Source organism: Saccostrea cucullata, unplaced genomic scaffold (genome assembly GCF_032062105.1).
Source record: "Saccostrea cucullata isolate Sc308-1 unplaced genomic scaffold, CSIRO_AGI_Scuc_v1 ctg2071, whole genome shotgun sequence".
In the NCBI taxonomy this organism is placed as follows: domain Eukaryota; kingdom Metazoa; phylum Mollusca; class Bivalvia; order Ostreida; family Ostreidae; genus Saccostrea; species Saccostrea cuccullata.
In genome coordinates this window covers 125,584-269,762 of record NW_026926309.1, presented here as the reverse complement: position 1 = coordinate 269,762, position 144,179 = coordinate 125,584, and the positions used below count along the sequence as shown (strand labels likewise).

Genomic DNA, 144,179 nt, shown 5'->3' with positions numbered 1-144,179 from the left:
TTAGTAAAATTCTTTAATTGCAGAAAATCCAGACAGTGAAAAATCTTCAGATTTTTGTTCTACAAGGTATTGTAATTCATTTCTAAGAGATTTACACGATTAAGTTCTTCGGGGATTCTAGATGATATAATATGTTTAACCGAATAACTTCTTTTATTTTGTGATATCAGTAGCCTAATGTTTATTTTTCTTCTCAATTTTCAAGTCTAGATCATTCAAAGGAGAAAACAAAAGGAGAGATACATAAACTTTCTACTGTTTCAGGTACTGCAATCACAATTCATCGTAAACACCATAATGTCCTTTTTATGAAATTGAAAACAGTTGTCTCCATTTTGCAGCTGTTTAGCTTACTCATTGTAAAGCTTCAAATGGTATCTTTTTATCACTGGTTTAAAAAAACAAAACAAAAAATACTTTAATTTTTTTAAAAAACTTTTTTATTTAAATCTTTTTATACAACCAACAAAAACTGTATGTGTAAGTAAAAGAAGCGGGCTTCATATTTTAGCGGCTTTAGCAGTACGTTAGTTTATGAGTACCGCTAAAAAAATAATTATAACAAATACAATATATCATTTATTAGGTGCTGTATAAATACAATATACAGCGTCTAAGTGTGTAGCGCTTATTCTTGAATACGTTAATAACTGAACGTCAAGTGATTGCGCTAAATTTTGAATACCACAATATATGTACACTTACAGTAGTTTGATGTAATGTAAAAGTGGAAGATATTGAATATTGATACATGTAGTAACCATTCTCACTGTGTTGCAAATCTAATTACCTGTGAAAGACATTTGTTTTTCCATATTTTAACTAAAATAATAAAAGCTAAATATCTCACTGTAAACATTTGCAATAATGGCACCTCGCGAAGGAAAAATGTTCTAACCAATGGTATTGTAAACGTATAGCCTTTAAGAACAAGATGTGCTTCTGAAACAATAATGCTTCCGTAAGGCAGCGTATGGCGATTAAAAGTGAAGTTTCTCATATGCAAGTTGAGCTTCAGGGTCAAGGTCAAAATTGTTGGCATTAAGAGAAAAGTCTTTTCACAAGAAATACACCTGTGAAAAAAATAAGCCCTGGCACTAACTGTTCCAAAAGTCATGTTCAAAGAATAAGTTTTTAAAAAGTGGGTCAAACTCTAAATTTAAGGTCGAAAGGTCAGTATTTCTTTATACAAATTGAAAGGTACCAACTGCTTAAAATTTGTGACCATAGTTAATGTTAAGGTTTTTATTCAAAGTGGGTCAAACTCAAAGATCAAGATTGAGAGGTAAAATGTGGTGGTACCCAAAGAAAGCTCTTGTCACAAGGAAAACAACTGTAAATATGAAAGTCATTTCCTCATCCAGTCAAATGTTATGGACAAGGTTAAAGTATTTGCGGAAAAACAGTTAGACGGACAGGACGAAAACTATATACCCCCAAATCTTCCATTACGGGACATAATTTTGGATTCAGTTGGATTGAAATTTCTTTACTTTTAAAACAACGACATTATATATGCATGTAACTGAAACTTAAAGCAATAGACGTTTTTCATTCATGTAAATTATCTAAGTAAAACTCTCTCATTGCAGAAAATGCAGACAATGAAAAATCTTCAGATTTTTGTTCTACAAGGTATTGTAATTAATATCTATGAAATTTTTGGGCAGCTTCTAGATGATATATCAAGTTTAATCCAACATCTTTTATTTTGTGATATCAGGGACCTAATCTTAATTGTCTCCTTATTTTTCAAGTCCAGATAATTCAAAAGAGAAGACAAAAGGAGAAATACATGACGCTTCTGCTGTTTCAGGTACTATTCATACAATTCATCGCAATCTCCAGAATTCCTTTTATATGAATTTGAAAACAATCAATTTTGCAGGTTTTTTGCATATTTTAAGGCTTCAAATGCTATAAATGAATGATATGGAGATAACGAACAGTATTCAATATCAAAGTCCATAAAACAATACAAAGTAGGAGCAGAGCAAACACGAACCTCCAAAACATCAGAGGTGGGATCAGGTGCCATAAAGTGATAACTGGTTTACAAAAGGGAAAAAACTGATCATTTTCGTCTAAAAAACCTTCCGTCACAAAATATAGTCCCTAGCTTAATTCTACTTGAATGGAATTGAATCGCGGTTTTTTCATTGAATATATTTCAGTTTGCATTGTAGAATTCAGATCTAATGTTAGAACTTAAAATGATGCAGAATTTTATAAATAAAAGACATGACCAAAATCCACTCAAAATCTCAGGATCGAACGTCCTTTAGGCAATGGTATTGGAAATGCATAGCCTTAAAGAACAGGATGTGCATGTTAATTATACTGGGTAATAAATTTTATTGTAAACACATTGTTATTTACCTTTTAGTTTAGAAGATAAGAACGACAGTATGCATTTAACATGTTAGCAAATTATCTTTCAAAAATATAAAATATAAAGAACACATATTTATTGATATTAGTACCTTTGCTTTCTGTATTACAGATGATTCCAACAGTGCCAAAGCCTCAGGAATTTCCGTTTTAATGTAATTAAGATAGTTGAATTTATTGTTGTTTAGGGCTTAGTCACACCCTAGCTGATAGCTCTGACAGACTCAATGGGGATAAAAACAGTTGCACAACCCAATTCTTTGGTAATACGTTGAAGAAGGTCGTCCCTCGCTGCTTTTCGAGAATCTTGCGATCAAAACGTATAAAACATGAAAAAATGTATGATTACAGACAAATAAGGAAACAACACTGTTAACGGCTTTCCTCGTCTTAGTAGCGTTCAATGTTTGCATGGTCGCCGTGCAGAGCACATGCCGTTTATCTGTTTCACGACCGTTAATGGCGAAGTTCAGAATAAAAATTTGTGCTCTTACAAAGAGTTTGAACGGACACCCTTAATTCGAGAGAAATAAACTTCACTGGACCTTTCGTGACATTGATTCTATTCTTATTTGAAAATTAGTCAAGGAACAGTTAAAAATTGCCATCAGCGTTATTCGGTAAGGTGTGGCCAAGCTCTTATAAAGAATTTTTAGTTATAAGTAGTTCAACAATAAAATATTATTTTCTTCTCTATGGATATTTAATGGCTCTTTTGAAAACACATTAAGTAAAATTCACATGTTTTAAAAAAAAAAATTATTATCCTTTTTAGAAATTCCATTGGTTTTGAAAAAAGAGCCTTTTCAAAGACTGAAAATGTCAATACTCAAGGTGAGTATCATATATATATCGAGAGAAAGAGAGAGAGAGAGAGAATGAGTTAGCTACTTCAACTGAATTCACCGCACGTAGTTTCACCAGAATGTTCAAAATCTAAATGGTTCTCAATTAATCCAATATCTAATAGGGCCTTTCATTATACAGGGTTATAATTTGAAAATAATTTTTAAAGCATAGCGTGTTGACTTTCTTAAAGTATAACGAGGCATGTTAAATAAAGCAATCAATCAGGGTGAAATTTTATCATGTTTCAACCATAATGTAAGGAATTTTGAAGAAAAAGAGAGTAACTGTAAAACTAGTTGCTGTCATAAGACAGTAAACCCCACAATATCGACGCACACTCCTTCATGGAGGGATTCAACCCTTATTGCACATCTACAAGAAACCAGCAATATCCTTCGAGAAGATAATACGACTACTGTATAAAATTTAGTTCTTGAATGTTTGTCATTTTAACCCATATTTGGTCTCCAGAGTAAAATTATAAATCCCACAAGTTATTTCACGTCTACATAGACAAGACAACCTCTATCATAGTCAAAAAGATTAATTGGTTACTTATTAAAATATTAGAGGATTTCAGACGAACGGACGGGCGCACCAGGGTTTTAACAAATACCCGAGCTTTCCTTTTTTCAGAAAGTGTGGGTAAAAATATGTTTGATAGGTTAAATGACAATTAGTTTTAATAATGACAACAAAATAATTTCGCGCATATTTTGAAGAAAGCAAGCAAATAATATCTATATAATAATGCATACTTGTATCATATATAAGTTAATAATACTCCGATTTTGATGTTTTGAAATTACGTTGTGTTTATTTTATGGTTAACCATTTAAATAAATATATGAACTTTCTTAAAATACTTCCATGATCATTTTCCTCCCTTTTTATTACTTAATGAGTGAGATCTTTGGCATGACTGGAAGAGTATAAAATACTGAGTATATTAATTTTGTTTGGTTAATTACAGATGCTAAAAGGTCTTTAGAATCCAACAATTGCCGAGAGAGGTAAAAAAAATTGCATTTTTATAATGTTCTAAGGACAAAATCTTTTAACCCTGTAAACACCATGTATCTTGAAATTATTTTTTTTTCTTTTGTAGACCAGAGAGCATATCGAGTGATGAAATAACGCAGCTGTGAAACTTGAAAAAATGTTAAAAGAAATTAGTTTAACAGAACTATGTCAGGGAATATACATAGATGACAAGAATGTCAGGATAACCAAAAATAAGCTTAGAAATTGTAAACGCATAAATTGTAAAACTTGAGAACTTATATATTATCCAAACAATCTGTACACTTTTGACAGCATTGTAAGCATTATTTTGTTACATATATTTATACAAGACACTAATATAAAAAAAATAAACAATTATAACATAAAGTTTTATAATAATCTTCTTACAATATAGAATTATATCTGATACCTTAATCAATTATTTACAGTAACAAGGTCAAGCCGACAGTAACGTATACTTATAAAAACAAACTCTTTCATATTACGTTTGAGAAATTGTCCAAACATAATTAAGTATTGAAAAGTTTAATTAATTTGAATTGTTTCGAAAAGATTTTGCTATCATTTAATTTCTATAAAATATTTGATTCTGATTGGATAAAAAAAATTTTGATAACTGCATCAATAAAATCTAGTGATCGCTTGCACTAAGCAGCCGGAACTACTTTGGCTGTCTTTACATGTATATTTCCCGCTTCCATATTACTTTTTGAAGGAATAATTAAACAGTTTTACATTAATAGAAATTTTCCGGAATTCGAAACCTGTCCGTTACGTTCCTGACTTAATTTTCTACTTTCGTTTCTTTTTGACTTATCCCCCTTTGCTAAACAAACCAAATTGTCTGCATGACAACAATGCAGTTATGGGAAAGAATGAAAGAAATCGGCATGATTTTTTTTAATAATTAAAATTTATAAGAAATTAAATGTACATTATTAAATTATTAAATGAAAATTATATACCAGAAACTTTTAATCTACTTACTGACAAGTATAAATACAAAAAACAGCTTGATGGGCAGTTAAAACATTTGGACTTAGTGTCAGCAATTAAAGAAATGATGACATTTTAAATGTTAAATAGACATTTTAAAGAAAATTAAGATTTAAAAAAACTTTTCTGGTTTCTAGGGCATGAAATGCGTCATTATTTTTTTAGAAAAAAAATTAACAGATTTCGGTGTTCAGTATGGTGATCTAGATTTTTTCTGTATAAAAAACTTTTTGAAAATTTTTTAAATAATATTTTGAAAAAATAATCATGTTTTGCTCAAAACTATAAGACTCGAATCTATAAGATATAATAGAATATTTATATATCAATCTTGTTTGTAGAAATATGTACTAGTACTTACATCTTAGGATGACTCTCAAAGGTAATTTATCTTACACTTTTTATTTTCTTTCCTAGCATTTTTCATTCATTCATATTGTTAAAATTGTTAATAAATAATTAGCTCTTCATTTTTAGACAAACAAGAATATAATAATTGAAGAAACAACACAGTTGTCAAACCTAGCTTATCAAGCCTGTCTTGGAAAACTTTGTAAACCAGATTCATTTTATTCAAGGAAAATTAAAGCAAAAAGATTTTGATATCGTCCATTTCAATACATCATATCGGCGATAAATAAAAATGTAATTAAAAATATAAACTCAGTTGATTATATATATTTGTTACCTTGACTTTTTGTACAGAGAGGGTATTTATAGGCAGTTTGCTTGTTGCCCAATTTATTCAGTATTCTGAATATATATCGTTTTAATCACTTTGTATTTGCGGTGTTTCTCGTAACATATTTGAAATTCTACCACGATTATTGCAGACTTCAAAGAAATGCCGTGGACATTATTCTCCAATAAATCACGAATTTCATCAAAAAATTATCAGATCAGAAACACGTATCAAACCTGTACAGTTGAAATAAATATTTGACTCTAAAATAAAATACTTGTTTAGACCACATCGATGTGTCGTCTTTTGCAGTCTGAACACTGTAAATTACATCAAGTTGCTAATAAATGTCGGTATTTATAGCCAAGCGGGCCTATTCCACGGACCTCCCTACACATTTAAACACCAATAAAGCAGTTAAACAGAAAGTGAGAAACATGATTTTGTTATTGTATATTCATTAGAATTAATCAATGCATGTAACGAACAAATTTGAAATTTAAAAAGGTTATTTCTCATGCAACGAAAGCACAAATTGTCTGCATTCCATACACATGTAAGCAAACAAAATTTCCCTCTGGTGTTAAAAGGAACAGCGTAATCGAGACATGGTGATCTAGTTCGTTTCTGTAAAGAGGAAACGATCAGACGTATTTTAGCGATCTTCATGATCTTTGTAGAATAGAAATAAAGTCCTTGTTGTCGTGAATGTTACAGGATAACCTCCTCAGTCTCGAAATGTTGTCTGAAATATAAAAGCATCGGCTAACGCCTCGGCTTTTATCTTTCAAACACATTCCTCGACCTCGGAGGTTATTCTGCAACATTCACGAAAACGCGGACTTTATTTCTTAAGCAGCAAGGGGGCGCCGAGCGACTGTGACTCAAATTTATGAAAAAGAAACGCAGGGTAGCATAATGTTCAAAAAAATTTTGACCACATGACCGAAAATTACGAAAATTGGTCAGAAGATAAATTTTGTTACTATGCACCAAAATCAGTATTCAGAATTACTCAACCGTAAAATTTATGACGTCATGTAGGGAAAACGTTAAAAGCCCAAAACACGTGCAATTTGATAACGACGAGATTGTCAACAAATCTTGTTGCATTATTTGATGCAAATGAGGTATGCACATTGTTTTTCAATATTAAGAGACATTATGAATTGCTTGCGATCTTGGCACGGTATACGCAAGTTCAATGGGGTCTTGTTTTCGAATTGCCTAATTAATGAAAAAGGCAACATCTGTTTACTTAGCACTTTCTTGTAAATTTCCCCCATAAAACTTGTTACCCGTTGTCAGAGAGGGTCTTGAGTGGTTTTTAATCCACCGTGACGTTGACGGTAACGCGAAACAGAGTCATGTTACGAGCGGGTTATTCGTCCTCCCATCTCTTAAATCGCCACCTTACTACCACAAAAACAGCCATTTATAGAGTAGATGATTATAATCATTACATTCATACGAAATTTGAAATAAAACAACTCCGCAATTTTGGTTTTTTGAGCCAGTCAACTTACTGTTGTATTCCTCTCACCGGCGCATGCGCGCGCCGTTTGACTTATTTTTTTGCGTGGTTACCCATGCTAAATATAGTCAGGATTTGAAAGATAAACACTCTGAGGAAAGTCCATGCAAAGGAGAAATAAGACTCTGACAGATGCACGGGCGAGATATTGAAGATAATGAGAGTTTTCGATTTTCACTTTTGGGGGGTATCGTCATTTGAGCTTCAATAACTCATGAATTATCAGACAAAATCAAATGGGAATTTGGTTATATCTTTTTTAAAGATGATTTTAAAAGTTAGATAGGAAAACTAAAACATATTTTAAGAAAAACAAATTTAATTCACCTCAAAAGTTTACCCTGCGTTTCTTTTTCCTTTCAGTATATAACAAGCAATCTGAGAATCCTGTTCCCATACCGGAAGGTGCAATCTGGTTCTCATTAAACAGGTCGGAGAGAATACTCGAAATCGGGTATTATCCGTGAAATCGCGTATAATACTCGATATTAGGGTATCGTTGAATCCGCGAAATCGGGTATAGGAGGTGTAATCACCTAATAAAACTTAAACAATGGGATGGCGCATGTTGCCGAGTTAACTTTCATCTAGATACACATGTTTTCTAAAGGTATCACTAGCCAAGTAAGAATTTGGGCGTCAAGATTAATGCGCTCGGGACAACAAATACCCGTGGAGCTCAGTACATTTCATGATCTGCACACAAAAAGACGTTCGATTTGCTTTATATTTTTCCTTATGTTGAAAGTATATGCATCTTCCTAACGTTCATTCCCAACACAACAGAATTGTAAAATATCAGAATTCGGGAATTTATAATAATTCCACATCAATACGACAAACATGAACAATTTGTAAATAAATCAAATTATACGGAAACACATTTCACACACCAGATATGATGCCATGTATAAACAAGGGATTGTCTTTCGTATCTAATTATGCGTCATTAATTACTTTCACATTCATCTTGTGCATAAAATCAAATTTATTTATGAATGTATAAATAATGTAATGATAAAAATGTCTAAAATTTCGGCCAAAAGAACCCTCTTTCTCTTTTTCTGAAAAGCTTTTCTTTTTTATTTATCATTCAAACATATTTGCAGAATATGTCTTCAACATTTTAGCAGAGACAGTGATAGTTTCAGGAATACAGCTTATGAGAGAACATAACTGTTGATCGTTTAATTTCGCTAAGTCATCAATATTTTACCATTTCTTGGCGACTTCAAAGGGGGGGGGGGGGGGGCTAAAGGTTTCTTTGTCACCTCTGACAAAACAACCTCGACTGTGTTCTACATGGGTCCAAGAGACCTCTCTTTGAATGTCACGGTCGGTTAAACTCGGTCATATATTTTTAATCGTAGGGAAGATTTATTCATCAAATAAAAATCTCATATTTTGTAGGTATACAAAAAGCAACCGTTATTTTATAACACAATAGGAGACTCCAAGTAACTAGAATTCAGGTTTATTTTTTAAACACATTTTTTCATTATAGATGAGTATTAGGAAAAGTTATTGCCATGAGTAATACATATTATAGATAAAATAACTAAAAGAAAACTGTGACATATTGTCTAGAACCAATCAGATAGTGCGTTGTATTAGCATATTATAATGAGGTATAAGATAGCGATATAGAAAAAATATAGATTAAGAAGGTTAAGAGGTAAAATTTACCCTGTCTATCAAATAGTATAATAAAGAAAGGAAGTGGCTACGATTTTTATGAAATTTTAATGTCCGATGAGGAATTGTATTCCCAAAAAGTAAGACAAGAGTTTCCAAGGCAATTGAACACTCCATTATTTCAGTTTGTTCATAAACATGTTCATAAACGTAAAAACTATAAGAAATGTGAAAACTTGACTATGTAATTCATATTTCAATATGACTGTACCTCGATCTATATTGAGAAATTCAATGTATTATAAGCTCATGAAAATCTACACATTTGACTTTTATTTATACAAAAAAAAAGAAAATCCTGTTCATATGACTTCTCGCTCTCAATTTTCTCACAAATGCATAAAATAAAGGTAAAACAGCATATCTTGTATCGATTAAAATACAACCAAAAAATTTACGGTGTCTTTGAATAAAAATTTCATGCTAAATTGAGATAAAAAAAGATACTCGCCTTCAATTAGCTATTTTCAAACTGTTTTCTCGTGGGTATTTATTTAATCTTATTTTATTTTCTTCTTTATGATAACGTTGGTATTCTATTATGGCAGAGATATACACATTATGACTCGCTTATACTGTACTCTCTAACTGTTAGGAATAATTTATATTTCACGTGAAAGGGACGCCATACATTTTTCAGTAAAAATACATAACACGGCGTTAGTCGTTTAATTTCTTTAAAATTTCACGTTTTGTGAATAGTGCACAAATTAGAAAATTAAGTATATGGAATACTTTAATGGGAAATAAAGACAAACGAAGTGTAGTTATTTGTTTTTAGAAATTATATTGAAAAATAATAACGCCATTGTGTTCTCTTTGTTACCCCAGCAGTGTTTGTCGTGTGATTTTAAACTTATTTGACAACCGTATGAATTAGGTTTAATAAAAATAAATCCACAAGATACTGATGTACAAGTAACAGTTACTGGCATAATGCGCCGTTGCTTTATTCTTTAGTTTTTATAGAAAGTTGCACGGAATACCCGATTTCGCGGATTCAACGATACCCTAATATCGGGTATCATACGCGATTTCACGGATAATACCCGATTTCGAGTATTCTCTCCGACCTGTTAAAAATTAATATCGTTAAATACGTCGAAATTCACTGAAGCGGAAGGAAATGCAAAATATATTTTGTCAAATGCACTGAATCGAATAAATACTCCAATGAATTTTCTTTTCAATTTGTTATTTTTATAAGACATTTTTCTATTTAACCTGTGATTTTTTAATGACTGAAAACTTGAACCTTGATGTAAATACATGAAAGTTATTGACAAGAGTCAGCTGAGTGTGCCGCGTCAAACTGTTCCTTATCTTCATGTAGTGTTGAAACGTGTCTCAAGAAGGATTCAAAGTTATGTGGTTGCACAACGTTATATGCCTTTACTCTAATATGTATATCATAAATGTCTATATTAAAATTAAGATTACGGTGCTCAAACACTATATATTTTTCTTTTAATAGCTATGGTTTTTATTTTTTTAATTTCCTTGGTGAGAAAGTTTATAAGGTTTTGTATATTTTAAACCTTTTTATCCCTAATTCAAGGTGAAAAAAGTTGATTTAAAAATGCTAGAATGAAAAAGACCAGCTTTTATTAAAAACTAAAGGTTTTAAATGAAACACATCTACAAATAATTATAGATATGCATATGCATTAGAAGTCCTACGAACTATAGTGATTATTGATTAAGTCATATCCTTGAACCCTTCCGATAGTAGAGAGATAGTGAAGATATTTCAGTGCTAAATTAATCCAACGTGTATCATGAGCAGCGCAATGAATGCAGTCCTTTTTCTGTTGTCCATTTTTGTTTCTTCAGAAGCAGCTTTTACTTGGAGGGATTGTGTTCGTAAGTAAAATGATCTATTAATCCTGCAGGTCGGAGATCTGCGTAAATTTTAAAAATAATTTTATGCTTCAAAAATTTATTTAATATGCTTATTGATTTTTCATGTTATTGCAGAAGTAGAAAACTCTCTCTTTTTTAATTTCAGCGTCTCATAAAGTTATTGAAAAATAATAACATAAAAAATACATTATACTTTAATTTCGTAAAGATTCTTATTTGAAACTTTTCAGAAAAGTTTCCTAAAATGAATATAAATATTCTGAGAGATAAGATAAGATAAGATAAGATAAGATTTGCTAATTTGGTACTAACAATTGTTTCGTAAATGATTCGCAACTTATTCGATGCAAAGCTATAACCTTCATGTAGCTCCTAACACGAAAAGGTCAAGACAACAAACAATGATCAATCTAAAAAAATCTTCAAATATGCAAAGCGAACAAAGCCATATTGAATTAAAAATTTCCATATGTAAAATAAGTTAAAAAACGGTGAAATATCGGAAAAAGGAACAATTCCCAAGTTCAAAAGTCCATTCAAACAATGAGAGGGGAGAGAGCACGGACTTTAAAACATCAAAGATAAGATAAGGTGCTAAGAGAAATGAGACCCCCTTTCATCAGTCAGCCTTTGAATTAATTATTGATTGTATTTGCTTACATTGTATCGACTACAAAAGTTGTGAATTTTTAAAAGAGACTTGAAATTTTTGTATCATCAACTTGTTGGTCAGTCACTTCGAGAAATCGGTGCAAAGTTAGGATGGAAGAGAGTATGGTTTTTCCTCGGTTAAACTAGAAATTGCTATGATTTCCTGTAGTTTTATTCAAAAATAAAAGCTTAAGTAAGTATTTTTTGGAAAATCCTTCCAGAACACCGGTAAGCTGTATCCAGCCCGAGGTAATGCATACAATTTTTTTCCGATATTTTTCATTTTAAGCTTCCACTACTGCCCATCCGTATGTGACGTTTACATCTGTGTCCGTGTCGCCGTCTCCTGTGGTGATTCCTGGAAACATCACAATCGGTGTAAAAGGATCAGTTCATCATAACTTTGGCAAAGATGTTAGAATGGTAGTTCACATGGACAAATATCTCTTAGGGGTATGGACAAAGGTTCCCTGTAACAGTAACGTAGGATCTTGGTATGATATCACAAACATCTATATTTTATTAATTTCTGATATCCAGATATTCAGTAATATGAAATGGCAACTTTTTATCCAAAAAAAAAAAAACTTTTTAAGAAGACGAAAACAGTATTTCTTACCTTTCTGTTCCAAATCAAAACTATTTTTAATTGTATATACATGTAGTTTGAAAAGGAATCAATTAAAAAAATCTTTAAGCTTTAAGAGTAATTTCAATTTTTTATCCTTTAATATCATCAAATTTGTACTATCCGTTGCATTTATATGGAGTAGACACCCTAAAAGGAAAGAAAAGAAGCAAAGTCATCTTAATACTATATTCAACAAAATATTCCACACAACAGACATTTATGCATACATATACAATGTAGATATTTTCTCTATTCTAAACAGCAACTACGATAACCCATGTGAGTTTTTATCTGCTTTTGCGACATCAGGAACTTGTCCACCTCAACTTGAGGCACATGGTCTCCCGTGTACGTGTCCATTTAATCCATCCGACATCAATCTACCCCCATCTGTGTTCGAAGTGAAAACAATTAATGCAGCCTGGTCGTGGATAGCGACGGTTTGTATAAGTCGCTCAATTATTTGCAGAATAGACCCTTCAAATTTCTAAAGTAAATGTAATTGAATGCAAATATTGTGTCAATTTAGGGGAAGTTCCGAGTTCAAGCTGAGATGATTCATGGTCATGATATCGTTGGCTGCTTCCATGTCGAAATGGATATCAAAAGGACTGGAGGTCATGGATTTATCTTTGGATAAAAAAACATAAAAAGTGAACTATGTGATAACGAAGCATGGAAGCTTAATTTATGATTAAAGCTTATACACTCTCAGACTACATCATTTAAATTAATTTTTCTCATATAATATCATAAAATGCTGTAGTTTTGCTTAAGTAATGTATATATCATGTTCATTTGTTAGATTACGAAAAACAAGCCAAATGATACGAAGATTTTCTTTCAAACTCTATTTTTCTACTTTTTAAAACAAAAAATTACGGAAATTTTAAATGAACAAATACAAATTCTTGATTTAATTAATCAAATATGTTATAAGTCAAACGAATGTCGAATATTCGTTTGTCACACACACAAAAAGATTGACTATTTCCCCCTTTTTTAAGCGGACTAAAGCACAGACGTATGAAATTGAAGTTATTAAAAAAAATCAATGTGAACTCACATTGATTTTTTTTTTTTAGATAATTTCAATTTCAAGATCGTGTCTTTCAATTTCAAGAACAACTAGATAAACTACGTTAAAACCTTTTTAAGTGCATATTTAGTTCTACTATAAGTAACATTCTCAAACTCAAGTTATATAATTCAAATAAAGATGAAGAAAAAAATTTAAAATATCTATATAAAGAGAAATGCGAAATATATTAACAAAACCTCGTTATATATAAAGGAAATTCTGAAATGTAACGAAATCAAGGTACCCGGTAGTTTGATAATCTTCTCAGTTAAAACAGCACAGAACCTACGGGTATGAGAAAGTAGAATGAAATGTTTGAAATGAACGACAAAAAAAAAAAATAGAAAAAAAAAACGGATTTTTTAATTGTATTTTAAAGTTACAAATAATTGTAAACTGCAAATCTTTCAGAATGGAAGTATAAACAAAATTCAAAATAACAGACAAGAAGCATTGTATATATTTTTTTTCAAATAGAAGAAGAAACCATTGAACATTTGCTTCGGAATGTGGTAGTATGCAACATTCTCTAAGAGAATTTGAAGAATACTTTGAAAAATAAATAAATATATAAATATAAATAACAAAAATGAGTACATTTTTGGGTTCGTGATTAAAAAGAAAAATACAAAAGAATCGTGTTATATGGCTTAAATATTATATCTACACAATGAAGTGCGCAGGGAAGATGTTTAATGTTAGTGTTGCGATATCGCGTATAAATGCATTTTGCCTATGAAAAAAAAAATATTTTTGATACTTGCTGGATGTGTTGAAATAAAATTTAAAATTAATAAAATGTGAATCCCCCAAAATATATGAATTATAACAAGTACTGTTTTAAGGTTTTTAAAGAGGTAGAGCCACTTTGGGCTTTATTTGGCCCTGAGAATTTCTGAAAATTCAAAACCGCTCAGTTTAGGTTGCAAATGCAGTATTTATGACTTGGACTGTTGGTGACCATGTATCTATTAATTGTGACGTAATTTCACATCTAGTCAATGCATTATGACGTCATAAAATGCGTCATTTTCCTCATATCCTGTAAATTCCTTTGAAAATGACCTAAAGTTGAAGCGTTTTTTCAATATTTCATATAGAGCACAACCTCTGATTCAAAATATGCCAATACATAATGAAAGGTCTATTTCTGAAGATCAAAAAACATGTTTTATTTTTTGGATCGTGGGCTGTGCTCATATTTCAATTCTTTGTTGGAGGTTGTCAAATACGCATATTTTCTGCAAATTTCAAGAACATTGCAATTTCTAAAAGCCTCTTTTCAAATATTTGTATTCTCAAAACAAAATTTCATTATAGAACATGAAAGCACCAAGTGTTTACTTTATTTTGATATATATGAAAATGGGAAGAGGTTGATAGTTAATTAATTGATATAAGTACAGGGCCATTTTATGCATAAGATGGCTCTTGCTCTTTGCTGTTTCTTAAATAATTCACCTCGTTTTAGAAGTTGTTCATACACAGAACATAATCTTGGTTTTCGAACCAAATGAGAGATATAAACTTCGTTTGCAGGTGATGAAGGTATTGCTGCATAAGTAAGGGAAGTAACAGCTAGCAATGAAATCAAAAAGCTCGGACCTTATTTTATTGTTGGGAATGATTGTATTTAAAGTTGAAAAGTCGTAAGTGTTTAAGCTGTTGATTGAAGTAAAATTTTGTGATATCAAATTTTCCAAAAGTTCCTTGGAATTTCTAACTATCTACACCTATCAACTTCTCGAAAATATTGTTGCACAGTATTCCTTAAGTTTTTCTTCACTACAGTCAATATTTTGTGAGGAGTAAGGAAAAAGGCTTGGTTCCAGTATTCCTCTTGTTGTCTACGAAATGGATTTCATAAAGTTGGACTATAAGTTGGACTATAAGCTATAGGTTAATGATACATTTTTCCAAATTTCTAACCATAAATGAAAAAAAAAACAGCTAATATGTTTGTGATATAATTAAAGTCTAAAGTTTACAATGATATGCATCAGGGTGCATTTTAAGCATAAATTATGCATAGAAATATAAATTGAAATGAGAGGTTATTTGATTTGTTTACACTTTTAGGCCAAGCGAGAGCTATTCTGAGGTCATGACGTCAGACATTTTTTAATAACCAGGGATTTGTACATTGAACACCCCTGTTTTGGGATGTGAATATTTATCTTACACATTGTTCTGTCATGTGGTAAAAAATATTTTGGAAATTAAGCTTTTTAAAAAAAAATTTAAAGAAAATAAAACACATCTTTACTTTATAAGTCTATATGTAAGCTAATTGTGGTCCGGGTCCTTAATTGATGCTGATTGACAAGGATGAAAGTACACATAAAATGATGACGTAGAAAAACTTGCGCGCCATCTAGCGTTATTTCAGGTAATGTCTGTTTTTTGCATGCCATCTAGCGTCAATTTGCAATTCAGTGAATGGTTGTTAATTTTGCATCGGAGTCTGTTGATTTTGCAAACGACTCAGTATGTTTTTAAAATTAGTTCTTAGTTTCAACGTCTTTTATATACCCTTTCCGCCACCCATAAGAGGAGAACACAGCATTTTAACATGTGAACGTTAATAGTCCTTTTACGGTTTATACGAGGGTTGATCCAAAATAATGTCACAGTGTCTATATCTTTTTTATTTGGCGTCATATTATCAAATATAATATACCAAATAGATGCACATATATAAACCTAATTAACATTGAAATTTTCTTTCAATAATGTTTAATTGAATTTATTTTCTAGATGTTTAAAACGTAGAACATAAGGGGTGTCGCCGCGTTACAACTAAACGACACGTTTTAAAGTGCATTTTTCTTAGAATGAAAAGGCAATCACATTAAAAAGCTTCTTTAAAAGCGTCTTATCTAATCGCTCAATATTTTAAAAGACAGAATTCACGTCATTTTCTAGTCTTTAGTTGAAAATTAAATGACGGCATTGGTATTTGTAATCATACACGTTGTTGTACTCAGTTGCATTTGTGCTTCAAAATAGGGAAATCACCAATAGAAACAGTTACTTTGATTCATCAGACTCTGAGACGAAAGAATGTAAATAAGAGACTTCTTTATAAAACTAAATTAGAGCTTTATAAATTGTGTAAAATGAGAAAATAAATAATAATGATAAGTACAGAATGATAATTACAGAAAACATAATATTTATAATATAAAATTGTTATGTCAGTTGAACTATTGCTAGAGGTAAGTTTTGTTACTTTTAAATAAGTGATTTGAGGTCATCATTAAGGTCTTCCGTCTTCACGGAAGACCTTATAGTGATTGTATTGTTTCTTATTATTAAGGTCTTCCGACTTCCTTCGGAAGACCTTATTGTTTTCCTTCTGTTTTTTATTATTATTATTATTATTAAGGTCTTCCGACTTCCTTCGGAAGACCTTACTGTTATTCGTCTGTTTTTTATTATTATTCTTCTTTTTTCATAGTTAGGGTTATATCTCAGCTGTGCGTGGACAGATTTGAAAGATTTTTATAGGGATGATGCATCATGAGAATATCTCTAGACGTATTTTTCATTTTTTCAAAATTCACTGTCTTTCGCGATTTTGGGGGATTTTTGCATTTTTAAAAAGGCATTTTGTCCAGCTGTTTTCTCGAGAACGGCTCAAGATATGAAAGTGAAACTCACTGAGATGATAGAACATCGAACTCCGTTATGGGCAACGACCTTTATTTTTCGTCGTCGGTACTTCCGGTCGCAAACGGAAGTGAATTCAAAAAGTCCTATTTCTCAACTTTTTTGTTTTTCAATATTTTTCTTTAGGATTTACAGGGTTTATAGAGTGTCTTATGAGAATTCTAAATATATGTTTAGTATCTTGATGCGTGCATATATTGAAAAGATATGACCGAACCAAACTTTGTCCCACTGTCGGGGGTTCGAATCCCGCTGTGGGCGTTTCATTTTTTTTTCTTTGTTTATTTCTTTTTTCAGTTGCAAATGACTTTTATCTCTTTTATAAAATGTATGGAATATTTTGCCGATTTTTAAAAGCTATTTTTGAGATATTTTGAGGAATACCTGTAATTATCTAGATGTATGCGGAGAGACTGCTGTGAATAAATGTAAACAATAAAATACATTCTGAAATCTATTTCAAGGGATGTCGCATCATAGAACCGAAAAGTCGGTCGGAAGACCGCTTGTTGCTTTAGCAACAAGAACGCATCTAGTTAAGGTCTTCCGTCTCCAACGGAAGACCTTATTGTTTTCGTTCGGTTTCTTTTTCCCTATTATTAAGGTCTTCCGTTTCAGACGGAAGACCTTATAGTGATTCTACTGTTTCTTTTTATTATTATTATTATTATTATTTTTTTCCCCTTTTCTTTTTTTGACGATTTCTCAGAGATGACTGGACGGATTCTCATGAAATTTTCAGAGATGATAGAGAGTCAAAATATCTTTCAAATGCAGTTTTCAGTTTTTCAAAATTCACTTCCGGTCGTCAGATATGTCCGATTTCCGCTTTTTAAAAAATTTTTTGTCCCAGTCATATCTCAGAAACGGTAAGAGATGAAGACACCAAACTTATATGATTAATAGATCTTGATAAGTAGGCAAAACCAATTGGGGTAAGATTGTCTTCCGTCACTTCCGGTCTTCACAGGAAGTGATCAAAGAAATCGAAAATTTCAACTTTTCTTTTTTGAAATTTTTTTTGCATCACATTATAGCATCTTATTTGTAGTTTTGAAATATATCAGTCCGACCGGAAACAAAAACGACAACTTCCGGTTATAAGAGAAAAACTGCATATTTTCAGTATTTTTCTTTCCCATAAATATTTCTTATAGATAAAGTATTTGTAATGATTTTTGGATATGTTATTTAGACTGCAAATGACTACAGTAACAACAAATATCTTTGAAAAATTCACTTCCGGTCGCCTGATTTCCTGTCCTCAAAATGAGAAGTTTTCATAGCTAGATCTCGTCAACGGTAAGAGATCAAGACACCAAACTTATTTAAGTGGTAGATCTTGATTAGTAGTCAAATTCAGTTGGGATAAGATTGTCAGCCGTCACTTCCGGTCGTCACAGGAAGTGATCCAAAAAATCAAAATTTTCAACTTTTCTTGCATGAAACTTATTTTGCATCACATTATAGCATCTTATTAGTAGTTTTGAAATATATCAGTATCACCGGAAACAAAAACGACAACTTCCGGTATTAAGAGAAAAACAACATATTTTGAGAATTTTTCTTTCCCATCAATATTTTTTATATATAAAGTGTTTGTAGTGATTTTTTAAAATGTTATTTAGACTGCAAATGTCTACAGTAACCTCTAATATCTTAGCAAAATTCACTTCCCGTCGTGTGGATTCCTGTCTTAAAAATGAGAAGTTATTACAGCTAGATCTCGTAAATGGTTAGAGATTAAGACATCAAACTTATGGGAGTGATAGATCTTGATAAGTAGGCAAAACCTGTTGGGATAAGATTGTCCGCCGTCACTTCCGGTCGTCACAGGAAGTGATCTAAGAAATCGAAAATTTCAACTTTTCTTTAATGAAACTTTTTTTGCATCACATTATAGCATTTTATTTGTAGTTTCAAAATATATCAGTCTTACCGGAAACAACAACGACAACTTCCGGTTATAAAAGAAAAACTACATAATTTGAGTATTTTTCTTTCCCATAAATACTTTTTATAGATAAAGTATCTGTAATGATTTTTGGATATGTTATGCAGACTGCAAACGTCTACACTAATGTATAATATCTCAGTAAAATTCACTTCCGGTCGCGTGACTTCCTGTCCTCAAAATCAGAAGTTATCATAGCTAGATCTCGTAAATGGTAAGAGATGAAGACACCAAATTAATAGGGATGGTAGACCTTGATGAGTAGACACATTCTTTGAGTTTAAGATCGTCCGCCGTCACTTCTGGTTGTCACAGGAAGTGATCAAATAAATCAAAATTTTAAACTTTCTTTATGGAATCTTTCTAAGTATTACCTTATAGCATCTTACTTGTAGTTTCGAGATATGTAGTCCCACTGGAAACAAAAAACGACAACTTTCAATTATGAGAGAAAAAATGCTTAAATTGAGTATCGTACTATCCCATGAATATCTTTTATAAAAAAAAAGTATTTGAAATGATTTTGGGACATTTTATTCAGACTGCAAATTTCTAGAGTAACCTCAAATATCTTCTTTTAAAATTTACTTTTTTCAGGTCACGTGATTTCTTGTCCTCAAAATGAGACCTTTGACCCTTACTCAAAAAATAATAAAGAAATATTCATTACCTTTATCTAGATTGAGCTTAAAGTGTTAATCTCAATTTTACTCTCTCTCTCTCTCTCTCTCTCTCTCTCTTTGATGACCTTGACCTTTGACCTTGATAAATGACCTTGACCTTTGACCCCATTGACCCAAAGGTCACAATCAAGCTTAAGTATGTGGAGGTATTAACAACTCTCATTTTAACAAATGCTTATGTAATAACCCCCCCTCCCGTCCCTAAAAAAAAATCAATAGCAACATAGAAAAAACTTCTACCTCTGAAAAGACACCACAGATCGACATAAGATTAAGGATTTGAGTAAAAGGCACTTTAAAGAAAGTGTCCTAAGAGTTTTAAGGTGAGTCTCTTGAGTATAATGAAATTCTAGGGAATATCGGCAAAAACTGCATTTTTTTTTTCTGTCTGAAATTTAAATTCTGATGGGCATAAAATGTATTAAAGCTTGCATTGGCTATTTCTTCATTTGTTGTTAATATCATTCGAATTCTCCTGCTCTTATACGACATTTTAATACCAAGTATTCTAGCTTTCTTTGGTATGTGGAATTTATTTCAATTTTATTTAGATTTAATATTAATTGAATGAATCTTGATTTCATTTGAAATTTGATTTTTTTTTTCTAGAATAACACAATCTTATAAGATATAGCGACTTTCAGCATAATAAAAAGCAATACACGTTTCTTCCCTGTGTTTTCCATCTAGAATTACATGTTTGGAATTTTTTTATGCAACTTACAATGAATTTAATCCACACACATATTCCATACCTATTTCGGTCAGGAATGTTAAAATCCGAACCCGATTCTCTGTTTTCCTTTTCTATAATTACAAACTGCCTTGCATCTCTCGCTCATGCTTCTCACATGCTCTTAAATAATTTATCGCCATTCATTTCAAACATAAAACAACTCAAATCGGATATTTTTCAAACATCTCTTTATCTCTGTATACATGTATAATGCACATATGATGCAGGTACACATGGGACATTTCACAACGTTTTCACTTACGCTTCCGTCTTGATGCGCAGATCAAATGCATGTTATTCATATTAATAGGTATATCATAATTTTAATCAGACCCTACCCCTTACATCTTAACTTGAAAACAATCTAATTCAAGCTCATATGTGCACAAAGGAGAGTGTTACAATGTTTTTATTGTGCTCTCTTTGCGTGATCAATGAAATCGTGTTTATCCCCGAGTCGACTACAAACAATCCAGGAAGTCTGTTTAGGGTAAAATTATACCAACTGCGAGCCCGATCTAAAATCCTAGTAGAGAAATGAGAATTTTGCTGTTTTTTTTTTTTTTATTTTCTTGCTTTTTTTTCTATTTTTTCAGCCTAAATGATATTGAAATGTTTAAAAAGGTGGAAAGGCCGATAATTGTTCACTGAACAATTAGTTTACTAGTTTTTTTTATTTTTTGCATTTTGTCTATTATTTCTTTATAATATATCTGTCTTCTTGAAAACAGAAAAAAAAACATCCTGCATACAGATTAATAGAGGAGAACGGAAGACCTTATTTGTTGCTGTAGCAACAAGAGTTTCTAGTTATTATTATGTTCCCCAAACGAAGTTGGGGAACATATTGTTTTTACTCTGTTTCTTATTATTATTAAGGTCTTCCGTCTTCACGGAAGACCTTATAGTGATTCTATTGTTTCTTATTATTATTATTATTATTATTCTTATTTTTTTGACTTTCTAATTTTGTGCACGCGATTTCTCGAATACTACTGGATGGAATGACGTGATATTTTCAGAAATGATGTGTCGTAACATGAATTTAGTATATCCGAGAGAAAATTAGGAATCTCACTTCCGGTGCCAAATTACGGACAATTTCCTGAAATAAAAATGACATTTTGTCCGCGATTAAACTCAAAAACGGTAAAAGATATCAACATGAAACTTTGAGGGATTATAGATCGTGATATATACCATCCAGGACGCGACTCTTCGTTCGTCGTCGGTACTTCCTGTCGTTAGGAGAAGCGAATTGAAAAAATCGCATTTTCTAACTTTTTTGTTTTTCAATATTTTTTATTAATTTTTGGAATGATAATAGAGACTCTTTGATTGATGCTTACTATGTAAGTTGTTTGGATATTGGTTCGTCTGAACTCTAGATATTAACATTTGAAAATCTGTAGCGGGACCAAGATGGCGGCTCTCTCTGTCAACTCCGCCATTTCGCGAGTAGGGGTTTATGGAGGCAGCTGAGCGTTTGATTAAACGATTCTGACATAAGGATACATGAAATGTAAAAAACTACTTCGACTCTCACGTAGTAGTGAAATGGTTGGAGGAGTTACCTCCCGTTACTTGTTTATATTATAATAGATAATCAATGTAAATATTGTAATTAATTGGTCAATTGACAAAAGAATTATACAAGTATTATTGATAAATGATGTTCTGTTGGAAAATAATAATAGTGTTGCCAAAAGAAAGGCAGTCTGTAGTATTTTATCAATATGATATCTGATAACTTTTGATCATTGATTAAGTTGAGGTACAAGGCGGCAGTACAGCCAATTGGCTTGTGTCTTCTCTTTGGTACAGAAACCAAATAGTGTATCGATCAGATGGAATTGTGCAAAGTTGCCGTAGTCAGTGACTAGTTAAAATATAGCTTTGTGACGTTGGCTATAGGTTTGTCATTAGGACAGAGAAGCTCTTACAAAGTTAAATACTGTGTAAGTATATTGTAGCTACTTGGCTAGTTATATAGGCAACTTGGTAAGCAGTAAGACACCAGGCAGGTGTTAAAGGCTAAATCAAGAGGCACCAGGCAGGTGGCTGTTGACTTATATAGTCAGTTGTATGGTGAGGCAATTGTCATATGGCACCAGGCAGGTGCCGGTATTAACTGAAGATATATAAGTGTACAAAGCACTTAGGTCATTTGATTTAAAGACACCAGGCAGGTGTCATATTATTATCTGTAAATATTGCATTCAATCATATCCCCAGTAAAACTCGGTAATCCGAGCACGGACCTACTGACCGCTCAGGTCCGACACATTACAGTAGTAATGTAAGTTGCAATTGAGTGTCAATCTTAATTAAAACTTAATTTCCGTTTCACTGCTTTAGTGTAACTGGGCTAGATACAATATGTAATGTGTATAATGTGTTACATATACTTTCTTAACGTCGAAATAAAATAAAGGCGCTAAGAATGTTTTATTTTTAAAATTTAATTGAAGCTATCATACTTATCTAATAGATCAGTCCAAAGAAAAGGCGCGAATATTTACTCGTGGCGTTTGGCGCGAAATTATGAATGCTTTTTATAATTCTTAGACAGGTGAACTGTTGCAAAAGTATACACAAGTATGTTTAGAGCAGTACTCTCAATAGCTTAATGGTTAGCGCGTTGAGGATAAAAAAGTAAAAAAAAAAAGCGCATTCACGTTGGCGACATGGGTTCAATCCTCCTTGTGACCAAAATTTTGAATCTCTTTTCAGCTCGATTTTACGTGGGTTTCTTTTCCTAAAACGGACGGAAGACCTCTCGTTGCTCGCAACGAGATCGTATCTAGTTATTAAGGTCTTCCGTCTCCAACGGAAGACCTTATTGTTTTCGTTCGGTTTCTTTTTCCCTATTATTATTTTTCTTACCGATTTTGTGCACGCGATTTCTCAGAAACGGCTGGACCGATTCTCACCAAATTTTCAGATCTGATAGATATTTATCTGAACCTTGTCGGAAATTTTTCGTAAGTACGTCGTCACTTCCGGTCGTGAGATATGGACGATTTTCTGATTTTTAGAGGGTCAGCTTGTCCTGAGATCTCCTCCTAAACAACTTAAGATATCGACTTGAGATTTTCAGTGAAGGTAGAGGAAGGATAGTAGATGTGACATTTTGCATATAGAGCTTTCCAGGTAAAAAGGCATCTTCGCTCACCTGGGATCGAAAAATAGCCTCATACTCATCCCACAAAAATTGACACGTTTTCTTTTATATCTTTTTATCTGTTAATATTTTGTTAAAATATATATAATAAAAAATGTGCAATATAGTAAGACCTTTCATTTAATATGAAGCAAACGGGGTTAGTCCTTCAAATTAGGGGCATAGAGGGGCCAAAAGTCTCTCGTCTTTAACTTTTTTGTTTTTCAATATTTTCAAATTATATTAGTATAGTTGATAGAAACATTTCTTATTAAGCTGAATATATAATTCGTTTGTAAATTTATAAATTCAAACTCGAGATATTAACATTCAAAAATCTGAAGCGGGAACGAAATGGCGGCGATCTCTGTCAATCCCGACATTTCGCAATAGCGGTTAACAGAGGCAGCCGAGCGTTTGCTTGAACGAAAGTAACATAAGGAGCAATGAAATGTGTAGGGATACTTGGATTGTCACGTCGTAGGTTCGTTGCAATTCTGTGTCAAACTACATTCATAATTCAAGGTTTTCTTACAAGTCTTCTTTAATTGGTTTTGGTTGTTTCTCAAAGTAGAAAAAAGAAAAGAATTAATGTGCAAATTAAGTACGCATTGATGATATTATCTAAATCAAAAGGATTTAATCAAAAGAGAAAAGGCATGATTCCATGATGTTTTATCAAAGATCATAGTCAAAGTCATATCTCATCTTATCGAAAATTCGGACGGAAGACCTACTCGTTGCTCGCAACGAGATCGCATCTAGTTAAGGTCTTCCGTCTCCAACGGAAGACCTTCTTGTTATTCTTCGGTTTCTTTTTCCCTATTCTTACCGATTTTGTGCACGCGATTTCTCGTAAACTACTGGGCCGATTCTCATGAAACTTTCACATCTGATAGGTACTGATCTGAACCTTATTGGAAATTTTTTTTGTTGATGACGTCACTTCTGGTCGTGAGTTATCTACAATTTCCTGATTTTGAAATGCAATTTTGTCTGAACTTAGTAGCGAAAACTGCTTAAGATATGAACGGGAGACTTATTTGAGATGATAGTTCATGACTAATAGTTTTGCAGAATCACCATTCCGTGTGTCATCAATACTTCCGGTCGCTACCGGAAGCGAATTTAAAAAACGCAATTTTTCAACTTTTGTTTTTTAATATTTTTGTATTTGATGTGAATAGAGACCTTCTTATAGAAGCGAAATATGTAATTTGTTTGAAAATCGAAAAAGCGAATCTCGAGATATTTGCATTTGAAAACGCGAAGCGGCGATCCCAATGACTAAATGGTTAGCGCGTTGGATTGCCACGCGGGCGACCCGGGTTCGATCCCCCGTGTGACCAAAAAATTTTATCATTTTTTCTGCTTGATTTTTCGATATTTTTTAATTTTAGACCATTTGGAACAATATATTATAAACTTTTAAGCATATCTTGCGTAATTAGGGGTCACAAGGGGTCAGAATTTCAAATCTTTGACGCTTTATATCTCGAAAAGGGGGAATATTTTGATAAGCAATATTGAACAAAAGATGGCCAGAATAATGTTCTAAACAATATGCATGCTTTGAATTTTTGTAAAACGGCCCCATTAAGGACTCATAGGAGTGACCCCTAAATATTTCCATTGAGCATAGCTCCACAACGAATAGAAATCTCTGAATAAGTATTGAACAAAAAATCTTCAAAATCACAAGACCTTTCAGTTGATATCAAGAAAATAGGGCTGACCCCTCAAATTAAGGGCTCAGAGGGGCCAGAGTTCTTTTATCTATAACTCGTTTATGATCAATATTTTGTGATACATTACAGAAGCAAAAGTATTTATCGTAACGATTTGCAACAATATATGATACAATTTTGATCAAATGTTACGTAATTAGGGGACACAAGGGGCCAGAATGTCAAATCTTTGAAGCTTTATATCTCGAAAAGGGGGAATATTTTGATAAGCAATATTGAACAAAAGATGGCCAGAATAATGTTCTAAACAATATGCATATTTTGAATTTTTGTAAAACGACCCCATTAAGGACTTGGAGGAGTGGCCCCTAAATATTTCCATTGAGCATATCTCCACAACGAATGGAAATCTCTGATTAAGTATTGAACAAAAAATCTTCAAAATCACAGGACCTTTCATTTGATATCAAGAAAATAGGGCTGACCCCTCAAGTTAGGGGTTCAGAGGGGGCAAAATTCTTTTATCTATAAATCTTTAATGATCAAGATTTTGTTACATATTACTGAAGCAAATGTATTGATCTTAACGATTTGCAACAATATATGATACAATTTTGATCATATGTTACGTAATTAGGGGTCACAAGGGGCAAGAATGTCAAATCTTTGAAGCTTTATATCTCGAAAAGGGGGAATATTTTGATAAGCAATATTGAACAAAAGATGGCCAGAATAATGTTCTAAACAATATGCATATTTTGAATTTTTGTAAAACGACCCCATTAAGGACTTGGAGGAGTGGCCCCTAAATATTTCCATTGAGCATATCTCAACAACGAATAGAAATCTCTGAATAAGTATTGAACAAAAAAATCTTCAAAATCACAAGACCTTTCAGTTGATATCAAGAAAATAGGGCTGACCCCTTAAATTAGGGGCTCAGAGGGATTTTATCTATAACTCTCTAATGATCAAGATTTTGTTATACATCACTGAAGCAAAAGTATAACTCAGTAATCTTAACGATTTGCAACAATATATGATACAATTTTGATCATATGTTACGTAATTAGGGGTCACAAGGGGCCAGAATGTCAATTCTTTGACACTTTATATCTCGAAAAGGGGGAATATTTTAGCCAGAATAATGTTCTAAACAATATTCATACAATGAATTTTTGTAACACAGCCCCATTAAAGACTCGTGGGGGTGGCCCTTAAATATTTATATGAAGCAGATCTCCAGAAGGGAAAAGAAATTTCTGAATAAGTGTTGAACAAAAAGGCTTTGAAATCACAAGACCTTTCATTTGGTATCAAGAAAAAGGGGCTGACTCCTTAAATAAGGGGTTTAAATGGGCCAAAAGTCTTGCATCTGTACCTCTTCAATGATCAATATTTTGTGATACATTGCAGAAGAAAAGATATTCCTCTTACGATTTTCAACAATATATTATAAAATTTTGGTCATATCGTACGTAATAAGGGCTTGCAAGGGGTTAAAATGCTATACTTTTTATGCTTTATGTCTCGAAAAGGGGGAGTATCTTTATAAGCCATATTGAACAAAAGATGTTCAGAATATCGTCATAAAAATCAGAAACTTTAAATTTAATGAAGGAAAACTTAATGACATTCTCCTTTAAGGAATATCTCAGTCAAAATCACATCTCATCTTATCGAGAAATTCAACGGAAGACCTACTCGTTGCTCGCAACGAGATCTCATCTAGTTATTCTTATTTTTCTTCCTGGGAAAATTTTGTCCGCGAGTGATCTTGTAAACTACACATCCGACTTAGGTAAAACCTTTTTAGGGTCAGTAGGGATGTTATGTAGATTTGCCGAACGAAGGTCATTTTGCGCGCACGTGCTTGCAAGAGCGCGCACGTGCAACACGTGAAATGACCAATATAATGGATATTGCTGTAACTTTTCTTTTTCTTGATGAATTTTTTTGAAACTCATAATGTAAGGATACATTAGTAGTATAGACAAGATGGCATGGTCAAAATAGCAAGATCTCACGCGCATGCACGTGCGCTTCGCTCTGATTGGCTGAAACTAAAGTCTCAATATCTTTCTTGTTTCTTGTCATAATCTTTTGAAATTTTGGACATAGAACTACATTACGAAGATCTACAGCATAATATATAAAATATTTCATGAAAGCATGCGCATGCGCGCGTGCTGCAATCTGATTGGCTGAAACTTTATATGGTTATATCTCCTTTTTTTTGACGAAATGCTTTGAAATTTAAAACATAGTCATGCATTAAGATATCCTAAAATATGATATAGAAAAAATTCATGAAATCACGCGCATGCACGTGTGCTGCAATCTGATTGGCTGAAACTTTATATGGCTATATCTCCTTTGTTTTTTGACGAAATGCTTTGAAATTTTAAAATATAGTCATTCATTTAGATATCCTTCAATATGATAAAGATAAAAATTTATGAAATAACGCGCATGCATGTGTGCTGTAATCTGATTGGCTAAAACTTCAAATGGTTATAACTCCCTTGTTTTTCTACCAAACAGGATGGGATTTAGAACATCGATAAATAAAAGGGACTCCTACAAGAAGATGTAGTCATTATGTACGTGCTTGCACGTGCGTGCACGTTAAATGAGTAAAATTAAAAATACACTCGAATGAGTGAATTTTTTAATACTGTTGGATTAAATGCTTTGATATTAAGTATATTAAAATTTGAGATAGTGTAGACAAGATAATATGGTCGTTATGCACATGAACACGCGTGCAATGCCTATTTTTAAATATATTTTGTATTTTTCTGGGAAGACCTTGATTAAGTCTAACTTCCATAAAGTATTTCTTATCTAATAGAGATTACAGGGAATATGGCACCAAAAGGGAGTTGGGGAGCGTTTGGGGAACATCTGTAACGGTCCCCGTTACAATTAGCACTAGTTATTATTCTTTTTTCTTCTTATTTCTTCTCCGGTACTTTTTTTGTCCGGAAGTGTTCTCAGAAACTGTTCACCAAACTAAGTTAAAACCTTTTTAGGGTTAGTAGGCATGTTGTGTAGATGTGCCGAACGAAGGTCATTTTGCGCGCATTCGCATGCACGTGCGGGCGCGTGCAATGAGTAAAATGACTGATATATTTAATATGGTTGCAACTTTAATATTTTTTGATAAAATGTTTTGAAACTCATTATATAAAGATATATAAGATGTGTAGATAAGATGACATGGTCAAATTTGCATGAACTCACGCGCATGCACGTGCGCTTTGCTCTGATTGGCTGAAACAGAAATCTCAATATCTTTTTTGTTTTATGATGAAATGCTCTGAAATTTATAACATAGACATGCATTAGGATGTACTACAATATGATATATATAATTTTTCATGAAATCACGCGCATGCGCGTGCGCTGCAATCTGATTGGCTGAAACTTTAAATGAGTATAACTCCCTTGGTTTACAACCAAACAGCATGGGATTTACAACATAGATAGACATAAAGGACTCCTACAAGATGGTATGGCCACCATTCACATGCATGCACTTGTGTGCACGTGCGCTTTGCTCTGATTGGCTGAAACAAAAATCAATATCTTTCCTGTTTTTTTTTTTTACAAAATGCTTTGAAATTTAAAACATAGGCATACTTTAAGATGTCCTACAATATGATATATAATAATTGTCATGAAAACACGCGCATGCACGTGCGCTGCAATCTGATTGGCTTAAACTTTAAATGGCTATAACTCCCTTGTTTTTCAACCAAACAGGATGGGATTAAGAACATAGACAGACATAATGGACTCCTACAAGAAGGTATGGTCATCATGCACGTGCGTGCACGTGCAAATGAGTAAAATAGTGTAGACAAGATGATATCGTCATTACGCTCATGCAATCACATGCGCACGCCTGCATTGCTTAAATTTGAAATACTTGGTATACTTTTGGGAAAACGTTGTTTACGTCTTAAATGCATAGATTTTACCTTTTTTAATGAAACTTACAGGGAATATAGCACGAGAAGGGAGTTGGGGAACGTTTGGGGAACATCTGTAACGGTTCCCGTTACAATTAGCACTAGTTATTATTAAGGTCTTCCGTCTTCACGGAAGACCTTATAGTTATTCTACTGTTTCTTATTATTCTTTTTATTTTTTTTCCAAAATTTTGTGCACGCGATTTCTCAAAGACTACTGGATGGAATTACATGAAATTTTCAGAAAAGATGTGTCGTAACACGAACTTGATCTATCTGAGCGATTTTTTGAAAATTCCTATCTGGTGCCAAGTTACGGGACATTTTCTGATTTTAAAATGCAATTTTGTCTGTGGTTAATGTCAAGAACGGTAAAAGATATCAATGTGAAACTTTCAGGGATTATAGATCGTGATAGATACTATCCAGGACGCGACCTTTCGTTCGTCGTCAATACTTCCTGTCGTTAGGAGATGCGGATTGAAAAAAGCGTATTTTCTACCTTTTTTTTTCAATATTTTTCATTTATTTTTGGAATGTTAAAAGAGACATTTCTATTGATGTTTACTATATAAGTTGTTTAAATATTGGTTAATCTTAACTCTAGATATTAATATTTGAAAATCTGAAGCGGGCCCAAGATGGCGGCTGCCTCTATCAACTCCGCCATTTCGCGAGTAGGGGTTTATGGAGGCAGCTGAGCGTTTGATTAAACGATTCTGACATAAGGATACATGAAATGTAAAAAACTACTTCGACTCTAACGTAGTAGTGAAATGGTTGGAGGAGTTACGTCCCGTTACTTGTTTATTTTATAATAGCTAATCAATGTAAATATTGTAATTAATTGGTCAATTGACAAAAGAATTATACAAGTATTATTGATAAAAGATGTTCTGTTAGAAAATAATAATAGTGTTGCCAAAAGAAAGGCAGTCTGTTGTATTTTATCAATATGATATCTGACAACTTATGATCATTGATTAAGTTGAGGTACAAGCGGGCAGTACAGCCAAGTGGCTTGTGTCTCCACTTTGGTACAGAAACCAATTGGAGTATCGATCAAATCGGATTGTGCAAAGTTGCTGTAGTTAGTGACTTGTTAAAATATAGTTGTGTGACGTTAGATATAGGTTTGTCATTAGGACAGAGAAGCTCTTACAAAGTTAAATCATATTGTGTAATGTATATTGTACCCACTTGGCTAGAGTTATAATGGCAACTTGGTAGCAGTAAGACAACAGGCAGGTGTTAAGGATACACCAAAGGTTTCCAAAGGGCAAAACTTAATTTGCTTGTAATTCTTTCATTAACAAAGATAACATATTAAAAGTATATATCATTTGAAAGCTTGTTAAATTTACTATTTAATGATATCAATATAAATTTTCATTTTTATCTTATTTAAAAATTATTAATATTTTAATGTATATATCAGTCCATTTATATTTTATAAATCAACTTTTTTGTTTTCCACCTCTCAAAGTCAAAATTTTGCCTCAATATAGATTAAAGATTGAACTTTAAAACCGTATCTCAGATTTTTGATAAATCTTCTTATTCAAAAGTTACATCCATTTGTCTATCAATGTTACCAATTTATTAGCCCAATTCTACATTTCTCCCAGTAATTCAAGAACTGAGCAAGATATCAAAAATCTGAGATACGGTTTGTTGAACACACATTTGAGACGCATTCTGGCCAGTTTTTAGAGAAATTGGTCAATAAATAAGGGAGCTGAATCCTTTGAAATAATACCACCAACTGTCTGATCTTACTTTACAGTAGAGGGCAAAAACCCATTACACAACAGAAGCTGCCAAAGCTTCTGTTATATGACACCTTGGAGATTCAGCTTTGGATACCTGTCACTTATCCATATTTCCTATGCATATTCACAAGAATGGGAGGTTCTTTTCTTTATTTAGGTGCTTTTAATGAAGTAAAATAGGTTCAATTCTGAATCAGAAAGATTTCCCGGCAAAATGGCAAGAGCTATTTCATGGTCATTAGTGACCTGTTAGATCTCTTTTTTTGACTTTCTTATTTTGTGCACGCGATTTCTCGAAGACTACTGGATGGAATTACATGAAATTTTCAGAACAGATGTGTCGTTACATGAATTTTGTATATCCGGGAGATTTTTTGAAAATTCTTATCTGTTGCCAAGTTACGGGACATTTCCTGAAATTAAAATGACATTTTGTCCGCGATTAAACTCAAAAACGGTAAAAGATATCAACATGAAACTTTCAAGGATTAAAGATCGTGATATATACCATCCAGGACGCGACTCTTCGTTCGTCGTCGGTACTTCCTGTCGTTAGGAGAAGCGAATTAAAAAAATCGCAATTTCTAACTTTTTTGTTTTTCAATATTTTTTATTAATTTTTGGAATGATAATAGAGACTCTTTGATTGGTGCTTACTATGTAAGTTGTTTGGATATTAGTTTGTCTGAACTCTAGATATAAATATTTGAAAATCTGAAGCGGGACCAAGATGGCGGCTCTCTCTGTCAACTCGACCATTTCGCGAGTAGGGGTTTATGGAGGCAGCTGAGCGTTTGATTAAACGATTCTGACATAAGGATACATGAAATGTAAAAAACTACTTCGACTCTAACGTAGTAGTGAAATGGTTGGAGGAGTTACCTCCCGTTACTTGTTTATATTATGATAGATAATCAATGTAAATATTGTAATTAATTGGTCAATTGACAAAAGAATTATACAAGTTTTATTGATAAATGATGTTCTGTTAGAAAATAATAATAGTGTTGCCAAAAGAAAGGCAGTCTATAGTATTTTATCGATATGATATCTGATAACTTATGATCATTGATTAAGTTGAGGTACAAGGGGGCAGTACAGCCAATCGGCTTGTGTCTTCACTTTGGTACAGAAACCAATTAGTGTATCAATCGAATGGAATTGTGCAAAGTTGCCGTAGTCAGTGACTAGGTTAAATATAACTTTGAGACGTTAGCTATATGTTTGTCATTAGGACAGAGAAGCTCTTACAAAGTTAAATACTGTGTAAGTATATTGTAGCTACTTGGCTAGAGTTATATAGGCAACTTGGTAAGCAGTAAGACACCAGGCAGGTGTTAAAGGCTAAATCAAGAGGCACCAGGCAGGTGGCTGTTGACTTATATAGTCAGTTGTATGGTGAGGCAATTGTCATATGGCACCAGGCAGATGCCGGTATTAACTGAAGATATATAAGTGTACAAAGCACTTAGGTCATTTAATTTAAAGACAGCAGGCAGGTGTCATATTATTATCTGTAAATATTGCATTCAATCATATCCCCAGTAAAACTCGGTAATCCGAGCACGGACCTACTGACCGCTCAGGTCCGACACATTACAGCAGTACCGTATATACTCGCCTATAAGTCGGATTTTTGGGAGTTAATTTCTGGTCCAAAACTCTATGTCCGACTTATAGGCGAGCTATAAAATGAATGGTTTTATATGAGGTCAGTCCCTCTGGTATATAAGCTTTTAAAATACAACCGACTTATAGGCGGAACGACTTATAGACGAGTATATACGGGTAAGTTGCAGTTGAGTGTCAATCTTAAAACTTAATTTTCCGTTTCACTGCTTTAGTGTAACTGGGCTAGATACAATATGTAATGTGTATAATGTGTTACATATACTTTCTTAACATCGAAATAAAATAAAGGCGCTAAGAATGTTTTATTTTTAAAATTTAATTGAAGCTATCATACCTATTTAATAGATCAGTCCAAGGAAAAGGCGTGAATATTTACTCGTGGCGTTTGGCGCGAAATTATGAATGTTTTTTTATAATTCTTAGACAGGTGAACTGTTGCAAAAGTATACACAAGTATGTTTAGAGCAGTACTCTCAATAGCTTAATGGTTAGCGCGTTGAGGATAAAAAAGTAAAAAAAAAAAAGCGTATTCACGTTGGCGACATGGGTTCAATCCTCCTTGTGACCAAAATTTTGAATCTCTTTTCAGCTCGATTTTACGTGGGTTTCTTTTCCTAAATAAAACGGACGGAAGACCTCTCGTTGCTCGCAACGAGATCGTTTCTAGTTATGTTCCCCAAACGGAGTTTGGGAACATATTGTTTTTACTCGGTTTCTTATTATGTTCCCCAAACGAAGTTGGGGAACATATTGTTTTTACTCTGTTTCTTATTATTATTATTATTATTTTTCTTCTTCTTCTTCCTGGGTACTTTTTTGTCCGGGAATGATCTTGTAAACTGTTCGTCCGATGTAGGTAAAACCTTTTTAGGGTCAGTAGACATGTTATGTAGATTTGCGGAATCAAGGTCATTTTGCGCGCACGTGCTTGCAAGAGCGCGCACGTGCAACACGTGAAATGACCAATATAATGGATATTGCCGTAACTTTTCTATTTTTTGATGAAATTTTTTGAAACTCATAATGTAAGGATACATTAGTAATATAGACAAGCTGGCATGGTCAAAATAGCAAGAACTCACGCGCATGCACGTGCGCTTTGCTCTGATTGGCTGAAACTAAAATCTCAATATCTTTCTTGTTTCTTGTCATAATCCTTTGAAATTTTGAACATTATCCTACATTATGAAGATCTGCAGCATGATATATAAGAATGTTCATGAAAGCATGCGCATGCGCATGTGCTGCAATCTGATTGGCTGAAACTTTAAATGGCTATATCTCCTTTGTTTTTCGACGAAATGCTTTGAAATTTAAAACATAGCCATGCATTAGGATATCCTAAAATATGATATAGAAAAAAATTCATGAAATCACGCGCATGCACGTGTGCTGCAATCTGATTGGCTGAAACTTTAAATGGTCATATCTCCTTTGTTTTTCGACGAAATGCTTTGAAATTTAAAACATAGCCATGCATTAGGATATCCTAAAATATGATATAGAAAAAAATTCACGAAATCACGCGCATGCACGTGTGCTGCAATCTAATTGGCTGAAACTTTAAATGGTCATATCTCCTTTGTTTTTCGACGAAATGCTTTGAAATTTAAACCCGAGGCAGCGGTAGTGACTACCGCAGTATTCAGCAGGAGGGGCTTAGCAGATAAGAGATAAGGCTGCAGATATTTATAGATCCCATAACTGTTAACAGCTGATAAGCACATGGCTGTAGTGACCAGTAGGAAATAAACACAATTAGCGGGAATGGTGGTTATCTTTATATACAACAGATTCAACACTGCATTTATAATTACCTGTACATTAAAAATTAACTAATTATGATTACTCAGAACACATAAGTAGTCTATTGAAATATATATGATAAAATATAATCAATGAAAAAAGTCCTTCATCACTTTTTCCCAGAGATTTTGAGTAAAATTATTTGTCTTTGGCACAAGATTTTTATGTCCTGATCTGCACCGTGGTCTTCTAGCATCTTCATAGTTACTGATAGATGTATAGTCTCTATCCACATTTTCATTCCAATCCAATACGGCCATATGGGATCTTCTCTTGTACTCCTTGTCACCGAATTTTATGCGCTTGTCATGATAAACAAGAAGTGCATTGTTGAATGACTCAACATAATGTGTATCAACACAATTCACATAATCATCAGGAGATTTATATATTTGAAGCTTTCTAATCTCTGACTGTAGAATTCTCTCGGCATCAGAGTCTTTGATGATAAGTTTAGATGGCTCATAATTCGGATCAGTTTTACATCTGGACTCTGCTGGACAGTTTTCATGATTGTCTTTATAATGATCTACGATATTGTCCAGTAATTGTCTGAGTTTTTCTGGAGATCCTTGGCAGTTTTTCATAGCGTAATAGGTGTGTGTCTTGATGGAGGCTACTTTGTCCGATAGATCAGGGTGCCATGTAATTCCCATGAGTTTTTTAGGACCAACTGCAATTTTTTTCATTTCTTTGTTGATACCTTTGCTTGCATGCCATGTATCATTAGCATTGGTCACAGAGGGCTGAGATGAGGAGAGATATTTGTTTACAGATGCATTTCTATCATGTCCGTGTATATTTATGGAAACATCATTCTCTTCAAAATGCTCATACAATTTTTCAACACCTCTCATCTCATGCCTTTGGCTCACAGGATCATCTTCTCTTGTGACAACAGCAAGGCCCACTACACGATGATGGTTCTGTCCTATGGCAATGACATCCGAATGGGCTGCATTTCTGCGCCATCCATGACGAGCATCCGTTAGAATATTGATGCCATTAAATTGGGTAGCAGACTCCTCAGATTTTAGGATTTCTGTGCCCACTTCTTCGTTTATGGCATCAGTAATGGACTCCCTTGCAAGCTCTTCTGTTTTTGAACAATAAAGTTCATGATGGTTTTCAAACATACTCTCAGGTATGAGACCTAGGTTTGAAGATTCGCAAAGGCGTTTATACTGGCTGTATCTGAGTCCAGTTGCATTTACTGCATGAATCATGCGTAGATTGGTCAAAAACATTCCTCCAGGTAGATGCTGGGATGAATCTGCTGTCACACTATGATTTTTTTTGCAGGTAAATGTTACTTTCCCTGTATGACCAAATCTCTGTAGTCGTTTCACATCCAGTAGTTCCTCACAGCTTTGTCTATGTCGTTGAATCCCTGCACATATATTCCGCATCCCTGAGTAACTGGTGAAAAACACGTCTTCACTCACATCTTGTTTTTCACAGGGCAGATACGGTTGGAAATCCAGCAATCCTTGTTGCTGATCATTTTCCTCGAGTCCATGCATTTGAATAAAAAAATCAAACACAGAATTCAACAATTGTTCATTAGTCACTGAAGAAACTCTCTCTGCTAAACACATTTTGATTTTGTCCATTTTGTTGTAGACTGCTACTCTTTCTGCATCTGACTTCACATAAAACCGAATAGATCCCGATATAAGTGGATTTTCTTGGCCCTTTCTCTTTTCATTTCTAGCTTTCATTTGTTCACCACTGTCTGATTTTCTTTTTTTCCTCTCATATTTTTTTCTGTTGTCATCGCGTAATCTTTTGTTGTTTCCTTGATCATCCATGATTATTACTCTGCTTTTGATACTAAATTATTGATGAAGATAGTGAAAAGCTTTCTGTAAGTACTCTCTGACCAGCATGGGGTACTGAGACAGGGGCCAACATGGGGTTCATATGTATAAGATGAGGCCATGTGTTTCCATCTTATAATGATATACTTGCAAGTCTTTTTTTATAAAAGAATTGTTCACATCATATACATTTCATATTTTAAATTAGATATTTAGGGTATTTTGAGCCCTAAATTTCTTTGAGTAAATTAAAGAAAACTTTCAGTATTTTGAGTTGAACTAAAAAAATCAAGAGGGGTACACAGCACTTGCCAAAATCTTCCAGAACTCATGGACATACTTCAATGTTCTTGAAATTTTGAAGAATTATTTTTGGATGTTTTAATTACATTCAGAAAGGTGACTAAATCATTACATATTATAATTCTTAATTGAACAATTTTATGAAAAATCAAATATCACCCCCTTTCCTTAGTTAACTCTTCCAAAGTAACATGCTGTGAAGTTTGGCGGGATTTCCCTTACTGACCAATCTAATTCCTTTGTCTTTGGTCAGCAAGAGGGATACAGTGCAGTGTGCTTTTATCCCTTTGATATGTCGGAACAACGCAAAAAGGTGTCTTTAAATTTGTCAGAAACTGAAATCAATGCAATCAAAGCATTATTTGATCATTCTGATTGGGATTTTGAATCATGTGTGATAATTAATGAGTGGGAAGAGGAGGTCGCGGTAGAGATGGCTGTAGAGATAACGGTATGTGAAAGTACACAGGGCAGTGAGGAATCAGATAGACCAGCAGGTGGTCAAGCAGGTCAGGGAGATGAAAGAGATGAAAGGATTGCACAAGAAGGAGATTGTATTTTTTGTTTTTGCAACCCTTGCATAACAACGCATAGGCAGGCATGGCTTGGAAATGGAGCACCCCCTCATGTCCGTAATTCTGCCATAAGGAAAACAAAGTACAAGAAATTTTGGACAATGATGTCGAGACGTAATGCATGGTCTGATGCAAGATATGTTTCAAAAAAGACACATCAGTTGGATCAAAATGATGATAATTTAGTTTGGACAATGAGGGAAATTATGCCTGATTGTGTTCCGACACTTGTTAGAAATCTATATCCAAATCCTTCTGGGCGGCCATACATGGGACACAAGTGGGCTTAGATTAAATAAAAAAACATGTTTGTTTACAGTGCTAATTTCTATTAAAACAATGAATTACAATGCAAAATGAACATTTTTCAAATAACAGTGAAACAATTTATTGGATTTATTCATTATTCCTGATGGATACTGTAGTTATAGAAGCCTCACAACAATAAAGTAAGTGATTCACTTTCTCATGGTAATGTTTATTTACAAACAGTAGCCTTGTAATGATATTCAAACCGACCCTAGGTCATGCTCCAAATATAGAGGAGAGGGGAATTTGAAAATGCTCACTTCAAATGTTTACAATGTTTTTACACCTTATATACAAAGTGGATTTTATTAAATTTAGGTATGTTGATTGTTCATACTGGAAGCAGTTTCTGTGCCAAGTCTGAGAATATAAATTTTGATTTTATAACAGCATTTTACAAAACATGTCTCTCAAGCTGAACATGTCATGAAATCAGACATTTTCAAAATTTTGCTCCTCCCATTTCCTTTTATACTCCTGGCCTGGGTTTAAAATATAGTCATGCATTAGGATATCCTTCAATACGATACAGATAAAAATTTATGAAATCACGCGTATGCATGTGTGCTGCAATCTGATTGGCTGAAACTTCAAATGGCTATAACTCCCTTGTTTTTCAACCAAACAGGATGGGATTTAGAACATAGATAAATATAGGGACTCCTACAAGAAGGTGTAGTCATTATGCACGTGCGTGCACGTGAAATGAGTAAAATTAAAAACACACTCGAATGAGTTTATTTTTAATACTTTTGGATTAAATGCTTTGATATTAAGTAATATTAAAATTTTAGATAGTGTAGACAAAATAATATGGTCGTTACACGCATGCAATGCCTATTTTTAAATATATTTTGTATTTTTCTGGGAAGACCTTGATTAAGTCTAAATTCCTTCAAGTATTTCTTATTTAATAGAGATTACAGGGAATATGGCACCAAAAGGGAGTTGGGGAGCGTTTGGGGAACATCTGTAACGGTCCCCGTTACAATTAGCACTAGTTATGTTCCCCAAACGAAGTTGGGGAACATATTGTTTTTACTCTGTTTTTTATTATTATTATTATTATTATTATTATTATTATTATTCTTTTTTCTTCTTATTTCTTCTCCGGTACTTTTTTGTCCGGAAGTGTTCTCAGAAACTGTTCACCAAACTAAGTTAAAACCTTTTTAGGGTTAGTAGGCATGTTGTGTAGATGTGCCGAACGAAGGTCATTTTGCGCGCATTCGCATGCACGTGCGGGCGCGTGCAATGAGTAAAATGACTGATATATTTAATATGGTTGTAACTTTTATATTTTTTGATAAAATGTTTTGAAACTCATTATATAAAGATATGTAAGATGTGTAGATAAGATGACATGGTCAAATTTGCATGAACTCACGCGCATGCACGTGCGCTTTGCTCTGATTGGCTGAAACAGAAATCTCAATATCTTTTTTGTTTTATGATGAAATGCTTTGAAATTTCTAACATAGACATGCATTAGGATGTACTACAATATGATATATAAAATTTTTCATGAAATCACGCGCATGCGCGTGCGCTGCAATCTGATTGGCTAAAACTTTAAATGAGTATAACTCCCTTGGTTTTCAACCAAACAGCATGGGATTTACAACATAGATAGACATAAAGGACTCCTATAAGACGGTATAGTCACCATTCACATGCATGCACGTGCGTGCACGTGCGCTTTGCTCTGATTGGCTGAAACAAAAATCTCAATATCTTTTCTGTTTTTATTACAAAATGCTTTGAAATTTAAAACATAAGCAAACTTTAAGATGTCCTACAATATGATATATAATAGTTGTCATGAAAATACGCGCATGCACGTGCGCTGCAATCTGATTGGCTTAAACTTTAAATGGCTATAACTCCCTTGTTTTTCAACCAAACAGGATGGGATTAAGAACATAGACAGACATAATGGACTCCTACAAGAAGGTATGGTCATCATGCACGTGCGTGCACGTGCAAATGAGTAAAATAGTGTAGACAAGATGATATCGTCATTACGCTCATGCAATCACATGCGCACGCCTGCAATTGCTTAAATTTGAAATACTTGGTATACTTTTGGGAAAACGTTGTTTACGTCGTAAATGCATAGATTTTGCCTTCTTTAATGAAACTTACAGGGAATATGGCACGAGAAGGGAGTTGGGGAGCGTTTGGGGAACATCTGTAACGGTTCCCGTTACAATTAGCACTAGTTATGTTCCCCAAACGAAGTTGGGGAACATATTGTTTTTACTCTGTTTCTTATTATTATTTTTCTTCTTCCTGGGTACTTATTTGTCCGCGAATGATCTTGTAAACTGTTCATCCGATGTAGGTAAAACCTTTTTAGGGTAAGTAGACATGTTATGTAGATTTGCGGAATCAAGGTCATTTTGCGCGCACGTGAATGCAAGAGCGTGCACGTGCAACACGTGAAATGACCAATATAACAGATGTAGCCGTAATTTTTCTATTTTTTGATGGAATGTTTTGAAAATAAAAATATAAGTATATAATAGTATCATAGACAACATGACATGGTCGTATTATCATGAACTCACGTGCATGCACGTGCGCTTCGCTCTGATTGGCTGAAACTAAAGTCTCAATATCTTTCTTGTTTTTTGACGAAATACTTTGAAATTTGAAATATAGTCATACATTAGAAAATTCTACAACATGATGTATAAGAATTATCATGAAAGCACGTGCATGCACGTGTGCTGCAATTTGATTGGCTTAAACTTTAAATGTCTATAACTTTCTTAATTCTCAATAAATCAGGATGAAATTTAGAATATGAATAGGTGTAATAGATTCCTACATTATGCTACTATCAAAATTGAATGCATGGACATGTTAGTATGTGCGCATGTGCAATGCATAAAATGACTAAAATACTTGGAAAAAAGTAACATTTATATCTGTAGTACTAGTATTTTCTTTTGATTCTCAGGAATTCTTCAGACAACATGCCATGATCATCTTGCATATGCATGCGCGTGCGCGCGCATGCAAAAGGTTAAATGATATATAGTTGATATCATTGTATCTTTTATATATATTCTTAAATTAAATCCTTCGACACTGAGCAAATAAAAAAACGTATTACAGGAAATAGGCACAAAAAGAGATTTGGGGAGCGTTTGGGGAACATCTGTAACGGTCCCCGTTACAATTAACACTAGTTATGTTCCCCAAACGAAGTTGGGGAACATATTGTTTTTACTCTGTTTCTTATTATTATTATTCTTATTATTTTTCTTCCTGGGAAAATTTTGTCCGCGAGTGATCTTATAAACTACACATCCGACTTAGGTGAAACCTTTTTAGGGTAAGTAGCCATGTTATGTAGATTTGCGGAATCAAGGTCATTTTGCGCGCACGTGCTTGCAAGAGCGCGCACGTGCAAAACTTAAAATGACCAATATATAATGGATATAACCGTAACTTCTCTATTTTGTGACGAAATGTTTTGAAACTTATAATGTAAGGATATATTAGTAGTATGCACAAGATAACATGGTCAAAATAGCAAGATCGCACGCGCATGCACGTGTGCTTCGCTCTGATTGGCTGAAACTAAAGTCTCAATATCTTTTTTGTTTTTTGATAAAATCATTTGAAATTTTGAACATAGTCATACATTAGGGAGATCTACAGCCTGTAATATAAGGTTTTTCATGAAAGCATGTGCATGCACATGTGCTTGCAAGAGCTCGCACGTGCAACACGAGAAATGTCCAATATAATTGATACAGACGTAACTATTAAAATTATTGATGAAATGCTTTGAAACTCATTTTATAAGTATATATAAGTAGTATGCACAAGATGACATGGTAAAAATAGCAAGATCGCACGTGCATGCACTTGTGCTTCGCTCTGATTGGCTGAAACTAAAGTCTCAATATCTTTCTTGTTTCTTGTCATAATCCTTTGAAATTTTGAACATAGACCTACATTATGAAGATCTACAGCATGATATATAAGAATTTTTATGAAAGCATTGGCATGCCCGCGTGCTGCAATCTGATTGGCTGAAACTTTAAATGGCTATATCTACTTCGTTTTTTGACGAAATGCTTTGAAATTTAAAACATTGTCATGCATTAGGATATCCGACAATATGATATAGAAAAAAATCATGAAATCACGCGCATGCACGTGCGCTGCAATCTGATTGGCTTAAACTTGAAATGGCTATAACTCCCTTGTTTTTCAACCAAACAGGATGGGATTTAGAATATAGATAGATGTAAGGGACTCCTACAAGAAGATATGGTCGTCATGCACGTGCACGCACGTGCGTGCATTTGGAACGAGTGAAATGAAAAATACACTTGAAAGAGTGATTTTTCATACTTTTGGACTGAATGCTTAAATATATTGTATATTAAAATATGTAGGTAGTGTAGACAAGATGATATGATCATAACGGACATGCATTCCCATGCGCACGGGTGCATTGCTAAAATTTGAATATAATTGGTATCCTTCTGAGAAAACGTTGTTAAAGTCAAAATGCACAGAGTTTGTCTTATTTAATGAAGCTTACAGGGAATATGGCACCAAAAAGGAGTTGGGGAGCGTTTGGGGAACATCTGTAACGGTCCCCGTTACAATTAGCACTAGTTATTATTATTATTATTTTTTTTCTTATTTCTTCTCCGGTACTTTTTTTGTCCGCGAGTGTTCTCAGAAACTGTTCACCCAACTGAGCTAAAACCTTTTTAGGGTTAATAGGTGTGTAGTGTAGGTGTGCGGAACGAAGGTCATTTTGCGCGCACACGCATGCACGTGCGGGCGCGTGCAATGAGTGAAATGACTGATATACTTAATATGGCCATAACTTTTACATCTTTTGATGAAATGGTATCAAACTCATTACATAAGTATATATTAATAGTGTTAATAATATGACACTGTCAAATTAGGAGGAACTCACGCGCATGCACGTGCACTTTGCTCTGATTGGCTGAAACAAAAATCTCAATATCTCTTTTGTTTTTTGACGAAATCCTTTGAAATTTTAAATATAGTCATGAATTAGGATATGCTACAATATGATATGGAAAAAATTTTATGAAATCACGCGCATGCACGTGTGCTGCAATCTGATTGGCTGAAACTTTAAAAGGTTATATCTCCTTTGTTTCTTGACGAAATACTTTGAAATTTAAAACATAATCGTACATTAGGATATCCTGTAATATGATATACAAAACATTTCAAGAAATCACGCGCATGCACGTGTGCTGCAATCTGATTGGCTGAAACTTTAAAAGGCTATATCTCCTTTGTTTCTTGACGAAATGCTTTGAAATTTAGAAAATAGTCATACATTAGAATAAACTGTAATATGATATACAAAACATTTCAAGAAATAACGCACATGCACGTGTGCTGCAATCTGATTGGCTGAAACTTTAAAAGGCTATATCTCCTTTGTTTCTTGACGAAATAATTTGAAATTTAAAACATAGTCATACATTAGGATATCATGTAATATGATATACAAAACATTTCAAGAAATAACGCGCATGCACGTGTGCTGCAATCTGATTGGCTGAAACTTTAAATGGCTATATCTCCTTTGTTTTTTGACGAAATGCTTTGAAATTTAAAACATAGTCATGCATTAGGATATCCTACAATATGATATAGAAAAAAATTCATGAAATCACGCGGATGCACGTTTGCTGCAATCTGATTGGCTGAAACTTGAAATGGCTATAACTCCCTTGTTTTTCAACCAAACAGGATGGGATTTAGAACATAGATGAATATAAAAAACTCCTACAAGAAGGTATGGTCATCATGCACGTGCACGCACGTGCGTGCATTGGGAACAGGTGAAATTAAAAATACACTTAAATGAGTGATTTTTAATACTTTTGGACTGAATGCTTTAATATATAGTATATCAAAATATATAGATAGTGTAGACAAGATGATATGGTCATAACGCACATGCATTTACATGCGATGCTAAAATTTGAATATAATTGATATCCTTCTGGGAAAACGTTGTTAAAGTCTAAAATGCATAGATTTTGTCTTTTTTAATGAAGCTTACAGGGAATATGGCACCAAAAGGGAGTAGGGGAGCGTTTGGGGAACATCTGTAACGGTTCCCGTTACAATTAGCACTAGTTAAGGTCTTCCGTCTCCAACGGAAGACCTTCTTGTTTTCGTTCGGTTTCTTTTTCCCTATTATTATTATTATTCTTCCAACCGATTTTGTGCAAGTGATTTCTCAGAGATGGCTAGTCCGATTTCTACCAAACTTTCAGATCTGAAAGATATTCAATTGATCTTGATAGGTTTTTTTCCTTTTTGATTATCTCACTTCCGGTCGTGAGATATGGACGATTTTCTGATTTTCAGAGGGTCGGCTTGTCCGGGGAACTCCTCCGAAACGACTAAAGATATGGACTCGAGATTTTCAGGGAAAATAGAGGAAGGTTTGGTGAGTTGTAATTGCGTCTCCAAATCTTTCTAGCGCAAAAGGCACCGAAGTTCGGTAGGGCCGAAAAAATGTCTCAGAAATATCTCACAAAATTTGACGCATTTTGTCTCATATCTTCACACCTGTTCATAATTTGTTAAAACATTTTGAAGACAAAATGTGCAACATCGCAAGACCTTTCATTTGATATAAAAAAAATAGGGCTGACCCTTCAAATTAGGGGCTAAGAGGGGCCAAAAGTCTTTTATCTATAACCCTCTAATGATCAATATTTTGTTATACATTATTGAGCAAAAGTATTCATCTTAACTATTTGATGCTTACTATCTAAGTTGTTTGAAAATTGGCTTATCTAAATTCTAGATATTAATATTTGAAAATCTGAAGCGGGCCCCAGATGGCGGCTGTCTTTGTCAATTCCGCCATTTCGCAATTGGGGTTTATGGAGGCAGCTGAGCGTTTGATTAAACCATTCTGACATACGAATGCATGAAATGTAAACAAAACTACTTGGACTTTCACGTAGTAGTACGTTGCAATTCAGTGTCAATCTTAACACTTAATTTCCGTTTCACTACTTAAGTTTAACTGGGCTAGATACGATATATGTAATGTGTACAAAGACTTTTTAAACGTCGAAATAAAATAAAGGCGATAAGAACGTTTTATTTATTTTATTTCATTGCAGCTATCACACCAATTGAATAGATAAGTTCAAAGAAAATGCGCGAACATTTACTCCTGGCGTTTGGCGCAAATTATTAATAGTGACCCGCCTTTTATGATTCTTAGACAGGTGTACTGTTGCAAAAGTATACACACAAGTATATTTAGAGCAGTACTCCCAAAAGCTTAATGGTTTGCGCGTTGGGGATAAAACAGAAAAAGGCGACATGGGTTCAATCCTCTTTGCGACCAAAATTTTGAATCTTTTTCTGTGATATTCATGGCTAAGTAAAGCCCCCTATTTGCTGATTTAACGTATAATCAGTTTCTTGATTTGATAAAGAAGAAATTAAATATCTTTGAATGTCTTAGAACTTTCGCAAGCCTAGGTTCAACGTTTTTTTAAACACTAAAAAATATTCATTTCATTTTCTCATAAATAGGCTGCGCGGATAATGCACATGGTGCCAATGTGCAGGTAAGGTCATCCCCGTGATGGGGAATGGACCTGTAGAAAACCTTCTCTGGTTCTGCAGAGTCGAGTTTTTAGCAAATAAAATGTATGAAAATGCGCGAATAATTACTCCTGGCGTTTGGCGCAAATTATTAATAGTGACCCGCCTTTTATGATTCTTAGACAGGTGTACTGTTGCAAAAGTATACACACAAGTATATTTAGAGCAGTACTCCCAAAAGCTTAATGGTTTGCGCGTTGGGGATAAAACAGAAAAAGGCGACATGGGTTCAATCCTATTTGCGACCAAAATTTTGAATCACTTTTCAGCTCGATTTTACGAGATTTTTTTTCCTGAATCGGACGGAAGACCTCTCGTTGCTAGCAACGAGATCGTTTCTAGTTCTTATTATTTTTCTTCCTGGGAAAATTTTGTCCGCGAGTGATCTTGTAAACTACACATAAGACTAAGGTGAAATGTTTTTAGGGTCAGTAGACATGTAATGTAGATTTGCGGAACGAAGGTCATTTTGCGCGCACGTGCTTGCAAGAGCGCGCACGTGCAACATGATAAATGACAGATTTAATTGATAAAGATGTAACTTTTTAAATTTTTGATGAAATGCTTTAGAACTCATAATATAAGGATACATTAGTAGCATAGACAATATGACATGGTCAAAATAGCAAGATCTCACGCGCATGCACGTGCGCTGCACTCTGATTGGCTGAAACAAAAATCTCAATATCTTTTTTGTTTTTTGATGAAATGCTTTGAAATTTTGAAAATAGCCATGCATTAGGATATCCTAAAATATGATATATAGCAATTATCATGAAAACACGTGCATGCACGTGCGCTGCAATCTGATTGGCTTAAACTTTAAATGGCTATAACTCATTTGGTTTTCAACCAAAGAGGATGGGATTTGAAACATAGATAGATATAATGAACTACTACAAGAAGGTTTGGTCAACATGCACATGGATACACGTGCGTGTACGTGCGCTGCAATCTGATTGGCTGAAACTTTAAACAGCTATAACTCCCTTGGTTTCCAACCAAACAGGATGGGATTTGGAACATAGATAGATATAATGGACTACTACAAGAAAGGTATGGTCACCATGCACATGCATACACGTGCGTGTACGTGCACTGCAATATGATTGGCTGAAACTTTTAACAGGTATAACGCCCTTGGTTTTCAACCATATGGGGTGGGATTTAGAACATAGATAGATGTAATGGACTTTTACAAGAAGGTATGGTCACCGTGCTCAGGTATGCATGTGCGTGCACGTGAAATGAACAAAATCAAAAATACACTTGAATGAGCGTATTTTTTATTACTTTTGGAATAAATACTTTAATTTTTAGTATATTAAAGTGTATGGATTGTGTAGACAAAATGATATGGTCATTACGCACAGGCATTCGCATGCGCACGCATGCAATGCTAAAATTTGAATGAACTTCGTAATCTTCCGGGTATATGTTGTTAAAGTCTCAAATACTTAGAGTTTGTCTTATTTAATGAAGCTTACAGGTAATATGGCACAAAAAGAGAGTTGGGGAGCGTTTGGGGAACATCTGTAACGGTCCCCGTTACAATTAGCACTAGTTATTAACAATTTCTCCCTTCTTTTAATTTACATACTAGTATTCACTAAAAAAAAAATATTTATTTACAAACTCTATTTCTACTTTCTTCTCCATGTGTGAGTCGCCCGTGCGTGGCGCATGTTGTTTTATTATATTTTCATGTTAAATACTAAAATGAGATTGGTTTAGACGCAGATAACACTCCGTTCTATTACCTTCGGCTTTAGCAACACACGTAACAACGGGTAACACAACGGTAATTTAACATGGGTGGAAATTCTGCGCGTACAGTTCACCGTAGAGTTCTCAAAACGTCAGTTACGCGTTTGAAAGAACCGGAATAAACTTGACGTCAATAAAAGCTTGCGTCCGACGTAGCTTACTTGAAAACAACAAACGACAGACGAAACATGCTTGTGTTTGCAGTAATAACGAAACTGTAGATGATAAAGGACTCGTAGAGTATCAAATAAACAATAAATAGGTCAGTAAATCTTTTTAGAAGCAGCGGGGAGTTTGAAAGGTTTCTAAACGTGAACGTAATGACGATCGGCGATTTTTTTTTTGCTGACATAGTAAATCAAGAAGACATTCAGTATAATAAAATGGCTGACGCGTCGGTTGAAATGGTTTTCCTTGGGGTGTCAATTTCAAATATTATACTCCAAAACGTTCTAGGCACCATTTATATAAGAATGCTTTAGATTCGCGAAGTAAGGAGTTAATCCTTTCGACACGGAGTCGAGTCCCACTGTGGAATATGGAGACTGGTCCCTCTGATGAGACCGTATAAACCCAGTTTATTTCTCATTTTAGGATGCAAACAGGAAACAGAATGTTAAACATCTCAAGGCATTATTTTTATTCCATAAAAACTCATTAACAATTGAATGAGTCTGTGTCAAAGTTAACTATACATAGCATGTAGATTTTAAAATAAAGAAATTTTTAAATAGTTGATATTAATTTAAAGAGAAATAAATACTCTCATATACAAACAATGAATGTAATGTTAGGTACAATAAAACACAATAAATAAAGGGGTTATGCCATATTTAACAAGAATTAAAAACTAAAACATGAAAAGGAGAAAATTACTGTAAAATATTTATATATAAAAAATTATAAACTTTTGCTATTATGAATTAGTCAAGTCAAGTCTATGAACTGGTGTTCGTATTAAGTATCAGTAAATAATTTTTCAAAGCATCTGTAGATCTTTCCAGTCTAGTGTCATCAGATCGATTCCATGTCGACAAGTTTCCATGCCGCTAAAATGGAATCAAAAAGACCAGTGATTAGCAACACTAAAATTGTTCCATGTATCTGATATTTCAAGCTATTTCATTAATACGTACTGCATCAAAAATAATGTTAAGTACGTGACTTTTCATGAAAAGTTGATTTTCTTTACAACACAAACCATGAAGTTAATAGTAATGCCATCTATTGCATTATAAATCATACACATCATCCTTAAAATTGACTTCACAATCAGAATATAAATGAAATTTATCTGTAGAGGACAGTGAGTTTTTTTTTTTAATTTTTAAGTACAAGTATATTTTAATGGTTTATTAACCTTTGAATGCAAATATATATAACATTTTTTCGTATAAATGTTATTGATCATGTTGATGTGTAAATCACACTTGTATATAGCGCAAATGTATATTTATCAAACAACTCGTTCTTCCATTTATGCTTGAAGAAATGAACACTATTTATTCTTTTTCTATTCAAAGCAATACCACATACATTTAACAACGTTTCTTTCCAAGGGTTCACGTTTCGCTTTCCTCCACGAGTCCGGGGACCTCATGTTTTCACTGACTTTTAAGTTTGTTTCAGAGATATCAAATCTAAAATGCAATTAATATTTTAATGCTTGACATCTTTACTTCTTCGTTTTTTTCCTAAATAAAGGGAAAAGTTATTGTTAATAGAAAAACAAACTTACCAAAATATATGTACATATTGTATATACAATGGTTTTCAATATATTTGTCAACGATTCGAAGTAATGTAATTTGGGTTCTTATTAAAAGGTAAAGTGTTTGATATTTTAAAGCAAAGAGGAATTCAGAAAATACCCTTTCCCGTACATTAAATTTTTCAATTTAAATTGTTATTAATCATGTTTGTCCCCAAAACATATTTTTTCCCTCTCGTATAGATATTTGTTGGAGTATCGTAATGTGAGAAAATGTTTAAAAATATTTACAAATGCATGTACCTTTTGTGAATTTTGTATCAATCAAATCAGTTACCTGATATAATTAATTCTATAAAAAACAGCAAATAACACTGAAAACTTACACTTTAGTTTGATCGGCATACTTCTTTTGGTATTTCCAACAGACACAAGCTGCAAGTATTATTAGGCACAAGGATCCACAACTTGCTCCAATAACGATTAGCAAAATGGGTAAGTCTGAAATATAAAAATTTAAAACTATATAGCGAAACATATTTAGATACAAAATATATAGAAATTTATAAATTTAATAAATTTATTTTCATTGTCCTATTTCTTAATTAATATTTAAAAGAGAAAACCTTGTTTTAGAAATGCGAATAAACTAATAGAGCAGTACATGTTGTATTATTTTTAATCTGGTTGATCAAGCTATGAAGTTCTTCGTTAATCGCTTCTTGACCGACTTACTTTCATTCGATGAATTTTTCCTGTAAAAAGAGAGACCATTATAATTATAGCTTCAGAATTGTTTACAAGACTCGATATTAGACATAATTGAAATGATTTAATGTACGTTATACGTACACACAAGTTGCCTCTCCGGAGGAGTCGTCACATGTTTTCCCCAAAAGACAGGTGCCACCAAAACTTTCAAACACGAAACATGGCTTGTCGACAGATGAAATGTCTATATAAAGAAAAACAATAAAAATTACCTTTTTTTAAATAACTGAATTCCGTCAGGGGCTCAAATATTTATGATTACTTGATGTAGAATGATAGTTTTGTAATATATAAAATTCATAAAGCTAGTCTAGACAATTAATAAAATAATAAACTTTGTCTGATTTATGTCGCTGAAATATACAAAGGAAGAATAATGATAAACTTACATTTCATGGATGTGCCATTTAGATCTTTTATAAAGATATTCATGATAGCTGGTGTTTGATTCAGCACAAGGAGCGTTCTGTCTCCACTTAACAGTTTTGACATGCTAGATGCAAGGTCGCTTTTAAAGTCATCTGATTCACTCTTATTGCCAATTATTTCATAATCAACAATCAAACTTCCAAATCTGTAAGTCCAAAAACACAATCCGGAAGAACAAAAATCTATGTGGTGAAGTTAATGAAATGTCTGTTTCTTTTTGAATTCTTTTACTAGCCTTAAAACATATGATAAATGGCAATGATTTACACTTGTTGCATTCTGAAGGGAAATAACGGTGAAAACAACATTGCATTTAAAAGGTTTTGGATAGCGTTTAATTTATTAAAACAAACGATGGCATTTACTGTATAACAGACAAAACACATAGCTACCAATGCCATTGTAAACAACAATGAAGAAATTAAAGTGGATATACATTAAACATAAGACAGATTTTATCACATTAAAATACAATTTATTATGAAGTCAAAATGACTTCATTCAAATTATATTTTGATTTATAGGCAGAGACAATTTTTTTTGCCATTTGCTTATTTCTAAAAAAAACGCACTTACCGAATAGATAGGACTTTAAGAACAAGATATCCGGTAACGTTTTCTTTCTTGTAATAACTTTCCAGCTGGATTTGCAAATCGAAAAAAAAAGAGATAAATTAAAGTGAAAATTAAAACAAGAGGCCCATGGGCCACATCGCTCACCTGAGTAACTTGGGTGATGCAGTTCTTTACCAGATTCCCCCTCTTGCTATACCTATCATGCCCCACTACCCCCTTCCCTTTTATGATTTTAAAACTTTATAATCTACACAACCCCAGGATGCTTCCACATAAGTTTCAGTTTTCCTGGCCCAGTAGTTCTTGAGAAGAAGATTTTTAAAGATTTGTTCTATATATTTCAATGTAAAACTTGGATTTCCTATTGTGGCCCCGCCCTACCCCTGGGGGTCATGATTTTAACAATTTAATATCTACACTACCCAAAGATGCTTCCACATAAGTTCCAGCTTTCCTGGCCCAGTGGTTCTTCAGAAGAAGATTTTTAAAGATTTGTTCTACATATTTCTATGTAAAACTTGGATTCCCTATTAATACCCGCCCTACCCCCGGGGGTCATGATTTTAACAATTTAATATCTACACTACCCAAGGATGCTTCCACATAAGTTTCAGCTTTCCTGGCCCAGTGATTCTTCAGAAGAAGATTTTTAAAGATTTGTTCTACATATTTCTATGTAAAACTTGGATTCCCTATTAATACCCGCCCTACCCCCGGGGGTCATGATTTTAACAATTTAATATCTACACTACAGTGGTTCTTGAGAAGAAGATTTTTAAAGATTTGTTCTATATATTTCTATGTAAAACTTGGATTTCCTATTGTGGCCCCGCCCTGCCCCGGGGGGTCATGATTTTAACAATTTAATGTCTACACTACCCAAGGATGCTTCCACATAAGTTTCAGCTTTCCTGGCCCAGTGGTTCTTGAGAAGAAGATTTTTTAGTGACCCCACCCTATTTTTGTCTTTTCTTGATTATCTCCCCTTGTAAGTTTGGTTAAAATTGGCCTATTGGTTCTTGAGAAGAAGTCGAAAATGTGAAAAGTTTACAGACGGACAGACAGACGGACGGACAGCTAGACGGACGACGGACAAATTGTGATCAGAAAAGCTCACTTGAGCCTTTGGAAAAGGTGAGCTAAAAAACAACAATTTTTTTAAAAATGTATTTACGAGGGTTGTTATCATTAGAAAAGTTCGCGGACACATTGAATTACTGAAAATCTATAGTGTACAGTGAAATATGACCTGTGTCTGAATAAATTTCTACATTTTGTTTATTAGTACGTAAAATATCAGGTCCATTTACTAATTAAAATCTTGAAAATTTTCAACGATTTTTACTATGAGGTCATGGGATTCACGGAGAAATCGCTTGGCGTAAGGAGACGTGACAACCATATTTCAACCCGTTGAACTTTGTCGCAGTTCTATATATCTTTCATTTCTTCAGATTTTTTCGATCATTTTTCTACTTTAGATTGAATATCTATTTCAAGACATGTTATTTTTCTGCGATGATGTCTTTTTTACTGATTTGGGTTGTACTGATTCGGATATTGTTAAGATCTTTAAAAAAAGTCTATGCAGTTAATCGATCAGGTATGAAAACTATGCGAAACCATATAGGCACAACGTCCATGCGATAAGGGGGTATTGAAGTATCGATTGAGTTTATAATTCAGAATGTTAATCCTTCCATTCTTATAAAGTTACAACCATTTGAAAACGTTCGTCCTTTGTATGTGCAGGAAATTCCCGGAAGCATCTTGAACATTTTATTCTCTTTTTAGACACTTTCCTGTCTGGACACTTAATTTTTACGTAGTGCGGTGCTCGATGACGCTCAATGACGTTCCGATTTTTGGCTGTGTTTTAACGCATTGATCATTTATAAATGGCTATAAAACAGTCATATACCCTCCAATTTATTTCAAAAGTGACGTTTGATGAATACTTTAGCGTCAGGTAAAATATCATAAATCTCTTTGCGCTACAATTGTGCAATTATTAATTCAAATAAAGAGTCTTTGTGATGTAAACGTGCCAGAATGTAGCATTCTCCATGAAGCAAGTTTTATAAAAAAAAAAAAAAAGCTGTATATGATCACCTGAGAGCACCAAATTTTTGTATATGTAATGGTAAATAGGTTAAGATTTTATCTGAAAAGTTTGACCGGTTACATGGAAATCCCGCATTCACAATATAACTTGTCCGCGAACTTTTCTAACGCCCTCGTATTTATGATAAAAAGGACATACAAAATACTGGACTACAGGTAACAGCTGCAACTTAGCATATCATAAAAAAGTTTGAACATACGGATAATTGGAATTCTTGTAGCAGTTCTTGACTTTTCAGAAGAAATTCCTGACGGCTTGTATTGGTGGCAAACTCTACCTCAACTCTTATTTTCATTTCTGTCTCATCTTTAATAAATTCATTTATTGCGAATGTAAGAGTTTCTCAACAATTAAAAAAAAATCAAAAATGAAGACACTCAAAGTCTTCAATTTAAATCTGATTGTATTTTCTTTTTTTAAAAAAACTCAGATAAAGTCTTGCATTTCGCCTCTGGTCATTTAAATACTTTTTCTTTAATTTTAATTAACTTGTAGGGATATACAAAAAAATAAATTAGGAAAGTAACAGAAAATATATGATGAAGATTTAATCTTACTTGTACTGTAAGTTGATTCTGGATCTGCAATTACAGATATAGAAATAGAATTGTAGGTCAAATATTTTTTCCCAAAGTCTCAACCTATCTCAAAAGAACACAGTCTTCAGCGCAGTCTGTGATATTATTATATTGCAGAGAAAAGTATGGTATCGGTTAAACTTATTTCTTGCTCATAAATACAGAAAATTTACTAACAAACACATTTATTAAGGTCTGATCCTCCAAAACGACATTCACAGTGGGAGGAGCCAGGAGTATTGACACATGCTTGCTGTAACTCTTTGTCACACTGAGTTATTTTATCTTTGCATTCATCCACATCCTTTGAACAATCGCTCCCTTCCCATCCTGTAATACACTGGCAAAAACCAGTGGAGGCATTACATACCTCTGTTTGGTTGGTTACACATGTACATACTTGGGAGCACTGTTCACCAAATGTATAGTTCTGGCAAACTGAAAAATAAATTTTCAACGTGTAATAAAATCATATCTATAAGATTTAAAAAGAGGTTGTGAAGACAAAATAATTATTGCCAACAACCTTGGCAAGTGAATCCGTTCCCTTTAAATCCTCGGGGACATTTACACAAATAACTCCCAACTGTATCGGTGCATATAGCATCGGAAGAACATTGGTTACTTCCATCAGCACATTCATCAATATCTGGAAAAAAGAGATAAAGAACTTACTTATTGTATAAATTATTTTGGAAATCAGAAATTGGTTTAATAAACGAATATGTATTTTTAAAAAAAAGTTTTGCTTACACATACTTGATCGATAAAATTGCTAAAACAAATGAAAAACATACTATGACATTCTTTATGGGTTGTTATGTTGACTTTGTAACCCTGGTTGCACAAACATTTGAAATCTCCAGGCCAGTTATTGCAGTCATGACATCTTGTATCAAGGCATTCATTGATGTCTACACAGTATTTGTCATTTGTTAACTTAAAACCATTGCCACAGTCGCATTGATAACTTCCATTTGTATTTATACATATCTGTTGACATGATGTTGGATCCTTACATTCATCAATGTCTATGGAAATAAAAAAATGGAAGGAAACCATTCTATGTTATTTTGTTAATGTGAAAAGGACATATAAAGATGTTATTCTCTTTTTGTGGTGTTTTATCAAAATCATATGAGACAAGACCTTGAAATGTTCCGTGTGAAATATAATATTATTTATAAGTTTGTCATGGTTGTTTTATTACCTGAACATTTTCCTTCTGATTTGTTAAAACCCGTAACACAATCACATCGGTATGACCCTGGGGTGTTGAGACAGAGCTCATGTTCACCAATGCGTGGGTTCAGTTTACATTCGTCAATATCTGTTTCACAAGTTTCCCCTGTCCACCCTGGTTGACAGACACAACCATTTATATGGTGACAGGCAGTGGAGCCCCGACCACATTTACATGGCGTGTTGCAATCCTTACCGTAGAAATACCCATTGCAAGCTGATATAGAAAATTATTAAAAGTAAATTTTATCATCTTTATGTAGATCCAGACACAGGAGTTCGCGTACCTGTCAATTTTGCCGAAATTTTCGGTGAATAAAAAAGATACGTAATACCTATAGTAATAACACAAGGAGTGCAACCGTTGTCCGCGACACCATGACATGACGTCACGGGCGGTCCATTTACCCAAAAGGAAAAAAAAAAACCAATCATACACAATTAACTAGAGATAACGATATTACGTTTAGATACGAGTACAAGTACTTGTACCGCCCCATTTTAAATTTTCTTGAATGTCTACTGACTTGTCTCTGGTTTCTTTTCCCATGTGACCTCAATCATCTAGAATAGCATTGTATTATTCATTTCAGGCAGTTTTGTTCCTTTTTGGGTAAATGGACGCGCCCGTGACGTCACGTCATGACGTCGCGGACAACGGATATTTGAGCGAAGTTGTGGAGAAATATCACCTCTGCTGCTGTAAAACATGCGTTTGAAATCATATGCTTTAAGAGCCATAAAGAATGGTCCCTTCCAAAAAGATTGGTTTGTGTTTTATAATTTTCGATTGAAGATTAATTGTGCCACACCTCCTAACCTTATTTGCATAAATCGGAAGAATTTGGAGATAAACGTAATAAAATATGAACAAAATCCGTAAACGTCCGAACAGCTTTCCTCGCGAGAATTCAACGAGACCAACATGCCAGTGGTGAAAATCGAGAGAGAAATTCAACATGAAAAAAGAGGTAAAACTTTACGTTTTCTCGATTTATAAGATTTCTAAATTGCGAAAAGTTGAAAAACAAACGTTTCTTTACTTAAAAAGTGAAAGTAGGTATACAGTTTCTCATTCTGTCAAGTGTTATTGCACTTTAAAGTGTCAAAACAGCACCTCTCGATTTTGTAAACATGTTTCCACGTGGAAGGGAGTAGTATGTGTCGGTCAAGATTAACCCACATACATTGATTTAGTAAACAAAAGCACTCGTAAGTAGAATTTCATTTATTTTTTCGATTACCTGTAGCACAAAATGGCTAAATATTTTAGGGCATGTTTGTAAAATGCTGTAAATAGGATGTCTTAAATTGAAGAGAAAATGCAGGTGTGCTATAGTTCGTTCCTACTTGAAGGTACGGTCTACTATGCATGCATATATTCAGAGTTACGCGTATTAGAGTCATTATTCTTACTTATCAATACCCAGTGATTTGTGAGAACCATATATGTGTTTTTTTAAATACCAAGAGACTAAAATTTAATTCTATCTGTACTCGTGTGTATGCACAAGAAGTTCTTCCGAATTTCCTCTACACATATACATGGGTACCTGGATAAAGGTTTGTTTACATTTGTTTGCAGTTTTAATAGTGTCAGCTACTTATATCAATCATGCAGTTTTCACTAGAGCCTACTAATCAAAATATGTTTGTTACTTTTCTAATTTAATATCATAGAATTTATGATCAGATGATGTCAATGCAGTTCTCACATACTTGTGTATACATGTATATCAGGAACTTCACATATGCAGTTGTCGCCCGCGTGGCGCAGTGATTAGAGCGTCTGCTCTAGAGTTGGGAAGTAAGGAGTCAATCCTTACGTTGCAGGTTTGAATCCCACTGTGGGATGTGGAGATCGGTCCTTGGGATGATCCGTATAAACAGAGGCCCCGTGTCGCAGTAGGTGCTGGCACGAAAAAGATCCCTCACTGAAGGCCCTCAGTGCCGAGCATAGGACAAAATTTGTAGCCCTCCATGCACTGGCAAGTGGTGGCGTCTCCATATGAGTGAAAAATTCTTGAGAGGGACATTATAAACGACATACAATCAATCACATATGCAGTTTATGAAAGTTTTTGAATATTTCTATGTGTACCACTATTTTCCCTTTTAAAGTATTGCCGATCTCAAACTAGCTAATGAAATAGTATAAATATATATAAAAGTAGAGGTACTCAGTGAGCAATGAGATCTGACACTAAATGAGACCCACCACTTCTCATATGAACATGATGAATATTATCATGACTCCTGTTTTTCTATGGGACACCCCAAATATGTGGCGGATCAAAAAGTAAAATAGAAGATGCACAATTGCAATATGTAATATAGATTCTGCGAAAGTTGTCATGCAAGTATCACTCAGTGGTATGAGAGGATAAGAGATGAGTACGCCAAAGCATAACAGACAGACGGACATACCGATTACTTAATATACCTTCCCGCTTTTCATGCGGGGGTGTAATAAATTACATGCATGCATGCATCATTCTGTGTAATGAAAAGATATTGTTTAAGACAATTTACATTGATGTTTCGCATTTTTGTTTGTAAGAATACATGTATTTCATTTACATATTGTTTAATTATTTTAATGTGTATAATGAAAAGTAATTTTCTTTTTTGTTTGACTATTGCAGGTTAGAGTACATTTTGAACAGCCATCTCCAGGTATGACAAAAATAACACAATTGACCCTATAATGTAATAAACTAACATTATTGAATTTAGAAAATGCATACAATGTACACTGTAGCACAAATGTGAAATCATTGTAGGGCTAGAAATAGTTTTCTTTCACTGCTCACTCAGGCTTTTTACTGGTCAGCTCATCATAATATCACTATCCCTCTAGATTTTAATAAAAAGAGACTGACCCAAAACCATAATACATGTAATAATAATCATGATAGATGTAATACAAAATGGTTATATTTTGTTTATTTATTGTGATACACAGTTGGACAAATAATTAATCTGAACAAAACAGCTGATTTCGAAATGACAGAACTTTGACACAAGCCTTTCAAGTTACTAGCCCAACTATAATTGTATTTTGTCATACATAGACCTGACCCAAAAGACAGATGCCCCCTACCATGAACTAGCCTAGATTAAAAAAAATCACTGACCCCAGTCCAGTGGGCCTTCAATTATTTTTTAGCCATGCATTGTAAAGTCAGCTATCGAGACATTCCGTCCTTTTTTGTTGTTTTTTTTTAATGATATATGCACCATCCCATACAAATTATACACACAAGAAAATATTTTTTCCACTTTTAAAATATGGGCTTTACTGATCTTTACATGTATACAGTTATGTCTTTTCTTCTGAAGAATGACATTGTTGGATTTAAAATTGGTCTTCAAGTATGTATGTGCATGATACTGTTTAAATGCACAAAAATTATAATTTCATTAAAATAACCCAAAAAAAAAAAAAAAAAAAAAAAAAAAAAAAAAAAAAAAAAAAAAAAAAGCAAATATAAAAAAGAAAATCAAATCAATTCAATTATAATATGCAATGAATGTTTCTTGCAGGACATACTCTAAAGACAGTGATGTGCAAGTTCAAGGTTTGCCTGTTGAGAGTATTGTATGTGTAACTGTAAGGATAAATTTATAACATTTAATATGCAACATTGTTATTTAATTATTATCATCCTGATCATGCTGATTGGAATAAACATAGAAAAAATAATAAGCATGCCCAATTACTCCAATATCTACATGTACATGTATATCAATGTATAAAAGAATCCTGTGTATTCATATATAGTTGGAGAGAGAGATGTTGATAAAAAGGGTCAATATAATTGAAAATCATGCATCAGTGATTTTTCTTTTTGTTTATTTATTAAAAGATTTAATCACGTTCTGTTTTATTTTCAGCAGATACTTTAATGATAAAGAGTGGGTGAAAAAATCCTCACATCATGCTGCATAACAGTACATGTAAGTTCAAAGACAGAAGAAAATCCATTAGAAGAGACTTTATAAATTCAGTTGGTTGTATGTTTCAGCAAACAATTTTATGAACTTAAAATTATGCTGATACATAAATCAGCATATTATGCAAGCTTTAAATGATTGCATTACATATTTTTCTGATTTGCATGTAGTGCATTGATATTTGTCAGTATTTTTCATTCTTTTTTTTCACAATTGCAAATGCTTGTATTTTATTTGGATTAATTAAATTTAGAGAATTGTATTAATTTATTAATCATATTTGTAGTTCAGCTGTAACAAAACAAATTATCTGATGAAAGACTCAACCACGAGAATAGGAAAGGATGTCAAGTCCAAAGAGAAGGTATGTTGATTACTGGTAATGATATGTTATTGATGTAAATAATGTACAGCAAATAAAGTAGAGAGAACAATAGTAATCCGTAGACAAAAAATTAAATCTTAGTTCTTTTCAAGAATAGGCAGGTCATGATTAGTCACTCTGAGATAGTTCAGAGCAGATTTAGATTTGTTCAGATCATATAGCTGTAGGGTAGGGTGGGTCCACAGTGGGGGGTCAAAGTTTTACTCTGGAATATTTAAGGCTGAAGCTTTTTATTAAAAAATCTTTTTAAGATTATCAGGGCCACGATACATCATATTTTTTGAACGAATACATCTTAGTACAGAATACCAGAATCAAGGGTAATGGATGTGCCATAATTAGAGACAGAATGTTTATCTTGAAAGTCCTATGTAAATATTGCAAAATCATTTTGTTTATTTATTGGCTTTTAAGTTAAGTAGAGATTAAAATAATACAAGTTTTCATAATTTCAATTCTTATTTTAAGGAGACTTTAGTTAATATCTTTCAATTAATCTTTAAATATCAAAGTAGCAGCAACTTAGAATAGCTGGTTATGAATAATCTGCAGAGCTCACAAACTATATAAGGTAAAAAATGCTACAATTTTCAGAGAGAAAGCAATATTTTGGGGTTATAGAAAAGGGGCATAACTCTCATCATGATAGTAAATGATGGATGTCAGATAATGTGAAAAATGTTTACTGTTGAAAAATAAGTGAATAATACAGTGCAGTCTGAATAAGTACAGTTAAACAACAGTATCTTAAAATAAAACAATGTTGACATTCATGACAGTATTACAAACTGGATGAATGATTTGTATACACTTTGTATTGCATATGATTTACTTTTGTTAATTTAATTTGCTCATTTTTTGTAGATCTCTTTCACATGCAGATCATTAATGAACAATGAGATTGAATTAGCAACTGTAAATGGCATATATGAATTTTATATACTCTGTTTAGAGTTGAAATTTGGTATATATCTTTCACACTGAGTAATGTCTTGAACACATTGAGATATCAAAGTCATTTTAAAGTCCCTTGAATGACATTTATTTTATATATATATCTTACCCTGAAACTCTTGGATATTTCAGTTTTGCAGCAGTCCCACATAAGCATTTCAAGATAACAAGTGTGACTTTATTTATTGATTCAGTTAATCTATGATGAATTATAAATATATCACTCATATACTTTTATGTTAATGCATTAACATTTTATATTTTTCAGGCCATATAACAGATGGTTGCTGAATTCATGAAGACTGGAATGAAACAGTACTTTTCTACTCTTATGAACCATATCGAAATATCATTTGAGGATCCCTTTCTCAGAAAAGAAGAATTTGCATATTCAAAGACTCAATACTTTATTGTTTGTTTGTATGTTGTTTAACGTTCTTCTTGAGAAGATATATGGGGATGCCAACATTTTTCGTTGGAGAGCTGCAAACTTTGTCCTTTACTTGCCACACATGGCTAATTAAGCAATGAGGGATCTTTTTGGTGCAAGCACCTACTGCAACACAGGACCTCTGTGTATACAGTCTCATCTCTATGTCCGACTGTGTGTTTACCAGCAATTTAAGGATCAACTCATTACTCTTGTCTCTCGAGCAGACGCTCTTGCCACTGCAGCATGCAGGTGACTTCATAGGTTATAAATTGATAAGATAAGATAAGATTTATAACTTAAAACTGGTGTTTTTAATTCAACCACAGTATAGAAAATGTTTGGAAAAAGGGAGGTAATAGCTAGCTCTCACCGGTATTGCATACTTAAACTATATGAATTACATATTTTAATTACACATGTATTTTAAACCAGATCAGTAAAGAAAGAAACAATTGAATATTTTTACTATGAATTTTATTATAAGGTTGATTATCTTTAAACAAGAGGCCCACGGGCCTTATAGGTCACCTGAGCATTATGCAACAACTTTCCAATTATTGAATTTGATTCATGTTTTAAGCCAGATGCTATATGGCATTCACAATTTTGAAAGAGGCACCATTGATCATCATAACAATACACTTAGCAGTTGCTTAGCTTGGTTACTGAATACCCATACGCAGGGTAGGGGAACAAAAATGCATTCCAACTAATCAGTAATATTCAGCAAATAAGCAGTAGTGCTCCTAACACTGTGACAAAAACCCCTGACCCTAGGTCCACACATTGCACAAATTTTAAAAAGGCACCCTTAAAATTGCCTATCAAAAAATAAATAAATGTTTTATAAATACAAAGGAGCAGATTTCAAACAATTAACTCATTTACAGTATATAAGTAGAGCCCCCCGGTACCCCTAACCCTGACCCTGGGGCCTTGAAATTCACAATTCTGCAAGATTAGGGCCCTTGCTCATCATAACTATATAGGTAGTTCATCTGCTTCATACCCAGAGACAGAGAAGAAAATTTTCAAAGATTTAATGTATTTTCACTATATAATGAATAGAGCCCCATCCTAACACCAGAACCCCTGACCCTGGGACAAAAAAATTCACAATTTTGATTGAGGCACTCTTGTTCATTATAACTATGCACTTAGTTAGTTTATTTAATACCCAGGAGCAGAGAAGAAAATTTAAAGAATTCATGTATTTTCACTATATAATCAATAGAGCCCACCCTCCCCCTCCTAACACTAGACGCCTTGACCCTAGGGTCATAAAATTCACAATTTTGGTTGAGGCACTCTTGCTCATCATAACTATGCACTTAGTTAGTTTATTTAATACCTAGGAGCAGTGAAGAAGATTTTTAAAGAATTCATGTATTTTCACTATATAATCAAAAGAGCCCCCCCCCAACACCAGAACCCTTGACCCTGGGGCCATAAAATTCACAATTTTGGTAGAGACACTCTTGCTCATCATAACTATGCACTTAGTTAGTTTATTTAATACCTAGGAGCAGAGAAGAAGATTTTTAAAGAATTCATGTATTTTCACTATATAATCAAAAGAGCCCCCCCCCCCCAACACCAGAACCCTTGACCCTGGGGCCATAAAATTCACAATTTTGGTAGAGACACTCTTGCTCATCATAACTATGCACCTAGTTAGTTTATTTAATACCTAGGAGCAGAGAAGAAGATTTTTAAAGAATTCATGTATTTTCACTATATAATCAATAGAGCCCCCCCCCCCCCCCCCACACACACACCAGAACCCACCCTTGACCCTGGGGCCACAAAATTCACAATTTTGGTAGAGACACTCTTGCTCATCATAACTATGCACTTAGTTAATTTTTTTAATACCTAGGAGCAGAGAAGAAGATTTTCAAAGAATTCATGTATTTTCACTTAAGAGCCCCCCCCCCCCCCAACACCAGAACCCTTGACCCTGGGGCCATAAAATTCACAATTTTGGTAGAGGCATTCTTGCTTATCATAACTATGCACTTAGTTAGTTTATTTAATACCCAGGGGCAGAGAAGAAGATTTTCAAAGAATTCATGTTTTTCCACTATATATAATCAATAGAGCCCCACCCTAACACCAGAACCCCTGAACCTGGGGCCATAAAATTCACAATTTTGGTAGAGGCACTCATTGTCATCATAACTATGTACTTAGTTGGTTTATTTAATACCCAGGAGCAGAGAAGAAGATTTTCAAAGAAATAATGCATTTTCACTATATACTTAATATTTAGCCCCGCCCTAGCACTAGAACCCCTGACCCCAGGGCCATGAATTTCACAATTTTGGTAGAGGACTCAATGCTAATTACAATCATGCAAACAATTTGACTGCTTGATGTCCAGAAGTAAAGAAGAAGATTTTTAAAGATTGCATTAATTTGAATGGTTTTGGCCCCACCCCTCAGGCCCCAGGGGGGCAGGGATCATGAAATTCACAATTTTTGTTTCCCTTCACCCATAGATGCTTTATGCCAAATTTGGTTGAAATTGGTTCAATGGTTGCAGAGAAGAAGCTGAAAATGTTCAAATGTTAACACACGACGCACGACGCACGACTCACAACACACAACACACGACGCACGACGACGGACGAAAACGGATAGCAATAGGTCACCTGAGTTTACTCAGGTGACCTAAAAATGGAACATTAATTCTTTTGAGCAGGAAGAAAAAAAATAATTAGAATGTACATGTACATGTGCACTTAATTTAGTTTATCAAAATATTCAAAATTTGAAGATCTTGTGAAGGATATCTAAATATTGATTTATAAATTTTTATCTTATTTTCAAACAGTATAATCTTTATCATAACATATGCCCTGTAATATACAACTCATTTGTTGTTGAACATTCCATTGTCTGTCTACATGTAGTGCTTAGTTAATTTCTTGTAAACACAATCATGATTGCATGCTGTTTGTTTACTTTGTCTTTTTTTTCAGTATTAGTCATGATATATAAATGGTGTGCATATCAGTTTAAATTATTTTTGTTGAATTCAGTTAACCAAAAAAAAAAAAAACAAAAAAAAAACTAATAACTGAATATAATTATGTAGATAGATACCTTCAAGAAATATTTACATGTACTAGTAGCTGCAGATATGTAGCTTATGTAAAATCAGGTATACCTGAAAATCAATTTTACCTGTATCATTAAACAGAAATTTAGTTAACACATTCATATACATATGCAGTATTTCATACTGAAAATAGACTGTGTGTTAATGTTATACTTATTCAACATAAATATTGATCAGAAGTGATCTTGATGAAATAAAACATGTATCTCACAAGTTTTTTTTTCTTTTTTCCCCCAATTAAGCAATTTAAATCTTTATATATTGATAAAAGAAACTGACTATACCATTTAAAAAAATCTTGAGTTGTCTTTCCTTGTTTAAAGAAAATATCTGATGCAATGAATGCTCCCTTGGGTTCATGGCCCTGAATATTAATAAGGTTGGGAGGTGTGTGTGCGACAGCCTTGATATTAAGCGAGGGGTTCCCAGGTGACCTAAAATGCGTTACACTCCTTGTGTTATTATTATACGTATTACGTATTTTTTTTTATTTAATGAAAATTTCAGTATAATTGATAGGTACGCGAACTTCTGTGATCAAGATGAATGAAGTACACACATGGATTAACATTGTGACGGAATTGAACAGCAAGTGCAGGGACATTTAAAACTTGCATGTGTTGGGTAAATATAGATAATTTTTTATTATTTTTTTGAAAGAGATTATTTTCAGACTAATTGAAATTACCCGAATATCATTTTGCTTTCTTTAAATAATTTGGAAGACTTTAAATTAAGTTATGTAGTTTTCCTTAAACAGTTATTAACATATGGAATAACACAATGTCAGTAAAAGCATATCTATTGATGTATGCTATAGATAATTCTTTAAATGCTGCAGGGAACACTCAGCATAAAGCACAAAACTACATTCTTCAAAGTATGCAAGTGAAGGTTAATTATCTGACATGAAATGGGATCCTAGAATGATTAAAATTGTCAAAAATTCAGAACAATTTTTATTCAAAGAAATATGACCAGAAAAATATTTATTATATTATCATATATTGAAAGCCTATATATATTGTAAAAAATAATGAAAAATAAAATTTTATGCAACACATTGAACACTCGTTCACCAAATACTTTGACATTGTATAAGCATCAGGAATGTACCTTTACATGATATTCGATCATTTTGAAGCTCATATCCAATATCACATCCACATTCAAAAGACCCTACCGTATTTGTACAGTTATGGTCACACGTAGAATTCTTTTTGCACTCATCAATGTCTAAAAAGACAAAATTACAAATATTAACTTACATGTTCAGCCATTTATCGTAAATGTAGGAAAAAAAGAAAATTAATTTCTCGTATTGAAATTTAAATGCGAACAAAAACTTAAGTTAATACTACCAATGCACGTTGTCATGTCACTATCAAGTTTGTAGCCTTTTTCACAGAAACAAATAGCTTCCGTTTGGTCCTGTACACTTTGGATGCAACCGTAACTACAGTTTATGCCCGGAGAAAGGGAACATATGTCCTTAACTGAAATATAACAAACATGTTTTAAGTAAATCGCAAAATTAAAAAGAGTACCTGTTTCAAAAAGGATCAATTTAGACTGAATTTTTGCAAATGTTTCACAGTGTTCAGTAATTCTAAAGAGTAGTATAAGCGATTGAGAAAATATGTGAAACTCAAAGAACAAAATGTGCACTTTCGAAAGGGCATTAGGAGAAAGAATTGTATGAAAAAGCAACGCACTTCTCGTAGATGCATAATTAATTAATAAGAAAAGGTAATATGTCCACCTTTTTCACACATTTTACGATCGTTTTGAAGATTGAATCCAGGATGACATGCGCAATTATAATCACCATCTACATTGATACACAGTTGGGAACAGTCATGACGTCCAGTCTCACATTCATTTATATCTAAAAAAAAAATTTCATTTGTAGGTATTTTTTTTGAAATCTTAAAAATTCCAAAGAAAGTTTGGATAAAATATTATGATAAGAGAACAGATTTTATATCATTTCAGTTAGATTACTGAGCATTATTATTGATGATTGTATATATTTTTCATTGTATTACATAAAATGTACAGTCTGTATTTACCTTTGCATTCGTCGTTTATAAGTTGAAATCCACTCTGGCATTCACATGTGTAATTACCATTTGTATTGACACAAAATGTAAATTCTGGGCAATCATATAGGCTCTCGTCAGAACACTCGTCAGTATCTTTATAAAATACAATATTTCAAAAAAAGTATTCAGGACAACTTAAAATCTTCAGAATTTCAATTTATAAATAAAAATTGAAACATGTACAAGCTTATTTAATTTCTTTAACATACCTTCACATTTATCACCATTAATATCAAAACCTTCCCCACAAATGCACGAGTATGAACCTTCAAGATTCTGGCATACTCGGTCAGAACCACATATAAATGGATCCACTAAGCATTCGTCAATGTCTTTGTCACATTTCACACCTGTCCACCCTGATAGACAGACACATCCACTGACTGGATCACACCTGTCTCCACCAGAACCACATTCACATAGTTTACTACAGTTCTCACCACAAGAAGGGATCTCACACTCTATGGTTTTAAGTATTAATATTCAGTTTGAACAATAAATACCTTACAATCCCACAAAATAAAATCAAATTATAACTAGTCGAATCAACTGTTATTGCATTTCTTTGCAAATTTACTATGCTTCTTTAAAACCTTGTTTATCTCATGAAAAATTTTTAAATGTTCCAGCAGAAATTAACAGTTAATGGCCTTTAAATGTATTAGCATCAAGAACAAATTACACATTTCTTGAGTACGTTTTTCTTAAAAGTATTTTGTTTAAAAATATCTTAAAACATAAGATGTTTATGTATTTTGAAACAAAAGTGAAATCGATTATTTTTATTTTACATCTCTAATGTACACAATGATCATTTTCTTGTTTGAAGGAATATGAACATCTAAGGGATTCTTGAGTGCTGTTCTACCTGAACATGACGTTTTATCCTCATTTAAGAAATATCCTGGTCGACAGGTACAATTAAATGATCCTTTAGTGTTGATACAATCTTGAGCACATGCCGTAGTTGCAAGTTCGCATTCATTTATATCTAAATAAAATAAAAGATATACTTGTAAGGTAACATTCGGACTAATTTAAGTATTTACACATTACCAGAAAGTTTATACAACAAATGCTCCTACAAATGTTAAAATATACCAATATAGAGCATATCATTCCATATTGACCTTTTTTATGTTCACTAATTTTTAATGTTCATTTTGACTTCTTTTATGTTGTATGCTTGAAATTGATTGAAGGCACTGAAATTGTGAAAGACCTTACAATAAGCGAAATATTATCTACAGGCATGTATTTACAAATTTCTAACAACTTTCATTGAAAAATATAATGCTAAATCACCGTGTAACTAAAAAAAAAAACAATTTTGCAACCGACATATACTCCTGTATAAGGTATTGTCCTTTTGACAACTCTTTTTTGGTTCATGTCTTAAATAGGAAAAGGTATTAACCTTTACAGTTTATGCCATTAGATGCTAATTCGTATCCTAGCGGACACACACACTTAAAAGTTCCTGAAGCATTTCCACATGTGTATTCACACATTTCAAAGTTTTCACAGAGGTTGTCTTCTACAATTTAAAAGTACAAATATCGTTACAAGAAGGAAAGAGCCATAGTATAATTTTCTTGATCCGTTTGAATACTACTAAACTATGTGTTGACGTCTTTGTTGATAGATGAATGTTATTGAAAACTAGAGAGAAAGTCTTTTCATCGAAACAATTTCGAATTACCTGTGGTCGTACCTGATTTAATACACGATGATTTGTCGGTATTTAAGATAAATCCTAAGTGGCAATCACAATGAAACGAACCCTGTGTATTTCGACATATTTGTTCACAGTCTGACGTGCCGTCAAGACACTCGTCAATGTCTACAACATATAGAGAATATTTTATGTCATTCATAAAATCATTGCAAGTTGATATCAATTTTATTTTATCTTATGTTTTTTTTAAAATAGATACTTTTTAGTTATTTTGTTATTTGATAATTCAGAATTAAGTCTCTGTGTCGATAAAGCGAGTAATATTTGCTTTTTCACAAAGATACACATCTAAACATAAATTAAATGTTATATATTAGTTGAAAGTCAATAATAACACATAAAACATAAAACTGTTCGTGTTCTGGAACTCAATGTACTTCAATATTAAATTTTGCTTTCTTTTCCTCCAAAAAAGAACAGCATTATTTTAAAAACAAACTTCTGTTTCTTTTTCGATCCAATAATGTAATTCTAAATAACGTTTATTACCGAAAAAACACACAGAAATTGTGAAAAAGACAGTCAAGTTCGAGCAGGTGCTTGAAAATCAAACTCGACCCTCCCCTCAAATACAGTACAAAAATTGTAGTACACCCTAATTTTAATGGTTCGACTTTATAAGGAAATTTACGCATAGTTTTTATTTTAAACTAATAAAAATGTTTGTACTTGCCTCTACAAATGTCGTCTATTTTCCTATAACCATTCAAACAATGACATATGTAACTTCCGTCAGTATTTTCACACATTTCGGTAGAAACATTGCATCTGTTGGTGAACACAGATGCACACTCATCAACATCTGAGGAAAGATAATGTGAAGATGTCGTTTTATTAAAACAAGGGATAATTGAAAAAAAAAATGAAGGAGACACTGCTCATTTGTTTAAGACTTTAATTACAGACCTGCACATTTAGTGTCAACATCCACATAGCCAGGTGGGCACTCTGAGCAGTTGTATCCTCGACCCAAAATGACTTCTTCAGCAGGAGTAAGGTCGGTACAGTTTCTATCTAGAGAGCACGGACTCTGAACACAAGCATCTATGTCTTGTTCACAATTCTCTCCTAAGAATAACCCAAAATGATTCAATAAAGTGCGTGTGTATGATAAAGGGCTTGCGTGTGAGCAGAAAGGTGTGTGAGAGATGTGTGAGGGTGTGTGTAGGGTGTATGAGGGCGCGTATGCAAGGTTGTGGGTGTATATGATGCACAATTAACTATTTATAACCAGATAGATTTATATTATGCAAATCTTTCCATGGTGTAGAAAATGAAATCTCTTACCGGAATACCCGATGTTGCAAATACAATCAGCCTTATAACTGAGAGCATTTTCTGTTGTTAAGACGTTTTCATAGTCACATTGGCCCTTATTACTGCATCCACTACACAGTATAATTGTAACATCTAGAGATGGTGATTCAACCCCCATATCATCGACAACACTAACACTAGAAAAAAATGTTACATATTTTCATACCAAACTCGCTTTATGCATCATTACCGGTATCATGTTTTGTGTACTATTATTAATATCATGGAAACAGTGGATTAAAAATACCTTATTTCTGATACATTTGTATTTAGAGGAGTCCACGTCGCTACTCCAGTTGTTGTGTTGAAGCTAAATCCTTCTGGTTGTTTTAGGACTTTGAACATTGGTCTTTCTTTACCGTCATCAGATGCGTTAAATCTTAAGGTAAGTTCGTTATTAACCTCAGCATTAATTGTCGTGTTCCCATGTATACTTGGAATTTCATTTTCTATTTTAAGATGTAAAAAAAGAATTAGCATATACATGTAATTTTTAGATACCCGTATACTTATGTTCAAGCCATACAATAGATTTCAATCTCTTACCTACAATGGCGATGTCGTTTAAAGATTTAGCTTCTTCGTTGGCAGATGACATAGCTACACTTATATCTCCTGTTGCAAGAAAGTCAAAAATGCAGGCTTGAGATGGGCTTGTCCCACAAATTTCTTTAGCCGAATTAAGCTCCTCTTCATCTACTTCATCCATGAATAAAGGTTCAAATTCCGGATGTGAAAAATTCTCATGATTTAGGCCCTCATCGTAATAGAATATAGATTTGTCTTTGACAGACCCTTTGAATAAAGCAATAAATGAGTAATAGTAATATTATGTACACCTAAATAAGTATAATATCATTTATAAAAATTTTCTAACTTACATTGCTGTCCAAAATTGTAGAAAATGTCCCGTTCTGTTCTTGTTGCATTCTCACTTAAAATGGTTCCATTTGGGAGAATGAAGTCGTTTGTAGCATTCCCATCAAAATTACCCATTAATCCCTTGACAAATCCACTGTACGTATCATCAACCACAACCTCCGAAATCAAAAATCGTACTCCAAGTCGGATTTTTAGAATTATTGCTGAAAATATGTATTTGATATCATCAGAAAGATGACTTTGTATAGTATCCTAAAGCATAAATGCATCGTTTTTAATTTTGATTTCATTGCAACATTAAGATTTTCTACTTACAAGACTGGAAAAAAGATGCTAATATGGATTTATTTTCCCAACGAATGGATAAATTTTGTGTAAGGTAAGTGTAATTTGTATTCTGAAATCTTGTAGTCAGGTCATTTCCATTTCCTCTGATTATTAAATCTGAAAATAAAACAATAGATGGCGCATAGGCAAAAACGCTCATCTGAATCTCTATACCCTTTGTACTTCTTATTTTCCTCTTTTTATTTATATTAATTATGTAAAACAATCTCGGATATTGTGGTCCGATTATTCCTGCAGGAATTATAAAAATATATTTAAATCAACACTACATGAGCATGCTTTCAAATTACATGTACTTTCAAATTAATATATTATAATCAACAGTTTGCTGTTCTTGTTTTTATACACACCTTTGTAACAATATTTGAATGCCCATTGTGCCATTACCCTTTCTCTCGGGTCATGATTCAAACAAGACTAAATGTACACCGCCCTAAAAACTTTCTTTGTACATATGATTAGCCATGACTTTTCTATTCTAAAGGGTCTTACAGTCATTATGACTCAAACAAACTTACAATACAATGGAGACTAATACCCAAGTAAAGCTATATCTATTTAATTAATTTTAACATTAAGAATTAGTAATCAATTTATATATATCAAAAATCATAGATTATAAACGATTTCAAAGCGTTTCATCCACCTTGTTTGTTGGATGACATTTCTATTTGTACTTTGGATCCAGTTTGGTCTTGAGCCACGAAAGCACTGAATACTGTAGCATTGATGACAGTTCCATTCGATGTTGTTGCCGGTTCCGTTCTTGCCTGAAAGTCGAATCTGGTACCATCTTTTGTTATTTCCATCATCACGTATTCCCCGTGACCATTGAAGGTGTATTGTTTTCCATCAAGTGTTCTGATGTGAGGGTCACCAGAGTTTATTCCTCAAAGAACATATATTACACGTGTTCAATACTAAGTGAATTTCAAACAAAAGGTATTAATGGTTAACAAGGTTATTTGCTTACTTTCTGATATCATAAGGCTTAAGGTTGTATTTGATTTATGCTTAAGATAACTTTATTTCTTTTCTTTGATTTTACTTATATATGTACTTCTGTTTTCCTTGCTTGTCTAAATTTCTTTCTCGCCAATTCATTTTTATGAAACAAGGAACATGAGGAAGAGTTGTGTAGTTGAAATATGTCATGACATTACAGCTGAACTCAACTTGTAAATAGGTCATTTTTGATAGTACTATCTATAATATCAGCATCCGTGTGTTCGTTTGTATACTGCACTGACCAGTGGAAGTGTTGTACGTTTGTTATTTTACTCTTCTGCATAAAAATAAATTCATGATTATTTTTGTGTCTATCGGTAGCTGCGTAGCATGGAACATAAGACACAGGTGATGACTGATAACACTGAACAGTGACAACGTGAGCGGCTTTTAAGGGTCCTCAGGTTTAACGAGCATACAATCGAATGTTTTCAGCTTTAGACAGTTGGATACGTGGAGTACTAAGGGTGAAGCTCTTTATTCATTATTTATCAACTTTTTCAATCGCCATTAGTATCTTTGACATACCCAGTTTAATTCCATAACTGTGAATGGAAGTTCATGTTGCATCCATGTTAAATTCCATAATTAATTATCACCCACTTACACCAGACACAATGACAGACCAGGATATTGTGATGTAGGGTAGGGTGGTGTAATTTCGACCACCTGGTTAATTTCGACCGTTCAAAAATACATTACATATATTTTGTTTTTGGTGTATAATTGTGTATGAACATTTATATTAAGCAGAAAGAAAACATATTTTTAATATATCGTGTCCAAAATAATTTTGTTTCCATGAGCGTTATTAAAATCGTTATTGGATAATTACATCAAAGAACAGGCTTTATCACCCGAAAAATTACAGACGAGTATATTTTTGTCACTACGGCGAACTATCACTTCAGAAAAATCTTGCATGGAAAGACAATCAATGGATATCCCTGAAGTGACATTTATCAAATATTATTTTGAAAATGAAATTTTTACGCTTTTAATTTACAGCATTTAGTTTTTACAAATTAAATTGGAAATTAGCTGAACAGAAATTGGTCGAAGTTATCCCTACCTGAATACGGCGTCAGTGGGTAACTTCGACCGATGTAGAATGACGCAATTTACTATCTGTCACCAGAAAGAATTCATGACCGTCCGGAAAAAATATTAAGAAATGAATTATGTACATTAATACCTGGTAGAAACTAGTACTTCAATAGTGAAAAAAATTATTTGTTTTATTTACACGCGGTTTAGATGCCTGTACATGTACATTTATAGCATGCTTTAACCACTTAGTATATCGGCGTCATAGACATATCTGGTGCACTCGATGTCTTCGAATAAGGTACATTTCGAAAATTGTCATTTTTTGGTCAGGATTTTTACTCTATATTTTGTGCTGTACAGCAGAAATATTCAAATTCATATTTTTTAAACTATATTAGAGCTGACGCCAATTATTTCCTTTGTATTGGCTCATCGGTCGAAAATACCCTGTGTGCGGTCGAAATTACCCAACACACATATCTTGTAAATCGAACGCATTTATTTCATATTGTGACCAAAAAATATATATAAAATCAATGTAATCTGAAAGATAAAAGATATTTCGAAGGTAAAAGGATCCAGTAAAAGTTGTAGCATAACATGACAGTGAATACTTTAAAAAATCTTCAGTACATAAAAATAATCGGTCGAAATTACACCACCCTACCCTATATTAGACATTTGATGTTCCATGTGGCCAGATTAACATTCAATTGTAAATACGTATAGAGATCATTTTTCAATTTTAAAGCGCTATCCAAGAAAAAAATTGAGAATATATAATTCTAAATTTTTTATGTACAATGAACTTAATATTTTAGGTAAAGTTTAAAATTAGAGTAAAACGAAAATTTACCATACCTGGTCGAAAAGGTGACCTCCGATAGCAACCTGGAATTGGCCGCACTTCATAAAACCATTTAAAATGCCGAGATTTAGTACATGCCTCTCTTGGTTTCAGGTCATTTTTTATGTAAAGATGCCGCTCAAAGAAAGGATTGTATTGTAACAGTGTCCCAACTGCAGGAAGAGATCGCTCAAGAACACTTAAATTATCTATTCTTCGATGTAATCTGTAACAGCACTCCTGAAAACATATATACCATGCCATTAGTTTAACTCACATAGAACATTGTTGAAGAATATTTCAGTTTATGGATAAATGAGATTTATTTGTAAAAGGTTAAACGCCCTTCTGATAAAAGACATATATACATGTATTTAAATTATCTCAGAATCCATTTTAAAAATGTGTATTTTTTGCCATTTACATAACTGAAAAACTCCCAAAATGACGATCACCCTTTACCAAAGGGCAATCTAACATTCACATACAGTTTGTTTGCTAATATATTTGTTATTTATAACTTTACATTTGCAGCATTTGGAACAGTTTCTTTACATGTATTATATGAAACACCTCTTTTTAATAATAAAAGTTTAACTTAAAAGTTGCACCATTTAAAGCATAATATCTAGAGTATTTTTTCTTGTTTTTTTTAGTAGTTTTTCTTTAAGAAAATTAATAGTAATTATTTGTACATAAATTCAAACTTAGCGCAATCAAGTAAAATTGAGTTATCATTAGCGTATTTTTGAATTGCTGACAATGTCATTGTATGGCCTATAGTACTTTTACAAAAGGATATCTTTAAACGAAAATGCTGATATTCATGTTTCAGCAAATTTTGTGTCAATAATTTGCCGCGTATTAAAAATTGTTCATAGTAGAGCATGCACTTATGTATCAAATCATCCGAGAGATATAAAACCCGTATGCAGGTGATGATGGTATATGCTGAATAAGTAAGGGAAGCTGGCGATTGAAAAGCTTAAGTCATCACATTTATAAAGTTTGGATCGTAAGATTACCATTAAGGACCTTTTTCAAGTACCATATCTGTATATGAGTCAGTTGTGTCAGACACGTACAGTAGTATCTTTAGTCTCAGACTCAACGGGACATATCGTATTATCGTATCGACAACAGAATGGAAATAATCAATTTTAATCAGTTAATTTAAAAAAAAATTTGTAATACACTAAATATTTTTTAAATATACTCCATTTTTTAACTTTACAATTCTGTATCCAATTTTCATTGTAACAAGATTAGACATAAATAAATCTTTAAATAGTATGCCTCGCTTTTTATCTCAAATCTGATTCTCTTTGTATCTAATGCTTACATGTATGCTGTTGACAAAAATCAATTTGGGGGCAAATGTTTTTTTTATATAAAATGTAGTGCAGAAGCATTTAGGCTTTAAGGACCCTCTCTACACTAGTACCAATTATATGTGGACATGAAGAAAATAAGAATGAATGTATATTATGGGCTTATGTACTTAATTTTCAATATATGGTATGTGGCACCCCCCTCCCCCGGAAAAACGTTCAAACAGTACACAGTTTCAATTATCTTTGACTTTTAAAATGTTAGTACTTGAAATGAGCACAAACTGAGTAATATACGAAAAATATCTTTTTAATAGAATTTAGAACTGAGGCAAGATCTCTCCAACTCCAGGAAAAAAATACAATAGAACTATAACTCTTTAATGTGCAATGTAAAGAGAGTTCTTAAACCAATGTTACGAAGTGAAATATATTACGAACAAAGTCTACTTACAGCATTTCTACCAACAATCATGGATGCATAGCAAAGAACACGATATTTCCTGTCGAATCTGTTAATGACGTATCGTGGATCGAATCTAAGCAAACGAATGTCACATGGACACCGGATTTGACTTAGTACAGGTGACAGTTGGTCTTTGATCCCCGTTTCTTTGTTTTTTATATACCAGTCATAGCATACTTTATCATCCTTTTTCAATGGTCTTCCTATGGTCATCTTATAAATCCAGAATCCTGGCACACCTTAACATTCAAATTTAATTTTAAATCTTAAATTGTGCGAAAAAACTATGTATTTATTTTAGAATTTCTATAATGTCAATAACAAAGAAAACGGATATCTTTCATTCAAAACTGTTTAATACATGGTATATGTACCATGTCAACTGTTTGAATTTTACAGCTTATCCAGCCAATGTCGTATTTTTCCCTTAGCATAAAAAATAAGCTTAAAATTTTCACTTGAAAAGCAAAACTGTTATTCATAATTTCATATACGCATTTCATTTTTTAAATTATGATATAAAATATTATTTCAATAAATATTCTTTCAGCAGTTACCTCTATTTCCTGGATATTGACTCATTTGAAAAGCAGAATGTTTGTTTGAAAGAATATTCTTCGTAAATATTTTCTGAAAGCGATATCCAACAATAATTTTCAATCTTTTGATTGGTTTAAGGTTGACATCTATATAATTTATGACTGTAAAAGTGCTGACGCCATCTGTAATCAGGAGACATTGGAATGTCACAATCTAAAAACAGAATATAAAAGTCATATTACACATGTCATACGCAATATATATTCTTAACATAACTGAAGAGCCTAATTAAATATTTTACCGCATCAGATTTTTCCAAAAAAAAAATACACGTTTGATATCTTATATCGACTTTTATTTTACGTATGGCTTTGTGACACAACCTGTGAATGATATCCATATAAAGTCATGTTTTCCCAAGTAACTTTGACCAGCCATGACGCCTCAAAATCGTGGAAATCTGGAAACTGTATTCTTATCATTTCATTTGCTTTGTTCAGGAAAAGAGTATCTTCGGCATCCTTTCCCCTTAGAAAAATGTTTTAAGTTATTTACTTGTAAAACATTGATAAATGGTAAAACAAATACGTGTTGCAAAATATAGTAAAATACCTTTGGTAAGTGTTGTAGTAAATACCACTTGCTGTTCCTGTTGTTTGTAAATCGGTCCAAAAGGGACAAATAATTTGTCTATTTTTCAGTCTTGAGGAATGTAGAATATGTGCATTGAACCAGTTGAAGTCCTCTCCAAGTCCTATGACACCGTTTGAGCCAATCTAAAACAGACCATCAACTGATAAAAATCATGTCTACCGCCTCCGCATTACACATTTTATAATCTATTTTCACGATTTGATGAAAAAATTTATATTTATATTGGTTATGAGTCTTACAACTACGTAGTTGAATCCACGTTCTGATCCATCCATGGCATAGATTGTCATCGGAGATTTAAGATAAGGACTGGAGACATCATCACCGTAGAAAACATTATCTCTTTCTCCATAAGGCATATATGCATATCCTCCTTTAACTATTTTAATTATAAAGTAAACAGATTATATGATGTTTCACACAAAATAAAGTATTGTAGATACTCTCAGTCCCTCTTCTTCTTTTTAAAAATACTGTGAGTAAATAACTTTTACATAAACACCAAATTGGTATCATAAAAACACTTTTCCTAGAAAATAAAATTGTAGGATCAAATGAACATTTTAAAAATCTTGAATTAAAAAATAACTTTCTTTCTGGCTGAACCAATTTTAATGTAATAAGAAAAATATTGTTGTAGATGACAATTTATTATTTCATTTTTGATTTACTAATACAGAAATTCTGTTTCAGTTCATGTGTTAGAGATAAAAGAAAAAAATAGTATACGAAAAAAGATAATTTATGGTTGTATTAATTGAACCAGTGCCAAAATATGGTAGAACAAAATTAAGAAAAAAAACCTGCTCATTTGTTGACTTGTTTTCCTCCGTCAAGTAAAACGGATTTTAATAGCAAACATGTTTTCTTCCTTTTATAAACATGATCTGTAGAAGATAAACAAATTTATTTATTATCTTACTTTGATCTACCTCAATCCAGTCTATGTATGGTTTACTTTTAGCAGTTCCAAGCCAAGGTCCACCCATGATATCTCCATGACTGACTGCTGTAATTGTCACGTTGTACATCGCTCCTGGCACCAGACCCTTCCTCCAGTAGACCTCCGGATAGTTACCCAACGTCTGTTGTTCGTGACCATTGATGACAACCAGGTAGTGACTCAGAAAGGTGTTATCTGCAGGTTTCTTCCATTTTAAGTAAAGATGTTGAGAGGAAAAATTGCTTTTATCGCGATCCAATTTTCTAGGTGACAGAGGTTCTAGAAAGGTATTGGCGATATTTTAATAAAATCTTTCATGGTATGTATTCAAATTTTTATGCATACATTGTTTGTCTCGCCTCTTCCAAAATACCAGACTTGATCATTACTAAAGCACATGTAATTTATGTTGATCATACAATCTTGTGAGAAATCTTAGTCATGTAGAAACATATACTAACTGTTATTTTAATAAAATGCAACATTACATCTTACGAATACGTCATTTATATATTCCGCGGCTTAAAGGGCATTTGTTATTGAGTGTTAACAAAAATTATGTTCGTACGTAAAAACGTTATTGCTCCAAAACAATGCTAAAACCCAGGTTTCCTGTGATATTGAGTATTTTTCGCGTTTAAATCAAGATGCAAATATGTGTCGTTGGCTAAAACATCCAACATTTTTAATAATAGCGTTGAATTTGGACAGACAAATAACCAAGGTACGCTAGGTTTGTGATGTTCAAACAGATAAAACTATTGTAAAAATGATATAACATGATATGTGTACATTCCTTTGGAAATATCTTCAGAAAAGTTGGGCAAAATGCTATTTGAAAGCCAATACAATAAATTCCATTACATTCCAAAGCTTGTAAAACAATAATGCTAATAAAATCAACCATTTGGCTGCTCTTTTCGACAGAATACTTTTTTGTTATCTCAATTGTCCCTTTCTTAAACCGAAATCTGACCATTAATTAAGGTGTCCTGTTTTTGTACAACCTGGAGATGTTTTCCAAAGCCTTCCTTTAATTGAAAAGGATTTTTACATATGTATGTTGTGTTTGTATGTTTAACTTAAAAATTTATTAAAAACTAGACTCTTACTAGGCAATGATCTAAAGAAAATATCAATGTGATTTACATAAGAATGTGCACGAATGTTTTCCTTTAAAATAACTATATATATAAGAATTCACAATGTAGCTTCTTCACGCCTGTTTCTGCTGATATTACGGCAATGATGTTTTCCGTTATGTTGAATGGAAATATTGGTGATCCAATCGTATCGGTCCAGAGTTAGGGTTTGGGGACTTGATCAATTGATCAATTAGAATCTGCGCTATATCATTAGGTTTTAATATTAAATTTGTTCATTCAATTTGTTGTGAATTCGGCCACTTAAAACGTTTGCTGAATGTTTTTGTTTGTAGGGAGGTGACATGAAAATGAAAGGGGGAGGGGGTTTTCATGCATTTTAAGATTAATTTGGGTGCAGATAACATACACAAAATATTACAAACAAGATGTGTTTGTGAAACACTGTGCCCCCGGCGGCAACAAAGTTCGAAAAAGCTTTTCTTAGCATAAAGGTTACAGTCAAGGTCACAAGGTCATTGACCTCGGTGTCGTTTAAAAGCACTTGATTAGTGAAGTAGGCATACCAAATATAAAGTCTCTATCTCCTTTGGTTCAAAAGTTATACCGAAAGTTCGAAAAATCTATTTTTAGCATATAGGTCGCAGTCAAGGTCAAAAGGTCATTGTCCTTGGTGTCAGTTGAAAGTGCTTATTTAGTGGAGTATGCAAATATGAAGTCTCTATCTCGATCTGTTCAAAAGTTATGGCGAAGGTTAAAGTTGATAACAAATAGAATAAAAGTAGGTCAAACTCCAAGGTCAAGGTCAAGAGGTCAAATTTGGTGGTACCCAATGAAAGGTCATGTCACAAGTAACACACCTATGAATTATGAAAGCCATAGCCCCAACCACTCAATTGTTATGGGCTAGGTTAAAGTTGGGGGACAAACAAACAAACAAACAAACAGACAGACAGACAGACAGACAGACAGGACAAAAACAATATACCCCCGATCTTTCGATCCGGGGGCATAAAAATACCAACATATCACCTATTATTATATTAGGTGAATGTGTATCAACACTGATATTTTCAGCAGGATGTCTGAGCGAAACTTTCGATTGGATGTTAAATCTGTATAGGCGCCCTGGTTGTAGTTTACATGGGGTACTATATTCAGTTGCATTTCCCATATATTTTGTCTCCTCTGTCAACCATCTGTTCGATCTATGAGCCTGCAAATTGATCACATATCCAGAGATGAGATGACTGTCTTGTAACGGTTTTTCCCATTGCACTGATGTTTTACACTGTGTTTTCTGTACTCTTTGTATATTAACTTGCAATCTGCTACCTATAAAAGTATTTTAGAAAAGGCTTTATAAAATAAAAGAAAATATATTCATAAAAATTCTTTATATGTTATTTTTTTGTTAAAATGTTTATTTGTTTCCATTAAGACTCTGTAAATGTCCATAAATAAGCAGAATGAACATTGTGTTTCTTCCTATGCTGAGTGATTGGCCAATAAACACATTTTTACATTTTAGCCAGGCTACTGTATTATAATATTATGTATTTATTTCAATCAAATATTAGCCTGTGATTGAATCGTCGAAGAAGAAGCCTCTTGAACGTCAACAAAATTATACACAACAAAAAAATTCGTTCATAGCGAAATTCTATTTACAAAATAAGTTTTTGAATATACAAGTTTGCTTACGGTGATGGCAAATAGAGTTCTCGTGGTAATAGGAATCAGAACAAAGACAGATGTTGGATCGACACACGTAGTTTTTATTTGGTATACATTCACGACTCTCATTACATGACTCCAAAAACTTAAGACCTGTAATAAAGTTATTTCTTTAAAAATGAGGCATACAAAAGGTAATATATTTCTTTCTTATTTATTACTTTAATATCAAATGGATTATTGCTACATGAACATGAAAAACAAGTCACATCAACATATAACAGCATTTTTTAAAAATAATAAATGACTTCCTTTAAATTGATGCAATTTTAATGTTTCTCTGCATATGGCCATGACAGCCCTCATAATTGGATAATTGTGAAAAAAAGTTTATAAACTTGTTTAGGATTTCATATTGCTTATCTGATATACATTTTAAAATGCGCAGAAATTATAGGCATTATACAAAATATATGTACAATAAATCCCAGTTTATGATTAACTTAACCTTGTCTTAAACTATTTGCTTTATACTTTTTAAAGCGAAAGGTGTTCTCTTTTTTTTTATTAACTTAATGCCCTCTACATGTACTTATTTCTATCAGTAATTAAAAAATGAATTTAAATTAAATAGCAATCTAAATCCACTTTACGACTTGAACCTGAGGCAGGGCAAATGTAAAGTATTTTAATTAGTAAATTTTGGCATTCCAAAGTATCAAAGTGTTAAACCCTGGGGCATTTCTGTCTAGATTTTATAAAGAGGAAAGTACTATTTACAATGTTACAGACATGTTCACAGTATTTATATTTCAATATGTTATACTTTGTAAAATATTTTGATTAAGTAGACGCTGGACCCAAATAAATTTAAAAAGAGTAAGAGGTATAAAACCAACTGAGTTCATTGATACTGTTTGCATGTAAGATTTGGTAAGTAAAACAAAAATCAAAAATCTATTTAGTAAAGATAAATCAATTCTAATCCTAGGGCACAGACTTAAGTGTTTACTATAATAATTGAAACAGTCTGTATGGACTTTAGATCAATATGTTTGAAAAAAAACACATGATTTTTCACACGCGACAAAGTACATGTATGTTTCAACATAAACAAAAGACTATGGGGGAAATCATTTTCTTTACTCGATTTTTGGGGTGATTTTGATTACAATTTTTTTTCTCATAATTGTGCTGTTTATAAAGCAAATGAATAAGGAGAAGCTTTGATAAGTTTAAATGCATTTACAAAAATAACACCTTTCACAGTCCCCAGGATCATGAAACAGTCCTAGACTTAAATCAAATTTTCAAATCCCTGTAAAAAGTTTAATAATTATTGAATTCATCCCTAAATTTGCAGATAAAATTACTTTTGGAAAACAATGTGGTGAAATATATTAATTTAGGGAAACTTGGCTTTTAGAAAATTTAAATATAACATCAAGATTGTTACTTGAGCTTAAGATGTTTCATGATCCCAGGGTCAAATTCTTAATCTAAAAGGCATGTATTTCACAATGGATTCATTGTTTGTTGCTTTACATCTTGTTCAAGGCTTTTTAAGGGCAAAATATTTAATGTTTATTATGATTTTTCATTTGAATTTTAAATGATTAGGAGTTATTAAAAAGTATTAAGTTCAAGAAGATTGAATTAGTTTTAGGATTTGATCGAATGCCTCAGGCCCCAGAGAGGACGAGGTATGTGCATGATTTGAATGAAAGAGATCACATACTTCCATACAGAGTCATGTAAGCATAATCGCTTGTTCCCCATCCTTCGGAGTTGCGCGCCATGCAGTCATATTTGGATTTGTGTTCATTGTAAAAATCAACTCTGTTAATAACCAGATTAGGACTGTGCAGGTGAAGGGTACTTCCTTTATATCTGGAATCTGTTATGTTAATGTCCACACTATTTCTTCTCCATTTTATCTCCGTAGTTGGTGGAAATCCAGAAATATTTCGAACCGAGGCATTTATCGTAACACTTGAAAGAAATGGTATATCCAGACGTAGTGGCTTGAGATCTATTTTGGGAGTGCCTGTGTTTAAGAAAAAAATAAAATTGAATTAAAATGAATTTATAAAGTATTAAAAGACAATCTTATCCTATTTTGAATTTTATTTTAAAACAAAACCCGACGAGGAAATTTTACCCATAGAATGAATTCAATCATTTATGCATTTTAAAAGAATTCTATGAGAAAACATATGAATTAACAAACATTAAGTAGTAATTCTGTAAGTAGAATATTTTTATGAGTTGTACTACTCCTTTTCGTACTTAAAGTATATATGAACGACAAAGACAAATATTGAAAATGCTGGACTTTATCCTGAAAAGAAAAGTCCTTTTATATAGTTTATAACTACAATTTGAAGAGTGAGTGCACTTATGGACCTCCGGTAAAATCATTTTAAACATTTTATCCATATATTTTCATCTCAAATCACTAATTGTTATCTTTATTGTAAGAATCATTAAATTATATTGTGGAAATTCATGAATTTATAAACAGCAAAGCCGTTTACTGTTGTAGGGTCCAGCCGACAATCGTGGTTTTCTGTATATAAACCGAGTACGTTCTTTTGTTTACTGTCAGCCTAACATTTTGCAAGCTTGTGTAAATGACAAGAGGCACAATATTCATTAATTAAACCTGTATATAATTAGGGAACTTGTTCAAGATAAGGCTGGTACTTAAAATATGAAAAATATATGAAAAGTTCATTTTTTATAGCAAACGAAAGCTATTTGCCTGTATGTGCCAACCTCTGGAATAATTTTTAAAATACTTTTTTTAAATATAAGTTCTACCCAAGTTAACTTTTCTCAAAGGCGCTAACTGTAAAATATTTTTAAGTTTTGTATCATTATATAAATGTCGTTCCATTTACATATATTTAAATGAATTTGGCTCAAGGACAGATGATACAATCAATTTTGTTTTCTTTCGATGAGACTTTATATCATGTCAAAAGTGGACAATTTTCAATATATTTTTCCTAAGTTTCGTGCTAACAGTATGATATTGACTTTAAAAAAATAAACCATTCCAGGTGACTTTTATAAATGAGGAAATACAAAATGACAAAAAATTAGGCTGATTTTTACCATTTTGCTTTTCCCAATAAAATTCTCCTGGCTTAGTATATTTTTCTTAAGTTTATATAACACATTTAGCGACAAACTTATATATTCTAAATCTGTTCTGATCTGTAAACCTTTACTGAGTGTGTTTTGTCCGTATTTGTAATTTTATTGAAATATTACTAATATTTTCCAAGTCAATTCTATTTTTCAAGTCTAAGGAGAAAAAATTCTGAGAATTAACCACTTTTTTTAAACCTTTGAAATGATATTAAGTTTCCTCCAAAGAAAAACATTGTTTGTATCATTTGTCCTTAAGAAACACTGGAAACAAAGGGTAAAGAGAATCTATTGTAGTTGAAATGTCATCATACATGAAAGTTTCAAATATTTTTTTTTTCATTCACGCAAGACAATGGTACCGGTTTTCAAAACCATCAATATATCTCTTCTTCTTCTTTTTTTTTTTTTTTTTTTTTAAATAAAATGGAACTAATATTAATACTTTAAATCATATCTTTTTAAAATGCAAGCGCGCAACTTGTTATTTTGATCACCATATCAACTTCTTTCGATTTTTTTAATAGAAAAGTTGCAAACAAGTATCATTCGGCAAACACGCCCAAAATTGATACGTTTGTTCGTGTCTATTGAAATGCCTCCTCCCCTTGTTTTTTATAAACAAAAATTAAAGTAATTTCCTATTGACTTTTCATGATTTGGAAAATTTCTATACATTTAAAAATATTGACTTGTTTCAATTTAATTCCGATTTACGTCAAGTTTAATGATATTTTAATTAGAAATATTTAAAAGTATTTAGCTACTACCAAAAAGTGGAAGATTCGTTAAAACATTTTCAAGTAGGACGACACTGAAAATGGATCTTTAAGTGCTGCTCAGTTATTACTGCACTTACACAAAAGCGGATGGACAAAAAAGATATAATCTGCTTAATCAATACTTAAAATGTCAAAATCCTTAGTAAGTAAGTGAAATGGGTTAAACAGAAAATGTACTCACGCAGTGTTTCTATCTGTTCAATATATGGAACAGACGCTTTCTGAAAACTTTGAGGGTACCAGCAGATTGAAGTCAAACTGACATTGTAGTTTGTTCCAGGCTCTAGTTTAGATGTCCAGGAAATCCCATTTGAAGACGATGAATCAGTTCTTCCATTCACAGAAATGCTGTATCTGTTGACATGAGCCCCATGGTTTGGAGGGATCCATTTAAGGTATAGATGGTCTGGGTGTAGATTGCTTGTATTCTTTAAAATATGGCCTGGAGGCAAAGGATCTAAGAAAAAATTCTCACATATACACATTTGGGAATTCCTTTCTTCTGTTATAAAATAGTATCAATAGAAACACATTGAATTTGCATATAAGATGAATTGAGGAGCTAATAAAACATACGAAACCTACCAACAACCAAAGGTATTGTGTTTGTTACAGCTATTGTTTCCGTAGGGTCGCTAAGTAAAACGTTAGAGATGATTCGTAAATAATACAGATAACCAGGCAGAAAGTTAGAAGAAAAGGTGCAGTTTGTGTTATTCCCGACAGCTTCGGTCATGTTGAGAGTCAGCCCATTTTCTGTCAGTTCTGCAGTAAAGGACTGGATTAGGTGGGAGTCTACCTTAGGATGATTCCACCAGGTCGTGATTAAAGTTGTAGTAATCTCGGATCCTCTATATATTGCTCTTAAGTTGTTTCCTATATAAAATACATGTTTTCAAGCACTCTAGATCTAAATGATTTTGAGAGATTATATAACAAATGCTCGAGCACGATTGATAAATTTTAATCAAATTTATATACTTTTCTTGTGTTTTCCTAAATATTTCCTTTGCGAATTGACTAAATTAGTAGCAAATATAATGTCTGTGAAATACTCACTTGTATAACATGTGCGATTGCTGTGGTAAAAGCCACCCCTGCACATACATGAATTGTACTTTGGAGAGCAGAACAATGCCTTACTTCGATTGCATTCCTTTGTCATATTGCATTCATCATAAAACGTCAGTACTATAAAAATTAGAAACAAATTACCACACAATTAATCGTGATGAACGATTAAACAACTTGCATTTTTAATGATTATGTATAATCACACTTACTTCCTTTAACTTCTAGATTGACTACATTACTTTGGCACAGTCCCCCTACAATTTGAACTTGAAGTTGATAGTCTACGTCGTCTTGAAAATTCACATCATTGATCGTTAGTATTGGATACGGATACGTTCTACTTCCAGTATATTTGATCCTGTTGATATCAACGATTTCGGTTACATCTGATTTTATTTTCAGCCATTTTGACAGGAGAGCTCGATCAGAATACGACTCAACATAGCCAATAAATGAAGCGGAAGATCCGAAATATTCTGAGATAAACCCAGGAGTGACAATGATAAGGGGGCATCCTGTAAGCAGAAGAATAGCCATTTATTTCAGTAATACTAATGATTAGTATCCTCAATTTATTCACAATAGAGAAACCCTAAAATAATCAAAATAATATAAACTCATTATTCATATCAATACTTATATCTACATTTCAAAATGTTCCTCTCTGCATTGAATGAAATTGAGATTTCGCGGAATTACGACCCCGTGGAAAAAAGTACGTCTACAGTATCTAAGTCGATTTGAACGTAAGATTTTACAACTATCCACGAGAAGATAACTTATAAAATATGGCGAAATTTTCATGACTTGTTGCATAATGACTCTTTCTGTTGGTATGTATTTTGTTTAGTTTTATCACGCCACAAAACTATTTAGAAAGAAATTCTAGAATGTTTCGTCAATACTTATATATAATACTACATGTTAGTTTATACGTTGTGTAAGTATACGTGAATAATAAATCATAGACTGATTAATTGGTATAAATAATTATACTCGTCTGTTTGAAGATAGAATTCAACTGATACCCGTATCCCGACTAAATTTAACGAATATATTACTTACTAGTTATATTGGCGGTGACCATCAGTTCAGTTGTTGTCATTGTTGCTACAGCTTCCGCTAAAGCTGTGGTTTCTCTTGATGTTAAAGTCGTTTGATTTTGTTCTTGTGTTTGTTCTGTTTTTTTGTCGAAGATTTTGTTTCCATTTTTTTCGTTTGCATACGCCAGACCGTTCCATGAAGCAAATAAGACAATAAACAGATAAACAATCTCTTTTAATGTTTTAAGCCGTGCCATGTTCCCCTTAACAATGTTAAACAGCAGTTTGATGTGTACACATATCTGAAAGTAGGATTCTTTATATTAGATAAACAAGACATTGACATTAAAACATGAATTGATGAAAATGTTGAATTGAAATGAATATACGTTTGATACATATGTATTTCTGACCGGTTTTTAGAAAATGACATAAATGACATGTCAAGTAATCTTCATAGGTTTCCTTTGATGCTTATTATTATTTGCTTCTTTTTTTCTTTTTTATGTAATTCTATGGAGTTTTTTGCACCTATTTTCTTTTTTAAACATTTTTGACAAAATTTCTAAAAGTTCTTCAACTTTACGTGGCATCAAACATTATTCAGGCTACATACATGAATATAAAAATTAATTATATGAGAAAAATTGCCGATCTCTGAAAGAAAAAAAGTTGTTTGTATTATTTAACCTTAAACGCATTTGTCGAATGAGCCTGAACCCCTTATTTTTCTTTTCTTGAGAATCAAACTGATCGTCAAAGACATTGAATATTTTTCGTTATACAAAATTTATTCACATAAAAAGTCTCATTTTTCATTCAAAATATTTCTCAGTTTTACATCATTGACATAGCTTTGAATAGTTACGATTGAATACAGAATTTCATTGTTCTATTAAACAGAAAATAGAATATAAGAATTATATAAACACCCTTACTTTTCCATTTATAAAAGTTGGTTTTATTTCGATGAAAAATTATTTTATTTTCCAATATTTTTACCAACAATCACACAGCTTCTTCGTCTTTTTGAATAACTAAGGTTATCATCGAAAATCTTAATTGAAGAATTATAATAAAGCATTGTAATTTATTTTTTTATATGAAAGTGCGAGCAATGATATGTATTTTTCATCTATTTATTTACTTATTTATTTATAATTGTTTTATTATTGTTTGCTCAAATATATTTAGACTACAACAGTTGTACTTTTTAGAAACGTTAGAAATAATGGAAAGACTAGTATATTTAAAATATTTTCTATGATATTCCATGAGTATTTTTATGTACAAACATTTCCACATTTTATGTGTCTTCTATATTGAAAAGTACATTTGCCTACGTGACAGTCACCTCTGTAGTCTATTGAAATAGTTTATTGGAAGATGCTATCATTTAAAGAATCCATCAATATTGTCCTTTTTTATTTTAACCTTTACACTTATCTAAAATTGGGAGTTTAAATAATTGTTAAACTTCAAATGAGCCATGGGGAGTTTTTGTTCTTGATCTTTACCTAGTATTCGTTATAACATCTTCAATGTACAGAGGGTCCTTTGAATGTTTTGTTTCTTTTATGTATAGAAGAATCTTTATGAATTTTAAAACGTGACAGGTATAGTTTTTGGTTTTGTTTAAATGACCTTTAAAAGAAATATATTGTAGAGGTACTGGGGTCTAATATTTTCATTCTGATTACGTGTGTCGATACAAAAAATACTGACAACATTGGCATATTTTCCAACACAGTTAACTTGTACTGCATTTATACTTAAACAAATAAACCATTAATTAATTCAATTTAATGATAAATGTATCTATAAAACACTTTATAGAGTAAAAATGGATGTTTCATATTTAGAATAAAAATTATTTGATTTGATTTCATTTTCTTTTTCTCTATTATTCTTTATTGACTTGATTATTTGTTAAATAAATTGTTTGCTGATGAGGAATCTTGATATATGTAGTATCAATGCTCATAGTGTGAATAGATTTTCATTTATAAAATTAATAAAAAGAAAAATATCACAAATTTAAATGCATGTTTAATATAAATAAATTATTAGGTTACATTCCAATTGTCAAACATAAGCCCATGAGTACACTGTATATTCTTTGCAAAGTTAAAATAATTGTTTAATTTTCATAAAAGAAAAAATATTTTCCTTTTTTAAAAAAAATAGATATTTTCTTTAAAAAGAAAATACGATGGCTGTTCAATAAATAATGTTATCGGTGCTCGGTAAGACACCCCCCCCCCCAAAAAAAAGCTTTTCATTGATTTAGTCTTAATGATTTCATTAAAATATTCTCTTTAAATTACATCATCTGTCCGTAACATTTTTATTCACTTTCTAATTGGTTTTAAGTATGGCCCTTGATATACTGGAATATGGCAGATCGTATGATTTCCTGTACTTGTTTTTTTTTCTTTCTAAAAAAACGTTTATCCAGTTTGGAAAATGAAACAAGTCAAAAGTTGAAAGATCTGGCTAATATTGTTGGTATGACAAAACATTAACTTTTTAATGCCTGTGAGTTAAGACGCTGTCATGAAGAAATGTAATGTAGTGGATTCCTGATTCTGGTTCCTTCCTATCATAAATCTTTTGTTTTTTTTTTTGGCAAATTTTTCCTTTGTAAGCTTCTCCAAAAATTGAACTGCATCCCAGAACAAGACTACTAATATTTAAGAAAATAGCATATAAAAGTATGTTTTTGTGCTCTTGCAATTCATTGCTCTTCTTAGGCCTTTGATGTTTTGTCAAGTGCATCTTATTGTAAATTCGTTTTAAGGGTTTAAAGAAATAGATTCAAGTTTCATAATCTGTTTGATTTTCAGACAAACGTGGATAAGTAGAAATTTTGATTTAATAAAAAAATATTTAGGTATCCGTACACGCTTTCCTTTTCACTCATTTTTCAAAATATAGGATGACATTTGAAGCTTTTTTTCACTGTCAAATGTTTCTTTAACACATTGTAAATTACCCCCAAAATGATGCCTATCAAATTTGCTAAATGTCTTAAAGTCGACGAGACAAAATCAGTAATAATTTTTTGAATCTATGCGAATAGTACCTTGGTTTTTGTAAGTCCTTGTTGCCAAGAATTTCTTTGCCCATAAATTCATTTTTGCTTATTGAAATCCACTTTCTCATGTGTGTATAATACGGACATTAATTGCTATAAATTTCCCATATTTCAGTTGATATTTCTTTGGGATTCTTAACAAGTTTTACAGCAGCCTTAATGAAGCGTTTTATTTTACTCTAGTATACTGATTCTTTACAATTCATTTTTAATTAAGTGTCTCGAATACCCCTTGTTTTTAAAATTCCCACAATGAAACTATGTGATGAAAAATGGTCACATAAACTGTTATCAATTCATTAAAGATTCAATCATGAGAGAAAGTCAAGCTTAATGTTATATGATTTCTATATTGTGTGTAATCGAGCTAGTGACATTATTTATTGAAGAGTCCTCGTATCAGCGTTAATAAGTTTTGGAACATCATGTACAATAAACCCAAGGTACAAAGGTGTCCTTTTATAAGCACTGGGAATTTTTATTTTGCATTGAATATAGCGCTAGCCATAAAATTGAATATGAAGATAAAGAACAGTAATTAATCCTAAATGTTCAGTAAAACAATTTAAATCTAAAATAGAAACACAGGACTAACACAAAATTTTAAAAAACGCATTTGCCATGGAGGAATCCCCTGTAAACCAATTACATCAACTGTATGCTCCTTGTCATGATCAATCACACAGAAAATCTGTAGAAAATTTCGTGTGTAAATTATCGACTTCAATTTGTCAGCATTTGTCTGAACAAAAAATTGAATTTGCTGAAAGTTCTTGATATACATATGTACCAATAGAACTTTAAAAACTTGACTTCAAACAAAAGTGTTTATATCCTTGTTTCACCAACTTGTGTGTTAATTAATGATATTTTTAAGTAAAGTCATTGTGGAAATGACCACTGATGAGGCAAATACATTACTGAGTTCTGTAATAATTGAGACGCTGTTGTTGATGTCTACAAAACATGGATTTTAAATGATCGAGAAGAATGGTAAGATAAATCATTTAAAAAGTCGTATGCTTTGATGATATCGACCTAAGTAAAGGTCTGTGATTTCAAATATTTTTTAAAAAATATCCTAGATGTTTTTGAGCATCCACATTTCTCTCAGAAGCCAAAAAGCATTATGATGATGCAATTGTATGCTTGAATTTAGGATAGGGGATGTAAACAAAAATGTATTCAATGATTGGTATTCATTTTTTAAAATTTTGTTTTGGTTATAAATGATGTGCGTAGGAAATTTCTAGAACAATAACATTAAATAAACTTTTTTGATGTTCAAAATCTAACATTTTTGCAACGTTCCTCATTAATTTATACAGTGTACAATTTTTTGTCACAAAAATCGAAAAAATTATGAAATTTTGGAAAAGTTTTGCGGTTAAAATATATTTGATTTATTCATTTTACTCAAATAAATATAATTTTGTTATTTTCAAGATTTCTTTTATAAAAATGTGTTTGTATCAGCTGGATTTAAAGAATTCAGGGCGAGATATGGTATTAATTTGATAATATTCGATTCAATCTGCTGAAATTCAATTTATGCACCAACACATGTATATTGATACACATTGGGTCAAGAATTATTACTTCATATATTTTTATATCGACTGTTTGCTTCTGCATTTTTTCTTATCATATCAGTGTATGCGCCTTTTAAATTCAGATATAAGCATGTAATACGATCGACAATCTGGCGTCAAAATCAACACATATAACCTTTATTATCATTTAAATCTAGATTTCAAACCTCACATGCAATCATCAAATTGTTCATATGTATAGATCTGAAATGCATGTTTATAATTATTACCGATTAAATCTAAATAAGGCATTTGTTTGCTATGAAAGAAAAGCCAGCTTGGGATATTTTGTAACTTATAAATCGCATGAAATCTACACCATTATGTGGGGACATAGGCAACATAACTGCAGTAAAAAATGCTAAATTTAATTTCATATACAGTAGCAAGCTCAATATTTATTATGAAAATAATACAGGCCCAATTATAAATAAAACTAGAGGTACTGTGAGCAATAAGCTCACTAAATGATACCCCGCCTCCCATATGAATATAATAGCAGTGTAGTGTCCATGTTTTGCTCTGGAAAATTCAAAATATATGTCAGATCAAAAAGTAAAATAGGAGGTCCACAATGGCAATGTGTACATGTAATAAAGATTCTATGAAACTTTTATTAAATTTCCTTCAGTGGTATGAGAGGAGTTGCGGATAAGAGATGAGTACCTCAAAGCGTAACGGACGGACACACAGACGGACGGACATACCGATTACTATATACCCTCCCGCTTTTCAAGCGGGGGGGGGGGGGTATAAAAAGCATGTACATCCATCAACATGAAAGCCAATAATACAATGTATGTGAAAACAAGTCCATTACATCGAACATGAAATTTGCAATAATTCGCCATCAAATGAAATTGCGAAAGCCCTTGTATCATCAATTTAACTGTCTTATCATTTTATAGACTGTTTGTATGCTTGTGCGGTTTTTTTTCTGTGAGTCGTTAAGTTTTTGCTTGCATTAGGAAATTTCATTGAGTAATAAAATGATTCAATTTAAAAAAAAACTCTTATTTTTCTTGTTTACTTTCTTTCCAGATGTCTTATTAGGGTTTAGAAGGATTGTATTTCGTTTGTTTGCATGTTGTTTAACGTTCCTCTCGAGATGTTTTCCACTCATATTGGGGTGATCAAAAAAGTTCGCAAACCATCCCTATATCTACAAAACCACATAGTCAAACATAATTCTATAAATAACATATGCTGGATAATGTTTTGCTCCTTTTTGGTGACGTTACAATATGGATATATAAATATGACGTCAATATATAGATCACTTGTGACAAAAATGGTTATCTCAGTCGTACTCGTTCAACGAAGGGCTGTAAATTTATGGTATATACTGGAAATCCCTTTGTAATAGCGTCAAATAATTTGTACACATTAAATTAAGGCAAAACACTCCCTAAAATTCCATCAATGGTAGGATTGAGCGTTTCAGCGAAGGAAGGGAGATGGATAAAATTATTCTTTTATCCACCTTGAATTAATGACTCTCCCGAGACAGGGGATTTAGGTTTTGATGGTCGCCATGCTCATTTTTGGACAGGATATTTTTATCCGCCAAATCTGTTATCAAGCTTTGGCCATTTCTGGTCAAATAAACTGTTCAACTGATAAAGATTAACTTGCAATACATGGTAAGATTATAAAAATTCAGAAAATCTTTCAGCTTTTGTGACAGACCGCTATGGAGCAGATTGCGTGACCGCCTCTATCACGAGCATGGGCACGTGCATTAAAATTGTAGAGGGCATATTTAAATTATAATCAACACTGAAGCCACATATTGTTTCTTTTATGAAAGTTATTCAATTAGTTCTCGAACTGACTGATCACCCCTCGTACTAGTATTTATATTTCTATAAAGTTTATCGTAGTTTTTTAAGTTAATGTAAAAATGAATTTTTGAGTATTTTTATTGCGATGTTTCTATACCAAAAACAAAAGGAAAAAGGAAAAAAGTAGTAAATTTTGACAAGCGAACAATACGTTGGCTGTCAATTAAGTTCTTTTGACAAAAATTATTTTTTCATCAAACGGAAGTTCCAAGATATTCAATGTTTTTATGATATAGCAAAGTAAATAATCTTAAATATAATATAAAAATTCAAATAATCTAAGTCGGAAGAGGTTCTATTTGGTTGTTTGAACTTCATATTTTTGTAAAAATCACGGTTTTAATGGTCACAAATAATGCGCACGGTCTAGGATAAAAATGGCATTAAATTGGAATTACATTTCCATTAACATGATTAAGTTGAATTAAATATACTGTAGCCTTTCTACAGCAAGACAAAAAACTTAAATTTATAAACATATTTGATGTTTCAAACATAGCAGTTTGCTCCATTTTCCTTTTATCGCCTTTTGAACATGGAATGAATAATATAAATTGAAAAATCAAAACTAAAATAATGTTTAATCAATGGCAAAAAAGCAAGGCCAAGCATTCAATTGTAAAATTATATTAACAATGTCAATTCATATCAAAATATTGTATATGATTTTTGAACATTACTACACTGTACATTCTTACTTTTTGTAAATTATAATTGTGCTATTTTTGCCTATCTACGAGGGTTGTCCAAAAAGTTCGTGGACAATGACGTTTTTGTGAAAATAAATGGTTCTAAATAAAAATTTTTATTGATGGAACGAATATTTTTGTAAAAATCGGCATCTTCAGAGATCGCAAATAGTGCGCACAGACCAAGGTTAAAATGACATAAACTTTGATATAAAGTGTTTGGATTAAAATGATTATTTTCTATGCAAAACATGTCAAAAATTAATAAAAAATTTATGGAACACAAATAAAGAGGCTATAATCATTTTATGATATGTTATGTATCGCTTACTATATAGACAGTGCAAATACTTAACAAAAACCTTAACAAACATGTGCCAAAACTCGACAGAAAAAGCGACGTTGGCCGTCCGCACAAGGCAGAGTCAGATCAAAAAATATGTTTTGATACGGTTGAAACGACGCAAGAGACAAAATATTTGTTAAAACAACTCAAAATTATTTAAAATATATTTAGTGTATTGATTTGAGATTGGTTTATACGATTTTTCAACGGTGTGTACAAATTCGAAGACACTACAAGAATTTAAAAACACATGTAATTTACTGAAAATGGAGATTTCTGTTCATGACGTTGTTATAAATCTAGCAAAGCGTCGGACTGGGCTATGCAGTATGTGTATACAAACTGTTTATATAGATGACGCTCGTAAATTTTTGTGCATTGCTTTTAATTTTAAAAAATAAATAAATTATAATCTACACTTAAAGATTATTGCTAGCACTTGGAAGTGTGTTGCGTCTTAAAAAAGAAATGTAGTGTGTGTCCTTGAACATGTGTTAAGTCAAAATCCAAACGTTTGACGTTTTAATGAAATTAGCTTAACGTCAGACTGGTCCGTGCGCACAATCTGCGATCTTTAAAGACCCCGATCTTTACAAAGATATTAAGTTTCATCAATAAAAATTATATCATTCTGACTTGGTTTTTCATATGAAATATTTTGATATACAAAAGATTCATATACAACCATTTATTTTAACAAAAACGTCACTGTCCATGAACTTTTTGGACAACCCTTGTACATTAGACATGAAGAGGAATGCAACCTTTCATTCATTTAAGATATTTTACTAGAATTTAGCATTTCCTGAAGCACCGTCCCTTGATGTCTTTTGTAGACTGGCAACCATTAATAGACCTTTATCTTTTAATATATTTACAATATTTGCACACCACCATGTTAATATTGGTTTAATCTTTGTATTATGTTCATTAATGAAAAGTTAATATGGCTTTTTACAAATGAAAATGAGTAAATCTTAAAATTATTAAGTCAATTCATATCAAAATATTGTATATGATTTTTGAATATTACTATATTGTATTTACAATATTTGCATACCACCATGGGTAAATTGGTTAAATGTGTCATTATGTACATTGTCTCTATTTTATGTGATAATATACTTGTATCTGTCTTATGCCCCCAGTGGGACCATGATTGAGAATAAGTTCTATTCTATTCTGTAGTTAAAAGAATTAAAACAAAACAAACGAATACTTACCGACACTTATCAACTGCTTTTTCAGATTAAATAAAAATTGGTAAATACAATTTTTAACTTTATATTCATGTACAACTTGAAATAAATGAAAGCAGAACACAAGTGATATTTTCAATGAGGCTAGAATGTCCCCATTTTGTATTTATGGCGTGTTTGCAAATTTAGAAAAATATTGCCCACTGTCTTCCCCATATCCAGATGGTTTGACGCGCCAAAATTCAAGGGGTGCAAAAATAAAAGAACATCTATCACCATCGAGTTATCGCACCATCGCTTCATCGTGCTATCGCACCATCGCCATCGCATTATCGCGCCATCGCTTCATTGTTATCGCACTATCGCAACATAACTTCATCGTTATCGCACCATTGCTTCATCGTCATCGCATTATCGTGTCATCGCATTATCAAACCAAACCTCGATGGCGCGATAGTGAACTGCATGGCCCTATCCGGATTCCATAATCACCTCATAGTACTTTTTCTGTGGCATATTTGCGATGCCGCGCATTTCCAAGGGTTGATGATTTTAAGCGCAACATGTTAATCGGACTTTGGCGTGACCAACTGACTTTGGCGACCGTCTATACAGGCGGTATGTCGCTGAGCATTTTACTTTGGTGCTTCGATTTACCAAATTTTTCTTTACGCCGAGTAATGAGTTGATCCTTAAGTATAAGTCACATTATCCAACGATGGGGTATACGATGAGAAACCGATGCGTTTTTTGATGAAAATGGTGTGGTTGCCGGCCGGGCACCACTAGTGATCGGACGGTGACTGAGTCTTTTTTGCGAATCGGTGGGGTCATCGGTAGGAAATAATTCGTAGTTAAAATTCAGCGATGTCTCCAACGATGCCTCACATCGCTCCTCATCGACAACCCATCATTAACACATCTTTCAAGGATCGACCGATGTATGGCCGAGCATCGTCCAATATCCGTTGAATCTGAGGTCATCGGGGGGTTGAGTGGTGTTCAACAGATAACGACCGATCATTGGTCGATGTTCGACCAAACAGTGGCCCGTAGTCGACCGATGTACGAACGATGTTCACCAATGTATGAGCGATGTAATATACATCGGCCAACGTCGTTTTATGATTAGCAATGCATCGTTGAACTTTTGTAAGTCCGGCCGGCAACCACGCCATTTTACTCATAAAACGCATTGGTTGCCCATTGTATGCACATCGCTGGATAATGTGACTGATACTTTTAGGACTAATAGGCCGATGTGGACCGATGTTGGGGCATCGTTAACACCACGGATTACTACCGATTACCACCGGTCTACGGCTACCGGCCGGGAAATGTGACCTAGGCATTAAGTGGCGCTTTCCAGTCGCAAAACCCGTCCTTCGAATGGGATTATATATATATATATATATATATATATATATATATATATATATATATATATATATATATATATATATATATATATATATATATATATATATAATTGTAAATCAAGGAAAGTTGTTTATGGAATTTTTTGTAAAAAGTGTGACAAAATAGTGTATGTGGGAGAAACTGGTGATAGTTTATATCAAAGACATGTTTTGAATTTGTCTTTAATTAGAAGGGAAACAAATGATTCTGTGTCTACTCATTTTAATTCAGGTGTACAAACAGTAGAAGATAATAATATTTAGGCACTGAAAAACTGTATAAGAATGACATTTACCGCAAATATAGAGAAAATTTTTGGAAGAAAAAGTTGAACACTTATATACCATTTGGTATCAACAAAAGGGAACACTTCTGTCTTTGAATTGGATTTATGAACATTTGTGTGACGTTGGGATACTTATTTTTACAGATATACTTTTATATATACTTTAAAATCATCTTTTTAATATACCCCGTATTCTAGTATTTTATTCTGTATGATAAAAATTTTGATAACACAAGTACAATTTTTGCTCTCACAATATTTTCAGATATATATATTTCATCAAAACCTTACATCGCCCGTGCAATTGCTTTGCATCTAATTCTGGAGCAGCAGATCATCTATTATCAGAAGATTCTAAAATGTACAACGTGGATTCGGAAGAAAATGATGAGAACAATGAAACTATGGTAATGCCTGATAATAGTACATGTTCGGATAAGGATGTGATCAATATGTCTTCAAAAAAACTAACAAACGCGCAGTTAAGCTTGCTTAAAAAAGGACTAAAATTTGTACCTACCAAGAAGAATATTGATTTCACACAGTTATTAACAGACCTGCAAACATGGGAACGTAGAATGCGACTGCGTGAATTCTTTTTTAATGAGGAAGATGAAGAATCTTCAGATACAGATGAACATTATGAGAAAAAGAAATCAAATTCAAAGTGGACACCAGAGGAAGGGAGGGACAAATGGCTTGATGAATACATTAGACAATTAAGGAAGATGTAATCAGGGGATTGAGTAGAAATTTTTCGAGCAATATTACAAACTCAGAGGAAAGTGCTATGAGAGAGCTTCTAGAGGATCCAAAAATAATCATTAGACCAGCAGACAAAGGATCAGGAGTCGTTTTTATGGATACAGATAAATACGTTGATCAAGTGGAAAACGAAATGCTGAATAGCTCATCCTACAGTGAAGTCAAAGAAGACAGATCTCAACAAATAACCAATAAAATACAAAAAATTAGTGAATAACATGCATAAAAGAGGATCTATCTCGACATAGCTACGACACTACCTTTTACCAACAGAAATTTCTTCCGGGAAAGTACAGGCCAATCCAAAAGTACGCAAGAAAAATCACCCGCTGAGAACTATAGTAAATGGCCGTCAACATCCCACAGAAAAGCTAGCAGAGTATGTTGAATTACAGCTCGAGGATGCAAACAAATCACTTAAAAGTTACATAAGATACCACGGATTTCTTGAGGAAACTCTCAACATTGAATCAACCGTTGCCAAATTCTTCTATGTTATTTGGCATGGATGTTAAATCACTGTATCCTAGTATACCAAGGAAGGAAGCAAGGGAAGTTATTAAAAGGATTCTAGAAGAACGACAGAAAAAAGAAGTAGATACTGACAGTATTCTAGAAATGATGGATGCTGTCCTGGATAACAATAATTTTAGTTTCAACAATAAACATTATATCTAAACCGAAGGTACCGCTATAGGATCCAAACTGGGACGAAACTATGCATGTGTTTACATGGGGGAATGGGAAAATATTCTTTTTACGAATTGCAAACAACAACCTCTTTTTTATCTAATATACATTGACGACATTTTTGGGATCTGGATGGGGACAGAAGAAGAACTACATGGTTTCCATGACTGCAAATAATATTCACCCCAACATTCAGCTTGACCTGCGTTTTTCAAAAACAAAAATAGATTTCCTTGATGTTTCTTTTTCTCTGGATAACGGATTTCTTACAACAGATCTTTACAGCAAGCCAACTGACAAACATATGTACCTTAACAAAACCTCCAGCCATCCCGAATCTACAAAAAGTTCAATTCCGTACGGCCTTGGTCTTAGAGCACGTCGTATTTGCTCCACAGAGGAAAACTATCAAAACCAACGTGATAAAGTGAAAAAGAACTTGCGAAAACGAGAATATTCTTGCAACGAAGTAGAAAAACAACTTACGAAGGTTGACAAACTCAATCGCTCGGATCTACTAAATTATAGAAAAAATAAAACGCAATGTGATCGTATTCCCCTTGTGTTGACCTATTCAAAAGGATTACCGAGTATTCATAACATTTTGAAGAAAAAACAAAACCATCTTGAAAATTCCGATCGCCTGAAACTCGCGTACAAAAAGACCCCAATCGTTGCTTATAAAAGAGACCAAAATTTGAAAGACATTTCAGTGTGTATAAAAAACACAACAATTATTTTTTTAAAAAGGAAATTTATGTGAGCCCTGTGGTGCTAAAATGTATTTTGTGTAAATTTGTTGTGAAAACCCGCCAGTTTGAAGATAATAACGGATACACTTCTCAAGTATGAAAAATTTTATTAATTGTAAATCAAGGAAAGTTGTTTGTGGAATTTTTTGTAAAAAGTGTGACAAAATAGTGTATGTGGGAGAAACTGGTGATAGTTTATATCAAAGACATGTTTTGAATTTGTCTTTAATTAGAAGAGAAACAAATGATTCTGTGGCTACTCATTTTAATTCAAGTGTACATACAGTAGAAGATAATAATATAATAGGCATTGAAAAACTGTATAAGAATGACATTTACCGCAAATAAAGAGAAAATTTTTGGAAGAAAAAGTTGAACACTTATATACCATTTGGTATCAACAAAAGGGAACACTTCTGTCTTTGAATTGGATTTATGAACATTTGTGTAACATTGTGATACTTATTTTTACAGATATACATTTATATATACTTAAAATCATCTTTTTAATATACCCTGTATTCTTGTATTTTATTCTGTATGATAAAAATTTTGATAACACAAGTACAATTTTTGCTCTCACAATATTTTCAGATGTTTTTGGCGCAATTTTATTGCATGACGTTGCCTCTCAATTTTTATATTCATTGTGACGTCATAATACTGTTGAGTTGCTATGTATTTCAATAAACACGACTGATGAAGGCCGGTAACACGGTTGAAATATTTCGAAAAGTGTTTTAAAGTTTTTTATTATATATATATATATATATATATATATATATATATATCTCGAAGTCTCCTTTTGCAGTATATATTGGAATTAAAAAGACCACTCACAGATCAAGGGTCATTGACGCATTACAGGATTAAATTTGCAGCAATACGTACATTTTATAAAAGAGGGCTTCTTAATATGAGTGAAAAAACCAACAATTTAAAATTAGCACTTTATAAAAATTCTATCTTTTTTTAAACTTTGTCTTCGCATCAGGAAAATAGTTAACTATTAAAAAGAAACATTACTTATTTTGAATTTAGAAAATCTACAAATCAAAACACTAAAATTTAAGATAGCACTGAACATTAAATAATAAAAATATTTTCAAAATTTCTCGCAAAAAAATTTGAAACTTTACAAAAAGGTAAATCAATCTATAGATATTAAAACTATTTATTTTCTAAGAATGTTGCAAATTATGAGAAAAATTTACAGTCTACATTGTGTTCTTCATTTTTAATTATACTTTTTAATATGGTTTTACAATATACATGTTATAAGATGGTTGTATCTATAATGAGATTGTTTAACGTCAAATGTTAGCTCTTATTTTGTTCTTCACAGTATTGATTATCTTATCCATTTTCTACAGATAATTTTTAGTTCAATGTAAACATAATTATTATGTTAATTTGAACAAAATCAATTAACATATTATATACATTAAGTAAAATTTTATTAATACGGTATTTGATGGACATTGACCGATTCTTCAGCGTTTCAAACAGAGCAGAATTTTATTAATAATAAAATTAATGGCAATGCCAACAATAGAGAAATTTAAAGTTAATCATTTTGAGAGAAAGACAAAACATACAAAAGAGAGAGAGAGAGAGAGAGAGAGAGAGAGAGAATAGTCTTTCCCAAACCCGCCACCAATTAATTTATGTTTGAATAGAAATAGAATAGGAATATTTCCTTTTAATTAATTGCCTTACCTGCTGCTATCTCCGAGAAGGGACAACTCTGTTTATAGCTTAATAGATCTGGCACCATCTTTTATAAATATCGTCATCGACAAGGAAGTTAATTTGGCCATTCATTGCGGTATCGACTTTTAATCTAGTCTTTAAAAACAATATGTTCTTTACCGTTTTGTCTTGTAACATTTCAGAAGAAGTCTGATTTTCTTCAAGATAAACGATCTCTTAGTGTACATGTACCTGTTTTCAAGGTCATTTTAATGATAAATACACTGTAACTAAAATTTGCAGTTTTAGCTCCATTTTGAAATAAAATGCATTCAGAATACTTGTTTTAATAAGGGTAAGTAAAGTGGCGTTGATCATGCGTGGTATAAAAATGTTGCAGTCGGAGAAGCATATACATGTATGCTGCTATAATCAAGTGAGGAGCTTTTATTATGTATAGATGAATTTTAAATATTATATGCACTGAAATAAGCTGATCATGACATTTTAAAATTATACAAATACAATGAGTTTGAAATTTTACTTAAATCCAAGATATCTTAGCAAGACAAGTGTTTGAAGTAGAGAAGGTGGACATTGAGAAACAATGACGCCATGGAACTAAATGCATATTCCGACTGCGCCGAGTGTACATATTTTTCTTTTAAAGTAACGTAAATATTTAAGGTATCAAGCTAAAATTTCAACATTATTTAACTTTTTTTCTCATTCCTTAAAAATTGTAAGCATAAACTACATGTACATGTATACATATGTATCAATTTTATCGCATCAGTCCACGAACTTTTGGAACATCCTTCTTAAACACTGATTGTCTTCGGGTTTTCCCATTATTTCCCGATCAATACAAAGACACACGGCAGGTGTGAACGGTTGGCAGCGAATGCTTACTCCTCCATGGCACTTAATCACACCTCTGATGTTTTGGAGGTCCGTATTAGCTCTGCTTTAATTTTGCTTTGTTTCATGTACCTTTTTAAAGCTTATAAACTGTTCGTTTTCTCCATATATTACATTTACATACATTTAAAAACAGTTATTTAAATAACTTTCATATATGTGCTATAGCCTGAATATAGGAATTTTACGAGAAGCGCTGACTTTTACGCTTGACGATTTACTTTCACACTAGGACAGTGTACAGAAGCTCTTTTACAGTATTATAATTTATAGCTCAACATTTAATTCAACGAAAATACAGATCTATTTCAAAGCACAGATAAGTTGTCCTTGACGAAAACGACAACCATCCCACCCCAAGTTCAGGGCTTCGCTTATAAGTGCCCCTTACACAATTACCATGACCAATAAAAAGGTGTTCTTTCCCATTATCAATTATGTACCTCCATAGATGTGATTGTTTAAATGTCCAAGTAAACAATCAATTGTCAAATTTAGCGCTTCTCGTAAAAGTCCATTATAAGACTATGTTAATTTACCTAAAACGTACATACAACACATACGAGGGCTGTTCAATAAACAATGTCCTCAGTGCTCGAAAAGAAGCAAAATACGCTTTTAATTTAATAGTCTCTTTTAAAGGTCAAGTATAATATTTTTGTGAAAATTCATAATTATTCATTATTGATGGCCTCTGGAGCAATATGAATGACATTCTGGGGTCTATTTAATTTTTTTCACCAATTTCCATCGCTAATCGTCGTTTAAACTTACCTGTGTGACAAGTGGATCACTTATTGTAAATCGCTTATCTCCCTTGTTGCGTGACGTCATCAGAGACAGCGTGAAATAAGAAGTGCATGCTATATAGCCGTGTTTGGAACATTATTGTTTGCGAGATGTTGCCATGTGGGCCAATCAATCGGAACAAGACATGAGTTTATATTTAAATTCTTACGCACCTGAAATTGAGGGAAATATGGACATTCAATTTAAAAAGAGATGGTTTTGAACCCAATAAACACGAAACACATATAAATATAAGCGACATTTTACATAGACCAGTTTAGGCTACATTTCCATTAATTATAAAATTATCTCACGAATTTTTTGGTTTTATTTTAAATTTGAATTGCATTTCTCAATTTGTCAGTTTGGGTATTTATAGCCGCAATACTGTTTTGAGGGAAAGTTTTTTTTTATTCTTGTTACAGTACTCAACAAGATCTTAAGTACCTGACGATTGGTTCATGTACTTTGCCTCTCCCCCCGACTGAATTAGTTTATAAAACTAAACAAAATGTACATGAATTCCTTGTCCGTCATACCAATAGTTCGATATTTTATATTTTCCGCTTTTGTCAAGTTTTAGAGATTTGCCCTTTACATTAGAGCATGCACTCGGTAATACATGACTAAACATTACGCGGCGCCAAGTCGAAAGTAACTTCTAACATGCTGGAGTAAAAAAATACTAGCAATTTTTATATACTGTAAAGGAACAATCTCCAAAACTTGACTGTCAAAAAACGGAAGGTGTGGTATAATAGACAGGGAATTGATTATCTGCCAAGTTATCGTGTCTATAAAAAAAATCTCAGTTGGGATGGGGTATGTCCCGGAAATCCCCAATCTAAATCCGCACATGATATCTGTCTCAGAAAATACTTAGTCAAGAATCGTTCATTTACTTCCAGTTGTCCCTTTTCTAGAAAATTTTTATATTAATATTGTTTCCATTACATTTCTATCCAAACAATAAAACCTCGGTGTTCATGCACGCAAGTGATTGTTCCTCAATTTTCTGCCCGCAGTTTTGTTTTCCTCCAGCACTTAGTTACCACAAGAGCATATGAAATCAGAATGTATACTTTAAATAGTTTTGTTTTCTTTTTTCTAAACTAAATTAGGGTGAAATAATTCATATTAAAATATTTTTAGAATGAAAGCGCTATGTGAGAAAGATTTTCGGCCTGTATGAAGCATTTAATATCAGTTGAGGGGGGCAACAAAGAAATGTTATTTCGGGAGGGAAGGGGGGAATAAAAATTACTTGTTACGCATAAATTAAAAAGGTTCCAGACAAAGGTTTAATTACTAACAGGTGCTTAGGGACAGGGAAAATTCATACCCTCCGATACTGAAACAGAACGTTCTGTTTTAGTATCAGAGGGTATGAATTTATAAAAGGCGTAAACTAGCCTTCTTTCCCCTTATATTTTGGATTTTTCGGTTTTAATACTTTATAAATATATATTATAGAAAATATTATTTTAAAGTAAAAAAAACCCACTGGGGTACGGAACAAACGAGGGGGGTGGGGGTTCCAAGCACCTGTGATAGTTACATCTTCGGAATCCCACGGATGATATATATCCGACGATGACGTAATTTCTGTTGTTCCGTTCATTGCTCATTATAGTATACTTCACATAAAAAAAAATCGCCGCTTGCCCGGTTCAAACGGCTATGCACTGTAAAAAAAAAGAATTCTATACTTTTTCACTATGTAAAAGTCCTGGTTCTATATAATGAATAAGAAACAACACATAAAATCAATTTTCCGCAGTTAAGTATTTTTTGCGGAAATATTGAGCACACTCAAAAAGGCATGAAATACAAATTACATGTATGTACATTCGTTAGCTTCTGCAATGATCCCTTTGTCATTTGTGTTATTTTAATTTCCACTTTCACCCTTACCGGCTTCGGACGAAACAGAATCGGTCGAAGAATAATAATCAATTTGCGTAGTTTCTTGACTCAAATATACAAAGCCTATTCTTAACAGACAGATCTACGCATAACTCTGATCATGCTGATATATCAACATTTTTGTTTCCAAAATTTGCCATAATTCTAGATAATCAAGAGCACTTTTTACTATACTTATGTAGCTAGATTTTGTCGAGTGTCTCTAATGACGTCACAAAAAGGGGAAGTAACTCTATTGATGAACGTTATTTTTAGCGATATTTGAACAGGTAAGTAAAGAAAACAACGAGGTTTAAAATTAAACGAATATTGTAATTCCTTCTTTTTAACCATTGTTTACAACATATATTATATACAAGTATATCTATTTCCTTGATATTTGACCTTTAATTAAAACACATGTCCATAAGATTTTTTATCCAATTTTGGATTGTTTCTAGAACTCATTTTTGGGTATGACCCTTAGTATACTAGAAAATGGCATATCCTATGATTTCCTGGACTTGTTTCTTCTTTCTGAAAGGTGTTTTTTTCCCTCAAGTTTGGAAATAGAAACAAGTCAAAAGGTCAAAGATCTGGCGAATATTGTTAATGTGAAAAAACATTAACTTTCTGTTTAACCCCAAAATCTTTTACTTTTCAGAGCGTCCGGGTTTTGACGCTGTCATGAAGAAATTTAATGTAGTTTATTCCTGATTCTGGGTCCTTCCTCTAATAAACCTTACGACTTTTTTGCTAAAAAATTGCTTTCTAGACTCCTCCAGAAATTAAACTGCCTCCCCGAATACATTTAAACAACAATACCACTAATATTTAAAGAAATTTGCATATAAATTTGTCTTTGTGCTCTTGCAATTCTTTGCTCTTGTCAGACCTTTGCTGTTTTTGTCAAGTATATCTTATGGTAAATTTTGTTTTGAGAGTTTTAAGCGATATATTCAAGTTTCATTAAGCGTATGAATTTCAAACAAACGTGGATAACTACAATAACTGATATTTTAAAATAAGTGTTAAGACATTCGCATATGCTGTCATTTTCACTCATTTTTTAAAAAATAGGGTGATCGTTGAGTACTAAGCTATTTTCACCGTCAAACGTTTCTTAAAAACAGTGTATACTACTCCCGGAATGATGTCTATCAAATTTGCTATGTTTCTCAAAGTCAATCATACATTATCAAATATTATTTGTTGACATGTGGCAAACAGTACACAAGTTTTTATAATTTTTGTTGGCAAGGACAATACCCATTTTTGATGCCGATTATATAATTTTTATCATTAAAATCCACCTGCTCATTTGTCTGTAAAACAGGCATTGGTTGCAATAAATTTCACATACTTCAGTGAATATTTCTTTTGGATTTTTAAAAAGTTTACAGCAGCTTTAATGAAGCTTTTATTTTCACTCGTGTTTACTCATTCTTTACCATTCATTTATAATGCAGTGTTTCGAATAGCCCTTGTTTTCCAGCTTCTCACAATGAAACCATGTGATGAAATGTGATCACATAAACTGTTACGAATTCTTTAAAGATTCAATAATGAGAGAAAGTCAAGCTTAATGTCTTATGATATCTGTATTGTATGTCATACAGTTCAGGACACTATTTATTGAACAGCCCTCGTACAACAGAGCAACGGTTTAGTAAAATTTATTGATTCATTCATTGCTAATAGTGATAACCGAAAAAAAAATTAGTAAAAATAATTTTGTCGCAGAAACAACAAACAAAAAACTCCAAAGTTTAGCATGAGTTGAATTTAATTTAAAATCACTTAAGAGCTGAGAAAAAAAATGAATTGTTCTCAAGAAACAATGCAAATACTGCAAATAATAAATTAACGTTCGTATTACGCCGACCTCTATAGATAGGTTGGACCAAGTGTAATGGATGAGAGGAAGAGAAAAAAGCCAGTTAATAAAACACAGGGAATATATTCATATGCATCTTTATCTCATTAATATTTTGACAATCAGGAGTGGGAGTGATAAAAACGTAACATTTATTTCATCGAATATTGGATAATACAACTCTTTCAAAAAAAAATATCAACCATTAAGCATTCTTCGATTAATTTATTTCTCTACAATTTAAACAATATAATTTTACATTTGACTTGATATTTTAAGCGACTACAAAATCATTTCGATTTACTGCTAAGAAAAAAATGTTTTTAGATTATAACGTGTTAAGTTTTGTTTATATATTGCTTTTTGTTTTCATTTTGCCGTTTCAGTTCAGGTCATCTCAATGTTAGTAAACCCATGCAGCTGTTCAGAATAAAAATGAAAATACATTAATGATAAATATGTTTTCAAAATAATAATTTTCAATAACAATTAACAATGACATTCCTATACACAAACAAGAGGCCCATAGGCCACATAGCTCAACTGAGCACATAGGCTACTTAAACAAAAACAAATCAGCTCAGTATTGAAATATTTACTTGTTGAGGCAGGGGGATTTGAATTTTCTATTACTTGAGAATGTACTATATCAATAAAGCATACATGTATAATTTTGCCATACTTTCCAACATATTTAATTGATCTCCCATTGTGACCCCTCGCTAACCCCACCCCCACCCGGGACACTATTTGAATAAATTTAGATTTTCATTATTTGCAGATGCTTAAATGTCAGTTTGACTAATTAAAACTTTCTGTTCTAGAGACGATTTCTCCCTATATGTTATAATATAAAACATTGTGGCTACATCAACCCTAACCCTGGGGGTCATAATTTGAATAAGCCCGAAACTAAACCACCTAAGGATGCTTTCATTAGTTCCATATAAAAAAAAATACAATCATGGATTTGGTGATCTCCAGAAAATTTTTAAAGATACTTTAGTATATAATTCTATGTACAAATTGTTCCCACATTGTGTCCCCACCTTCGAATTCTGAATTGAACAATCTTGAAACTGATTTACCTGAGGATGCTTCCATATTAATATCACCAAGCTTGCCTTTGCTTTGCTGTTCTTGAGAAGAAGATTTTTCCTATATATCTCTAGGTAAAACTTTGATCATTGACAAGCATGTTGACGAAACAAGAATATCAGCAGTCTCGTTTAAAGTCATCATTTCGTAAGTTCTATGGTCGATACAATGACCTTGCCAGCAAATACAATTTATCATTGAGTCAAATGCTGACTGACGTTTTTCATACGAATTGTTAGTCCATTATTTATACACTGAATTGACGACGGATTTTTTTCGTTATTTCCTGGTCATGACAAGGAGCACACGGCGGGTGTGACCGGTTGGCAGGGGATGCTCATTCCTCCATCGCACCTGATCTCATCTCTGATGTTTCGGAGGTGTATATTTGCTCTGCTTCTATTTTGTATTGTTTATCGGACTTTGATATTGAATACTGTTCCTTATCTCAAAATCCTTATTTGATTGCCCATTTTGGCCCCGCCCTACCCCAGGGTTCATGATATGAAATTTGAATAAACTTTAATTGAGGATGTTTCCATATTAATATCATCAATCATGTTTTCGCTGATCTTGAGAAGATTTTTTTTAAAGATTTATCCTACGTATTTATAATTATAACTTTGATCTTTGATCAGCCATTTTGGCCCACTCTACCCACGACATGGGTCATGATATGAACAAACTTGAATCTACGCTACTTGAGGATGCTTCTACGTAAGTTTTATCTCTCCTTTCCAAATGGCTCTGGACTAGAAGATTTTAAAAGATTCTTCCTACATATTCCTATGTAACACTTTGATCAGGCATTGTGGCCCCGCCCTGCCCTCAGGAAACATGACTTGAATAAACTTAAATCTATATTACCTGAGGATGAATCCACATGAGTTATCTTTCCTGGACCAACGGCTCTTAGGAAGAAGATTTTAAAAGTAACCATTAATTTTTCATTAATTCATAATTATCTCCCCTTGGAAGAGGGCTAGGTTCTTCATTGAGACAAACTTGAATCCCCTTAACCCAAGGATACTTTGTCGTAAATTTGATTAAAATTGACCGAATGGTTATTGAGAAGAAAATGAAATCTTGAAAAGTTTACACAACAACGACAGACAACGGACAAATTTTGATCAGAAAAGCTCACTTGAGCCTTTTGCTCAGGTGAGCTAAAACATAAGAAGCAATTATTTCATATATTGAAGGAAAACAAGCTCAAACAATAAAAGAAAAAAAAATTCGATTATGTAGACATATTTATTGTAATTATATTCCTCAGCATGAGACATATATCAATAGTTTTAAATCTTTTAAATACTTTATTATGAATCTTAATCGCATCACTGTTTTCAGTTCAACAAAATACTTTCTTCGTAGCTTTTGCAGAGATAAAATAATTACCTGTATTTTTTCCTGCAACGTTAATTCGCAAAATAACACACTAAGAAGGGCATTTTATTTTTTTATCAGTATTAAAAAAATAAAACAAAGAAATAATCAGAACATTAAATAAAATTATATTAATTTTATGTATGTAATTGCCACTGATTAATAATTTACATAGGTGACTTGCGTAGAATGACGTACATACAACCTTGATTTTATATTATTATATAAAGGATCAAAAATATAATGTTTAATGAAAGCAACGTGTTTTGTTTGATAAAGAAATGTCGTTTTAAATTTCAAAACCTGATAAAAAAAAAATGAATATTTACATACATGCATTTCAGCACCTTTTTCAAGCCCATGTTTTATCCAAACAATCAATAAGTTCTAATTTTCAATTTTTTTTTACTCATAAATCACTTACGTCTTACGAATTCCTTTTCGATCCCCTTCTTTTCTCCGGGAGGATAAGACACCTCTTTGTATTCTTTCATTTTCAAATTTGTCTCCATGATATCAATTCTGCAAATGATATTGAGAAATAGTTTTCTGATTATTTTCCTTTTTTTTGAAAAACAAAAAGCTAACCAAAAAAAAAAAGAAAAAAACTATAAAAAATGCGAATAGTGAATGTATGTACTCCAGATATAAATACAAGTAAAGTTTTCATCTTAAATAATACAATTAAAGACTGAAAGTCTGTCGTTATCTAAAGTACATTTATAGATTTAGAAATGCTATATATTTTCTCCTAAAGTCATACCAGAGAATTTTGAGGTACACAGATTGTTTTTCATTTGTCTAAATTTTAAATGTTTATTTCCTTCGCCCTGTATATGACTAGTCTGAACAAAGGTACTTCATTTTGATACTTACACTCTTGTAAGATGGGAATTTTTGTGATGGTAAATGCATACGATTATTAAAGCGACCATTAGGATACAAAGTGGTAAACTCACACCAAGAACAATAAAAAGAGTGCGCATATCTGAAACACATTTTTAAAATAATTTAGTCAGCAAACACTCTGAAAATAAATCTTTTTGTAATAACGTTTTATACATCCTTATGTACTCCCAGTAGAATCGAGTTTGTGGTAAATATTATTTTTATTACAGATAATTGACAATTCACGGAATATTCATTGTCTTCATTACATGCACTTTATCCCTAAATCATTTACAGAAACTGTTCTAAATAACACATAATATGACTTAATTACTTAAAATATCGTAACAGTTACGTTTCAATTACCACTGATAAATTGAATAAATAAAAGTAAAGCGTCTATTACCTTTATCTGATACAATCCTGTAAGAGAGGGAAAATGACATTAATTTGTACACATTTTAAATATTGCAAATAAAAACTTGTATGAGGAAATGTCAATTGCTTACGATACTTACACACAGTTTGCCACTCCGGTAGAGTCGTCACATTTTTTTCCCGCTGGACATGTAGCTCCAAAACTTCCAAAAACAAAACAAGGACTCGAGGAGGCAGAAATTACTGCAATTAAAAAAAGTGTAATATTTCTAAGGAATGTTATTTATGTTTTTTCAAGTTTCTAAAACCCGTTTATTTCTCGGTTATGCATTTAAACTTACCCTTTGTAGTCAAACCACTGTCATCTTTTATTTCGATGCGCAATACGCCTGGTTCCTGGTGTAAAACAAGTAGTTTTCTTTCCCCATTGAGTAACCTTGTCATAGCAGTGGCGATGTCGCCTTTTAAGCTGTTTGTATCATTTTTGTCACCAATAATTTCATAGTCAATTATCAAGCTTCCAAACCTTGAGGAGAATTAAAACCAAATTAGAATGGAAGAAAAATATAAAATTTTGGTTAAAAACATAAAAAAAAAAGACAACAAAGAATTCTAAGAATATTTGATTATGTTTTCATACCGCATGGACAGTACTTTCACTTGGAAAAATCCACTCACATTTTCTTTTTTGTAGAAATTTTCTAACTAATTATTTGAAAATAAAAAAAAAATAAACAAAACATATGAATTGATTCTTTTTCCATAGCCAATCTTCGAATTATTCAAATAATACACATGTCAAATATTATGTGCAAAAGTTATACCGAGGACTCGAATTCATCTATAAGTTGCACAGTACGTGTTAAAAAATCACTTCGGTTCGTGCTAGTTTCAAACTTAACCTCCAGTTTTACTTTTATTTCTGTCTCATCTATAAATATACAAGTATGATTTATAACCTTGTAAAACACATATTGTAAAATAAAGTGATGCATAAGCCAGATTGTCTCTCTTTGGAAATCAAATAGCAATATTTTTTTTTCACCTATCCCACATCATGGTACAGCACTTTTAGTTTTGATGAATATACAAAGTTTCAATAAATATTCAATAAATATTGCACGTAAAATGAATTTGAAGTGGACTACATCTGAAACTTTTACTGTATATTATAAAAAATTAGACTTTATAAATAGTAGATAAAAAGATGGATCTTACTTGTACTATAAGGTGGTCTTGGTACTGCAATGATAGATAAAATAAAACCATTGACAAAGCATTTTTCAAAAAGAAACATATCTTTTTTCAGTTCTATTTTTAGTCAACCATATCTTAATATTTCAAACATGTTAAAAATAACATAAATCCTCATAACTATCTTTTTTCTTCATTCAAGCTTTATATCAGTAGTTGATACTCACGGATACACTTAGTAAGGTTTACTCCTCCATATTGACATTCACAATGAGCAGAGGCAGGTTCATTGACACAAACCTGCAACTCCTTGTCACATTTGATAAGTCCATCCTTACATTCATCTACATCCTGAGAACAATCGCTTCCCTCCCATCCTGCTTTGCATCGACACACTCCAGTCAAAGAATCACATTGTTTGGTTTGGTCTTTCATGCATGAACATCTTTCAGAGCACTGCTCCCCAAAAGTAAAATTTTGGCAAACTGGAAATATATATTTGAAAATATAATTGTTTACACAGTATGAAAATATATAAATACATGTAGAAAAAATGTATAAATACATGTAGAAAAAATTTGAACAAAGCCGATTATTTTCTCCGTAAAATATTTCTTTTGAAATCAAGAGATTATAAAGAGGTATTCATTAACAACCTGTGCAATAATGTCCATTGCCTTTAAAACCTTTGCGGCAACTACATTTATAACTACCAACAGTGTCCGTGCAGATCGCGTGAGAAGAACAATGGTTGCTTCCATCAATGCATTCATTAATATCTATAAACAGTCACAGATATGCAAATAAAAATCATATTAATGCATTTACGATGTTCAAACTATACAGCCTATTTATAGGTTATATTTGTTATGAGCAAGAGGAAACCAATTAAAAATATAATTGATATAATTAATTAATATAATTTTATTCATAAAAAACATATTATAAGAAACTGACTATTGCATTCAGAAAGGGTAGTTGAGTTGAGCTCATATCCTTCTCTACATGAACATTGAAAACCTCCAGGCCAATTAGAACAGTCGTGGCACTTGGCATGTCTACATTCATCAATGTCCCTGCAATCGCCTGTATTGGTTAACTCATAACCAGCTTCGCAGTCACATCTGTAACTTCCTTCTGTATTTATACATTTCTGTTGACAAGCTGTTGGACTCTGACATTCGTCAATGTCTGAAAGAAATAATATAATTTTATTTACATAATATTTTATCTTAACTTTTGAAAAAAAAAAATTGGAAAAATCAAACAGATACCATGACGTTGCAACTACCTTGACAATGCCCGTTCGATATAATAAATCCTTTTCCACAATCGCATCGAAATGAACCTGGGGTGTTAACACATGTCTGATGTTCTTCCATACAAGGATTATCCTTACATTCGTCTACATCGATATCACAAGTATCCCCCTTCCATCCTGGTTTGCAGACACAGCCAGTTACACGATGGCATGTGTTGGAACCTCGTCCACATTTACATGGTGTTGCACAGTTCACTCCGTAGAAATACCCATTACAAGCTGATAAGAGAATAATTGATGAGAGAAAAAGAAAACCTTTCGTAACTTGTCTGAATTTTTACTTGAAGTAGAGAATAGTTACCTTTGCAAGATCTGCCATCATTTTGTAGCTCGTAACCAATTGCACAATCACATGTAAAGGACCCTACCGTGTTTGTACAGTTCTGTTCACACATCGAGTTTGTTTTGCATTCATCGGTATCTAGATGAGCATAGATGAATGATGCATGTTACTTGTAGATGGTTTGGAATTATTTCATTTAAGTTGGATGTAAAACTGTTTGAAAAATTTTTAATATTTACCAATACATGTGTTTCGGTCATTGTCGAGCTCGTATCCGTGTTCACAGAAACATACGCCACTGTCAGGATTGTGTCCAGACTGCTTACAAGCATAACTACAGCTGAGACCAGGATATAGGGAACATGAGTCCTTTACTAAAAAAATAGTGTACAATTCAAAGTTCCAAAAAAGCTCGTCATATGAAGATTTTTGAGAATGGTTGAAAAAAATAATCTTTATAGTAACGATCAGCATATGGTAAATAGGATGCCCGTAGCAACCATTATATACTTTTTATTTGCGAAATCGTTTTTGCATAATTGCACGAGACGGTTTGCTTATAAAAACCGTTAACTCATATATTTTAGTATATATTTTATACAGAAAAATAACATTCTGGGAGAAATTGCAGGATTTGATCGAGGTGGGATTGTCGGAGTTACATGTATGATTAGAGAAAACCTTCCTTCCTAGATTTTTAACGGCTCATATATTAAGCTAAATATTTTGTTATGAATTAAATATTCATTAAATCATTTTCACAGTGATTAATTTAGGTCAAAGAAAATATCGAATAATTTTTTAGGTATAGTACAAATTTCGTCATATGATCAATACAGCCAAAATTAGCACTAGTGGATCAAGTGGTCTATAATTTCTCAAATTTTGTTTAATTACCTTTACGAATAAGGGCTATGTCTATTTCGTTTCCCGCACAAATGTCAAGGTGAAGAGGAGCTCATCAAAGAATATATGTTATCCTATTTTACTAAATAATCAATGGAGTTAAGCTCTAGAAACTAAGGTCGTGAAAGTCACATTATTGAAAAACCAGTCCTTTTTCATTTCAACCAAGCGATTAATTATTCTGTGAAATAACTAGAAACTGAGAACGTATCCTGTAACGAAAACCTCGATCCAATCGCCGTGACCTTCATAAGACCCAGTCCTGCTCACCCAAATCATAAACTTAGTACACATACCTAATATCCGGGAAGATAGAATAGGTATTTTTTCATGCCCAAAAACTTTAAGACTGACCTTTTTCGCACGTCTTTCGGTCATTTCGAAGAGTAAATCCAAAGTAACAGGCGCAGTTGTAACCACCATCTACATTGATACACATTTGGGAACAGCCGTGAAATCCCGTGTCACATTCATTAATATCTAAAAAATATATCTTTTGAATATAAATAGTGTTATGTTTGTTTGTTTTTTTATTTTATATATCGTATTGATATACATTAAATTTACACAATGTGCTAGAATCAGTGGCAAGTACATGCACTATAGAGTGGAAAAGTGTCAGAATGTACATTTGTACATTGTATGTACAAATATTGCAAATACACGTTAAATTACGGTCCTTCTCTAAAGATCTAAGACCATGTTCACCTTCACATCTGTCGTTCTTTTTCTGGAATCCTTTCTGACACTCACACAAATAACTACCATGCGTATTTCGGCAAAATGTTGTTGATTCAGGACAATCATTGAGGCTCATATCGGCACATTCGTCAATATCTGAAAAATAATATTTGTTTTAACTTAAAAACATGCATTTTAAGGTTCTATTGTTCCATAGCTGATTTGTTAATGTTAAAGAAACAAATATATATACCTTCACATTCGTCATTGTTCTTTTTGAAACCTTTCCCACAGGCGCATGCGTATGAACCTTCAAGATTCTGGCACTCTCGGTCAGAACCACAAATGAATGGGTCTACTGAACACTCGTCAATGTCTTTGTCACATTTCACACCTGTCCATCCATCCAGACATACACACCCACTGACAGGGTCACAACTATCCATACCTGGACCACAATCACATACCTGACTGCAGTTTTCTCCATACATAGGCATAACACATTCTACAAAGAACATTATGCAATACGTTTTTTTCACGAGTGTCGTAGAATATAGGATTATTCCATCTCCACTTGTTCCCATCTGTACTGTATAAAAGGATGCCGTCGGAGAATTTCTAGAGTATTCACTTAATTTTTTTCCAAAAGGAAGCCAAAATGTACTAGTTGAGAATAGAAACATCACCACATACGATGAAGGTCTTCATTTTTTTATAGTCAGTTGCGACCGAGTCTCGACCCGTTCTGATCGCGAAAAAAACAACTAAGCTACCGTGAGAGACAGAGTGAGCTACAGTGAGCTTCATACTTTGCTACCATGAACATCAAATGACACTTTTTTTCCATTTTAGAAAAATCCGCAACTTCTAGAGACGTCAGTTTCTCTCGAAAATTTCTCATTGCTTTTTTTTATTTTTAATTCACGAATATTTTTTTTGTTCCTCGGTTCAATTTTTTTAGATTATTTTTTCCAAGTGTCAAATCTTGAAAAAAAAGTGCATAAAAAATGTACTTTCGTTAATGTAACATGAAAAATAAAATGATTTTTCTGATTCTAATTCTAGTTATCGAGATCAATAAATTGAATATTTCATATTTAAAGACGGAGTTTTACCTGAACATGATGTTTTGTCCTCGTTCAAGTAGTACCCAGGTCGACACGTGCAGTTGAATGAGCCTTTACTATTGATACAGCCTTGTTCGCACTTAGTAGTCGTTAGTCCGCATTCATTGATATCTACAATAAAAAGCACATATTTACATGTCATGAAAGCAAATTGCAAAAATGTTTCTTGGAATTATAAAACGTACATGCAAGTTGCTTATTATCTAATATGTAGTATTTATGCACAACCCACAAACGCGTATCGATATGTAGTACATATTTCAATCAATTGCATGCATAAACTAATACAAATTGCATGAAACTGACACTTTAGTATGTACAGCCGAAGTTGCTATTTTTTAAAATATTGTTTTGTCTTAGCACAACAGGGATTTTGGTAATTCATCCATTAGGTACCTCTTATTTGAAATAGCCTATATGCCTTGGATTTTTTCCCCCTAAAATCTTAATTCCTAGCATTTAGCAAATCTTAAATTTCATTTATTTGGTACCTTACTTATTTTTCCGTTTTTGCTTTGAAATTGAAGCTAATGTGGAGTAATCTGTTAGAGAAAAATACGCATACCTTTACAATTTACGTTGTTTGTAGCTAGTTCATACCCTAATGGGCAAAAACACTTCAAGGTTCCGTTAATATTACCACAGGAATATCCACACTTTTTGTCAAAGTGTCCACAGGGATCAGAAGCTAAAAATAAGATGAAAATTCTATTTCTAAACAACTTCTAAACAACGAAATCTAAGTGCTGAAAATTACTTTGCATAGAATAAATTTGACGAACTTTGGATTCATAGCTTTTTATGAAACTCAGTAATCAACTGTTAATGTTATCTGACTTGTATATAACAATAAAGAAAGATAAGTGTTATTCATTGAAAATCATGACAAGTTATTAAAACCAACTTTAATTGACACTTCCTGGCACTTTCACTCGGAAATTTATTCTGAAAATATTGGTTGTGTATTAATGAGAAGAAAATTATTTTATCTCTTAAAATTTAAATTTCAATGGTAAATTTTAAATTCGTGTTTGTACACAGTTTTTGTACATAAAAAAGTATATCGCTTCCTGGAACTGCACGGAAAATATATTGTGTGTTTGTTTCGCTTTCGAAATGCTAGCCTGAATTTTCTGGATTATAGTATCAATATTTTGCATTCATACACAACAGGAGAGGGTAACCAAAAAATTTTTGAAAGATGGTCAAAGTCTAGAAAAATGAAGTTTTTATGTTAACCGCTTTTTGTGCAGGAAGTCATGTCCGTATCTAGAAGAAAACCTAGATGACAACTACATTGAAACAATAAAAAAAGATAAATGTTAATTTTCATGACAAATTTGTTCACATCCTCCCCAGACTGAAAATATTGCTCTAAACACTCTGAAAATTTAAATTTCAATAAAATCTGAAAAAAAATAATCATACAAGTATAACTTTTTTAAAAGATTACATTAAATAGTTTTTATGTTAACTTTTTTTTTGCAAACTCATGGTTGAAAACCCAGATGAAAAATTGAAACATGTTTCTTCCATGGACTTTCAACACTCGAAATCTGGACATACAAGTATATATACATCAAATAGTTTCACTTAAACTCTGGTTGATGAACATCATACAGTATTTACTTTTCTTTTAATTATACATTTGTCAGCATAAATATATCTGAAGGATAAAAGAAAAAAAAGAAACATGGCTTATAAATTTGATGCACAAGTACTCACCTCGACAAATGCCATTAACTTTTCTAAAACCACTGATGCAATTACACATATAACTTCCCTCTGTGTTTTCACAAGTCTCCGTAGCAAAGTTACATGGATTGGTCGACACAGAACCACATTCATCAATATCTAATTGAAAGAAACATGTAGGAACATGTGTAAATGTTTTTAAAAATAATGGAATCTATTATCATTTACACAATACACTAAATAAATTATTAAACTTTCAGATAACCTGCACATTTGTTGTCAATTCCCTTAAAACCACTGGGACATTCTGAGCAATTGTATCCACGGCCGAACTTGACTTCTTCTTCGGGGGAAAGGTCAATACAGTCCCTACCAAGGGAGCAAGGACTTTGTAGACATGCATCTGTTTCTTTTTCGCACATTTCACCTGAAAATAAAATGTACATGTACATTAAACAATTGCTTTTAGAGAAACTATAGGAACATTCTGTTAATAGATTGAATGATTTTAAGGGTGGATTTTAAAAATGAATTACATTTTGTCTATACATTTCTACAGTGTATATATAAAAAATAGGTAAATTATTTTCAAGTTTCTGATATTTGATAACATAAATCTAGTTAAAAAGTCAAGCCAGGGAGAAAAAACTATGACAATTTTTTTAAAAACGAAAATATGTCGATTTCAGTGTATTGCCGACAACCATATATAAATGTTGAGAAATTACAAAAAGAACATTCTTCTCAATGACGACTAGTAATATCTATAATCTTGAAACATTTTTATGATTTAAAAACTTACCGGAATACCCAGTTTGACAAGTACAGGCGACTTGGTTAATCTGATCGTTTTCTGTTGGAGTAGTTGAATCATAATTACATTCTCCATGATCTCCACATCCAGGACACACATTGATTGAAACATCCAATACAGGTGATTGAGCACCAATGTCATCTTCTGCGATGATACTAGCACAAAACAAATCCAACATATTTTGAAAATTCATAGAAACCATATCTTGATAATTATTTTAAATCACCTTACGTTATTCAAAATATATTGCAGAAAAATATACCTGATGCCTATTATGTCATCAGTGGTTGGAGTCCATCTAGCTTTTCCAGTTTGATTATCAAAAAAGAAATTCCCAGGTTGATTCAAAATCTTGAACACTGGTCTTTGACTTCCATCATCAGAGACGTTGAACATCAAATCAACCTCCTTATTGATTTCAACATTTATTGTGGCATTGCCAGATATTTGTGGCGTTTCATTTTCTAATAAAAGAAAATTTTAAGAGTGAAAATCTATGAAACAAAGTATACAGAGCTAACCAAAACATCAAAATTTTGAAACCATTTGCAATATCAACCAGATATTTATTGTGTGAAATAAACTTACGTATGATAGCGATGTCTGCTTTGGAGCTTTCTTCTTCTTTTCCAGATGACAATGCGAGGTTTAGGTCCCCTGTTGCAAGATAGTCTGAAATACAGGCTGTAGAAGGATTTGGACCACATTTTGTCTTCGCCTCAGTTAGACGATCTGCATCCATTTCATCAGTAAATATTGGAACAAAATCGAGATGTGAAAAATTTCTAAAGGTCATGTCATCATCATATAGGAATAGCGAGCTTTCGTTAACCAACCCTTTAAAACAAATGACATAAAATCGATTAAAGTAGAAATCTTTCATCAGAAAATGTATCTTCTGGTTTAAGAAAAATTACATGGGCGAGAAAGCTTGTACTACATTCAACTTCAATTTAACATTTACATCAAGAAATTTGTTTACTTATGCAGCAATAAACCTTTATTCAGTCGCATACGGGTTTTACATCCCTCAGTTGATTCTATACGGAAGATCATACTGTTTGTGTGGATGGACAATTTCTAAAACGAGGTAAGTTATTGACAAACAAGTTGATGAAACAAGAATATCAGGATTCTTGTTTAAAGATATCATTTCGTAAGTTATATGGTCTTTACAATGACCTTGTCAGCAAGTACAATCTATCATTTAGACAAATGCTGACTGATGTTTTTTTAAATTCATGTATGATACTAATTGTTTGACTATTATTTAAACACTGACTTAACGACGAAGTTTTCATTTACTTCCCGATCATATCAAAGAGCAAATGGCGTATGTGTCAGTTGTGAATATTCACTCTCCATGACAAATGATCTAACTTTTGGTATTATAAAGGTCCGTGTTTGCTCTGCTCTTGATTTGTACTGTTTATTGGACTTTAAAGATTGAATACGGTTTGTTATCTGAATATATATTTCACTTTAAAACAAATTATTTATAAATAAATCATGAAAGTGAAATATATGGAGATATATAACGAACAGTCTTCAAGTTCACAAATCCATTTCGGATATAACAAAATGATAGTAGAAAGTTCAAATTCTGTTTCTAAATTGAACTATATTACCGGCTGTTGTTACTGAATATCAATAATGAACATGAATCTTTCATTAATAGAAAGCGTCGAGCAGTTTTTTTTTTGTAATTGTAAGTATTCAATCAAAAAACGTTTATAAAATATAATGACTATATTTCCTATTTTCAAGCCACAAGCCTTACAAAAGTAAAGGAAGTTTATTTTAAATAATTGAGGCAATGATAGTTCACGTACACTGTTGTCCAAAGTTGTAAAATATTCCTCTTTCTGTGTTAGTAGAATTCTCAGATAACTGTGTTCCATTTGGAAGAATGAAATCATTGTCCTTAATTCCATCAAAATTTCCCATTAAACCAAGTGTCATTCCTTTATGATTCCTGCTGACAAGTGTTTCACAGATCAAAAATCCTTTGCCTAGACTTACTTTTACAGTTATTGCTGAAATGAAATAATCAAAACATTCATTTTTAGCCGGGCTTTGCTGAAAGCAAAGTCCTGGCTCTAGGCATCATGATCGACTGTCTTACTATAAATAGCACAGTAAACAAAAATCCAAACAGCGTCAAAGGAGACGCTTCCGATAAACAAAATTTTCCCATTGCAAGACGATATTCAAACAAACAAAAAATATTTTTAACATCCCAATCGTTGCAAAAGTTAATGATCAATATTTTTGCTAGAGAAGTAAACTGAAAGAGCAATTAGATATTTGCTTTAGTGGAATAATCGTGATATAACAATTTGTGCACATACGCTGCTGAATTCATATTGTAAGCAAACTATTTTCAATAGTGCGGTCTTTTCGAAATGTTGAAATAGTTGGAGAGCTTCATATCGTTTTCGTCGATGTTATGATAGTAGTTATATTCCGTTCTAATTTTAAGCAAATTAGTAGTAAAGTGAATTGGAATGTTAAGATTAACATGCGTAAAGTCGCTTGACAATGTACATGTATTAGTGTTTCTACATGTAGTTGGCGATACAAGAACTGTTTGTTTGAAACTAAAAGAATGTCTATAAAATAAATATGTGCATTATTTTAACTATTCCAAGACTTAATTTTTAAATCATAAGAAATAATGCTTATTGAATAGAAAATATGCGAGAATATCATGTAAATATTATTTATTAAATTTTAAAATCCTAACATATCTTGGGGTCTGGATTGTTAATTTTAATTACTGATATATGGCATGTTGTTTTAAATCATAATCATACGTCAAACTCTACATGTTAAAAATCAATGGCCAAAGGAAAAAAAATAAATATACACTAATTTCGGATCAGACAATATACATGTACATGTACTAGTACTCGAGCAATTAATGCACGGCTTTCAGGTCTTTCATACGAAAGCCCAGAAGGCTCATTCGAGATTCGAGTTTCCAAATACGAGATTCGAAATTCGAGATTCAAAATTCGAAATTCGAGATTCAAAATTCGAGTTTCGAGATTCAAGATCCAAACGAACCAATCAAAAGCGGGTTCAACATTTGATTACTTCCCTTTATCATGTTTTTACTATCAAGAAATAGTTCAATATAATTATATCAAATGGGTCATTTCATTAAATTACAATACAAGAAAAAGTGTTATATATATTAGAAGGAAATTTAAATAATTAATGGAATTTTGATCAGCAAAAAATATTTTTATTCATATTATAGATTCTTAAATATTAAATAGATTTCACATATCAGGAGTATATATATTTTTGAATTCTACTAAACTTGAATTTTGTGCAAAGGAAAACCACAGGTACTTATGGACAACCACCTCTCCCGCCTTGATATTCAACCCTAGGGCTTATTGGACATTTTTTCACAAGTTATATTTATCAAACTTATTCATCATGTGTACAATAACAAAAAATTTTAAAATCCCCAGAATAATCGCTCAACACCCCCCCCCCCCCCAAATACCCACTATGTACATTATAAGAGAAGGATATGTCACTCCAGTCTGTTTACGTTGTACCCCCACTGGTATTAATTAAATGCATTTATTTTGTTTTAACTTTAAATCTCGATTCACACTGTCTCTACATATACAATGTATTTCTGTCTTCGTCCATGCTATCGGACTGACTCTGCATCATGTCAAAATTTTCTCCGTAAACAGCATTCTTTCTTGTAAAGTGGGGTAATAAATAATGTTTTTGTTTTGTTTTGTTTTGTTTTGTTTTTTTTTGGTTGAGGGATTATTCTGGGGGTTTTACGCCAGCGATTTTTTCGTATTGTAAAGCTACACATAACAGAGAATTAAGCCCTGGGGTTCAATATCAAGGGTGTTCCTGTGTTTTTCTAAAAATTAAGACAAGAAACATATATTGACGCAAGCGTCAAAAATTGGCCCAAACCAATTAATGTTCGTTTTATGAAGCAACTAAAGACTATGGTGATCTGTTTTTAAAATATCTTACATCTATCTTTTAATATATATCCTCGTGATATTAAAAGCTTGTGCTCGACATTGCATGATTTTCTTAATTATATAATGCATGTTCAGTATTATGGTTCCTGCGTCAACAACTTTTGAGTGTATTTTACATTAAAAGTTTTAAACTGAAATTTAATGTAATCTACAACTAGATATGAGTGTAGTTTACTTTAATAAAAATGCAAAAATATGTTGGTATGCCTAAAATTGAGAAATTACTTTTACAGTTTTCTTCTCTTTGAGTTGTAGCGGGAAAATTCTTGGCACTTGTAAAACGTGAAATAATGTATCAAAATGATTAACATTTAACCATTTTTTCAAAATGTTTCTATATGTACATATGTACACGTCATTTTAAAATAAATACGTACAACAAATAAAGAGAAAGTATAAAATTTTGTGTAATATACATTTTTAAATTTCTAAATCAGTATTGGATGAAATATTTACCTCATTCTTCTTAAGTAATTTTATGTTTATTGTGCGTTCTTCTTTAACCTTTAGACCGTTTTTTAATAGATTATTATATTAATGTTACTTCAAAAATAACCGACCACAGAAATATGTAATCTATTTAATATTTAAGAATCTATAATATAAATTGAAATATTTTTTGCGGATCAAAAATCCATTAATTATTTAAATTTCCTTCCAATATATATAACACTTTTTCTTGCATTGTAATTTAAAAATATATTATTTCTGATGTAATCAAATGTTGACCCGCTTTTGAATAGCTGGTATTTTTAAATGAGGGCTTTCGTACTTTCAATACTTTGATTTTCATTCGTTTAAAAAAAATTAATCATTTTTATAGTAATTCATTTTTCCTTACTTGACTTCAAAAATGAAGCAGAAATTTTGTCTTTCTCCCACTGCAAAAATATATCTGATGTCATGACTGAATAGCTGGTATTTTTAAATTTATTGGTTAAATCTTTTCCATTCACCAATATGACCATCACTGAAAAACATATATTACATGCATAGTATTTAGATAGAAGCATGTCTTCTTACAAGTATTAAAATAAGCATTATTTGGTAAATACCTCATGTCTATCTTACTTTTCTTGTCTCTGGACATTTGGATCTGTATTTTGGAACCTGTTTGGTCTTTTACCACAAAGGCACTAAATATGGAAGCATTGATAATCTTTCCGCTTTCTGTGGTAACAAGACTTGTCCGAGCTTGAAGTTCAAAGTATGTAGTGCTGGTATTTATTCTCATCATGACGTATTCCCCATATCCATTAAATGTGTAGTCTCTACCATCAAGTGTAGTTATATGGGGATCCCCATAGTTGATTCCTTCAAGGAAAGTTATAATATGTACATGTACAAAAATTTAATTCCAAATCATTGATATTCTTAATTTTTGAATTGGCTAACGATCATATTGGGAAATGCATAATTATTTTCCTCATCCCCTGGTATACCGGATGCATGGTTGAAATGAACAAGAGAACTTCTTCCAAAATAGCAAAATATGTGAGCCCATATTAATGTGTTCATGAAACATATGGAAATTCATCCAAAAGTGTGAGATTAATTTTTCCAGTCACAAAGGTTCTGGTGTAAGGGTTGGGTTCTTATAATAATCATAATTATATTGAACTTGTATAGATCCTCTCTGTTCTTTGAAGATTTTTTTCCTGCTTTTAGAGGAGCAAACTATCACACTAAGTTCATTGCTATTATTGGCAAATATGCTTTTTTTCCAACATTGCGAAAGTACGAGAGACCAGTGTGAGAGGGAATACAATTTGCATGTAACAATGCTGAAACATGTTTAATTGTTTAGTTAGAACGGTGAGAGTGATGAACGGGGACAGAAACAGTCAGGAAAATAAATTTGTTTTAACATGGAACAGTTGTCAATGACTACATGTAACAGACTAACGTCCAACATTTTATTTCTGTTTTATTTAATACTTCTGTGGATCGATCCTTGACAATTTTTTTTAATCTCACCGTTAAGGCTCTCCGGTCTCTTGTTTAATTGCAAATGCTATGTACATGTAGCTTGTTTGAAATAATAAATAAAAATACAACAGAAGTTTAATTATATAAAAGAACATTAGAGCATTAAAGACAAGAAAATTACATAAAAATAATATGAATTTGTTTTTTTCTGAAAAGGTAAGGAAATTTGGAGTAATATTTGGAACCTTATATGGAATTTTATCTATAATAGAATTTAATAATATTACCCGAATGGAAAGGAGACCTCACATAGCATTTTGGAATAGGACGGTCTTCGTAGTACCAGTCACAGTGCCGTGAACTACAACACTGTTGTTTTGGTTTTTCATCAGACGTTTTGTATTCACTACGATGAAAAAATGGATTGTGCTGCAGTAAGGTTCCAGCTTTTGGCCTTGCTCTTTGTAATGGTCCTAACTGCTTTGTGTTGGCGTACATATTATAGCAACATTCCTCAAAATAAAAAGAAATAATTGTTACAAAGTTACTGAGTCTTTTTTTTTTCTTGTTTGAGCAGCTCGAATTTATTCGACAATTCCATGTATGTTGATTCTATGAAAGGAATTTTAATTTTATTTTTATTCATACTTACAATGTTGGATCCTTCTATCACGGAAGCATAACATAATAGTCTGTATTCTTTATCAAATCTGTTAATTGCGAATCGCGGATCAAACTTGAGGAGTTTTTTGTCACAAGGACATTCAATGAATGGCATACTCATCTGTCCAAAATTCATATTTTCTCTATGCCAATTTGTGCATGCGCTTTTATCTCTTAATTCCTGTACACCTTTTGTCAACTTGTATACCCACACACCAGGCTCTCCTTTTGGATAATAGAAAGAATGTTATTTCAACACTGTACAGTAAAAGAGAAACATTATGTTTTGTTCAATAAATAGATGAGGACTTTATTTATTCAAATTGATTTAATTTCCGAGTGGAAAAGGGGTTTCTTCTAATAATTTTACGAATGCGAAGAACGAGTTAAAATGTTAAAAATACTGTAACATGGGTGAAATAAATTCTATAACCAAAGTAAAATATTGAATTTCCGGACAACAGATTTCCTTTTAATTTTTCGTCATTGCCTTTGTCTTTTCATGACACAATGTTAAAAAACTGTAATGTCAAAAGCTTTTGAAATATCACATAGAGATTTAAAATCAAAAGCATTCACTACATAGATTAATAAGTACATATTTAGAGCAGCTTTAACAGTAATAGTCTTTGTCAGGATGAGATTATTTATATGCTCTCTAAATTGTATCAGGTCACACAGAATTTATTTTGGGGGCACCAACCCTCTGATAAGAGAGATAACTTTCAAAGTACAAAATATGAAAAATACGCAAAGTTTTCTTATTGATACCTCAGAATAGTCAACTTGGTGAAATATTACGTATGATGGAAATATCTTTTTCTTTCGGAATTATTTTTCCAAATTGTTTGATCATCTTCAAAATTTGTTTGATCAAAACAGGACATTAAAATCCAATTTCAAAAGCCTTATAGATTGACAAAATACAGAATTTTTATCAGTATTACTTATTTAAAAAAAGAAATATTTAGATACTCAGTAACTCCTCTTTGCAGATGTATTTTTCACTGACAACCACATACAACATTGTGATATTCTGACTTTGGAAGAAGGATATGGAAATAACGAACAGTATTCAAGCTCAAATGTCCATAAAAAAATACAAAATAGGAGCAGAGCAAACACGGACCTCCGAAACATCAGAGGTGGGATCAGGTGCCATAAGAGGTGGAAGCAGCGCTTTATGAGGTTTTCTAGCATGATTGTAATAAGTACCTGTATGATAGTTAGTATTAATTTCAAGTACACTTCATATTTTGAATTTATGTTGTGATATTAAGTTTTTAATCTTCTGTCTCTGTGTTGAAAATTCTTCATATTATCATGAACTGACATAAAATTCATTTCTGAAAATAAGCAGCGCTCCATACTTCTAATTATTGTCCATGTGGCTCTATTGTTATTGTTGTGTATGAAAATCAATATTAAAAATTCAAAATCTCTAAGTGAAATTTATAGCAGAAGGTCGTGGCCCCTTAAAACACTTTTCTTGAATGAAAGCGCACATCTGATATTTTCAAACAAATGCTACGACAGTAAACAATTTTTGATATACAAATTTTCATTGTGACAAGATGATCAAGGTAGAGGAAACAGATGAAATAAGTTTCAAACAATGTATGTTTAAGATATAAAGACATTTTTTTAAAAACCTTGATTTCCAGGATTTCTGCTCATTGAAAAAGCTCCGTCCTTCATGGAATAAGGATTTGTTTTTAGAATGCTCTTATATCGGTATCCTATAACAATTTTTCGGTCTTTAATACGCGTCAAATTCACATCCAAATAGTTCATTACTGTAAATGTGTTGTCGCCATCTGAGATCAAGAGACACTGGAAAGTTACATTCTAAAATAAAAAAAAACACTTTATGATGTATCTGTGTATAATAATAAATAATATTAATATCATGCATTTGTATTGAATTGAATTTGAAATGAAAAATATATAAATTTGAAAAATTATTTGAACCATCTCTTGTTGTCAAAATTCCTAAATTTCTTAATGCCTTCCAACTAATGTTGTGTATCGTCAATATTTTATTTAACCACAGAGCAAAGCAATTGTTCAACATTCTTGTTTAAACAAAAGTAATGTTTCTGAAGCTATTGGTTTTCTTCATTTAACTCAATCTTGTGGTAACCTTGGCTAAACTGCCGAATGAATTGATGCTTACTCTGACGAGAAGGGTTGACGTACAAACATGAATATATAAAGTTATTTTTTTTTTATTAATCTTTACCAAGATATAAAAAAAGGTGTAAAAGTTTTTGATATTGTAGATAAGCAAAGAGCACAATAAGGGTACATTTTATAAAGTATACATTACTTATATATTGTATCAAAATCAATACCTTTGAGTCGTGTCCATAAAGTGACATATTTTCCCATGTCACTTTTACGAGCCAGGTTGCTTCAAAATTCTTAAAGTCCTTGAAATATTTCTTTACAATTTTATTTGCATTTTGTAAGAATTCGTCCTTTTTTCTGAAATATTTAGTAGTAGAATGATTGTACATTCATTTTGTTTGATAATCTTAGTTAATAAATTTAACTGAAAAAATTGAAGTGAACACATTAAAATAAATGCATAAGTGGTTCCAACTAAACTCTAAAAATAGAGGGAAAGAAAATTGAACAAAATTGAATCTACACTTAAGGACAGATGATACAAACAAAAAAGAATGCCTGGATTGGTATATATTTTTTGACCTAATTTAATTGCAAATGATTCAAATAATAAATTGCTTGAATATAAAGACATTGTAAACCTTCTGTGACGGTCTAAATTCTACCCTTTTGAAACCATCCTTATTATTCTATACAAATATTTTTCACTTTTAATTCCATTTTTTGTGCAACTTTGAATAAAAACTTAAAAACTACGCGGTAAAACTTATTTAACTTAATCATTAAAACATGACCAAAGTTGTTATTTTCAAAATGTTATACAAAATTTTGTTTGTATCATCTGTCCTTAATAACTCATGCTTAAATATTTTTTCACTTACTGTAAGTTTTCATTACATTTTTGAATTTTCATTGGTCCTACAATGTACCTACTTCTGGGGGTTAAGATTAGAACACATTTGAATATACACTATTTGAGGATGCTCCCATATAAATATTACCAACCATGGCCTTGCTGTTCTTAAGAAGAAAAGTTTTGAAGTTTTTTTCCCTAAATATTCCTATGTAAAACTTTGACCAATCATAGATTTGTTGTTTTTGAGGAGAAACTCATCCCCGTCCTACCCCCGGGGTCATCATTTGAACGAACTTGAATCTACACATTCTGACAGTGTTTCAACATCAGTTCCATTTTTCTTGACCCACTGGTTCTTGTGAAGATTTTTTCAATAATGCCATTTTTGCTATTTCGTAATTATTTCCCCTTGGTAGAGGGTGTTGCCTTTCATTTTGTTGAAAAGAAACTTAAATTCCCTTAACTAAGAGACATTCTGTACTTATTATGATTGGAATCCGCCCAGAGGCCCAGTAATTCTTGAGAAGAGGATGAAAATTTGACAACGACGACGACGACAGACAACGAACAAATTTCGATCAGAAAAACGCACATGAGCCTTCGGCTCAGGTGAGTTAATAAAGTTAGTATCTTGCATGCGTTTACTTGAACGTTGTTATAATTTTCAAAAGTGTATATCATAAATACCTTTCATATGATTGAAAGTATACTTTTCCTGAAGTGTTTGAGGTCAAATCCGTACAAAAGGGACAGATAATCTGTGTATCTTTCCTTTTAAGATAATTTTTGTCAAAATTTCCTGCATTGTTAAAGCTATCTCCCTTTGGGTTCAGTCCAATAATACCATTGGTTCCTATCTATATCAAAATATCTAGTTTATAAAACATTTCAATAACGTCGACATTCAAATAAAAGACATTAATTTCAAAATTTAGATGAATAAATAAATGGTTTTGGGCGCTTAAAAATTCTAATCTGAATAATATTAAACCATTGCATATAATATAACAAGATAAGAAAAATCGAACCATTTGCAAAATGGAAAAAGGTCTCTAAATCTCTTATTATATTTCTTATTTTATACATTTTATCTAAAATGGGAACACTAATTTAGTAAAAATATTTACAAACAATCGATGTCCTTAAAGTCACAGGTACAAAAGAAAGAAAAAGCATAGCAAATCAAAGAAAAAAGAACAACACGAAACAGACCAGCAATCAAAAAACAAATTAAATATTAAATTACATATTCATTACCCTTTGTAATACATAACCTCTATTGTTCATTCATAATTTTATTAAACTTTCCAAAATATCAAACTAATAAATACCCTTTCAATCTTCTACTTACTTGCTAGACAGTATATAACTATCTGTAGATTGAAAGCTTACTATGACATTATCGAATCCTCCCTCACTTCCGTCCCCAACATATGCTGTAGTCAGAGGAACTACTGGTATTTTATGACTTGTATTATCATCTCCAGTGAGAACTAAGTCGTCATCTCCATACGGCATGGATACATTTACATCATACTGGCCTGAGATATATTAATACACGTGTATTTTCAAAATCAATGAAAACATATTGTGATATCTAAAGAATGAATATAAATATTTGTAATGGCAATAAAAAATTGTGTTTTTTTTTATTTTCGAGCTAATAGAAATTGAGATGATTGATGATATTTTTGTTTCAATGCGCCTATTAGACAAATACAAGAAATCAATTTAAATCTTACTCTGAACAATGAAGGTTCACAAACAATTTAGTGATAAATTCGTATAACTTACAACAAAAATTAGAACAATCTTGACTTTTAACCCCTACATGTATGTTATAGAGTGTGAAGTTCACGCATTTACATGATTTTAAACAGAATACCATTATTAATATGTAGCCTAACATATTTGTAATAAATGTAAATGGATTAAATTTCAACATTTTAAATAATACTACACATATAAGATATAATTATAACTCTTACTTTCTAGTGTCTTTATCGTATATACAGACGGAATACTCTCCCTCTTCCCATAAGAAGGATAATTTGTTGTGTACCCATAACTAATGGCTATTATGGTAACGTTATAATAGGTATGTGACTTTAGCAGTCTCTCCCAAAAAATCTCAGTCTCGTTCCCCTCTGTCATTTGTTCGTCGCCATCTATGATAACTTTATACCGGTTAACAAAGCTATTGTTCTCTGAATGATTCCACCTCAAAACTAAATTGTCTGCGGAAAAATTGCAGGAAGAAGATAGAGGTCCAGGTGACATTGGCTCTATTCCAGAAAAAAATAGAAACAAAATCAAACAACTTACGATTTTATCAATTCCTTATTTTATATAGGCTTTTCTTTAAAATGATCAAAGAAAATATGAAGTGTAAATAGTTTTGAAATCTTTTCCATTTGTACAATATTTTACATTTTATGAAGATGTTATGTAATTGGCACTAGAAAAAATAGTTTATACATGGTAATAAATGTAATTCATATTTTATTGTAAGGATGAATATTAAATTAAAAAAATCAATACATCTATAATAGATAGGCCTGTCTTTGTTTTATCAAATAATAGCATGTTGTGACGGTATACAGCTGTACTTTTCAGAAAAAAATACCTAGGATCATTTCAGTCCAGGGGGTATCTATAAAGATAGTCTGATCTGGGTCGCTCAAGTTAACTTCAGTCCTGATACTGATTCTATAAAGGCGCCCAGGTTGAAGAATACATGGCGATTTGTATTTTGTCTGATTTCCAATGGCAACGTTTACCGGTAACATCCAATAGCCAAAACTATTTTCCTCTCGGACTATCTCATAGCCTGATATCATCTTCTTGTCCTGAGTGGGTGGGTTCCATTCAATAGAAATACTACACGTTGAAGGTTTTGTTTGAATGGAATCGGGCATCAAACGCGTTCCTTTTGTTTGAAACAAAATGTGAATATTTTATTACCTTAAGTCTGCAAAAATGAAGTATATATGTGTCTTAAATAACAATTCAAATACATAAAGAAACACTTAATAAGCTTACTATTATAACAAGTTGAATTTTTATGATAAAAAGAAGAATGACAGAGACATTGCTCAGTGCGACACTCTAACCCAATGTCTGGTAAGCATTCCCTAGATTTGTTGCAAGGCTCCAAAAACTTTAGGCCTGTAAAAAGATTTTATATTACGCTCAGATATAATAACATATTTTAATAATATATAATGTTAAGTTTCTTGCATTTTATTTTATATTTTTATTTCATTCTTTTTTAAAATCAATTAAGAGTTACATTTATTTACAGTATAGTCTCAACAATTATAAAATCCTTAATATTAGAACATTAATTTCTAAGATCACATACTTCCAGTCACAGTTACGTTAACGAAATTCAGGCTTGATCCCCATCCGTCTGAGTTAAGTGCAAGACATTTGTAGAAAAAGCCATGGTCAAGATCGAAGTCCACTCTGTTGATAACCAGAACAGGGTTGACGAAATCAAGCGAGCTGCCTCTGTATCTTTCTTCTGTCGTGTCTATATCCTCGGTAATCCCATTCTTGATCTTTTGCCACTTGATTTCGGTAACAGGTGGGAAGTCCGGATTATTTAAAACTACAGCTGCTATATTCAGTGTAGAAAGGAATGGTACGATCGGGTTCTCATCCGAAGAAATGTTTAATGAAGGTGTACCTTTTTTTAAAAAATACGAAGGTAATAAAATGTCGATTTGCATTTACCAAACAATATGTTTTGGTATATTGTATTTATCAATACAATATGCATATGTTTAATATAGAGTGTTTTGTCGTTCAAGCATTTATGATTTTACTTGAATTTAGCTCATATCCGAATGCACATAATATTAACAAATGTAAGGTTAAATGCATGAGGCATGGATATTATGGTCTCGCACGTGTTACCGAGAAAAATTTCAGTGGCCATGGATTCTAACACCACGTCGGTCCCCTTTGAAAAGTTCAAATGATTTTCACGCGTGAAAGAGTAAAAATAAATTCTAAATTAATACAAACAATTCACAAACAAACAAATAATAGTTCGATGTGTGTATTTTCCTTGGAGTGCTATATATTTATGCAAGTGTCCAAAGTCCAATAGTTACGCTTAATTGCACGGATTTTGCTTTAGTCCCGCAGAGTCTAGTTGTAATGGTCGCTACACTTATAATGGTAAAAGATATCCTATCCACTCATTCTAGCGCCATATCTGACAAAATAACGATTTTTAAAAAATGAATTGCATGGTTATATAAATAAAGTCTTTCAGCTGTTGGAACATGTCACATGACCGCCTAAACTGTTTTCGCGCAAGGGCAGATCGGTTGCAGATGTTGAAAATAACACTTTTTTTAAAAGATACACAACAAACGGTTTTTTTCTCTTGTGGAAGTAATTCAGTAAGTTCAGAAACGTTTTACTCATCCTCGTAATTCATATGAAGATGATTTTTTTTCATTGCATAATTCAGAAAAGAGGAACATTAATTTTGTGTTTTTATCACTATTGTGACCTATATAAATTCTCAGTCTCGTGATTAAATAATGTAGAATGATTGGTTCGACTGGTCTAACCAAAATAATATTTTATACAGATGTAGTCTTGAATGGCCCCAGAACTTAGAATTTCTGTGACTAAACGTATTTTACACTGTTTTATGATTACCGCGGAAGTAAACATTTTAATTTTCCTACGCGTAAATGACCACTTTTACAGCATAAAAATCTTTAATAAAATGAAACAACCCTTGCCTTAATTCATGGAATTTAGAAGAAATTGACACTCACGTAAAGTCTGTATCTGTTCCAGGTAGGGAACGCTCTCTTTCCTTTCATACGAGTAGTAATCATCTCGACTGACCGTGACAAGACTGACTGTGTAATTTCTACCGGAATCTAGTCTGTTTGTCCAGACGATTGAATTGGAGTATGCATATTCATATTTATTATCAATTCTGATTATATATTTATAAACACGGGTATTGTTTTTTGGAACAGACCAAGTGAGGTTTAATTTCTCTGGGTGGAAGCTACTGACTTTTCTATTGATAGGGCCAGGAGGAAGTGGCTCTGCAAAGAAAAACAAATTACATGTGAGACAAAATCTGTCTTGAAGTGTTCTCTGATACATGTATCTGCTTCACTAATATTTTGAATGATAAATACTTCTTTGCAGTATGCATAAAAAAATAGATGTATTCACGACCCAACGGATAGGACGTACCCACGATATATCTGTTTTGGGAGCGAACATAGATAGTTTCTGTTGGATCACTGAGTAACACGGTGGATATTATGGTAAACACGTAGACAGCACCGGGGACAAAATCTGAGCGCAGTTTGAACTCAGTCTGGCTTCCGACAGATGTATTTTTGATTATTGTAGATTTCTCAGCACTCTTCAGCTCAACGCTGTAAGATTGTATCAAGTCCAAATCTCTGGAAGGATTTCTCCAAGTTACTTCTATAGCATGTGTTGTTAAGTTGTAGTCGTTGACCTGTGCTCTTAAATAATATCCTAGAACACAAAGAACCTTAATTATTATTTCTTTTCTTTTTTTCCAGATGTTTTGGACTTTGAACCTCTATTAGCAAAATTTAATTATATAGCATGTAGGATTGAAAAACACTACTCACTCGAAAAACATGTCTGATTACGTTGATAGTAACCACTGTTGCAAAGGCATTCATTGTACACCGAAGAACACATTAAATTATATCGTCTCTGGTCACATTCTTCTGTTCGATTACACTGGTCATGGTATTTAAGAACTGAATGAATGTAGAATAATTTCAAATTTCAACCTCTTGCTATCAATTTTATGAAAATCTAATGATACATAATGAAAAGAAACACCTTGATTAAAATATTTTTAATCGCTTACAAAGACACACGTATATATAAACACTGATAAGGCCAGTCATTTTGAAAATTAAAAAAAATTATATATTTGATGAAATCGCTGTATTTTCTTTTCTTCCCGTTTTCAGGCCTTAAGGGGGAATGGACACAGTTTCAGCTTAAATTTCAAAATTTATCCCCCCCCCCCATTTTTACAAATATTTAACCAGCGTCTTTCTAATGATCATCAAAAATTTGAACGACAGTTGTACAGATACAAAACAGATTTAGATCTCTAGACCTTTGTTATGTAAACATGGTCCGTGTCATGTTTTATTTACACAGATTGATATACAAGTATATGTTCGTTCAAAGTAGTTAATTTCATATGAAAGTTATCTTTAGTGCGATTCCACATTTACTATTGATCTGCTGACTTTATTTTGTTATAAATATGATATTTTCTATATGTAAACAAAAACAAGACACGAACCTGTGTTCTTTAAATTTTTGCTAATCAATAGATGATGATAGTTGACAATTATGAATTTATATATATATATATATATATATATATATATATATATATATATATATATATATATATATATATATATATATATATATATATATATATATATATATATATATATATATATATATATATATATATATATATATATATATATATATATATATATATATATATATATATATATATATATATATATATATATATATATATATATATATATATATATATATATATATATATAAAGTAGTTTAGCTTGAATAAATATTCATTTTCATTACAATAATAAATTTTAGGTACTGAATAATACAAATCGTTACTATTTTTTGAAAATAATGATAAAACATAAATGAATTAGTTAGTACAGAATTGCAAGCTTCTTCTAAAGATATATTGATGCATGCTAAATAAATTTAAACTTATTTAGCTCTGTTGAATATCAAAGAAGAGACTTTTCTAATTTATAGATATTAAAAAGCAAATTTAGAAACGTACAAAATACGAAAAAAAAATTGAAAAAATGAAAGACAAAAATTGACATAGTAAAATAAATCCCATTCGAAGAATTTTCGTTATGTTAAGCTTAGAGATAAGCATACGTTAAAAATATCGGATTTGGTCCAGATTCTGTGAAGTAAAATAATTTTTCAATACAGTTAGGGGAATCGCATCTCGCAAGCTTTTAATGTAAAGAATTACAATGTTTTTAAACTAAAACGATATTGAAAATTTCGCACTCCAAATGTACTGTACTTATAAGGTCGATCAGTCAAATAGTTCTACGATTTATTACTTGAGGGATTGTGTGAATGCTCAAATGAATTGAAACAGATCATTTCTGAATTTTATATTAAGCAGAAAACATTCAAATAGGAGATCAGGTTCTTGTAAATGCAATTTTTTTTCTTCAAAAACGCAGCAAGCTATTGACAAATAAGTAAAACAAGAGGCCAATTTGCCTTCTAGATCACCTGAGTAAAATATAACAATTTTGATAATTTAATTGGATTCACGAGTGAATCCAGAGGCATTTCTAACCTCATTTTTATTTTTTTCAGAATTCTAATAAAAGTCATACGCACGACTTCCTTGCGGGAGGATTCTAAATCAATTTCGGAGCATAAGGACGGTAGTTCAATACTGGAAAAAATGTTTTGAGGGAAGTGTGTAAGCATTCCTTTTCATTTGGTTATTTATTTCTGAGATGGAAATTATTTTTTGTTTGTATGAAGAACGTATGAGAGTTTATTTAGCAACTGTCTTAAGATTGAGAAAATAAGTGAATGAAAATGAAATTAATTCGTAAATATTTTACATGTTTAATGAATATCAGACTAATACCTTGAAAAAGAAAAGTTTTAATTCTTTTTAATTTTAGATAATATTTCTATTTATATATACTCACTTCCTCTTATAATCAGTCGAACCCAATCGCTTGTGCACCATCCCTCGATGATTCTAACTTGAAGCCGATAGTACCCTCCCTCCTCAAAGCTAGCGTTATTGACGACAAGGGTAGGTGTGTGTAAAAGTTGAGTTTCTTTGTATTTTATATCAGAGATGTTGACATTTTTGATGATATAATTTTGTCTTTTTTGCCACCTTGCTTCAATAGCAGCTTGTACTTTAGCCTCTTCGTTTACATCAAATGTTGCATTTTGCCCGAAATCGATCGATATGAATTTCGGTGTGATTAGAATAAAAGGACATCCTGTAAAAATATCTATTTCTTTGAACATATTTTTTTTCTTCAAATAACTTAACTTGGAAAACCAATATGTGTTTTTGAAACACAAAAGTGGCATCTCAAGGCTAAGGTTAAACTTTCTCAATACAATGTACAAAATTAACACTCTAAGATTGAAGGTCAAATGTTAGGATGTTGTTACTGTTCCTAAAGAAATTTTCCACGTCTATTACATTTTCCAAGTCTTAGGAGAAAAAATACAAGAATTATCTACTTTTCTATACCTGAGAAATGATATTAAGTCTTCACTTAAGACAAAAACATATTTGTATCATTTGCCCTTATTTAAAAATACTAGTATAAGTCTATGATGGTTTAAGAAAACGTTATGGCTTTTCCTTTTTTTTTTTTTTTTAACTCTATTTGATTTTGATTTTTAAAATAAGCAAGCTCTGAAATGTATGATGTTATCATAAAACTTTTATACACAGCCAATTTTTTTCAATGCACTCAAACTCCTTCAATTTTTATTTCAATTTTTCAGTTTCTTACACATAATTTTTCAGATTACGATAGCCTTAACAGTTTTTCACTCATTTATCTCATAAAGAGTGCTAATCAAAAAAACAAAAGAATTTGGTATGAACATGTATAAAGTCTTCATAAAATGTCTGATAAAATGATTTACTTATGGCGTTCGCTGTAACCATAGCTGTAGTACTAGTGCTCGTTTTCGCTGTAGTTCTGTTCCTCAGTGACGTTGTTATATTCTGAGTACAGATTTTATGTACTCCTAAGCTGAGAAAGCAGAGTAAGGTGATAGGAATTGTAAAAGACATTTTGTTGTTTATGGGTTGAGTGTCGAGCTCATTCCATACTTTTTGTAGATGTATTGTCAACGAGTAAAAAATCTGAAACAGAATAATCTTTGAGGACATCTTATTTTCAGTTTAGGTAGCCATGAAATACAACAGATGAAAAAAAAATTGTACTGGGCATCATGATTAAATTCTCATTTTTAGCTATATTATTGTGTTGGAAAAACTCATTAAGATACATTTTGCATTATAATGGCAAAATATAATAGTTTTAAAAAATCTGTTTATCGTATATTTATTCTCCTATATTTTTTGAAAAAGGAATATTAAAAAATAATTATAATAAATCTAATAAAACAACAGAAAACAAGACAACTCTTGATACATCTTTATGCGAGTAAAACGTTAATAAATATTGTTGTTTGCAACTTGTTGTTGGTTTATGCCTATGTCTGCAAACTTAAGCACTGCAAAATATAGAATTCATAACTGAATAAAACTGAGAACTTACCTTTTTAGATGTACTATAAGAATCGAAGCAACTGACGACCGCTTCTATTTATTAACTACTGCATTGACCAATCAAATTAAACACAGATAAGTCTAGCACAAAAATCGTTCGTTTAAAACAGATGTTGGATATAAAGTAAATCATTTGCCTTACCATTTTTTAATCTTAAAAAGAAAATTCTTTAATAGCAAATACAGCCGACGATTTATATTTCGATTTAATTCATTGCAACATAGTAAATTAAAAACATATATTATACATTGGTTTACTTTTAAGTAGAATTATTCAATTCCTCACAGCTTATCTAAAAAATCCCATAATAAATTGAAATCTGTTTTTGCAACATGCAGAAAACCCATTGGTACTTTTTAATCACCAAGTTTACATAATACAATGATATCGCAGTAATTGAATGCGTTATTTTTTTACTGAGTTAAATTAAACTTAAAGACTACAAGAAAGCTGTCACTTAAGAATAGAAAGTATGTTACACGTCATTAAATGTATCTTTTCATCAGATTTTGCTGGTTTGTTCCATGTCCTTTTATTGTAAAATGTCTTAAACGAAACATCGGGACCAGACTCAACAGTTGGTTTTTTTAGTAATATTGAATGAAGTTTTGCGTTTAATTAGTATAAGAAAATTATAACAAAAAAAAAGTCTGTTGACAGCATGGCAGAATGTCTTTCATAAAAAAAACGGGCCAAAAAAACCGAAGAAGTTAGAGTGAAATGCGATGTTTATTTTTATGCAATAAACAGACGCTGTGATAAAACTTGATGAGACTAATAACCATTTATTATTTTCCACTATATAATATATATATTATGAATATAAGCACTTAGTGATAAACATTGCTTACATAAACAGCAGTAACATTTATTTGCTGTACAAAAAATCCAAAAACCATACTCAACGGAAAATTAAGGGAAAAAATGTTTGATTTTTTGTAAAATGCAATGAATCAAATTCATAGAAATACTTTGTGGTGTGTTTGGGCTCTTTTGGCAAGTAATCATTTTATTTTAGTGGTAAATTAATTTTTTTATATTTTCAACATATTTTCCCCCATTGTGCATAGATATTATTGATATTGGTATTAATTATTTAGTTATAATATTTAAAAAAGTTTTGTTCTTGGGTTTCTTGATCCGATTTTTAGCATAATTTTTTTTTACAAAAATTGAAAAGAAAATCAATATCCGCCAATAAGGAGAAAGAATGTAAAAACACGTAGGCCTACTAATTTTAGTGTTATCTTGAATGGACGGCAACTGCAGGTGTTAAAGTTCCAGAGTTTCTTTGAAGGATTTAATCCATCAGCTCATGTCATTAAAAGGATAAGGAAAATCAGAAAGTCTAGATAGGAGACATGTTCCTTTGTTTACAAAAGCACTTTACATTTACTTTTTCCATCTCGTAATGACAGCATGTACGTAAATATCTATGATGTGTTCCTCTATTACGATTGGGGTTCACTACGTTTTATTAATCCCAGTGAGATTACAAAAGAAGATCAATAGCAACATATCTTATTATTCTTCAACTCCTATTAAACACAAAGGTGCGGGAAAAGATATATAAGTATTGAAAAAAAATTACTATCAATAATATTAATCTTTCAAGTAAACACAGCATTGGTATCTTCCAAAATTCTTATCAGTTTTGTTCGTCAGATTGGATTTTTACACCCCCCTAATTCATCGCTTTTGTTAAGTATCAAAGAATAGTCCTCGTCGAAGAGAACTCTTTCACTTCAAGTATATTTACTAAATATCTTTACTTCCGGGTTGGTAAGATTCAAACAAATATACGAGGGCTGTCCAATAAATAATGTCCCCGGTGCTCAGAAAGAAGCAAAAGACGCTTTTCAATGATTTATTCTTCATGATTTAACTTATTAATCTCTTTTAATTAGAACATATGTCCGTAAAATTTTTTATCCAATTTCTGATTGTTTTAGAACTCAGTTTTGGGTATGACCCTTAGTATACTGGAAAATGGCAGATCCAATGATTTTCTGGACTTGTTTCTTCCTTCTAAATGGTATTTTTTCAAGTTTGGAAATAGAAACAAGTCAAACGGACAAAGATCTGGCGAATATTGGTTTTTTTTTTTTTTTTTTTTTTTTTTTTTTTTTTTTATTATTATTATTATTATTCATGAAAATATGACAACAAAGATTTGGGGCAATGACATCCGCAGATGTCCCCCTATAATAACCCTCACTAGGGGTGCCAGGGGCTCCCTAGATTAGATAGCAAGATAATATATGTATGAAAGATGTAATAGGTATTTAAATCAATAGAGTATAATATAATCAAATGGTATGTTGACAATAGCAAAATAATATATGTTTGAAAGATATAACAGGTATTTAAATCAATAGACTGAGTATGATATAATCAAATTGTATGTTGACAAAGTACTTATACAGATAGAAAAATTTTGTTGCTATGGGGAATACATAAAAAACACTGTCCAACACACCCCTTAGCAACATGTATAGAGGGCCAGGTCACCCTCATATACACCATATATAGATTATATCATACATATATAAATGTATACATACAATAATTACAAGTTTATTGCCAAAGATTTTAAAATATGAAAATTGTATGTGATGCTTAGGGATCGTTTGGTGACTAAATAGAATTTCATAAGAGCATTTTTCAAAAAGATTAACATGTCTTCACTTGTAATATTATTTTTCATAATTCTACATTTCATTTTATATTTAAATATTTTACAAGCAATAAATGATAAGACATTATTCAAAACAAAAGTATTGTAGTTGATACCATGACTAAAACCCACAACAATATTTCTCCAACTAATATCTATACCTATGATTTCAGAGACTTTGTTCCATATTAATTTAACTTGAATGCAATCAAAAATCAGATGCTTAGAATTCTCTTCACTGCGACATACTGGACAGTATTTATCAATATCTTTATTCTATTTACTAAGGTAGAGATTATTCGGTAATAAATTATGTACTAGTTTATAATTAAATTCAGCAACATTTTTATCAAAAATTTTTCTAATTTTTTCCTTATATACGTTTTGCCATTGATTTGAGTAATTGATATTAAACTCTTTTGACCATATAGTTTCCATAATTGGCTTTTGAGACTTTTGTTGCAACAAAATTTTATAGAAAAATTTTGATGTTTTGTATTCAATGTTTTCTTTTTTATCATGAAATTTAAAGGAAAATGAATTACATGTGTCGTTAATATTGATGAAAGAAGTATTACTCGAATTTATACCGTGCCATTTACTAAAGATTGTTTTAATTACTAAGTATTCACAAAGATAGTTTTGTTTTTTGTTAAGTTTTTTCTGAATTTCTGTGAGTGATTTGAGTCCGTTTTCATCAAAAAGATCTTTTACATATTTAAAACCACTTTCGATCCAATTTTTGAAATAAATAATTTTTCCTTTATATTTCAAATCCTTATTAAACCATATATTTTCACGCAAAAGTTGGTTCGATGCGCTTATTTGATTTTGTGCTTTACACTGATTAAATGCACAAAAAACTTCCTTATAAAAGCGAGGTAACTTATAGAGTATGTTGAAGTCTGTAATCTCAGTAATATTTGATCGTACAAGGTAGTAAATGGAAGCCATCACTGTTGTAGCATAAACATGCATTTAAAAGATCTTGATGTGAACATACTTTACGTTATGTCAATTTTTTATGAATTTTGGAAACCCATGCCGCTTTTGATGCCTTACACTTTCATTTCAAAATCAATAAAAAATTCCTTATGTGAAGTGATAATGTGTTAACATTGATTAAAACTTTCGCGAAATAATGTATTCTTTAATCATTTCATTTCTTTAATATGTGAGGTCAAAATTGCATTACTTCAAGTAAATTGTGTTTTATGATTAAATATTATGATTACATGAAGTCAAAAATCCATTCCTTTTTGAGATTTTTAATATCAAAGCATTATTACATCTGGATTTATCTTTAAAAGCATCATGAGTGAGGTGAACACATCTTACTTTCATGTCAGTGCTTTATTACGTTGTGTTAAAAGTGTGTAACAGAATTGAACATTCTGTATATTATATCAACTTTCAATTATGTCAAAACTCTTTACCGTGATGTGGATATATTATTTTATGTCATCTTTCTTTTGATCTAAAAATACTTTATATTGTGTTAACTCTATCATGTTGAAAAAAGTGCAAACCTGATGTAATACATTTTTATCTCAAATGTATATCTAGTATACAATGAGTGTTTGACCGTGTTTTAAAATGTATAAAATGCCTGATTGATTAGGACAGTATAACAGTAACCCCCCCCCTCGAGACATAACTTCACCATAGAAAAGGTAATGTTCATTGAAAGTACAGCCCTACCCCCACTTTTTGTTGAAGTATTCCACTGAGGACAATGTAGTATATCTGAAAAAAAAATTTGGACTGATCGAATTTGAAAATAGGATTTTCGGGTTGGACAATTTTTTGGGGCTTGTCAAGTTTTTTGAAAATGCAAATTAATATATTTTTTGGCTGACTCCCCTTTAAAAAAGATGCTACGTTGGAATTAGAAATTTTTTCAACCATTCTAGGGCCAGATATATCTATTAAAAAATCTACCAGTCCCTCATCTAAATCAATTGAATATGCCTAAGTAAGCATCATGGGCACATATCAGTGGCGGATATGGGAATCTTGAACAAAAGGGGGACGGTATATTTGGCAAGGCGTCGGAACCAGGGCGGAGGGGGCTTTTTAACCCCCCATTTTTTTCCTAAAATTTTGTGTAGCATTGAACATCGTAGGTTAATTCCCCCCCCCCCCCCCCACTTTTCACAGACTCGTTGTAGTTTAGGTTAAACATGATGTGGAAAGTGGTGTTGTTTGGAAAAAAAATTGCTAATGAAGTTTGTTATTTTCTTTTTGCTTTTCAGGTTTTTTATTTATATAAAAAAAATTCACTAGCCCCCCCCCCAAAAAAAAAAATTTGCTTCCGACGCCAATGTTTGGAGACAAGGAGGAAAGCAGACGAAGCTCTAAGGCTTAATAGTCTGTTATAGAAAAAAAGTTTGCAACTTAATTCATTAATGTGACTAATGCAATTCCTACAAAGTAAAACCAATAAATTTATTAATCTTATGTATATTTTGGTCACTTAAAATTTTACCCACCAGTCACGTGTGTTATACATGTGTTTACACTTTTAATAAAAAGGAAAGTTAAAGACTGATAAAAATCTTATGACTGTTCTTAGTAAGATCAGAAGTTTAAGACTTTTATATGTTTGGTTAAATAAAAAGAAAAAGAAAAAAATTGCTGCACGACTCATAATATTTGATTTATTTAATTATCAGATTAACCAAACGCCATTGAATTTCGATGACTTTAATGCACAGTTAAAAGGCTTTGCACGTAAGGTTGTTAATCATTTGTCGCTTAAAGTTTTTATTAAAGATGCAAAATCGCTTATTTCTTCACCGAAACTTTTCTTCCCTCCAATCAGTGCTTTCGGAACGCGGAAATACGTTATGCTCATATAAAGGCCGAGGATACACGTATTCGCATAACGTAATATGAATTTTCATAATGTAGAAGATGTGCACAGTATGAAATGGAGCTAAATTCATTTAATATCATAAAGATTTGACATAATGTAATGAAAGGTTGTATAATGAATTTTGTTTAATTAAATGTCATGAACAGTTATAACGATCTGCATTTTCACAAAATATAATTTCCGTATTTTTCAATGTCATAAATGTTGACATAATATAAAGTTTAGTTACACGATGCAAGGGTTTGGGTTTTCATAAATATGCATAATTTTATCGTTTCCATAATGAATAGTAGTGCAGGTTAATGTCATAAAGAGTTGATATAATGTAATGGACTGACATTGCAATTTTGGTTTTATAAAGAGTTAACATAATATAATGGAAGGTTTTACAATGCAATAGTTTTAACGTCATAAAGAGTTAACATAATATAATGGAAGGTTGACATTTATGCAATAGTAGTGCAGGTTAATGTCATAAAGAGTTGAATAATGTAATGGAAGGTTGACACAAAATAGTAGTGCAGGTTAATGTTTTAAATAGTTGACATTTGTAATAAGGCCGACTTTATGCAATAGTAGTGCAGGTTAATGTCATAAAGAGTTACATAATGTAATGGAAGGCGACATAATGCAATAGTAGTGCAGGTTAATGTCATCATAGTTGACATAATGTAAATGGCTACATAATGCAATTATTTTTTTTCATAAAGAGTTAACATAATATAATGGAAGGTTTCATAATGCAATAGTAGTGTGGGTTAACAAAAAGAGTAAGACATAATATAATGGAATCTGACATAATGCAATAGTAGGGTTAAATTCATAAAGTGTTGACATAATGTAGTGGAAGGTTGACGCAATTGTTTTTTTCTGCTAAAAATATATATATCGTTTTTAAGGTATAAATTAATCCCGTGTTGTACTAAATTGCATTTAAAAGATATATTTATGACTAGAGTATAATTATAACCCATGCCGCTTTTAAAAAAATGCCTTATTTCGTTTCAAAATCAATAAGCCTATTCCTGGAATTAATTTCGCGAAGAGTGTATTTCGTTTAATGCGTTCACGATTTCCCCAAATAAATGAATATATTAATCTGTTCAGATTTTTAATAAAACTTCCATCTGGATTATCTAAAATATCATTAGCATTAGCGGGCTGTTCGAAAATTATTGATACATTGTGTATATTTTGCTTTCAATGTACCCTGTCTGATTTTTATTTTGATCAGGTTAAAAAGCAAAAAATATTTTATAAACGTTTTAATCTTTCCGCTAACATGAAAGCTATAATTTTATAATCGGTATTAGTAAGACTAATTGGTCGATAATTTTCAAGTTTATCTAAGGCATCTTCTTTATGTATAAGAGAAAGTACAGAGCATTTTTGTGTTTGTGATAATTCACCTTTTTGAACGACGATATTTAAGGCACGGTAAAAATATGCCTATTTACGTGTTTTAAGTGCCAAAAATTTTGTGTAAAACTCTTTTCTGTTACTAAACCGTCAATTCAACGAGGAAAAAATTGTTAGGGTTTTGTTTCATTTCGATATACATTTTTATGAACATTAATTTTAGTGTAAAATAAAATTCTCTCGCGAATTTATTTTTTCGTTCCTCTTAATTTTGTTACATGAAAGTCAATGAAAATTTTATTTAAACAGCATACATTTTCAATGAATAGCTTGAAAAGAGACTGTTTGATTTTTGTACAGTTTTTAATACAAAAACAGGAAAAGTATTAAACGCTTCCCGATCATTTTACATGCAAAACCATGGCTGACATGACGTTAAATATCGTAGATGCTGATCGTCTTTTATTTATTATTTCATTTTCTTATTTTCACATTATGTGAAATTTTGCGTGTTTTTATTCAAGTTCTTTATGAAATAATTTTCTGAAATTTCTCCTTTATGGAGTAAATCCAATTTTTAATAATCGATCGTATATTTGTCAGATAAAATTTGAATTTACATTGTATTATTCATTTTCCAAAGATAAAGTTTATCTTCCAGGAGTCTAGTATTTAAAACTCTTTAAGTTTCATTAATTCAATTTTTTTTCATTAATGCAGTTGATTTGATGTATATGTAAGATCTTATTGCTTGACCTTTAATTCTTTTTCAAATATTTTGTATAAATCTGCTTTTCAAAGGATACATTCATTTTTTTTTAGTTTTGTACAGAAACTTTACCAAACATTATTTCGATTATTTTTAACGCATTTTCTAGTGATGCTTTATCTTGTAACGGAAAAGTGCTGTCATCAGCGTGTTGAATACATTTGATTTCATTTTCAAGTGAGTCAATGCTAAAACCTTTTATTTCTGCCGAAGAATTTATTTTCAAAGAAAGCACTTCCATAACAAAAAGGAATAAGAGCACTGAAACAGGACATCCCTGTCTAATTCCTCTTTTCATTGAACATTGTCTGGAGAGCCATCCATTGTTTTTTATGTAAAAATATGGGTTTTTATATAATATTTTTATCCATGTTATAAAATTGCATCCGAAGTTATATTTATGAAGAGTATTAATTAAAAAAATCCATTCCACAGAATCAAAAGCCTTGTGGAAGTCTGCAAGAAGTAGAATCCCTTCCTTACTATTATTTTCACAATATCCTAAATATCTAATATCAGTCTAGCATTAGCGCCGATGAACCGACCTTTAATGTACCCTGTCTGATTTTTA

The 144,179-nt window shown here is 32.1% G+C and overlaps 3 protein-coding genes and 3 long non-coding RNA genes across 8 annotated transcripts in view; 4 read left to right on the top strand and 2 right to left on the bottom strand.

Annotated features, from left to right (window-relative positions):
- Positions 1-264, top strand: part of LOC134271351 (uncharacterized) — a 3,053-nt gene extending 2,789 nt beyond the window's left edge. Inside the window, exons 3-4 of the long non-coding RNA XR_009993004.1 lie at positions 24-66; positions 206-264. This is a non-coding gene — a long non-coding RNA (uncharacterized LOC134271351). The remainder of the gene's footprint in view (positions 1-23; positions 67-205) is intronic.
- A 1,322-nt stretch (positions 265-1,586) lies between these two features.
- On the top strand, positions 1,587-4,586 carry LOC134271350 (uncharacterized). Of its 2 annotated transcripts, XR_009993002.1 has the most exons (6): positions 1,587-1,635; positions 1,758-1,816; positions 2,504-2,546; positions 3,167-3,225; positions 4,214-4,253; positions 4,349-4,586. It is a non-coding gene; the product is annotated as an uncharacterized LOC134271350 (long non-coding RNA). The 2 variants fall into 2 exon arrangements; XR_009993003.1 differs by lacking the exon at positions 4,349-4,586 and having other exon boundaries at positions 4,214-4,261.
- A 6,348-nt stretch (positions 4,587-10,934) lies between these two features.
- LOC134271349 (ganglioside GM2 activator-like) lies at positions 10,935-13,032 on the top strand. The gene is made up of 4 exons (XM_062753568.1): positions 10,935-11,036; positions 11,977-12,181; positions 12,581-12,758; positions 12,848-13,032. Exons 1-4 carry the CDS (start codon positions 10,952-10,954, stop codon positions 12,956-12,958), a joined length of 579 nt encoding a protein of 192 aa, XP_062609552.1. The 5' UTR covers positions 10,935-10,951; the 3' UTR covers positions 12,959-13,032.
- A 34,653-nt stretch (positions 13,033-47,685) lies between these two features.
- LOC134271356 (uncharacterized) lies at positions 47,686-85,524 on the bottom strand. Its single transcript, XM_062753572.1, has 43 exons — positions 85,290-85,524; positions 84,434-84,739; positions 83,736-84,026; positions 83,332-83,607; positions 80,951-81,259; positions 79,240-79,365; positions 78,568-78,870; positions 76,412-76,711; positions 75,729-75,868; positions 75,448-75,611; positions 75,216-75,363; positions 74,853-75,048; positions 74,284-74,534; positions 72,513-72,738; positions 70,240-70,482; positions 69,561-69,689; positions 69,245-69,448; positions 68,910-69,158; positions 68,611-68,812; positions 68,334-68,500; positions 67,953-68,114; positions 67,720-67,848; positions 67,023-67,151; positions 66,726-66,845; positions 66,177-66,299; positions 65,518-65,769; positions 65,276-65,401; positions 64,966-65,091; positions 64,565-64,699; positions 64,320-64,439; positions 54,319-54,567; positions 53,906-54,139; positions 53,635-53,757; positions 53,286-53,546; positions 53,088-53,111; positions 52,730-52,836; positions 50,406-50,470; positions 49,790-49,974; positions 49,482-49,584; positions 49,365-49,384; positions 49,016-49,130; positions 48,455-48,558; positions 47,686-47,967 (listed from the first exon to the last, which is right to left on the bottom strand). The coding sequence occupies exons 1-43, from the start codon at positions 85,522-85,524 to the stop codon at positions 47,933-47,935; spliced, it is 7,512 nt and encodes a 2,503-aa protein (XP_062609556.1). The 3' UTR covers positions 47,686-47,932.
- LOC134271357 (uncharacterized) lies at positions 58,246-60,043 on the top strand. 2 transcript variants are annotated; one of them, XR_009993005.1, is made up of 3 exons: positions 58,246-58,310; positions 58,594-58,671; positions 59,915-60,043. It is a non-coding gene; the product is annotated as an uncharacterized LOC134271357 (long non-coding RNA). The 2 variants fall into 2 exon arrangements; XR_009993006.1 differs by lacking the exon at positions 59,915-60,043 and adding an exon at positions 59,314-59,371.
- A 19,802-nt stretch (positions 85,525-105,326) lies between the features above and the next one.
- On the bottom strand, positions 105,327-135,491 carry LOC134271354 (uncharacterized). Its single transcript, XM_062753571.1, has 44 exons — positions 135,273-135,491; positions 134,303-134,608; positions 132,161-132,295; positions 131,748-132,041; positions 131,312-131,593; positions 129,874-130,200; positions 129,552-129,677; positions 129,136-129,438; positions 128,498-128,794; positions 127,902-128,050; positions 127,197-127,366; positions 125,878-126,010; positions 125,176-125,371; positions 123,513-123,748; positions 123,148-123,373; positions 122,003-122,245; positions 121,773-121,901; positions 118,733-118,936; positions 117,489-117,737; positions 117,163-117,364; positions 116,889-117,055; positions 116,352-116,513; positions 116,117-116,245; positions 115,631-115,774; positions 114,957-115,079; positions 114,380-114,502; positions 113,518-113,769; positions 113,292-113,420; positions 112,938-113,063; positions 111,917-112,051; positions 111,696-111,815; positions 111,365-111,613; positions 111,031-111,264; positions 110,730-110,852; positions 110,301-110,558; positions 110,098-110,121; positions 109,704-109,810; positions 109,520-109,584; positions 109,221-109,405; positions 109,020-109,122; positions 108,908-108,924; positions 108,490-108,601; positions 108,038-108,135; positions 105,327-105,549 (listed from the first exon to the last, which is right to left on the bottom strand). Exons 1-44 carry the CDS (start codon positions 135,421-135,423, stop codon positions 105,533-105,535), a joined length of 7,560 nt encoding a protein of 2,519 aa, XP_062609555.1. The 5' UTR covers positions 135,424-135,491; the 3' UTR covers positions 105,327-105,532.
- Between the last annotated feature and the right edge of the window lie 8,688 nt (positions 135,492-144,179).

Bases quoted from the DNA above. Each gene is read 5' to 3' on its own strand.
- LOC134271356 (XM_062753572.1), bottom strand. From the start codon at position 85,524: ATGGCACGGCTTAAAACATTAAAAGAGATTGTTTATCTGTTTATTGTC. The intron at 69,449-69,560 runs GTAAGTAGAAAA...ACATATTTTCAG, and splicing joins AGCATCTTTTTTCCAGTCTT to CAATAATTCTAAAAATCCGA. The intron at 48,559-49,015 runs GTAAGTTTTCAG...ATTGCATTTTAG, and splicing joins TATGCCGATCAAACTAAAGT to ATTTGATATCTCTGAAACAA.
- LOC134271349 (XM_062753568.1), top strand. From the start codon at position 10,952: ATGAGCAGCGCAATGAATGCAGTCCTTTTTCTGTTGTCCATTTTTGTT. The intron at 12,182-12,580 runs GTATGATATCAC...TATTCTAAACAG, and splicing joins AACAGTAACGTAGGATCTTG to CAACTACGATAACCCATGTG. The intron at 12,759-12,847 runs GTTTGTATAAGT...GTGTCAATTTAG, and splicing joins CCTGGTCGTGGATAGCGACG to GGGAAGTTCCGAGTTCAAGC.
- LOC134271354 (XM_062753571.1), bottom strand. From the start codon at position 135,423: ATGTCTTTTACAATTCCTATCACCTTACTCTGCTTTCTCAGCTTAGGA. The intron at 128,795-129,135 runs GTATTTTTTTCT...TTTCTGGAATAG, and splicing joins CTGGACTGAAATGATCCTAG to AGCCAATGTCACCTGGACCT. The intron at 116,514-116,888 runs GTAAGTTTTTAA...TTTTATTTTCAG, and splicing joins TTGTCAAACTGGGTATTCCG to GTGAAATGTGCGAAAAAGAA.